Source organism: Musa acuminata, chromosome BXJ2-3, assembly GCF_036884655.1.
Source record: "Musa acuminata AAA Group cultivar baxijiao chromosome BXJ2-3, Cavendish_Baxijiao_AAA, whole genome shotgun sequence".
Taxonomy (NCBI): Eukaryota; Viridiplantae; Streptophyta; class Magnoliopsida; order Zingiberales; family Musaceae; genus Musa; species Musa acuminata.
This window is the reverse complement of record NC_088340.1, coordinates 34658543-34799899: the sequence shown is the minus strand read 5'-3', so window position 1 is coordinate 34799899 and position 141357 is coordinate 34658543. Positions and strand designations below refer to the sequence as shown.

Sequence of the window (141357 nt, the reverse complement as noted above, 5' to 3'; positions counted from 1 at the left end):
TGAAGGGCGAACTTAAGGAGAACGAAGGGAACGCCTGTGCTCTCACAGCAACAGCAATCGCAACAATAGCAGCGATCTGCTCTTGCCCTACTCACGAAGTCTCTCGCTTATAAACCATTCTTTGCATCGATCCAAGATTGGTATCTTTATTAGGAGCATCATCTTGCGGGGGGGCATGATAGAAGATAAGAGCATTGAAGCACTTTTATTTCTTCAATAAAGCTTTTTCTCTTCTTCAATAAAGCTTCTTCAATAATTATTCTTATCTTCTATTCTTTTCGTCGAGCTAACAAGCTCTTCGAGGCTACTCTTGATGAGCGGGAGAAGGGATGTATTAAACTTTAAATAGAAGAGGAGGGAGTGTGATCAATATCTATTGCTAACAAGCTCTTCGAGGCCACTCTTGATGAACGGGAGAAGGGGTGTATTAAACTTTAAATAGGAGAGGAGGGAGTGTGAAAAAATAATTTTGATTCTTAGGAGTAATAGTTAATAAATAATTTTTATCTTACTCCTAAGATGCCCGAACATATAAGGCAAGTTAGATTCACTAGTTAGGTCATACATGCAACGAATAAAACTTTAAATATAAAATTTTTAATTCAGGAAATATTTAATAAAATTATAGAGATTGAATTCCTCTCCCTTAAAGAACTCAATCATCAAATTCCAATTACCTTAGGTATCAAGTACAAAATTATCCATCCTGTTAACATGTAAGACATCCACAAAATCTACCAGCATAAGAATATCTTTAAAGATATTTCAATTATCATAGCCTCTAAAGAATCAGACATAACAGTGGTATTTAGAAAGAGCATCTCAAAATATACCAACATTCAGCTTGGAGTGGGGATGAGGCTTGATGTGTATTGATTTCTTCAATGTAATAGTGTCATTCCCATCCACAAAGTAAAAAACAGTTCCTACATTTGGATCCGAACTTGAGAAGGAGTCATCACAAAAAACTGTCTAAGAGTTGTGAATGCACTCAGCTTGAAGTTTAAATCAGCCACATTGATGCCATCCCCATTAGTAGAGTAGCTGCCTTTACCTGTATTAAGGACCAAGTTAGGAGCAGGTTCTATACATAGAGCAGTTCCAGAGTTAGGATCACATCTGTGTTGAAGAGATGAGGGTTTAAGAGGAACATGTCCTAGGATAGCTGGAATTGGTAATCAATTCCTCTTCTTCCAAATAAACTAGAGAGAAGTAGCAATACCGGAGGAAGCTAATCCACCCTGGTGTTCCCCTTTCTGTAACCAATCACCATTAGGCCACTCATTCATGTAAGAGAAATTGAAACCCAGTTTTGATTGGTGCAGATCTCAATAGGATCCAGCAAAGCTTGCAAATACAACGTTGGTCGACTTAACGACAAATGACATTCCATAAGATTCCAGATAATCTTATAATCATCCCAATCCCTCCCATAGTTAATCTATCTATCCCTCGAGAATATGTAAAATGCTCTTAGAAGTCCAAACACCTAGGGGTGGTGACTCTAAACCAAGCTGTCATCATAGGACCTAAGGGCTAAGTGAATATTATCGACCAAGAAGAAGGGATGAAAGATATGTTGAAAAATTTTGGGGGCGACATCATGACATCATATGCACAGCGGAAAAACAGAAAATAAAATCTTCAATTCCCAAAGATATGTTCGTCGTCATGCGAAGATTCGTACGCAAAATCCATAAAATAAAAAATCACGTGTGAGATAGATTGTTTTACCTAGGGAGATCGTATATCCCAGAATCCCTACAGATCTTTAGGAGAGGGTGAAGGAGGTCAAGTGCCCTCCTCTCTAGCGATAATTCATATAGCAGGGCCGTAGGCTACGACAACGCTCCTCAAAACTTCAAGCCTACTTTGAGATAGAGAGGGGGAGGAAAATAGGAGAGGAAGCAAAAAAGACTCTAGCCTATGAACCACCGAATCCCTTTCCCTTTTTAACTTAACCTTAATCGATCCTCCCCTATTGGGTATTGGATCTCCATCCAACTACCCAAACCTCTTAGATTAGTGAATCTCTATCGAATAATATCTCATGGGCTCTTATTAGATCTCATATATATGATATAATAATTCAAAGGCTTATTGGATATCTAATAAGATAGGAGCTCCGACGGATATCTCATATCCGAACCTCTACTCATCGCAATGCCTACCATATGTGTATGACCCTCTTGGTCCAATATCGAGCTGGTCGTAAGTCATATCTATCGAAACTCCTTCTAGCTCAGTGAATTATTATCAATTGTCGTGGTCCTCAAACGATACAAGGGAATCCAATTTATTGGACATGTCTGTCCTCAGTTACCATATACCTATAGTCCCTTATCTATCTAATATCTCAGAGATCGTATACCGGGTATGGTGTTGTTAAATCTATACGGTTTCTACTCGAGTCTCGCTCTAATCGGATTCTCCTATAGTATTATTTCTCTCTCAATCTGAATGACCATAACAGAGATTTATCTAAGTAAGAATATATGAGATATTCCTTTCATGACACCGAGAGTGGATGACCCTCTATCGATACTCAATAGCCCTCGTAAGATTGACTACCACTCCCGATGACTGGTTGTGTTAGATCTAGGACATCCAAACCTATAAGTCCGGTATCAAAGAATGAAGCACTCATACAAGACATCATTTGTATCTCAAGTCTAAGAACTAGATACACCACTAGGACTACAGAATCGTTGTCCGACAATAAAACATCATCAACCATTCAGCATTCCGTAAACGGATCAATCAATGAACTCATCCAATGAGCACCTGTATTGTACCCCTAGTGTTCCCACACGAGTAGTTATGAGACCAGCTATATCCATTATATGGATGGATATATAATATACCAGTCTGTCCGGTTATCTCGATGTCCCTCTCGAGTAACCTATGATCGGGATTATTTAATATCTATGTTTAAAGGCGAATCGGTTTCATTATCATGATCTCATCACAATCCGATTCTTATTGCACAGATCCAAGGACATCACAATATATATATATATATATATATATATATATATATATATATATATATATATATATATATATATATATATATATATATATATATATATATATATATATATATATATATATATATGCAACAAGTAATATAAAGTGATAAATACCAAAATATAATAAACAAAAATACTCCGTGTCAAGTCACACGTGATTGCCTTGCAGGGTACATATGACTAGCAAGATATCCTACAAAAGTTTTAGATTCCAAGCACTATTCATAAGTTGGTCTTTAACACAATGTAAGTCATTAACCTCGTCACAATTGAAGAAAGTGGGCCATTTGCTTAGGGGTAAGTTGGAAAGGTAAGGATCATCTAATAACCTAATGTGCTACCTAGACCCGACGATTAACAAGTACTCTCGAGAAAATTTTGTATATGACATTACATAAGGTTATAGGACGAAAATCATTGATTTTAAGATGGCTATCATTTAGAATGAACACCAAATTAGTTTCCTCCTCCCAACTATCAAGAATCATAATTAATATATGGAACTCACTAAAGGATGACACGATATGAAGCTTAAAAAGCTCCTAAAAGCGGATGAAAAAACTCAATTGTGCACTCATCTAGGCTTAGGGCTTTTGCCCATATCCATTGTTTTGAGTGCGACTCGAACTCAAGGTGTGAGTTCACCACCTTAGATGATAGCTTGCATGTTGATCTTTAGGCACATTGTAATTTTCACCACCTTAGAGGATCTTGAAACCTAGTTAGCATTAATTGCAACCACCATTCCTTTGCTTCTAGTCTTGACATGCAAATTTTGACCTTTGCTAGGTCAAGAAGAATCCGTTCCCTCTGATCCAATGCATAAGGATGGATTATGTCTGGTTTCATCATAGTCATTAGGGGTTAGGGTCACCTTAGTTTAGGTTGCTTTAGAATTAGTCACCTTGGCTTGGGATTAGGCACCTTGATCTTGGGCTTACTTCTTTTCTAGACTATTATCCATGGTTTGTACATATCCTCCTCCTCCTCTCACTTGTGGATTGAGACCACTCACCAAAAGCTTACTAGATTTAGGCATCGGTTTTTCACCGGATTACATTGTAAACGATTTTTCAAGACAACCCTCGTTCTTATGCCCTACTCAGAAAACACAAAACTAGACAAGTCCCATAAGCAACATTCTAGGAGAAAAAAAATATTTTTCACTATAATCCACACATCTTGAGGGAGAGGAGAGGAAAAATTAACAACTATGGTGATCTTTCCCCTCTCCATTAGATGTGATTTCATCGACTTTTTGAAGTTTATTGATCATGACAGTGATTTGGAATATGATGTTAGGCTTCATGAATTCAAAGAGAAACCCCAAGTAATTATACCTAGATAGAAACAAAACAACCTCTGAGAGGGTTTGAAAACTCCCCATCCATGATATTAGGTTCAAGGCCTACCCTCTCCAAAACCAAGGCCTGCCCTCTCCAAACTCTTTATCCATGATATCACATGTTTATATTGAAATAATACAAATATGTGATATCATACGGTAAACAAAAGATATTGATAAGAGAAATATTCTCCTCACTATTAGCCAGACTCGATCAACAATCAAGCGAGGTAGACGCCAGTCCAAAATAAAAAAATTTAAAATATTTTATTTGCACCGTAGAATATTCTTCCTCGTTAACCTACTATAAAAAGTCACCTTAGGCATAGTAATCAAGGTTGATCACTATTCACTAAAATACTCTACTCTTATCGATTACTAACTTAAAAGTCAAAATGATTACTTTGGAAAACTCACTTGACCTAAATATCGTGGAATAGCACCCAAGTCCACCTTAACCCTAGAGTGAGTGTTTGAATCTCACTTCTCATATACGTGACCTTAAATCGATTTAGGCTAATCCAGGCATTCTTGTTATTCATACTATCGTTTTGATATTAGAAGAAGGAGAATGAAATTATGAGATCTGAGAGGTTAGAAAATAGGGACAAAGAGAGAAGGTTAGAAAATAGGGGCTCAAGGTGAAAAGTGAGTCACATCCCAGCCACTTCTCACTCATGAGTCACATCTCACTAACAACAAAATCCTCCAAAGAAGAATTACCAGAGATGTCAACCCCTCAAAAATAGCTGACAGAACCATTTATGTTTCTCTTACTATCTCTGCTTTCTCTCTTTTGCGAGGTGAGGAATGTGTAGAGAGACGATGGTGGATGGGAACGGTGGTGGCTCAGCCGGGTTGTGAACTGACCAAGGGAAGCTTTTGCTTTGCCTTTCCCGTGGGATGCCGATCATGCACTGTTCAAAAAAGAAACTGCACCTCCAACTCACGTGGCGTCACGCAGTGCATGACCGGCAACCCACGAGAAAGACAAACCAAAAGCTTCCCTCGATCAGTTCATAACCCCGCAGCCGAGCCACCACCGTCGTCTCCCTGCACCATCCCCACCTCACAGAAGAGACAAAGAAAGAGAGAGAGAGTAACAGACACAGAGATGATTCTGTCGGCTATTTTCGACGGGCTGTTATCTCTGGTAATCCTTCTTCGGAGGATTCTGCTGTTCTTCGTGCCCCTCCTGCTCGGCGTCGGGGTGCTTGCCGTCACCATCTACTCCATCAATCTCCGGAAATATGAGCCACAAGTAAACGCCGACATCACAGCGGCAGAGGAGCTGCTCTTCGGGTCTCGTGATCAGGCTGACCTCCCTCCGCCTGAGCAACGCACCGACAGCCAAAGATCTAAGAATGAATGAGCAAAGCCTCTTTCTGATCTCTTAGCATCCAAAACCAATCCACTGTTTTCACTCATTTGATTTCTTGCATGCAATTTGTTGGAAGATGTGAATATCTATGAAACAAGCATACAGTATAAAAGTACTTTCTTTTCTTTTTTCACATCCGTAGATTATGTCAAGTAAATTAGAGTTTTATGTTTCTTTTCTCCCTTTTTTTTCCTTTTTTGATAGGGAATAAAAATTTAGTGATTGCATTAAAGGATTTAATCTATAAATTTGAATTATCTTAGGGAAAAAGATGTGGTACTGATCCTTATATTTTCTAGTTAGCCAAATACAATAAAAAATATGTCGTACTTTTTTGTTTTTTGTAATCCTAAATCATGTTCGTCATACTAATAAGCATCCAATTATTTATTAACTAAATGATAATTTTATTTATAATAAATTTAAATAACATAAAATCACATTAAATCGATGTATAAATCACACATGATAATTCATTTTCAAACCATAGGTGGATTGAGACTTGATGCAATGTGAATTTAGGATATGGGTTCTTTGTTCTCCTAATAATAGATGAAGAGAACTCTTGCACTCTCGATAATATAAGAGTAGTACTCCTTTTTCCTAATAATGAAGAGAGGAATCATCGAGCGACCATGTATGATAATTCGTTATTTAATATTGGCATGCTTTGTGACAATCCTCCCTTCACAGTACTTGTAGCTTATTGCTATTGCCATTATAGCCTTGACAATATAATCGACTTAAGTGGGAATGATTTGTTTATCTTGAAAGCACAATTATCTTAATGATGTAGTGGTCCATCATAAGGATGTGATAGTCTTGAAGTTCGGAAACAATCATCTTGAAATGATATAATCATCTTGACGTTTTGACAATTTTGAAGGCATGATCATTTTGATGATGTTACATGATTACATTATATATATATATATATATATGATATTTTAAATTAAATTGGTGTCTAATCAAATATATATTAACATTTACCAATTTGACATAGACTCATTATTGATTAATTTGTAACGTGGTATGAGAGTTAAGTGGATAAAATTTGAATTAAATGTCAAAATTTTCAAAATATAAGATTGAGTTATGAATGAATTGAAAAAAAAAATTGAGCCATGATCTCAGAACGAGATCATGAGAAAAGATACAATAAACTAAGAGAATATGAAGAGAAAATAAATAGACTAAGAGGATAATCTCAGAACGAAAAAATAATGAGAAAATAAATAAATAACATATGAAGACTAGGAGGATAGTCTCATATCACTTGAAAAAGTCATATTGTATATAATAGGTTTTGAATCATAATCTAAAAGCTTAAGCTTTTAGTTAAATTAATCTCTAATCTAATATATGCTAAATTAATCTTCCTCTCAACTAAAAATCATTTGAGCCAAATTTAAATTGGTTTAAAACACTCATGAAATCACTCAAAACTAGCCTAATTGGATGTGAAATAGTTCAAAGTTGCCTAAATCGACTTGAACCAATTGGAGTCCATCCAAAGTCATCTTTGACCAATCTGAATTGACCAAAGTCATCTTCGTATGGTCAGGTTACGAAGGATCATGTCGGTGGATGCACCACAAGAGGTTGGTTGCACCACAATCGATATGACTCGGGTAAGACTCAATCTCCCTCAAGTCAATTTCAATATATTTTAAAAGAAATGTTAAATTGAATTACTTTAGAAATTTAAGATATGCAATTATAAATAGGAAATACAATATCTAAATGTAAGATTCAAACTAAGAACAATACAATTGTTTTAAAACACAAAATATAAATTCTAAATCTACAATATATGATGAAATATCATAAATCTGAATTTAAAGAAGGACTATCCTTCTCCCACTCGATATCTATTGCTAATAGGCCCTTCAAGACCACTCTTGATGAACGGGAGAGGGGATGTATTAAACTTTAAATAGGAGAGGAGGGATGATTGGAAAGAAAAAAATAATTTTAATTCTTAGAAGTAATAGTTAATAAATAATTTTTATCTTACTCTTGAAATGCCGAACATATAAGGCAAGTCAAATTTGCTAGTTAGGTCATACATGTAACGAATAAAACTTTAAATATAAAATTTTAAATTTAGAAAGTATGTAATAAAAGTCTGGAGATTGAATTCCTCTCCCTTAAAGAACTCGATCATCAAATTCCAATTACCTTAAGGTATGGAGTACAAAATTATCCATCCTGTTAACATATAAGACATCCACAAAATCCACCAGCGTAAGAATATCTTTACAGATATTTCAATTATCACAGCCTCTAAAGAATCAGACTTAATAGTGGTATTTAGAAAGAGCATCTCAAAATATACCAACATTCGGCTTGATGTGTATTGATTTCTTCAATGGTAATAGTATCATTCACATCCACAAAGTAAAAAAATAATTTCTACATTTGCATCCAAACTTGAGAAGGAGCCATCACAAAAAACTGTCTAAGAGTTGTAAAAACACTCAGCTTGAAGTTTAAATCAGCCACATTGATGCCATCCCCATCAGTATAGTAGCTGCCTTCACCTGCATTAAGGACCAAGTTAGGAGCAGGTTCTATACATAGAGCAGTTCTAGAGTTAGGAGCACATATGTGTTGAAGAGATGAGGGTTTAAGAGGAACATGTCCTTGGGTAGCTAGAATTGGTAATCAACTGAACTTGAATCATTCCTCTTCTTCTAAATAAACCAGAGGGAACTAGCAGAAACAATACTTGATGAAGTTGATCCACCCTGGTGTTCCCCTTCCTATAACCAATCACCATTAGGCCACTCATTCATGCAAGAGAAATTGAAACCTGTTAGTGTAAACACCTTTTTTTAGTTAGTATAAACACCCTTTTTTTCTTAGCCGTGACCCGGGAGGTCGTCTCGGCTCGTTCGGGGGTCCGAATGGCGGGGATCTCCCTGGGGCGGTGCTCGTCTCCACCGGGGTGGTCGGGTGCGGCCTCGGACTCGGGGCGATGCGGCGACTCTTCCCGAGCGGGGATTGCCGGCACGTCCCGGACGGGAGACCTCGGCTTGATACCTGCACAATGGTCGGGTTCGCTCGACCCGACCTGGCGGTGTTCGTCTCCACCGGGGTGGTCGGGTGCGGCCTCGGACTCGGGGCGATGCGGCGACTCTTCCCGAGCGGGGATTGCCGGCACGTCCCGGACGGGAGACCTCGGCTTGATACCTGCACAATGGTCGGGTTCGCTCGACCCGACCCCTCCGACGATCAAGTTAGAGAGATGCGATGGCGGTTGTTCGGGGATTTCAGCGTTACCTCTCCCTTCTGGCTTGGGGACGTTTATAGGGGAACTCGGCATCCTCGGCTGCGCCATCCCGTCGGTCGGGGCCGTATCTCTGATGGCGTCCGACATCGCTGAGGACGTTGCGTATGGGAACGGGGGATCGCAGGGTATGGGCGAGCTTCAACCGCTACCCACTTCTGTCTCGTCCTACTGTGCTGGGTCAACTGAAGGGGCTGCGGGCTCCGTGAGGCTAACGTCCGGACGCAGACTGTTGCCCTCGTTGCTCTCCCTGGGGCGCCGCGCCTGTCCACGTGCGGGGGAAGTCGCCGGGGGTGGGGTTTACCATTTTTTGCCATATCATATCCTCCCCCCCAAAGGAAGCCATGACTCGGCATCGGACGGTGGGGATTCGAGGCATGGCTTTTGATCGGTAAGCGACGGTTCTTTTCGTGGGTCGCGATTGGGACTCATGTTCGGGGCGAGCAGGCCGCGCTGCGTAGGTGCTTTGGTCGGGGAGCACGTCTCGGGCGGGCTGGCCGCGCCGAGGAGATGATCTCGGGAGACATGCGGCCGAGGAGCACGTCTCGGGCGGGCTGGTCGCGCCGAGGAGGTGGTCTCGGGGAGCATGCGGCCGAGGAGCACGTCTCGGGCGGGCTGGCCGCGCCGAGGAGGTGGTCTCGGGGAGCATGCGACCGAGGAGCACGTCTCGGGCGGGCTGGCCGCGCCGAGGAGGTGGTCTCGGGGAGCATGCGGCCGAGGAGCACGTCTCGGGCGGGCTGGCCGCGCCGAGGAGGTGGTCTCGGGAAACATGCGGCCGAGGAGCACGTCTCGGGCGGGCTGGCCGCGCCGAGGAGGTGGTCTCGGGAAACATGTGGCCGAGGAGCACGTCTCGGGCGGGCTGGCCGCGCCGAGGAAGTGGTCTCGGGAAACATGCGGCCGAGGAGCACGTCTCGGGCGGGCTGGGAAACATGTGGCCGAGGAGCACGTCTCGGGCGGGCTGGCCGCGCCGAGGAGGTGGTCTCGGGCAACATGCAGCCGAGGAGCACGTCTCGGGCGGGCTGGCCGCGCCGAGGAGGTGGTCTCGGGGAGCATGCGGCCGAGGAGCACGTCTCGGGCGGGCTGGCCGCGCCGAGGAGGTGGTCTCGGGAAACATGCGGCCGAGGAGCACGTCTCGGGCGGGCTGGCCGCGCCGAGGAGGTGGTCTCGGGAAACATGCGGCCGAGGAGCACGTCTCGGGCGGGCTGGCCGCGCCGAGGAGGTGGTCTCGGGAAACATGCGGCCGAGGAGCACGTCTCGGGCGGGCTGGCCGCGCCGAGGAGGTGGTCTCGGGAAACATGCGGCCGAGGAGCACGTCTCGGGCGGGCTGGCCGCGCCGAGGAGGTGGTCTCGGGGAGCATGTGGCCGAGGAGCACGTCTCGGGCGGGCTGGCCGCGCCGAGGAGGTGGTCTCGGGGAGCATGCTGCCGAGGAGCACGTCTCGGGCGGGCTGGCCGCGCCGAGGAGGTGGTCTCGGGAAACGTGAGGCAAGATCGTCGTTCTTTTTAGGCGTTGAGAAGTCGTAGTGGCCGTTCTCCACGTCGTTTCTTGCAGCGGCTTTGGGTCCGCATTTATGATGGGGTGTCCGTTGGTCTTCCCTGATACGAGCGGGTGTGCGGATGAGCTGTCGGCCGCTAGGGGGAGACGAAGGGACGTCTCTTTCGGCGGGTTTTTCCTTAGTCGCTCCCTCGTCGTCTCTCTTGTTCGTTCCAAAAGCCGGTAAGGAATGTCCTTCTCGCCTGTCTCTTCGCCTTCGTCCCTCGACAGAGTCCGGGAGAGCATGCCTCCGTCTTCCCCGGACGAGGAGGCGGCGCGAGCCCTTGAGGCGCTAATGTGGCCGCACGACCTCGACTCGGTGGTGAGCGGGTCGTCGCTGGAAAAGCTCCGGGAGCGTTATTACATCCCGGAGGAGTTTGTTCTGGTTGCCCCTGATCCGGGGCAGCGGTCATACGACCCGATCCCCCGAGGTTTTGCGCTGACCCAAGATGCCCTAGAGGCTGGGTTGCGCCTTCCCCTCCACCCCCTTATTGTTTCCTGCCTATCTCTCTGGCGGATTTCGCCTTCCCAGGTGACGCCTAACTCATGGCGGTACCTGGTAGCGTTCCTGGGGGAGTGTTACTATGCTAACATCACCCCTACCCGAAAACTCTTTCTTTCATGTTTCCGCCTTCTCAAGGGGCCGGGGGGCTATTTCGTGTCGGCCCGGGCTGGCTTTCGCGTCGGGGGAGCCCCTTCGAGTAATAAAGGGTGGAAGGGGCGGTTTTTTTACGTCAGCTGGCCGAGGGATTGGGGCTTCGGGGTTCGGTGGGCGGTGAGGGTGATAGATAACACCGTCCCGGATTTGAACGACGAGGAGTGTCGGGATTTGAAGAGGCTTCGGGCAATCCTTCCCGGCTCTCAGGCCATCCGAGCTATGACCGAGGAGTGGCTAGCCGAGGCGGGTCTTAGCCCGGCTTTCGGGGGTATGTTTATAGAGGGTGTTCTCCACGCTTTTATTTGTTTCCACAGTTTGCGACGGTTTCACTTGTTTTCTTCACAGGAATGAAGCTCCTGTCCCTCCGTGGTGGTCGCTCTTCGTCGGCTTCTTCCCCGCGCCAGTCCGCTGCTTCCCCTCCGCGTTCCCCAGCCGACCCGGTGCCCGGTTCGGCGGGTGCCCCATTGGAGATCCCTGCGGGACGTCCGTCCAAGAAGGCGAGGACGACGGGTCCGGGGAAAACCAAGGCGGGGACCGCTCCTCCAACAGTCGTGGGTGCCAAGCGGACCACTCGGGAGGAGGGGCCTTCCCGATTTGAAGGGCCTAGCCAGGGGGCGGCCGGGAAGAGGGCGAACCTGCCCACGGTGGATGATCTGTGCGGGCTACGCGCGGGGGCCGACGAGCCCCTATGGGCAGCGGTGATGGGCGAGCTTCCGACAGGGGAGGCTTCCGACCCGCTGGTCGCCCGATGGAAGGGGCTATCCCGAGGGGACCGGGTATGGGCCGGGGGAGATCCCTCGGCCGCCTTCCTTCGAGGCGTGCTCCACCCCGACCTGGCTCGGGACCTGTACACTCTGCCCTCGGAGACCATGCTCAGCAAGGCGGGGAGGTTCCTGACATTGGTAAGCATTTCGCTAACTCCGGGTATCCCGGCGATTGTGCGCTGACCCTTATTTTCTTGTGGCAGGGCCTCCATTATTCGACGGCGCTGATGGACCGAGTGCGCGACGCTGGCCAGATAATCTGGGACTTCAGCGAGCGCAACTCCGAGTTGTGTCGTCAGCTAGAGGAGATTCGGGCTGGGTCGGGCCCCGAGGCGGTAGCGGCTGCGGAAAAACGCGCGACCTGTTCCGAGGAAGAAGTGGCGCGTTTGCGAGCAGAGCTCGAGCGGTCGGGCGATTCGGTCAAGGAGCTCCAGGAGTTCCTTCGTTTGGATCGGGCCGAGCTCCGCCGGTCGAAGTCAGAGGCGCTTGGTCTCTCCAAGAGGGCGGAGAAGGCCGAGGCTGAAGCCCGCGCTGCTTCCGAGGCGTTGGCTGAGGAGGTTCGCCTCCGCCCGTCGAAGGACAAGGAGGCGATCGAAGCTTACAAGAAGTCCGAGAACTTCGAGCTCGGGCTGACCCGAATGGGGCGAGTATCCTACGAGTATGGATACAGGATCGCCCTGGGTCGCTTCGGTTCGTGCCCTCCCGGCTCCGAGGTGGAAAGGGATCCGTTCGCCTCTCACCCCGTGGACCTGGAGGTGGATATGCCGGAGGACGTGCCGTTCGACGACCGCCCGAAGACTCCGAGTGAGGAGTGAGGGTCGTTTTTGTATGTCGGGTCGAGGGTGTGAGAGTTTTGTGCATGGGTTTTGGCTTCTGTATCCCCTCCTTTTTAATAAGATGATCTTTTCCTCCTGATTTTCTGTGTTTGCTTATTGTCTATTTCTTCAGACGAAATATTTCCTAAGGTTCTGTATGTTCCAAGTCCGGGGCACGGGGTCGCCATCCATTGTTGCGAGCCTGAATGTCCCCGGTCGGGATACTCCGATGACCCGATAGGGTCCCTCCCACTTTGGGGCCAGTTTCCCCCTTACTTGGGTGGGGTGGCTGACCTCGATTTTGCGCAGGACCAGGTCCTCTAACTTTATCGACCGGGGTCGCACGCTCCGGTTGTAGACCCTCGCTACGGCTCTTTTGTAAGAAAGGGCTTTCTGGTGTGCGTCGGCCCGTCTTTCCTCGAGCAGGTCCAGGTTTGATCGGAGCCCTTCGCCCGAGGCTTCTTCGCTGTAGTCTGCCGTCCGCGGAGTCGGGACGGCTACCTCGGGTGGTAACACGGCCTCGGTCCCGAACGTGAGGCTATAGGGAGACTCCCCGGTCGAGGTCTTGGGGGTAGTGCGAAGCGCCCACAGGACGCTCGGGAGCTCGTCGATCCAAGCCGATCGGGTAGCGGATACCCTTCTCTTGAGTCCGTCGACGATGGCCCGGTTGGTTACTTCAGCTAGCCCATTCGCCTGGGGGTAAGCCACCGAGCTGAACCTCAGTTGAATTTTGTGCTTGGCGCAAAACTCTTGGAATTTCCTGCCGGCGAACTGCGGTCCATTGTCGGCGACGATGGACTGGGGCAGGCCGAAACGGGTTATGAGGTTTCTCCATACGAACCTTTTCACTTGCGACTCCGTGATGGTCGCTAGGGGCTCGGCTTCGACCCATCTGGTAAAGTAGTCCACTCCCACGATGATGTACTTCCGCTGGCCGGAGGCGGGCGGGAGAGGCCCGAGTATGTCCAGTCCCCATTGCGCGAATGGCCAGGCACAGTCGACGGGGGTGAACAGGACCGCCGGCCGTCGGGTAGTACGGGCGTGCTCCTGGCACAAGCTGCATCGCCGCACGAGAGCTTTTGCGTCCTGGCGCATGGTCGGCCAGTAGTACCCCTGTCGGAGTACCTTGTGCGCCAGGGCTCGCTCGCCTATGTGTTCCCCGCAAGCCCCTTCGTGCATGTCGGACAGAACCGTCCAGGCTTCGCTCGGCTCCAGGCAGCGCAACAGGGGGCGCGAGAAAGACCGTTTGTACAGCCGTCCTCCTTCCTCGGTGTACCACGCCTGCGTTCGACGCAAGCGCCGAGCTGTAGTTGTATCGTCGGGCAGGGTCCCGTCCTGCTTGAAGCGTAACATCTCCTGTACCCAAGTGGCCGGCGCGCCGTGAGCGACGGTGGCGACGACCTCTATGGCTCGGCGGGGGAGTTCTTCGGTCTCGGGTCGAGCCCAGGGGGACGGGCTGGACGCCAGTTTAGCCAGGGTGTCGGCTCGCTGGTTCTCGCTCCTGGGAACATTCGACAGTTCAAAATGGGCGAACTTGGCGGCCAGGCTTCTTACCTGCGCTAGGTATTTCGCCATAGTCGGGTCCCGGGCCTCGTATTCGCCGTCGAGCTGCCTAGCCACCAGCTGCGAGTCGGTGATGACGCGTATGTCGGTCACCTGCATTTCCAGTGCCAACTGGAGCCCCGCCAGGAGAGCCTCGTATTCTGCCTCGTTGTTGGTGGCTCTGAACCCGAAGCGGAACAAGCGCTCGATCGAGCGGCCGTCAGGTGTTGTCAGTACCAGACCCGCGCCGGCGCCTTTTGCGTTGGCCGAGCCATCTACGTGGAGGGTCCAGGTATCGCGCAGCGGCTCGAGTTCTTCGCCGGTATTCGGCGTCAGCTCCGCAATGAAGTCTGCCACGGCTTGGGCTTTGATGGCGGTCCGAGATATGTATTGTATGTCGTGCTCGCCGAGCTCCACTGCCCATTTGAGGAGACGCCCTGCAACATCGAATTTGGACAGGACAAGCCGAAGCGGCTGATCGGTTATTACCTCTATCGGGTGGGCCTGGAAGTAGGGGCGGAGTTTCCGCGCCGACAGGACGAGCGCCAGCGCCAGCTTTTCGATCGGCGGGTAGCATTCTTCTGGCCCGCTCAGCATGTGGCTGACGTAGTAGACCGGTAGTTGGTCGCCGGAAATTTCTTTGACTAGAACCGAGCTGACCGCGTGCCGAGAGACGGCAAGGTAGAGACTCAGCTTCTCCCCTGGGGAGACCGAAGCGAGTCGAGGGAGGCTGGCCAGGTGTAGCTTCATCTGCTCGAAGGCCGTCTCGCATTCCGCCGTCCATTGGAAGTTCTTCGGATCCTTCAGGGCCCGGAAAAAAGTGTGGCAGCGATCTCCCGATCGGGAAAGGAAACGCGATAAAGCGACTAGCCTCCCGTTAAGGCGCTGCAGGTCTCTGATCGTCTGAGGAGGCCGCATGTCAATGATGGCCTGTATCTTTTCCGGGTTGGCATCAATCCCTCTTTCGTGTACGATGAATCCGAGGAATTTTCCCGAGGTCACACCGAAGGCGCACTTGGTGGGGTTGAGGCGCAGGCCGAACCTCCGCAGAGTGTCGAATGTTTTTGCCAGGTCGGAGGGATAAGCCTCCGCCGTTCGGCTCTTTACGATCATGTCGTCGACATATACCTCCATGTTTCGTCCGATCTGGTGGGCGAACATCTTGTTCACCGTCCTCTGGTAGGTTGCCCCGGCGTTTTTTAACCCGAACGACATAACTTTGTAAAAATATATCCCTTGCTCGGTGAGGAAGGCTGTATGTTTTTGATCTTCGGGTGCCATCCTGATCTGGTTGTACCCGGAGAAGGCGTCCATAAACGAGAGTCGGGCGTGGCCGGCCGTGGCGTCGACCAGCTGGTCGATCTTTGGCAGGGGGTAGCAATCTTTTGGGCAAGCATTGTTGAGACTGGTGTAGTCAACGCACATCCGCCAGCTTCCATTAGGCTTTTTGACAAGGACTACATTGGAGAGCCACTGTGGGTACCTTGCCTCTTCTATGAAACCGGCCGCCAGAAGCCGGTTTACTTCTTCTCGGATGGCCAGTTGCCGATCCGGGGCCTGCCGCCTGGGCCTCTGTTTCACCGGCCGGGCGTCGGACGAGATGTTCAGGTGGTGCAGCGCGACTTCCGGGTGGACTCATGTTAGGTCGGTTGGCGTCCAAGCGAAGATGTCGGCGTTGACTCGCAGAAGGCCGACGAGCTGTTGTCGTTCCTTTTCGGGGAGTCCCAACCCGATTTTGACTGTTTGATCGGGCCTTCCTTCGACCAGTGGCAAGTCGACAGTGGCTTCCTTTGGCTCGGGGCGGGGGGTTGGTTTTTTTCCCTCCCGGGGGTCTTCCAGCGGGGATTGGATCCTTGCTCTCTTGTTTAATGACACAGCGGTCAAGTAGCAGCGCCTGGACTCCCAGGAGTTCCCCGCCACTTCCCCGACCCCATCGTGGGTCGGGAACTTGATGGTTTGATAGTAAGTTGAGATGACGGCTCGGGTCTTGTTGAGGGTTGGCCGTCCTAGGATGGCGTTGTATGCTGTGGGGAGGTCGACCACCAGAAAGGAGGTCATCACAGTTTTTTCCTTCGGGAAGGCTCCCAGAGTTAGGGGCAGGGTGATGACCCCTAGTGACGAGATTGAGGCGCCGGTGAACCCCGTGAGTGTTGAGCATACCGGCTTCATGTTCTCCTTTACCAAGCCGAGCTTTTGGAAGGCGTCCCAATAAAGTATATCGGCCGAGCTTCCAGTGTCGACCATGATTCTTCTCACTTGCGCGTTGGCGATTCTGGCTGATATCACCAGTGCGTCATCATGCTCGGCTAGTTCGGATCCCTCGATCGGGAAGGTGACTTCGGGACCTTTTTCGGGTTTGGAATCCTCAGCCCGGGAGGCCCTGGCGTATGCCCTTCCACCCGCCGCGGAACTCCCTCCGGACGCCGGCCCGCCGGTTATGACATCTATGTGTCGCTCGATGGAGCCCTCCGGGCGTGGCGAGAGCTCCTTGTCTGGTCGGAGGTATGAACCGAGGTGTCCTCGGCGGATGAGCTCCTCAATTTGCCTTTGTTGGGAAATCATAGGGGGCGACATCATATGCGCAGCGGAAGAACAAGAAAACAAAAATCCCCGATTCCCAAAAAGGTGTTCATCGTCGTGCGAAGATTGGTGCGCAAAAATCCGCAAAACATAAAACTCCGTATATTGATTTTGTTACCTAGGGAGATCGTATATCCCTGTTTCCTTGCAGATCCTTAGGAGAGGGTGAAGGAGGTCAAGCGTCCTCCTCTCTAGCGGTGATCCACACAGCAGGGTTGCGACGACGCTCCTCAAAACTCCAGGCCTTCTCTGAGGTGGAGAGGGAGAGGAGAATAGGAAGGGAAAGCAAAGACTCTAGCCTATGAGGCTGTGAATCCCTCCTATTTATAGAGATCCCGTGTCAAAACCCTAATGGGTCCTTTCCCTAGTGGGTATTGGATCTGCATCCAATAAGACAAGGGCTCCGTCGGATATCTCATATCCGAACCTCCACTCATCGCAATGCCTACCATATGTGTGTGACCCTCTAGGCCCAATATCGAGCTGGCCGTGAGTCATACCTGTCAGAACTCCTTCTAACTCAGTGAATTATTATCTCTGTAATAATTCACTCGACTCATCGACTACGGAAGTACTAGGCCACTACGCCGTAGTCCCCAGACGATACAGGGGAATCCAATCCATTGGACCTGTCTGTCCTCAGTTACCATGTACCTATAGTCCCTCATCCATCTAATATCCCAGAGACCGTATATCGAGCATGGTGCTGTCAGACCCATACGGTTTCTACTCGAGTCTCGCTCTAATCGGATTCTCCCGGAGAACTCTTTCTCTCTCAACCCGAATGACCCTGGCCAGGGATTTGTCTGAGCAAGAACACATGGGATATTCCTCTCATGATACCGAGAGTGGATGATCCTCTATCGACACTCAATAGCCCTCGTAAGGTCGACTACCACTCCCAATGACCAGCTGTACTAGATATGGGAACAGCCAAACCTATAAGTCTGGTATCAAAGAGTGGAGCACTCATACAGGACATCCTTGGTGTCTCAAGTCTAAGAACCAGATACACCACTAGGACTACGGAATCGTTGTCTGACAATAAGGCATCATCAACCATCCAGCATTCCGTAAGCGGATCAATCAGTGAACTCATTCTCCAATGAGCACCTGTACTGTATCCCTAGTGTCCCTACACGAGCAGCTATGAGACCAGCTGCATCCATCATATGGACGGGTATACAACACACCAGTCTATCCGGTTATCACGATGTCCCTCTCGAGTAACCTATGACCGGGATTATTTAGGATATGTGTTTAAAGGTGAATCGATTTCATTATCGTGATCTCATCACGATCCGATTCCCATTGCACAAATCCAAGGACATCACAATATATATATGCATTTATGCAATAGTTATAAAGTGATATACGCCAAAATATAATAAGCAAAAAGATTCTGTATCAAGTCACACGTGCCATCACTCACGTGATTGGCTTGCTGGGCACCTATGACTAGCAATCTCCCACTTGACCTAAAGCCAATCACCTATGTGTCTGATCCCCATCAGACTCCTGTGACGCTCAAAGACAATCTGAGACAACGGCTTTATCAGTGGATCTGCAATGTTATCTTCGGATGGAACAATTCCACTACTACATCTCCTCGGGTTACGATCTCTCTTATAAGCTGGAACCTCCTCAGAACACTTCTGATGAGACCCGGGTTCCCTTATTTGAGTAATCACCCCATAGTTGTCGCAATATAAGGAAGTCGACTTGTCGCTATCTGTATCGACTCCCAAATCTGTGATGAACTTCTTCACCCAGACTCCCTCCTTTGCTGCATCCGATGCAGCAATGTACTCCGCCTCTGTGGTCGAGTCAGAAGTGGTATCTTGCTTGGAACTCTTCCAGCACACTGCTCCTCCATTCAAGGTGTACACATACCCTGAATTCGACTTGCTATCATCGACATCAGACTGAAAACTTGAGTCAGTGTAGCCTTCAACCTTAAGGCTATTACCTCCATATACTAGTAAAAGATCCTTAGTCCTTCTCAAGTACTTAAGGATACACTTTACTGCTTTCCAGTGCTCCAAGCCTGGATCCGCCTGATACCTGCTCGTGACACTCAGAGCATGCGCTATATCAGGCCTAGTACATAGCATGACATACATGATAGACCCTATTGCTGAGGCATAAGGTATCATATCCATGTTCGCCCTTTCTTAGAATTTTCAATGCCAAACATTTTGACAATGGTTTCTATGTACCTGGACTGGGACAAGCCAAGCATCCTCTTGGATCTATCTCTATAGATTCTAATCCCCAAGATATAGGATGCTTCCCCTAAGTCCTTCATGGAGAAGTGTCTAGATAACCAAGTCTTTACTGTGGATAGCATTCCTACATCATTCCCAATGATGAGGATGTCATCCACATATAACACCAAAAAGCTAATAGCGCTCCCACTTACCTTTCTGTATACACAAGGCTCATCTTCGTTCTTAACGAAGTCATAAGATCTGATTGCCTCATCAAATCTTATGTTCCAACTTCGGGAAGCTTGCTTTAGTCCATAAATGGATCTAAGCAACCTACACACCTTATCTGGGCAGTTCTTGGACACGAATCCCTCAGGTTGCATCATATACACCTCCTCCTCCAGGTTCCCGTTGAGGAATGCGGTTTTCACATCCATCTGTCAGATCTCATAATCATAGTGTGCTGCAATAGCCAATAGAATTCTGATGGATTTTAGCATTGCTACTGGTGAGAAAGTTTCGTCGTAGTCAACACCTTGCCTTTGACGATACCCCTTAGCCACTAGCCTTGCTTTATAGGTCTCTACCTTTCCATCTACTCCGATCTTTTTCTTAAAGATCCACTTGCAACCGATGGGTACAATACCTCCGGGTGCATCAACTAGGTTCCAAACCTTATTGGAGTACATAGAATCCATCTCAGAATTCATGGCTTCTTTCCACTTCCCGGAGTCTATACTCATAATAGCCTCCTCATAGGTCTGAGGATCAATATCCTCTACATCCTCTGCTCTAATATGTCCCACATATCTCTCAGGAGGATGGGATACTCTATCAGACTTGCGTAAAGTTGAAACTTGTGTATTAGATACCTGAACAGACTCGGGCTGTAGAGTGGTGCTTGAGCTTGGTTCTCCAACCTCGCTCAATTCTATCATTCTCCCACTGTCTCCATCAAGAATGTGTTCCTTCTCAAGGAGCACTGCTCTCTTAGCTACAAAGACCTTTTGGTCCTCGAGATGATAGAAATAATACCCACAAGTTTCCTTGGGGTGTCCCACAAATTTGCATCGCTCTGTCCTTGATTCTAACTTATCGGGGTTGTGTCTTTTAATGTGGGTAGGGCAGCCTCAAATCTTAACAACCTTAAGATCAGGCTTCTTCCCTTTCCATATCTCATATGGTGTAGACACTACCGACTTAGTTAGAACTCTGTTCAGAAGGTAAGCTGCGGTTTCTAGGGCATATCCCCAGAATGAGATGGGTAGGTCAGCGAAACTCATCATGGACCGTACCATATCTAATAATGTACGATTTCTCCTTTCAGAGACACCATTGAGCTGAGGTGTATAAGGAGGTGTCCATTGGGATAATATCCCATGGTCCTTGAGGAAGTGAGTAAACTCTGTACTTAAGTACTCACCTCCTCGATCTGATCGAAGAGTTTTGATACTCTTTCCAGTCTGGTTCTCCACCTCATTCTTATACTCTCTGAATTTCTCAAAGGCCTCGGACTTGTACTTCATTAAGTACACATATCCATACCTTGAGAAATCATCAGTAAATGTAATGAAGTAGGAGTAACCTCCAGCATGAGTTCCAACAACTCGGTGGCTCTCTCTCCAGTTCCACTAAATGGAGAGTTGGTCAGTTTTCCACGAATGCAAGGCTCACAAGTTGCATATGACACATAGTCGAATGGATCTAGATATCCATCATTTAGCAACTTTTGAATCCTTCTTTCATGGATGTGACCTAGCCTACAATGCCACAGGTATGCACTGTTCAACTCATCTCGTTTCCTTTTGGACACTTACATTCATGATATGTGGAGTAATGTCTTGCATAAACAAACCTTTATGCAATATTCCTCTCGTCAATCTCCCCTCGGCTTTGCTAGAATTTACAATAAATTGTAGATGTAATAAGCAATACTGGTATCCAATACCAATGCACTATCACAAAAATCTGCCAATTGGAGATTGATCATGAATGTACCTGAAGCTTCACCAAGCTTCTATTTCGCCCTTTCTACAAGGTACTCTTTGTAGTTCCTCTTCCATTGCTCATCTTTACCATAGTGGAAGCACTGGCCTTTGTCCTTTGCTGGGTCTTTCTTAGCAACCTTTGCTTTTCCTTGTTTGCCCTTGCCCTTTCCCTTCTTAAGGGACCTTTCTGCTTTCCTTTTCTTTCTGGTCTCACCAGTGTAGAGAACTGGCTTCTCTTTCTTAATAGTACTCTCTGCCTCCCTCAACATATTGAGGAGCTCTGGGAGAGTCACCTCAAGCTTGTTCATATTAAAATTCATTATGAACTGTGAAAAGGAATCTGGTAGGGACTGAAGCACAATGTCCACACACAAGTTATCCTCTAGGACCATTCCTAGACCTGTGAGTTTGTCTATCCACTCAATCATCTTTAGGACATGGTTCTGAACCGGTGTCCCCTCAGTCATCCTAGCGCGGAAAAGGCTCTTGGATATCTCATATCGTTGAGTCCTTCCCTGTTCCTCAAACAATTTACGGACATGTAGGAGAATGGATCTGGCATCCATCTTTTCATGTTGTCTCTGTAACTCTGGAGTCATAGAGCCCAACATATAGCACTGAGCAAGAGTGGAGTCATCAATGTACTTCACGTAGCGAGCGATCTCATCCTCGCTTGCCCCTTCTTCGGGCGTAGGCATCACTGTATCAAGGACGTACACGATTTTCTCCGCTGTGAGAATAATTCTCAAGTTACGGAGCCAATCCGTATAATTTGGACCAGTGAGGCGGTTGACATCAAGTATGCCACGTAAGGGATTTGAAAACGACATTTTCTGAAAATAAAGATGTAGCAAAAATGAATAACATGCAGATTTTGCAAGAAATAAACTATCAAGATATGGACTTCTATCTTAATATGCTCCCACTATTTTACTAACGAGTCACGCGACACCCTCAGCACGTGAAACGGAAGTCTCCGGCAAACTTCTAGTGGGGATCAGGATCCAATCAGCGTCTTAGTGTAACCTCGAGGGACTCGACCAATCACACTAAGCCTAAAAGGTAGACAACTCTTGCCGATCACAACTCCTTGTGATTCCCGTCCTGTTCGGCCTCCGAATCACCATGGCCTCGAGGGACTCGACCAACCATGATGCTCGGTTAAGTCAACACCTTCGTTACAAGATGAGTCTGATTTGATGATATACCCTCGAGGGACTCGACCAAGCATATCATGCCCTCAGGTCACCGGTGACATCTCTATGTCGTAAGCAAGATAGCGAATCACGATATAGGTGAGTCTCGAGGGACTCGACCAACTCAACCTACACCGGGATTCGGTTCCTACTCATAACGATGGAAGGCCACGTGGGTCAATCTAATTGCCTCACGTTTACCGACTTAATATTATCGAGAGATGTTTCTATGATTAGGTCTCATAATATGACATGTCACACATATATATATTTAATATATATCTACATCGCATGCAAATATATATACATATCTAGTATGTGTATAAGCAATCACACCAGATGATCATGGACCACAACCTAATATGATTAGGCCCGAGCCAGTAGGCCTAATCACTCACATCAAGATCTATGTGTGCAACGGTGCATCTCCATGCCTTGTGATCGTCCATCTCGTCCTCGTCGGTTCCGTCGACATCTTGATGCATCTCCATGCATCACGATCGTCCGTCTCGTGGGTCCCGCTATGGCATCCACGCTCCCGCTGCGCCTCCTCATGTGATTACAACTTAATCATAGGCACGCAGGCCCGACAATAAACGAGAAATATAATGGAGGTTCGCACACCTCAATAATAATAATCACAAGTACACACATCACACGGTCCATGATCATCCGTCCACTCATCATACATCACATGTATAAATAATCATCATCATGTAGGACTACTAGATAATAATAAAAATAATAATCAACTAAACCTTTTAATTAATTAATATTTTCTGAAATCAGGGATATATAGGGAATTTCTCAATTCCTAAGGGTATTTTCGTAATTTGGACAAAAGACAGAACCTGGAATTTCTCAAATTCCGAGGGGCAAAACTGTCTTTTTCCCAGAAAACCCTAATGCCCTTTCCCCTTTTCGCTGCTGCCGCCGCCGCCACCCTGCCGGCGGCGGCCTGTGCGGCGAAGGGCGGGGCGCTGCCCTCGCCTGCGGGCGGCACGCCCGCTGGCAGCGCTGCCGCTGCAGGTGGGCGCCCCCGCGGGCGTCGCCGCCTCCGCGGGCAGTTCTGCCGGCGAGGCAGCGCCCGCAGGCGGTGCTGCCTCGCTGGCGGCCGCCCCTGCGGGGTTTTTGCCCGTGGGAGCAGCGGCCACAGGCGCCGCTGCCCTGCGGTGCCTCAGCCCGCGCTGCTGCCCCGCGGCGCCTCTGCCCGCGGCGCTGCCCTGCGGTGCCTCAGCCCGCGCTGCCAGCCCCGTCGGCCGCAAGCCTGCTGCAAGCAGGCCGCCGGCCGGCTCCTGCAGGCACAGCGCTTGCGCATGCGCCGGCGCTGTGCTGCCTGGCTGCGGCTGCAGCTGCAGGTGGCTGCAGGTATGCAGATCGAGGGCAGCAACTGTTGCTGCCCTTCCTCGCTTTTGCGTCAACGATTTTGACGTCAAAATTCTTCCTAAACACAATACACGCAGTTCAAAACCAATCATTCGCACGAACAACCTGGCTCTGATACCACTGTTGGGAAATCATAGGGGGCGACATCATATGCGCAGCGGAAGAACAAGAAAACAAAAATCCCCGATTCCCAAAAAGGTGTTCATCGTCGTGCGAAGATTGGTGCGCAAAAATCCGCAAAACATAAAACTGCGTATATTGATTTTGTTACCTAGGGAGATCGTATATCCCTGTTTCCTTGCAGATCCTTAGGAGAGGGTGAAGGAGGTCAAGCGTCCTCCTCTCTAGCGGTGATCCACACAGCAGGGTTGCGACGACGCTCCTCAAAACTCCAGGCCTTCTCTGAGGTGGAGAGGGAGAGGAGAATAGGAAGGGGAAGCAAAGACTCTAGCCTATGAGGCTGTGAATCCCTCCTATTTATAGAGATCCCGTGTCAAAACCCTAATGGGTCCTTTCCCTAGTGGGTATTGGATCTGCATCCAATAAGACAAGGGCTCCGTCGGATATCTCATATCCGAACCTCTACTCATCGCAATGCCTACCATATGTGTGTGACCCTCTAGGCCCAATATCGAGCTGGCCGTGAGTCATACCTGTCAGAACTCCTTCTAACTCAGTGAATTATTATCTCTATAATAATTCACTCGACTCATCGACTACGGAAGTACTAGGCCACTACGCCGTAGTCCCCAGACGATACAGGGGAATCCAATCCATTGGACCTGTCTGTCCTCAGTTACCATGTACCTATAGTCCCTCATCCATCTAATATCCCAGAGACCGTATATCGAGCATGGTGCTGTCAGACCCATACGGTTTCTACTCGAGTCTCGCTCTAATCGGATTCTCCCGGAGAACTCTTTCTCTCTCAACCCGAATGACCCTGGCCAGGGATTTGTCTGAGCAAGAACACATGGGATATTCCTCTCATGATACCGAGAGTGGATGATCCTCTATCGACACTCAATAGCCCTCGTAAGGTCGACTACCACTCCCAATGACCAGCTGTACTAGATATGGGAACAGCCAAACCTATAAGTCTGGTATCAAAGAGTGGAGCACTCATACAGGACATCCTTGGTGTCTCAAGTCTAAGAACCAGATACACCACTAGGACTACGGAATCGTTGTCTGACAATAAGGCATCATCAACCATCCAGCATTCCGTAAGCGGATCAATCAGTGAACTCATTCTCCAATGAGCACCTGTACTGTATCCCTAGTGTCCCTACACGAGCAGCTATGAGACCAGCTGCATCCATCATATGGACGGGTATACAACACACCAGTCTATCCGGTTATCACGATGTCCCTCTCGAGTAACCTATGACCGGGATTATTTAGGATATGTGTTTAAAGGTGAATCGATTTCATTATCGTGATCTCATCACGATCCGATTCCCATTGCACAAATCCAAGGACATCACAATATATATATGCATTTATGCAATAGTTATAAAGTGATATACGCCAAAATATAATAAGCAAAAAGATTCTGTATCAAGTCACATGTGCCATCACTCACGTGATTGGCTTGCTGGGCACCTATGACTAGCAGCCTTTTTAATTCCCGACACTCCTCGGTGTCGTGACCGGGCTGTCGGTGGAAACGGCAGTATTTGGAGCGGTCCGCGAGCTCGCGCGGACTCCTCATCGGGTAGGGGTCTTTGAGAAGGCCTTTCTCCTTAATATGGAGAAATATCTCGGTCCGAGAGGAGTTCAGGCCCGGAAGGGGGGACCTAGGTACCGCATCGTTGAGGGCGCCAGCCCTGCGCTGGGAGGTGGCGGGCTGTTGCTGTTGGGGCTGCTCTGGCTTGACCCTTTTGCGCTCGTCACGCTTCCCGACCATCCATGCCTCGGCAGCGATGTACTGGTTCGCACGCTGCAACATTTCGGGTACCGAAGTAGGGGGTCGCTCCACCAGAGACCAAAAGAATCGGGTAGGGCGTAGGCCCATCATGAATGCCTGCATCATCAAAGAAGGGTGAGCATCAGATAGCCCGCGGATTTGTGTGGTGAAGCGGTTCACAAAGTGAGAAAGGGGCTCATCCTCCCTCTGGTTGAGCCCGAGGAGCATCGCCACCGACGGTTTCGGCTTGGCATGAGCCAGGAAGTTAAGCTCAAAGTCCCTGGCCAGCTGGTCGAAAGAGGCGATGGTCGCGGTCTTCAGATTGCTGTACCACGCTCGGGCTGGGCCCCGTAGGGTCGTCGGGAACGCCCTGCACATCAGGGCATCGGACGTCCCGTATAGCGCCATTTGGGCGTGGAAAGCAGCCACGTGGTCCGCCGGATCGGTGGCACCTTCATAGGCATCTAGTGACGGGAGCCGAAAATGCGGCGGGATGGCCTGCTCTTGAATCTCGGGGACGAAGGGGGACCCCTGGTGTTGTTCGGCCCCCGGGTCTCCCCCGGTCCGGCGAACCTCGTGCTGCACCTCGTCCAGCCGGCGGCCTACGAGGCGTAGCTGGGCCCACAGGCCCTCCGCTGAGTCTGAAAGTGGGGCTACGGGCGTCGGGTGCGCCGCTGGTTCCTCCGCTCCTCGGCTCCCAGGTCGGGTCGATCGGCGCGGTGGCGAAGCGGGAGACTCGAGGAGTGGTGCGGCGTTTTGAGCGCCGGCGGGCCGTTGCCGCGGTAAGGTTGAGTATGAAGACGTCGGGGGAGAGACCAGCGGGATGATGGTCTGCATTACTCCCGTAAGGACCCGAACCTGGTGCGTGAGGTCGTAGAGGGCTTCGGGTGGTACGTGTGACGGGCCACCGGGATTGGTGACGGGAGGCGATAGGCCCGGATCGTTGAATAATCGCCAATAGCGCTCCGAGGTCGCGGCGGGGCGCTCGTCCCGAATTCCCTCCTGTTGGGGGTGATCCTCCGTCGCGTCGGTCGTGTGCGACCGGATGGCTGGGGGTTCGTCGGAGTGAGCCTGTGGATCGCTTGACATTCGAACCGGCCCTCCTTCTAGCGCCATTATGTTAGTGTAAACACCTTTTTTTAGTTAGTATAAACACCCTTTTTTTCTTAGCCGTGACCCGGGAGGTCGTCTCGGCTCGTTCGGGAGTCCGAATGGCGGGGATCTCCCTGGGGCGGTGCTCGTCTCCACCGGGGTGGTCGGGTGCGGCCTCGGACTCGGGGCGATGCGGCGACTCTTCCCGAGCGGGGATTGCCGGCACGTCCCGGACGGGAGACCTCGGCTTGATACCTGCACAATGGTCGGGTTCGCTCGACCCGACCCCTCCGACGATCAAGTTAGAGAGATGCGATGGCGGTTGTTCGGGGATTTCAGCCTTACCTCTCCCTTCTGGCTTGGGGACGTTTATAGGGGAACTCGGCATCCTCGGCTACGCCATCCCGTCGGTCGGGGCCGTATCTCTGATGGCGTCCGACATCGCTGAGGACGTTGCGTATGGGAACGGGGGATCGCAGGGTATGGGCGAGCTTCAACCGCTACCCACTTCTGTCTTGTCCTACTGTGCTGGGTCAACTGAAGGGGCTGCGGGCTCCGTGAGGCTAACGTCCGGACGCAGACTGTTGCCCTCGTTGCTCTCCCTGGGGCGCCGCGCCTGTCCACGTGTGGGGGAAGTCGCCGGGGGTGGGGTTTACCATTTTTTGCCATATCAAAACCCAGTTTTGATTTTTGCATATCTCAATAGGATCTAGCAAAGCTACAAGAAAAGAGAATATGCTTAGCTAAGTCAATCCCATTATTGCAAATATAATGTTGATTGATTTAACCATGAATGACATTTGACAAGTTTCCACAAAATGATTTTTAAAAGGAAAAACATTTAGACTCCAGATAATCTTACGATCATCCCAATCCCTCCCTATCTATCCCTCAAGAATATGTAAATGCTCTTAGAAATCCAAACCCCTAGGGGTGATAACTCTAAACCTAGCTGTCATCGTAGGACCCAAGAGCTAAGTGAATATTACCGACCAAGAAGGGATGAAAGATATCCTATGAAAGCTAAAGATTTCAAGTACTATTCACAAGTTCGTCTTTAGTAAGTCAGTAACCTTGTCACGATTGAAGAAAGTGGGCCATTTGCTTAGGGGTAAGTTGGAAAGCTAAGGATCATCTAATAACCTAATGTGCTACTTAGACTTGATGATCCTCCTAAGTCCCTCTCTAATATAGTGTATAGCGCCCGTGATATCTTTCTAAATTGAAAAAATCTTTCTATAGCCTAGGACCTAGGGTGTCAGGGTTGACATACTTGGCAATTAAGATTCAAACCCAAAATGAATTAGAGTTGTTAAGAATAATCTAAATATGTCAAAACATTTATATCATACTTGATTAGGTTAATATCATACAACCTAGCTCATCGTATTCTTTTAATATAGTGATATGGTCTCAAATGAATAGTTTAGTCTTTTTATGAAAAAAAAAGTTACATCATAAGAAAGCGATTTGCTATGTTTGAAAATATGTAAATTTGTTAGTGGTCCAAAAATTAACAATGGAATGAAGGGGATAGATTTGAGAATAGAGTTATCAGTCGCTTTTTCAGCTTTAGACAAAAAATGCTATTGCTAGCAATTGATTCTATCGAGGGATCTGATTTGATTTGGGACAATGGGTGGTATCCTATTGTATAATAGAAATAGGGAATAGGCCAAGTGACTTTAGTGATTGATATCAAGGAAGCTTGACATCTGATAGACAATATTTAAGGAAGAACACAATAGATTTATTTCTATTAATATTGAGGTTGGTTAAGGAAGAATATAGTTTCAAGGTATTAAACAAATGCTTACAAGAGTTGGGGTAGCTCCTATAAAAATTAAGATATCATCCGCAAAGATAAGATGGGAAATCTTGATGCTTATAATAGTAAACAACTTGATTATATTGTACTCAACATTAACATTCAAAAGGGTATATAGAAGCTGTTAAATGATGTCAAACAAGAAAGGAGATATCGGATCCCCTTGATGGATGCCTCAATGGCTTCTAAACCAACTAGAGTTGTAATTGTTTACTATATAATTAAACTTGGCAGAAGCAACACAAGTTAATATCAAATCAATAAAGTTTGAGAAAATTTATTTTGCTAAGGATTCTAGATAAAGCAGACTAAGAAAGAGAATCAAAGTATTTTTGCAAATCGATCTTGATCAAGATAATGGGATTTTTACCATGAGAGTTAAACATAGAATGAGTTAGCTCTGGGTAATAATAATATTATCATGAATACATCTACTAAGGATAAAAATAGATTGCTCCTAATTAGTGACATTACATAAAATATTACATAAGGTTGTAAGATGAAAATAATTGATTTTGATTGGCTATCCTTTAAAATGAACACCAAATTAGTTTCCTCCCAACTATCAAGAATCACAATCAATATATGAAACTCACTAAAAAAATAACACGATAGGAAGCTTAAAATGCTCCTAGAATTGGACGAAAAAACTTAACTGTGTACCTATCTAGGCCAAGCTTTTGCCATACCCATTGTTTTGAGTGCGACTCAAACTCAAGGTGTGAGTCTATCGCACAATTAATTCGGGGATAGCTTGCATGTTGGTCTTTAGTCATATTATAATTTTCATCACCTTAAAGGACATTGAAACCTAGTTAGCATATAAAGAGAAATAACTTTTGTATATGAACAAATACTAGCAGGCCATAACACGAAGCGGAATTAAATAAAATCACAATCAAATAAAATACCAAGATATACGTAGAAAATCCCTCTAATGTGAAGGGTAAAAACCATGGGGCAAACTAGAGATAATCCACTATAAGAATAATGAATATATAAATCTCAATCTCTTGCCCAAAACCCTAGCAACAATCATAAGAAAAGAACTAGGATACAAGGATCATGCCACTGTGCACAATATCTAAATTCTCCTCAAGTAATCACAGCAAGAATATACTGCAGATGTGATCTAACTTGAGATGAGAACACTACGAGAACAATCTCTCTACGTTGTCCTTATTTTCTTCCCCTTCTTTTTCTTGTTTTCCTACCCTTTTCTCTTAATTTTGGAATCAAGTTGCTACTGCAATCTCTTAACGTTACTGTAGTTTTTCTCCCCCAAAAATGCAACCACCTTGTCTCAAAACGCAACCACCACACCCCCCCTAATATTGATCTAGGGTTAAGTCAAAGGGGTGTGGGTTGTGGGCTGTGGGCTGATAAAGCCCACCATGGGCTGTTAGCCCATCAAGCATTAATTGCAGCTTGCATTCCTTTGCTTCTAGTCTTGGCATGCAAATTTTGACCTTTGCTAGGTCAAGTGCAATCCATTCCCTTCGATCCAATGCATAAGGGTGGATTAAGTATGGTTTCATCATGATCATTAGGGGTTAGGGTCATCTTAGTCTAAGCTACTTTAGAATTAGTCACCTTGGCTTAGGTTGGGCTAGGATTAGGCACCTTGATCTTGGGCTTACTTCTTTTCTAGACTATTATCCATGGTTCGTGCAGATCCTCCTAAATTCAATGACAGCGATTTGGAATAGGATACCAGGCTTCCTAAATTCAATGGGAAAGCCCAAGTAATTATACCAAGATGGGAACGACTGACAACCTCTAAGAGGGTTTGAAAACTCTACATCCATAGGATTAGGTTCAAGGCTTATCGTCTCCAAAACCAACGTTTGCCCTCTTCAAACTCACCATCCATGATATCACATGTTTGTATTGAAATAATACAAATATGTGATGTCATATGATAAATAAAAGATTTTGATAAGAGAAATATTCTCCTCTAATCATAATTCAACACATGGTAGTATTATTAGCAAGACTCGGATCAACAATCAGGCGATGTAGACGCCAATCTAAAATAATAATTTATAAAATATTTCATTTGCACCATAGAATATTCTTCCTAATTGACCCACTATAAAAAGTAACCTTAGGCATAGTAATCAAGGTCGATCGCTATTCACTAAAATACTCCATTCTTATTTATTAGTAACTTGAAAGTTAAAGAGATTACTTTGGAAAACTCACTTGACCTAAATCTTTGTGCAGGTTGGCCATGGAATAGCACCCGAGTCCACCTTAACCTTAGAGTGAGTGTTTGAGTCTCTCTTTTTGTCACATCAGACTTCTCACGTACGTGATCTTAAATCGATTCAGGTTGATCTAGGTATTCTTGATATTCATACCATCAGTTTGGTATTAAAAGAAAGAGAATATAATTTAGAGATATGAGAAGTTGGAAAATAGGGATAAAAAGAGAAGGCACTTAAAAGGGGCTCAAGGTGAAAAGTAAGTCTCACCATCACAAAGACATAATATACAACATGGAGCCATCGCCTTAACTCTCATACATGCCATCAGCTTCTCGTTCAGGAGTCATGTCTCATCAACTTCTTGCTCATGAGTTATATCACATCAGCCTCCTATTCATGAGTCATGTCCTAGCAAATCCTACGCAAGAGTCACGTGAGTTGTCTCTCACTTAATATTCTTGAACTAATAATTACAAAAGCGCTCGATGCACCCTTCTTGAGCTAAGTATCACAAAAGTGTCTGATACATCTTTCTTGAGCTAAGCAACGCAAAAGCACATCATGTACCTTTCTCGAACTAAGTATCGCAAGAGCATCTAATATGCTTTTATTGAGCTAAGTATTACAAAAGTATCTAATGCATCTCTTTTGGGCTAAGCATCCCAAAAGCACTTGATATGCCCTTCTCACGCTAAGCATCCAAGAAATATCTAATAGACCCTTGTTCAGCTAAGCATCATAAAAGTGTCCAATGTGCTCTTTGTTGGGAAATCATAGGGGGCGACATCATATGCGCAGCGGAAGAACAAGAAAACAAAAATCCCCGATTCCCAAAAAGATGTTCATCGTCGTGCGAAGATTGGTGCGCAAAAAACACAAAACTGCGTATAGAGATTGTGTTACCTAGGGAGATCGTATATCCCTGTTTCCTTGCAGATCCTTAGGAGAGGGTGAAGGAGGTCAAGCGTCCTCCTCTCTAGCGGTGATCCACACAGCAGGGTTGCGACGACGCTCCTCAAAACTCCAGGCCTACTCTGAGGGGGAGAGGGAGAGGAGAATAGGAAGGGCAAGCAAAGACTCTAGCCTATGAGGCTGTGAATCCCTCCTATTTATAGAGATCCCGTGTCAAAACCCTAATGGGTCCTTTCCCTAGTGGGTATTGGATCTGCATCCAATAAGACAAGGGCTCCGTCGGATATCTCATATCCGAACCTCTACTCATCGCAATGCCTACCATATGTGTGTGACCCTCTAGGCCCAATATCGAGCTGGCCGTGAGTCATACCTGTCAGAACTCCTTCTAACTCAGTGAATTATTATCTCTGTAATAATTCACTCGACTCATCGACTACGGAAGTACTAGGCCACTACGCCGTAGTCCCCAGACGATACAGGGGAATCCAATCCATTGGACCTGTCTGTCCTTAGTTACCATGTACCTATAGTCCCTCATCCATCTAATATCCCAGAGACCGTATATCGAGCATGGTGCTGTCAGACCCATACGGTTTCTACTCGAGTCTCGCTCTAATCGGATTCTCCCGGAGAACTCTTTCTCTCTCAACCCGAATGACCCTGGCCAGGGATTTGTCTGAGCAAGAACACATGGGATATTCCTCTCATGATACCGAGAGTGGATGATCCTCTATCGACACTCAATAGCCCTCGTAAGGTCGACTACCACTCCCAATGACCAGCTGTACTAGATCTGGGAACAGCCAAACCTATAAGTCTGGTATCAAAGAGTGGAGCACTCATACAGGACATCCTTGGTGTCTCAAGTCTAAGAACCAGATACACCACTAGGACTACGGAATCGTTGTCTGACAATAAGGCATCATCAACCATCCAGCATTCCGTAAGCGGATCAATCAGTGAACTCATTCTCCAATGAGCACCTGTACTGTATCCCTAGTGTCCCTACACGAGCAGCTATGAGACCAGCTGCGTCCATAGCTGCTCGTGTATACAGCACACCAGTCTATCCGGTTATCACGATGTCCCTCTCGAGTAACCTATGACCGGGATTATTTAGGATATGTGTTTAAAGGTGAATCGATCTCATTATCGTGATCTCATCACGATCCGATTCCCATTGCACAAATCCAAGGACATCACAATATATATGCATTTATGCAATAGTTATAAAGTGATATACGCCAAAATATAATGGGCAAAAAGATTCTGTATCAAGTCACACGTGCCATCACTCACGTGATTGGCTTGCTGGGCACTTATGGGTTAAACATTCAAAGAGAGTCTAATGTGTCATTCTCAATCTAAGCATTGCAAAAGTGACTGATGCATTCTCCTCGAGTTGAGCTAGAGCAATTTCCAATACATGTTGATAGCTTGAAGTGTGGTAGCATCGTCAACAATCAAGCAATTTGCATACCATTGATACTCTTGGAATATTTTATCTATATTGTATAATAATCTTCTTATTAACTCTAGATAAAAAAATACTTGGATTATGATAAACAAGATCAATTATTGTTCAATATATTTATACTATCCTTGTTGGCTACTGACTTACGTCATATGGATCACGTCAAAAAAATCTATTTGATTTTAATTTGTACATAAGTCTGACCCTTTGAGCAAGCGTCGAGTCGATCTCAACCCTTTGAGCAAGCGTCGAGCCTCTCTTTTGGCTAAATTGGATTTCTTACGTAGGTAATTTTAAATCAAATCAAGTTGATCTAGAATTACCAATATTTATACTATCATTTTTTACTCAAAAGAAAAATATGAGAGATTAAAAATTAGGTAAAAACAAAGAGGGCATTGGTGGGCATCACCGCTATTACGTTTCCCTTCCCATAAATTCCATTAGCTTTCCACTTGAGAGTCACATCCCATCCACTTTTGAATCAAGCGAGTCACATCTCACAAGCTTCCTTCTCAGGATTCACGTGAGCTATCTCTTGCTCAATCTTCTAGGCTAAGCATCCCGGTGCTCTCCATAAGTTGAGCCACAGCAATTTCAATGAACCATTCTAACGCGACCAGCCGACCAGGTTGGGTATTGGGCACATGCATTCGGACGCAAAGGGAGTTCAGCCCGATCACGTTACCCAAAAAGCAGCTCCTACGCCGTTGGATGTCAGAGTTTACTTGTCGCTCATAGTTCCGACGATTGATGGCCCAGACGGCAAGCACAGCGACACCGAGCACCGAGGGGCACGAACAACAACAAAATCCTCCGAAGATGAATTACCAGAGATATCAACGCCTGTGTGTCTCTTACTCACTCTGCTTTCTCTGTTTTACGAGGTGAGGAATGTGTAAAGAGACGATGGTGGATGGGAACGGTGGTAGCTCAGCCGGGTTATGAACGGACTAAGGGAAGTTTTTGCTTTGCCTTTCCAGTGGGGTGCCGATCATGCACTGCTCCAAAAACAAACTGCACCTCCAACTCTCGTGACGTCACGCAGTCCATGACCGGCAACCCACGAGAAAGGCAAACCAAAAGCTTCCCTCGATCAGTTCATAACCCAGCCGAGCCACCACCGTCGTCTCCCTGCACCATCCCCACCTCACAGAAGAGAGAGAGAGAGTACAGACACAGAGATGATTCTGTCAGCTATTTTCGAAGGGCTGATATCTCTGGTAATCCTTCTTCGGAGGACTCTGCTGTTCTTCGTGCCCCTCCTGCTCGGCGTCGGGGTGCTTGCCGTCACCATCTGGTCCATCAATCTCCGGACATATGAGCCACAAGTAAACGCCGACATCGCAGCGGCGGAGGAGCTGCTCTTCGGGTCCCGTGATCAAGCTGACCTCCCTCCGCCTGAGCAACACACCGACAGCCAAAGATCTAAGAATGAATGAGCAAAGCCCCTTTCTGATCTCTTAGCATCCAAAACCAATCCACTGTTTTCGCTCATTTGATTTCTTGCATGCAATTTGTTGGAAGATGTGAATATCTATGAAACAAGTAAACAGTATAAAAGTACTTTCTTTTCTTTTTTCACATCCGTAGATTATGTCAAGTAAATTAGAGTTTTATGTTTCTTTTCTCCCTTTTTTTTTTTCCTTTTTTGATAGGGAATAAAAATTTAGTGATTGCATTAAAGGATTTAATCTATAAATTTGAATTATCTTAGGGAAAAAGATGTGGTACAATAAAAAATATGTCACACTTTTTTTTTTTAATCTTGAATCATGATCGTCATACTAAAAAAGCATCCAATTATTTATTAACTAAATAATAATTTTATTTATAATAAATTTAAATAACATTCAATCGCACTAAATCGATATATAAATCAAACAATTATCATTTGTTCATTACCCGACACGTGATAGTTCATTTTCAAACCATAGGTGAATTACACTCTCGATAATAAATAAGTGATACTCATTTTTCCTAATAACTAAGAGGAGAACATAAAGCGACCATGTATGACAGTTCACTAATTAATATTAGCATATGACAATCTTCACTTCACAGTATTTGTAGCCTATTGCTATTGTCACTATAGTTTTTACAACATAATCGACTCAAGTGAGAACAATTTGTCTATCTTGAAGGCATACTTGAAAGTACAAATGTTAATGATATAGTGGTCCGACGCTATGGTGTTGAAGTTTAGAAACAATCATCTTGAAATGACATAACCATCTTGATGCTTTGACAATTTTTAAGGCATGATCATCCTGATGATGTTACATGATTATATATATATATATATATATATATATATATAATTAGTGTCTAATCAAATATATATTAACATTGATCATTTTGACTTAGACTCGTTATTGATTAATTTTTAATGTGGTATCAGTGCTAAGTGGATAAAATTTGAATTAAATGAGTCAAAATTTTCAAAAGATAAGATTGAGTTATGAATGAATTGAAAAAAAAATTGAGCCATGATCAAGCTGCAAGTTTGATAGCCTAAGAAAAGATACGATAGATTAAGAGAATATGAAGAGAAAATAAATAGACTAAGAGGATAATCTCATAACGAGAAAATAAATAAATAACATATGAAGAGAGATAAACTAAGAGGATAGTCTCATATCACTTGAAAAAGTCAAATTATATATAATAGGTTTGAATCATAATCTAAAAGCTTAAGCTTTTAGTTAAATTAATCTCTGATCTAATATATGCTAACTCTAATCTATTAGTGCTACTCTCTTTCTTGGCGATGAAGTAAACGGACTAATAGGCCTAAGTTTTTTCTTGATATGAGCTTTAAATTTTGGCTTTACCACGCTTGGATATTCATATAGATTCTATCGATATAAGCTGTGATTTTTCTTTGCACATGCAATCGCAAGCATCAATATTGACGGCATATCCATTATCCAATGACTCCCTTTCGAGTTGGCTATCGCATTCTTACATCTTTATCAAAGAAAAGTGAGGTTATTTTTGTATAATTCAATCTTTATTTTTTTTTCATTATACTATACGTAGGAACATAATAGCATTAAATATATAGTCAATAAACATTATATCTTCATTATGCATATTATCATCTTCAATATTCATCATATTATTTCAATGTGTGGATTCTTTTGCAATCAATCAAATTTTTTGAAAAGGATAGTCGTTATATTTGTCCTTTTCAAATATAATGACAACAAAAGATCCATATAGTTAATTCTAAATGTTCACATATATTTTAGTTGTCTGATTTTCAAGATGACTTGGCTTTCACGTAGAACTATGTGGTGCGTCAAATCTATAGGTTTGGATCTTATAAAACTATATCACAGATGTGTTTGATAATATTCCTTCGATGCTTCAAAAAACTCGATGGATATCAAATTTTTAAAAATACTAATTTAGATTAATCAAGAGGTAATCCATAGTGATATGGTATGATAAATGATGTGCGTCTTGGGATAGCATACTTAATATTTTTTATAATATAAAAAAAAGTTATAGATAATTTCATTATGATCATATGTTACTAAGATGATGGTGAAAGATCACCTGTTGCTGAGTTATCTACAACCAATCAAGTATCAATCTACTTGTGTCGCCACTAAACAATTGGGATACCGAGATCGCACCAGCTTAATCAAACGTCAAACATGAGTGGATACCATGCGACTTCCACCTTGGATGAATCGAGAATGGTATGGATGTTTCCTTGCCGATGCTTTTCTCCCACTTGCCCACATTAACACGCTACCATATTACCATAAAACAACGTAGGTGCTTTCAGCGTCGTCACATCACCATAAAACAAACGGCGACAGCGACGACGCCATCTCGCCGCGTCCTTCACACGCAACCTGCTCGCCGCGGTGGTCCGGCGGCGACAATAGATTCCGCCGCCCTCCGCCGTCGAGGCATTCGTCGATCCGACGGTCTAGATCGCATAACTTCCGAGATTCCGAGAATATCGAATATTCTTGTGCACGATTTGATCTTCGATTTGGATTCCACCGTCTTTCGAAGCGGCGATCATGCCGATGCAGATGCGATTGTAGTCGCCGTCGCATGAGTTCACACGAAGGGAAAGTTGACCATGAACGTGTAAAACGATGTCTGACGTGATGAGGAGATAGCTGCAGATTCATGAACCTTAATGGGATCCCTCTTTCTTGACGCCAGATTCTTCCTCCCACTTGCCCATTAAACTACCGCGACCCCCGCCGCCCATGTCGACACCCGACAGCGACGGCGACTCTGGTCTCCCCGTTAAACAGAGGCAGCGCCGTCGTCACTCGATTGGAACCCGGCGCGCTGACTCCACCTCGCCGCGTCCGTCCTCCCCACGCAACCCTCCCGCCGCGGTCGTGGCGGGCCCCACCTTCCTCCTCGCCAACAGCGAGCGGCATTCGGCGCTAGGGAGGGGACGGCGTCGCCCCTTTCTTGGCTCCCCGAGGGCCGAAGCGGCCCCCTCCTCGTTTGTTGCGGGTCCCGCGCAGATAGATTTCCACTGCCGCTTTCCTGGGCCGTTCTCATGGACGTTGACGGGATCCCGCACCGCTGCTTCGGTGGATCGAATGTTCCGGGCAAGTCAAACGGAATCCAATTTGAATCCCAGCTCATGATTGAACCCAATGTGAGTTTGGGATCGAGGAATCTGGGCGGAATCAAGATCTGGCATCGAGCGGGTCTAGGTGGTGTCCCTGTGTTCTACCTGATGCTTTCTCCCACTTGCCCTCTAAAATACTGCAAAACCATGACGTGGGTGCTCTCGATGTCGGCACTCGATGACAAAGGCTCACCACCGGCACTCGACATATACAACATTAGTATATCTTTTTGGCTTATACGAACAGAATTTAAGTATTAATCCGAAACCAAATTCGAAGACACCCGACTCACTACGCCGCGTCTTCTTCCGGTCCCGCACCACGTGTAGTTACGCGGCAGGCCCGCCGCGGTGGTCGACACGCGGGCCCCTGGCTCGTCTCTGACGTCGGCCCTCGCTGACGTCGCACCCCACGCCGACCCTCCGCGGTCTCCCAAGGGGCAAGCGGGCCCCACGCTGCTCCGCTCCGATACCGGCGACGTCAGCCATGACGGACTCGGCCGGCCCCACGCCGCACTTGCGGAAGCCTGCGGTCATGCACACGTGTCTGCCTCACCTCCTCCGTCGGTATAAATGTCGCCCGTTTCTTCTTCGCCAAGTTCCAAACCCTTCTTCTTCCCTGTCTTCCGTTCGTATTACCCCGTGGCCGGCGAAGAGAGCGAGAGGATGAACGGCAGCGATCTGGTGCTCCCACCCGGGTTCCGCTTCCATCCAACGGACGAGGAGCTGGTAGTGCACTACCTCCTCCGCCGGTGCGCCGCGCAGCCTATCCCCGTGCCCATCGTCGCCGAGGTCGACCTGTACAAGTACGATCCGTGGCAGCTCCCAGGTAGGTGCGCCTGGTCGTCCCCCTCTCGCCCGCTTTAATTCTCACCCGTCCGATGCGAATCGTACGGTGCAGATCGTTCCTGACGTCTCCCAATCTCGCCAGGCATGGCCCGCTACGGGGAGGAGGAGTGGTACTTCTTCTCGCCCCGCGACCGCAAGTACCCCAACGGGTCGAGGCCTAACCGGGCGGCGGGCACCGGCTACTGGAAGGCCACCGGGGCCGACAAGCCCATCGGCTCGCCCCGCCCGGTCGCCATCAAGAAGGCGCTCGTGTTCTATTCCGGGAAGCCGCCCAAGGGGGAGAAGACCAACTGGATCATGCACGAGTACCGCCTCGCCGACGTCGACCGCTCCGCCCGCAAAAAGAACCACAGCCTCCGGGTATGTCCCACGCGTCCCTTGCCGAATGCAACGCCTCTTGGACCTGATCCGGTTTCTATCTATTATTATTATTTTATATCATAAAAAATAGCACATAGCGGGAAAAAAAGATAAATAAAATAATTAATTATTTTATGATCAATATGCAGTTCGATGACTGGGTGCTATGCCGGATCTACCACAAGAAGGGCGCCGTGGGGAAGCAGGCCAACCCGGACCGGAAGCCGGCCGGCCCGAAGAGCCAGCCTCGGCCGGCGCCACAGCCGCAGCTAAAGCAGGAGGTCGTCTCGCACGCGCGGGCGCCCAAGACGGACATGATCTGCTTCGACTCGGCCGAGTCGCTGCCGCGGTTGCTGGGCGAGTCGAGCAGCTCGGGGCACGCGCCGTCGTACACGTCGCCCGACTTCGCGTGCGAGCGGGAGGCCGAGAGCCAGCCCCGGTGGGCCGACGACGGCTTCAGCGACTGGATGATCGACCTCGGAGTCGGGCTCATCGACGACGCTGCCGCCGCCTCCGCAGTGGCAGCTGCCGGAGACGCGTTCCCGCCGTTGTCGCCCGCGGCCGCGTTCCGCGACTCGTTCCAGGACCTCTTCGTGTATCTCCAAACACCGGTCTAGTGGGTCCCTACACGCACAGAAAAAACCCACGAGCACTACATACGTGCTGAGGTAATAAGATTAAAAAAAGGAGCAAAAAAGAATTCTTTAGGATTAGGTAATGGTTGTCATTTAGGTTGTGGGGTCAGCGATGATGTAGGATGGGTATCAAGTGGGGATTTAGAATAGTGGGGATGCACGGCCTGCAAAATTTTGTTTGCTTCTTGTATGCGCAGTGTGTGTTAATGGTGATTGAATCCTTAGACAAATGCAAGTGCTTGCGTAATCCCTCGGGCTTCTTTGTAGGTTATTAGTTGGTGCTGTGCTTGACGAGTAGATTGCCAATGTGTTGTCCTCATCCTAAATGCCCTCTGTAAGCATTTGAGGGCAATTAAAAGCGCAAACATAGAGAGTGATGATTGTCAATATAAACTTAATCATATGTATGATATTAATAAAACATTTAAGATGTATATATGCATCATCATTTAATTCAAGTTTTAGATGTTTGAATCGGCCTATCAATCTAATATACATTTGTCTTCTGAAACCTAAAACTTATGCATATGTCATTGCAGTTAATCTCTGTTAGCTATCATAATTTAGTTGCTACTTGAATCTTTGATTTGCATTGACATCCTTTATAAACTCATTATGATGATTTTTTTGGATTTGACGCAATATAATTCCACATGAATTGGGGAATATATGATACCATCATCTGTATCAAAACACGTGTGTGAATATAACAGTCCACGAGCTATACTATAAAAAGCCCATTCATGTACATGCCAAATCAGATAGAAAATCTCTCACTCAATCAATGCATTCAACTTTGTTGCTTTGCACTTTTCTAACACTTCAACTCGTCAAAATAATTTAAGCATCGAAGAATTTTTATCCGGTATACCGTGATGTAATTTTATAGGGTTCAACATCTTTTAGAATCTTTTTGATTTTGTTGTTTTTTATATCAGAAAGAGACAAACACGAAATAAGGTTACCGTTGTTTTCGAATTAGTATCTAATTTGGATAATCATATTTCGATTTAATAATTTGTCACTGAAAGAAGGATCTTTCCTAACTTGTCTAAATAAATCATGTTGGTGTCTATGACGATGATGCCATTAACACGGCCTAACTTGTCTATGATAACAACACGATCAATACAATCCAAAATGATCTCTACGATGACAGTGTAGTTGACACGGGCCAAAGCACCTTATACGATGGTAACACAATCCATGACCTAAAATGTTCTCTATGACAATAATATAGTTGACACATATGAAAGCACACTATATATTGCTAATGTAGCTGACACGACCAACTCTATGATGATAGCACAATTAATATGATCCAAAATGCTATCTGTGATGACGACACGATCGACACAACCTGAAACACCTCCTCTAATAATAATATTATTCAACCGACATAATCTATCCTCTTTATCGATAGATTTAATAATTGCACTACACTTAAAAGAGGCTAACGAAGGGAATAGGGCGGGGGAGGAAGAGTGGGTGGGGGTTGGAGAATTATAATCAAATAATAATATAATAAAGGTGACCGACACCTCAATAATAAGTGGTCAATACCTTAGTCAAGTGGCTAATATCATAGTGCTAGTCATAGGTGCTCTGCAAGTCAATCACGTGAATGATGACACGTATGACATGATATGCATTCTTTTTGCTCATTATATTATTTGATATTTTATTATTTTATATTACTTATTATATATATATATATATATATATATATATATATATATATATATATATATATATATATATATATATATATATATTTGTGCAATGGAAATCAGATCGTAATGAGATCACAATAATGAGACCAATTCACCTTTAAACACAGATCCTAAATAATTCTGGTTATATGTTATTCGAGAAGGATATGAGATAACTAAACAGACTAGTGTACTATATGTATGTACATATGATGGCGACGGCTAGTCTTATAGCTGCTCGTTTGGGGACACTAGGGCTACAGTGCAGATACTCATTAGAAAATGAGTTCACTGATTGATCCGCTTACAGAATGCTATATGGTTAATGATACCTCATTATTAGACAGTGATTTTATTATCCTAGTTGTGTACTTGGCTCTTAGACTTGAGACACTAAGGATGTCCTGTATAAGTATTCCATTCTTTGATACCAAACTTATAAGTTTAGAAGTTTCAAATCTAACATAATTGGTCATTGGGAGTGATAGCCAACTTTACAATGACTATTGAGGGTCGATAGAGGATCATCCACTCTCGGTATCATGAGAGGAATATCTCATGTGTTCTTGCTCAAACAAATTCTTGGTCAGGGTCATTCAGATTAAGAGAAAAAGAGTTTTCCGGGAGAATCCGATTAGAGTGAGACTTGAGTAGAAACTGTATGGGTCTTATAGCATCTTACCCGGTATATGGTCTATGAGATATTAAATGGATGAGGGACTATAGATACACGGTAATTGATGGCAAACAGGTCCAATGGATTGGATTCCCCTGTATCGTGTAGGTACTACAACGTAGTGGCCTAATACATCCGCAATCATTGAGTTGAGTGAATTATTATGAGGATAATAATTCACTGAGCTAGAAATAATTTTGACATGTATGACTCACGGCCAGTTCGATATTTGGCCTAGAGGGTCACACACATATAATAGAAATTGTGACGAGTAGATATTCAAATATGAGATATCTATCGGAGTCCATATCTTATTGGATATCTAATAACCCCTTAAATTATTGGATCCTATAGAAGAGATCCAATAAGAGCCAATGAGATATTATTGAATAGAGATTCACTAATCTAAGAGGCATGGATAGTTGGATGGAGATACAATACCCAATAGGATAGGATCTATTAGGGTTAAGTTGACAAGGGGTAGGATATATAGGCTAGAGCTTCTCTTGGTTGTCATCTCTTATTCTCCGCTTCCCTTCTCCTCCTCGAATAGTAGGCTTGGAAATTTAAGGAGCGTCGTCGCAATCCTATTGTGTGGATCACCGTTAGAGAGGAGGATGCTTGACCTCTTTCATTATTTTTTACAGATCTGTAGGAATTCAGGGATATATGATCTCCCTAGGTAAAACATAATCTTTCATATATGCAGTTTTCGGTTTTACGGATTTTGCACACAAATCTTTGCACCACGACGAACACAATTTATGAAAAATTTGAGGGTTTTTATTTTATGTTCTTTCGTTGCGTATGTGATGTCGTTCCTAGATTTCCCCACACATGATGTCAGATGGTCGACACCTTAGTACTAAGTGAACAACACTTAGTATCATGTGACTAGCACCTCAATATCATGTCCATAACATTTTTGCTATGTGTAGCTAACATGAAATGTCTTTACCAACCACATTGCACTTGTCATGTGTTCCCTAAATTCAATATAACACAATTCTACCTAAGCTAGGGAATACAAGAAATCATCGCTAGCATTAATGCATGACTACATATATAATAGTCCTAAGCCATATAATAAAAGGCCCCTTTGGGTGCATTCCAAAACACAAAAAAAAGTTCTCACTCAATTAGTGAATTCAACTTTGTTACTCTTGGTGTTTTGCTAATTCTTCAACTCCTGAGCTAACTTAAGCATGGGAAAGGCTTTGTCGTAGATACTATTCACATAGATTTGCAAGATTCGACATCTTCTAAATTTGATTGTTCTCGACACTAATACGAGAGAAATGTAGAATAAGATCCTAGTTGGCTCGAGTTAGTATCCAATTCGGATAATCAGATTTCTACAATAAATAAAAAAAATATTTATCATGATTGTGAGTTTAGATACTAAATCTTTATATTTCGATATTCAATTAATACTTTTACAATGTTCTTTCCTTTTTGTATATGTTTTACAAAGGGTAAGTGATAGAAAAAAGTGAACTTTAAACCTTAATTATTAAAATGAACCAATTAATTTAGTTGATTTTTTTATTGTTAAATGATATATCATACTTTCTTCTATTTTCATCATGAACTTATATTCAACTTACATGTGAAGCATAATCTAATTTATATTATATGTTGGATATATAGTTTAGCGTATTAATAATCTAAATTAAGATTATGTCTTTTATATAACTAAAGCTTTTATGTTGAATGATATTTGTTTTGGAAAGATGTTATTGATGTCTTGGTCAGTCCAATGTGATTCCAGTCTGTGTGTATAGGGATATCTGAGGTACCTTCGAGATAGAAACATCGAGCTCCCGAAGTGCCACCTGCATGAAGACCAAGGTGGAGAAAAGTTTTCTAACTCGATCCCTTCGATGTCTAGTTTAGTAACCCGAGGTAGGTGAGTGTGATAATCAATTATCAAAAAGTGATCCTTTATAACTATGTTAAAAGTGAACTTTTATACCTGGTAGTGAAGGGATGGAATATTCTGTGAAATATTCTTCGAGGGGGGTAATCTTTAACGGTCTTTAACAACCTAAATTTGGCTTTTTATTCACATAGGCAATAAGGGTACATATAACCTATATTAGCCTCCTTTGGAACCGTGTCCATATAGGTACACTGATGAGGAGTAGCCTTTGTCTCTTTCTTTTAGCTTAGATGTCATGCAAAGGACACTGTCGAATGGTGATTACTCAACAATAGGAGAGCGAGGGTGCCCAACTAATGCACCTTAAGCATACCTAAAAAAGTTGGTTGGGAAACCCATCCTCCTTGCCTTGGGCAACGAGGGGATCAGGGTGTCCAACCTACCCACCTTGGGTGGATAGGGGATCGATGCCTAACCTCTCCACATTGGGTGAAGGGAGAGGTTAGCTCTTGATTTGCCCACCTTGGAGGGGTGGTTGGCACCTGATTTCTCCACCTAGGGTAAAGGGGGAGGTCAATGCCCAACCGACCCATCTTAGGCAAAGAGGGGTCAATGCTCGACCTCTCTACCTTGGGCAAAGAGAGATATCGGTACTCGACCTACCCATATCGAGCGAAGAAGGGGTCAACACTTGACCTCTTTATCAGTCATAGATGTCCTACAAGCCAATCACGTGAGATGACACGCGTGATATGTTATATATTTTTTTGCTTATTATTATTGGTATTTTCTCACTTTATATTATATGTTGCATATATTGGGATCTCCATGAATCTATGCAATGGGAATCAAATCAGATCGACACTCAATAGTCTTCGTAAGGTTGGCTACCACTCTCGATGATCGGCTGAGCTAGATTTGGAATCTCTAGACCTATAAGTTCGGTATCAAAGAGTGGAGTACTCATATAGGACATCATTAGTGTCTCAAGTCTAAGGACCAGATATACAAATGAGACTGCGTAATCGTTGTTGATAATAAGACATCATCAACCATCCAACATTATGTAAGTGGATCAATAAGTGAACTCATTCTCCAATGAGCACATGTATTGTATACCTAGTATCCCCACACAAATAGCTATGAGACCAGCTGTATTCATTATATAGACGGGTATATAGCACACCAGTCTATCCGGTTATCTCGATGTCCCTCTCTAGTAACCTATGACCGGGATTACTTATGATATGTGTTTAAAGGTGAATCGGTCTCATTATCATGATCTCATCACGATCCGATTCCTATTGTACAAATCCATGAACATCACAATATATTTATGTGTATAAAGTGATAAAATATCAAAATATAATAAGCAAAAATACTGCGTGTCAAGTCACACGTGTCATCACTCACGTGATTGGCTTGCAGAGCGCCTATAACTAGCGCATTGAGCATATTTTACTTTTTGTCTCCTATTGTGTTCATGTAGATCAAATTTTTTTGACTCACACACCATAGGTACATTTTGTGTTATGCCTCTCCTCATAGTAGACTTCTTCTCAAGTAGGTCAAGTTTTTTTAACTCATATGACTAGGGCATATTTTATATTGTGTCTTCCAACTTGACGAGTTTTTTCACACGTGACTTGGGTTTTCCCAACTGATATGCCTCATACAAATTTTATCTTATGCCTGATAGGTTTATTTATGCTTTTAAAGGTAGTCTCCGTATATTGGCCATCTTTACACTTCTTGAGGTATCTCTTGAAGAGTTGGAGTTGCATCCACTTTCAAGGGAGGTGTGCTTCTTACCCTTCCTAATATGCCATCATGTTGTAATTAATTTTGAGGTTAGGGTATTACATTCCTAGTTCTCCCCTTCAAGACAGGTTAGTCTTTGGGTGTCTTGGCCTTTAAACACATCGCTACTCTAATACCTCAGCTTTCTAGCATATCGATTTCAAAGTACTTATTCCACCTCCATAAGTTAGGATGTCTTTCTTTTCTCACACAAGCTCCTTTTGATCTCACAACTAATAATTGGTCAAGGAGGTTGGCCCTCCATCATCGAATACCGATGGGTGGAGGAATTTTTGACCTCCTCTTTGTCGGGAGAGTTAATCCCCGTGAATTCAAAAATCCTTTATGATTTAGAGTTCATGAAGAGCACATATGATCGAGACTTAATAATAACTCCATAACTCGTAGACTATTTATGGACTAGGTACTCTATTCCGATCGAGTTCGAGTTATAAGTCCCTTAGCTATGTTACTATCCATATAGCCCAATGTTTAATTTTTTTTTTGTTTATCTTCTAAAACACTAAATGTGAGACTTCGCTTTCCTCTCCACTAGTGATTGTATATTACCTCCAAATGGTGGAGGATATCATCCTCCTAGATAAGGCCCAACTCATGATACTATTTAGTAGTATTCATCGGGAACCATGCTAATATTATCTTGACTCGTAAACTTTTTATCGCTTGCTTTTGATTGTGCAAGATAAAAAGTGACTATTACCTAGCTACTCGGGAGGGCTTAAAGGTTAGTGATGCCCCTTCCAACAATAAGGGTTAGAAGGAGCGCTTCTTCTTAATAGGCATAGGTCAGAATTAGGGGTTCAATCTCGTTTAATCCATACACTCTATAGATAATATATTTTCTTTCTTGTTAGACGAGAAGGTGGATCAAGTATTTCGATCGAGAGATATGCTCTCTTCTTTTGAGGTTGTCAAGAAGATGAAAGAGGATTAGCTACTCGATACGGGTCTCAACCCTACTCCTTGAGGTATGATTTGAACACCCCTCCCTCTTTTCTCTCTTCTTTCTATTTTTTTAAGAAATTATCATATGTAGTCTCATGACTTTAATTTTCTACAAGTATGGATCTTTGAGCCTTATGGAGATGAAGAGCTGGCTCTTGTTCAGACACAATAGTAGCCTCTTTCATCCGCGAGCCGTCACCTAAGGTATAAGCTCTGACCTAGTCTAACCATCCTTCGATCGCTAGTTAATGAAGAAAAAAGAAATCATGAGGAAGGTGGCCCATCCTTAGTCGTCGAGGAGTTTGAGGTTGAGTGAATTCCTAAAGAGGAATTGAGTGAGGTTCCTCCTACCCCGAGATATTAATGTTTTCATAAGGTCTTGAGGTCCTTCTTGAAAAGAAATAGAGAAACAATGATCAATTGACTTATGCATGAGCAAATCTTTTACCATTCATGATTAAAAAAAAGTCAACCCATCAAATCAACTCCAAATACTTCATTATAGTTCAGATAAAAGAATCTATAAGAAAAGTAAAAAAAATATGAAGCAACGTCAGAACTAGAAAGAATGTGACTGAGGATTTCTATCAATAAAAAAATTAACATGATAACGAGCTAGTCATACATATAAACATTTAAGTAGATTGAGATAATCAAGATAATCTCATGTAAAAGCTGAAAAAGTAAGAATTTTATGGATAAATTACATTTAGAATCGATAAAATTAATTTTGTTAATAATTTTAATACTAACTAAACTACACTTCTTATTATTAGTTCTGTGATCAACGGCAACGTTTTCCCGAGTCCAAGCTGACGTGTCCAACGCCACCGAGAAAGAGTTTCCGAGACGCAAGAAAAAAGGTACGGCGTGCAAATAAAGAAACTAACAATTACCAAAACCCACGTGCCGGATTCTTCCCCCCGCCAACATACGGCGGACGCACAGCCTTAACGTGCACTCTCTGTACGACACGTCTTCTCAAGACCCGAACCCTGCTCAATACGAAGCAGCCGATCCCCGTAAATGACCAAAACGCGGTAGGTCGAAACCTCGGGCCACGAGCACGCTGACGTGGTGATCGTATCGGCTGTGTGAATGACGACAACGGTCATGATGATCGTCCGTGGATCGCTGCGTCATCTGTAATCTTATGGTACGTATTGGTCCGGGAGAAAAGGAGACGAGCAAGCCCAGATAACGATGAGACAAACTCCTTCCTCCATCTCACCATCTCCTCCTTTCCTCTCCTCTCCCTCTCTCTCTCCCTCCCTATTTCTTCCCCCTTCTTCTCCGAGGAGTTTATGTAACAGTGTGCGACAATGGCTGTCCGATTGATGAGATCACCAACGTTGGCGTGGAGGAAGATGGCTTCTCTGGCGGCCTTTGGTCGTAGCCTCTGCCCTACATCGCCTCTGTTCCCGGCGCCGGCTTGCGGCAACCACGGAAGTCTCCTTCGCCCGGTACGGCACCTTGGGTCGGGAGAAGCCGCTGGTGAAGGCGTGTTGCAGGTGGACAATCGCTGCAGTGATCAGGTTTAATCCTTTGCCTTATATGCGATTGTGCCGGATTTATCTTAGGGTTTATGTACCCAATCTTTCTTATGAAAGTGATATATTTGGTTTTTAGGTTTTAAGTTTAGTTGAATCCTTCTTTTTATTAGACATTTTGAGAGGGTGGTCAGGTAAGATTTTCACTTGAGGGTAGTGATGGCAAAATGTGCCAAAGCTGCCCCAACGCAGAGCCCGATGCATTCACGGAGGGAAGATGTTGATGTTGCTGGTGACGAGGATTTGGATTCCTGTGAGTGTCGGTGTCCCGATTATTAAATTCAAGGGTAAAGGATTTTATAGACGACATTAGAACTTCTGATGTAATTTTGACATTTCCCTCTCAAATGCCCAGTGGCTTGTACTATCTGCTTGTAGATTTGAACGTTCTCTGTATGGGAGAAACCTGTTAAATTGCAAGAGAATTCATTATGTCATGTTTACGGAAAAGGATCAACATGATAATCGGTACATGGTTCTCTTTAATTCGCTCACCACGTAGAGACCATGTGATAGATGTGACTGATATTTAATGCTTTCTTGTATTAGTTTCAGCCGTATACCACAAGTTGCTTCTTACTTTTTTATCTTTTGCAAATTTGAGCATGAGGATCAAGAGATAAAAATGTTTGACCAGATCATGGCCTTACTTGGTAGATGAAAGGCATAGTATCAGATCTTTAACCATATGATTGCTCAATGGAATTGAATAGCAAAGTTCTAGTTAAAAGAATTCTTTGACAAGTTGGGAGAATACTCATAACTTTTCATATGGGCTCAGAAGTTCATGTATCATTTTTTTTTTTTTTTTGCTTAACTATTTTGTGGAAACATTTGGAGGACAGGATTCATGAATGACGCTAATGGACATGAAAACATATAATGGAATGCCAACAGTTTGTTTTTGATAGGTCTCTTGTTATGTGTGTCATGTTTTGACTTAGATTTATTGAGTAAGGAAGTGTTATATGCTTATTTAGACAGCATCATGAAGGATTATACTGTATGTAATTGAAAACTTGAGAAATCCTAGCAAATCTTCCTGGTTTGTGTACAAATATAAGGCTGAAATCCTAGATCTACTTTTCTTCATCTGCTAAGTTGATTAAATTTATTGCTGAGCAAACAATAGGGAGATATTTGAGGACTTTAAATTGGAGGAGACCTTACCAGATATGCTGTGTTAAATAGATTACTGTGCAAGATGATAGTAAGCAAGAGATGATGGTTTCTTTTGTTGAAAAATATTATGTTGGATGTGTGGCCAACTTGGAGTGATATATACCCACAAATTTTCAAGCTTAGGAATTGGGAGACTTGACAATTATTTTATCCAAAAGTAGAACTGTTCCTGATTTCACTATTGATCCTAGAAGACAGGAAAGCCAAGGAAAACGTGCCAAAGAGATAGAACGGGGCAAGGGAGGAACAGGATTTAGATAAGGGGACATAAATTTGTTGGTTGGAAAGGAGGTCCTTCTCATGTTACTGAGGTGAAAATAAAATAAATTACCAGTTATGTTTTTAGGTTCAGTGTTTTGGCTTTGACCACTGCTTAGTTTTTATACATTTCAGGAGTCCTTGGAATATTGAGATTACTACATGGTTTAGTAAATTATAGATCAAGGACTGTAGTTTCCAACTACATTACGAACAATTAGACTTACCTACTGCAGAAGTATAATGGTAGTCTTGTAGATTCTTAAGATTTCTGGCTGCATCTCAAGGATTTTCGTCATGGTAATGGCAGGTGCTGGATTTTCCTGGAGGAAAGGTTATGTTTGTCCCTGAAATGAGGTTCTTACCAGGGTCTCCAAATGAACGAATCAACTGCTACCGTGTTCTTGATGACAATGGGCAAACTATATCAGGCAGCAGATTCCAGGAGGTATTCGTTCTCCCCTCTTTGGTAGTGATTTGCAATTTTTTTAAAGCAGAACAAAGCAGAAATTTCAGAGCATTGTAAGAAGAAGAGTTCACAAAATTTTAGTGTGCTATTGATTGTTGCTAACAAAACCATTTTTTAACATCAGGTGAGCAAAGAAGTCGCCATCAAAATGTACAGTGACATGGTCACTCTTCAAGTTATGGATACTATCTTCTATGAAGCTCAGAGACAAGGAAGAATCTCCTTTTATCTTACCTCTAATGGGGAGGAAGCTATAAATGTTGCATCAGCTGCTGCTCTTACCATGGATGATATCGTCTTTCCTCAGGTACATAAACAGAATGAATGATCCTTTTTTTCTCTTGTTGCTGTTATCCGCTGATGACATAATCTAATCATTATGGATAACCATGCTTAATCTAGTACAGGGAGCCTGGTGTGCTCTTGTGGCGAGGTTTCACCTTGCAAGAATTTGCAAACCAATGCTTTGGCAACATGTTAGATTATGGTAAAGGACGACAGATGCCAATCCACTATGGGTCAAGCCGGCTCAATTACTTCACGGTCTCATCGCCTATAGCGTAAGGATCAACTTCCTCTTATAAGCCAGTATATAGATCAGATATTTTCTCCTCACATTCTGTACTTCACAGTACACAAATCCCTCATGCTGTTGGAGCTGCTTATTCCCTCAAGACGGACGGGAAGAATGCATGCACCATCACTTATTTCGGAGACGGTGGCACCAGCGAGGTACACAAGCAAGTTCACTACTGCTGCATCAGTAAAACTTCCACCACCATGCATGATTGATTTTTCTGATTGAGAAATGTTGTGGCAGGGAGATTTCCATGCTGCACTAAACTTTGCCGCGGTCATGGAGTCACCAGTCATCTTCTTTTGCCGTAACAATGGATGGGCAATAAGCACACCTACAGAAGAACAATTTCGAAGTATTGACGAATCCACGTAGTTCATTAGGATCTTCCCCCAAAACTAGATCTAATATTGCTGTGCTGTTGAAATGGTAGGTGACGGTGCTGTTGTCCGAGGTCAGGCTTATGGAATACACAGTATCCGTGTCGATGGCAATGATGCTCTTGCTGTGTACAGTGCAGTGCATGCTGCCCGCGAGATGGCCGTCCATGATTGCAGGCCTGTTTTGGTTGAGGTGGGGGTGTCAATCTTTACTGATAAAATCACTCTTCAAGATTGCTGAACTCAACACTGCTTCAAACGAACAGGCACTGACATATAGAGTGGGGCATCACTCTACATCAGATGACTCCACCAAGTATCGGTCGATCGATGAGATCGAGCACTGGAAGACTGCACGAGACCCTGTGTCGAGATTCAGGAAATGGGTTGAAGGAAATGGCTGGTGGAGTGAAGCTGCTGAAGTGGAACACAGAAGCAGTACCAGGAAGGAGGTATTGTAAACTGCAAATTGTAATGCTTGTGATACAGAACTCTCTCAGCATCCATTCCCTCTAATATCTCTGTGCATGGCATCCCATCTTGCAGCTATTGCGAGCTATTCAGGTTGCAGAGAGAGCCGAAAAACCTCCGTTGAGCGAGCTATTCACAGATGTGTATGATCAAGTTCCTGCGAACCTGCGGGAGCAAGAGAAATCACTCCGCGAAACCATCAAGAAACATCGGAACGACTATCCATCTGATGTGCCGGTCTAGTAGAACATCCAAAGGCCCATATCTGTAGTTCATTACAACTCTGTTGTTTCTGGGAACCATCAATAGATGTATTCCAAGAACAAAGGATAGAATAAATGTAAACAAGTTGAATAGCCAAACATTCATTATATTGTTTCTAGTTAAGTCTTATTAGATCCTCCTCTATCTTTACTCGTATGACTAATCGCAATTGTTGCTATATTAATTTTGAAAAAACACTTAATTATTTTATATTAAAATATTTTTTTTCATCTTTTCTGATAACGTGCAGTATTTTTACCTCAATTACACATTTCTTTTATGCAAATTATTTCTTAGCCGTTCAACGTTCCTATACATAAACTATAGCTGATCTTGTAATAGTATGATAAATTATTCCTTTAATAAACTCTCCAATTTAATTTTTTTTATTTTTTTAAATAATATCTTCATGGATAATATCTTTACATTACCTTATAATATTTTTAATAATAATATAAAATACTATAATAGAGTAAAAAAAGACTATGTTGCACTGTTTTTTTAAATATTACTGAAAATATTATAACAAAGTGCAAAAATATTATTTATTATAAATAATATTTTTATCAAATTTATACCGTAACATAGTGTAAAAATATTATAACTAGATCAGTTCACCCCGTAGACCGACCAATTCATAGATAAATAAAGATAAGTATTAGACCAATTCATAATTATGCAAATTAATTCTTAGTCGTTCAACGTTCCTATACATATACTATTCCTATACATATACTATAGTTGATCTTATAATAGTATGATAAAATCATTCCTTTAATATACTCTCCAATTTATTTTTTAAATTTTTATTAATAATATCTTCATGGATAATATTTTCATAATATAATATATTCTATGATCATCTAGATTCAAAAGGTTTTCATCAAAGGTAGATTTCCAAAAAAAAAAAAAAAAACTTCTTTTTGAGTTTTTATCAAAAAAAGCATCCTCAAATTTTCTAACACTATCCTTTTTTTTTACCTAATACTTGAAATACCCCTTTCCCCTTCCTTTTCATAGGGACCTATCCACAACATAAATCGATCTAGTTACAATATTTTTACACTACATTATAATGTTTTCAATAATAATATGAAAATACTATAATTATGTTGCAATATTTTTTTCTAATATTGCTGAAAATACTATAACATAAGTGTAAAAATACGTAATGGAACCCATTCATAGAAAAATAAAAATAGATATTAGACAAAAAAAAATGCCATTAGAGAATTATGAAAATGAAGGATACTTCCCGAACAAAACCCAAAAAAATTTTGGAATTCACCTTTTCTTCAACATTATATAATTTTTCTCCTTGTACTATAAAGAATTTTCACCAAATACTGAATTATCTAACTCCATAATTTATCCTGCACTTCTTCATGCATATCATACACTGATGTGCCATGGGTAAAAGAAGGAAGCTACATTGATGAGAACAAATGCACGTGAGAAACTATCACGTATATATCACATCTTCTCTCCTATCATATTTTACAGCTAATTGAGGTTTTGGATTCAAGGTGTTATTCCAACTCCCAAAAAGTCTATGAAGGGAACGTTCTTGCCCCTCTCATGCTGCTCATTATCATCCCCACGTCTGATTGCATGGCCTACACAACTATCATACTCGGAGGAGAATTCGGAGTTAGGAGCAGCAGCCCTCTCGTTGTGACCATCCTCGCATGCTCTGAGACTCCTGTAAGTTTGGTGACGATGGCGAATCGATTGATCATGGAGCTGTGAAGTCTCAAGAGTAGAGCAACTGCATCTAAAGCTGGAGTAGTTTCTTCTCTCTGAACCAAATCCTTGTGGTACCAAATGGATCCTTGATCCGAAGAAGGCTGATGCAGGAGTAGTTGTACCGTTCGTGCCATCTCCAACCTCAAAAGGTAGCTGCGAAGTAAAATCCTGATCGGTTCTCTTCCTCATGAGCTTTAATCTTTCTCTGTGCCGGCGAGCCATGATGACATGCCAGTGGTTCTTCACTGAGTTGTCTGTTCTTCCAGGGAAGAGCTGTGCGATCAGTGCCCACTTGTTTCCATGAACTTGTTGAGCTGCAAGCAGCATTTCTTCCTCTTCCGCTGTGAATGGGCTTTTGTTAATCCTCGGGTCAAGTTGGTTGAACCACCTCAGTCTGCAGCTCTTACCTGCAAAAGGATGAAAACAACACATGGCACACAGTTCTTCGAGAGCAAGAGAAGGTAAGAGAAAACACACCTGATCTACCTTGCAGCTTCTCAGCTATCGAGTTCCAGTTGTGAGGCCCAAACTGCTCTACAAGCTGCCGCAGCTTCGCATCTTCGCTTGGTTTCCAGTGCCCACGAGGGCATGCCTTCATGTCACCTGATCCAGTGGATGTTGCCGTCGATTCCATCACTGCTCCTACTAAAACTAGGGGATGGGAAGAGAGGAAGAGAAGTAAGAAACGAGGAGTTAGATTGGGTTAGGGTTTGGATGGCATGTCCTTTTTGTTAGTTGTACACGACAGAGAAGGAAGGGTGGCAGTGTTCTAGTTGCGTGTTAGGCCATTGCCCAACATCTCTCTCTATCAAATTGCACCTGTCCTAACTCCATTAATGGAGTCATATGTACACGTTCTTTCCTTTTAACTTCCTCGACAATCCTCTCTATCATACACATCTCTCCAAAGAAAAATCTTTCTTTGAGAGGTCTTGGGTTAACAACAGTGCAAGAAACAGATTCATCAAGTTCTTTATTTTGGTAGATCAAAGAACGTCATGGTCTCATCCACGTTATTGAAACAGGTGACTGGAATACCCACATAACTAATGTTGATTGCTACAAAGACAAAGGTAACTAATATATATACAAAGGTGCCATGAATTCCTTGTGCAAAAGTAGAGTAGGGTTTCAAAGCATTGACATGGCTCAGGTTTCCAGAAGAGTTCAGGGTTGAAGACATGATCGACTTGTCTCGCTGAAGATAGGGAACAGACAGCACGTCAAGAACACTGAGAAGCAACTTTTGAATCAATCAACTATGTCCTTAGAAAAAGTCTTGTAGACGAGGTTATAATTAATCCTCCATGCATGAACTTACAGTGTCTTGTTTGAGTTGCAATGTCAGAAGGCCATGTTTATCTAACTTTGTGGTCATGCTCATAGGCTTTCCAAGAAAGCTTAAACTCTCTCCTGCCTTCCATAATAGACATTTGAAATGTTCAGAAATAAGAGAATGTGTAAATGCAATAAAAGAAGCCAACCATCATTAAATTGTTTTTGATGTATGAGCCAAGTTAGATCTGATATCAGCACTTTATAAGGCTCAAATTATAGTATAATGGAGGAAATTAATGTGTCTAAAATGAATAAGGATGAAACTAAAACTAGATCACAATTACTCAAGTCCTAAAGGAATAGGGTTTGAACACCAACAATACAACATAAAAGTTTAAGCCATATATTTATATCCTAACATTGTGGAACTAATCTTCAACCTCCTTTATACATAAAATTAATCCTCAAAAGGCAATATCCTAATTCATTAGCTAACTACCAACTAATCACAAAGAGTTGCTTAGTCAAAGTAGTTTCACTATACATTCAGTGAGAAACTTCTGATATCATACAACAGTTGGCTGCCACATTATATGGTCATACCTAATCTACTTCATAAAAAAATAATATATAAGAACTTATAGGTGATGTACACATGTAGATAGTGATAGGTGCATTAACCATCATAATATAGTGCATTATAAAGCTTTTGCTTGTTAAGAAGGTTGGGTGATCCTACAAGTAGTGCATGACAATGCACCAACAAAAAGATCCCATCAAAGTTTCCATTAAATGAAACAAGAATGGCCCACTGAGTTTAGGCATGCTTGTGGAATAAGAAATGCTATCCAAAATTATATATCCAAGGCAGATATATCAAACAATGACTATAGGAGGAAGAGGTCAAAAGAAGCAGTCTCAACCATTAAAAGGCATTGCAGATGACAACATTAAAAGAAGCAACATTTATTATATACACAACAATTAATCCAATTATATATAGAAGCATACATTAAAATTGGCAGAGAAAACAGTTTAAGAAATCATTCATATTTCATCTTTCCTTTCCCCCACCACAGTTATAGATCTGCATGGCTTCTCTAATGAGTCATGAAGTACTGGCAAAGGTAGGAAATGGCTTCGTTAATCAAACATTGAGGCTTATATAAATTAATCAAAGTTCAAATAGCTATTTCCCGCTATGAGCTATCTTTCGGAGAAGACATTATTCTTGTATCGCGTGTCAACTCTTCCTACCAAGCGCTAAATCTTATTACTCTATCAAAGCATCGTGACTTTCGTAAGTCATCAACTCTCGAAAAACACTGACTTGAGTATCAAAGATGTATTACTAAAAAAATCTGTTGACATCTCTTTTAGTCTTGTAGAAACCAATCACTCCATGAAAGAGGAAGAACATATGTCATTGGAAGTGTGCTCCAACTACTATTATTCATCAGTGATGTTGATGGATCGAAAAATATGAACCTAATCGGCTCCATTCAAATCAATACGGATGGATGAACGATCGTTATTGTAACCTATTATTCTTTGTAATTAATAATAATGAAAGTAATTTGGTAATTAGAATACTTCGAGAATTTAGAGAATCTTTAGCAGTTATCGTTCATTTAGAACAATAAGGGGACCAAAGAAACTGGTGAACCGATCCGACCCGTTTGAGTATATGGGTCGGATCCATGTTCGGGTCACGGTTCCTTGAGCAGTCAACGGGTCGGGCTGGATTCGATCCGGGTCGCAATTTCGGGTCCCTCGCCCGTACTATTTATCACGAGCTCCGAACGCTCCCACGGCCTTCGTCCTTTGTTCCGAGGAATTCCCTTCCCGTTCTCACCTTCTTCGCTGCGTCTCGTCACTGTAGAGTTTTCCCAGGGGGGAACAGACACTCATGGAGCCCTCTAACCTCTCCGCTCTCAAAGAAGAAGAAGACGAGGACGAGACCTCCGTCGGTGGAGGAGATCAAGTACGCCTCGCCGCCCCGTCCGCCTTCTCTCCCGACTCGATCCCTCCCCGCCCCGCATCACAGTGAGATTACCTCTCCGGATAGATCCATTTCCTTACCCTGTTTTATCCTAACCATCTGGATGCAACAGTTGTGAGATCGAATGTTTTTTGCGGGAATTTAGAACCCAGGAACTTGTTTTGATTGGTAACATTTAGAACTCTAATCCGAGCTGTCTCCGTTTCCGATCGTTCGTTTCGTGCTGTTCGGTTGGATGGGAAATTTCGGGAGATAAAAGATGCACGTGAAGCTACGGCATCTGATTGATCGCGTCGTTTGACACGATTTTTCACGGTGGCTATGCGTTTGTTCGAGTAAGATGTTCGATCAAGAGGCAAGCTAGGGTTCCATAGTGTCATCGCTTTGGTGTACTTCTCATTTGCGTTTCTGTAGATTTACCAGTTCATCAGGTGTAGAAGTTTTCTCGTTGTTCTTTTAGGAATGAGCAAGTCTAGTGATCTTACATCAACCACTGGGGGAGCATTGTCTTCCAGAACATATATTAGGCATGTTCTTGTGTAAATATGATTCTAATTGCATCGAATTTGGAATTAGACTTCAAGTACAGAAATTAGGCCTGTTCTCGTGCATGGACTTCTAATTTCAATGTGTCACTGCATGGATCTGATTCTGTCGCATCAAATTAGGAACTGGTTGCTATATGAATAAGTCTAATTAACTCTGAACCACTGTGATGTCATAACAACTTTCTGATTCATCACCAAGTAAATGTAGCATTGGAATGTTCCCTGTTTATGTTGTTCTATTCCTTTACTTTCTTTTGGGTGAGGTAGCTCCCTTAGTCAAGGGTTGTTCGTGTAGCTGCTTTTCTCTGTTATTAACCAAGCAACTTGATAGTTTTTCTTTAAAGGAAATTTATACTAAAGTTATCATTATAATTATGTGTAAGCAACTTGATAGATAGGACATGTAACTGTATATTAGAATGCTTATGCAGGAGTTCACTTCAAAAGTATGCACCTTTAGAATGGTCAGATTATTTTGATAAAGAAGATGATGTAAAAGTTCCTGGATCAGATAATGTGAGTAATCTTTAGTATTTTATGATATTTGTTAAATGTTCTTGATTTAAGTTTTTGAATTTGATTTCCTATCATAAGAAATTGTATAACATTATGCCTCTGCTGTTTTCTGATTAGGTTTTTCATGTCTATATGGCTGGATCTGAAGGACCAGTTGTTTTTTGCATACATGGAGGTGGCTATTCAGGGTATTTGAAACTTCTCAAGCCAGAGATATTAGTTTGCAATTTTGTATCTGCATCCTATATAACAATATTAGTGCTTCTTGTGTTTCATTCTTGAATTCATTTCAGGCTTTAAGTAGTCAACTCTATGTTTCAGGCGTTATGATATTTGCTTTGTGCAGTAATTTCACTTTTTGGTATAATTGGGATGAGTAACTTATGATAGTTCACTTTAATTTGTCAGTCACCAATAGTGTATAAGCATTGACTGATATGTAATACATTAGACAAGAAATTGGCTGATTATAATTAGAGATGATTTTAAAATATCTATATTTAATGTACTTTTCATTCAGATACTTCTGCCTTGGGAAATAGGTTTTGGATGTTATGGTTTAACATATATCACGTTTCCGTACACATAGTGCCACTATCTCTGTTCATACTATTATACCTCTGCTAACTATTTACAATAGAGTATGGTGTCATTTTGATCTGACAACTGTGATCATTTGAAGGTGCTTGCTAGCTTGTCTGGTAAAGACTTTGACAGATTATCACAAGATCTTGGGATCGAATCCCTCCTTCGTCACTTGCCCTTACAAAGAAAAAAGACAGTTTGGATGATTTGATGAATGATTGAACTAAGTTTTTCTTATCAATCTAAGATGAGGTCCATTTGTGATGGCTAAGATTTGCACTTGTCAATGACATTATGCTTCGGCTATTTTGTTTCCTGACTTTGTCTTATCTAAAGGTTAATTTTGGAACTTTTTAAAAAGAAAGGTGCAGCATCACGATCATATTAAGCTAACCTAGTTTGACATTGCAACAATCATATGACTTGTAGCCTTTATAATCTTTGTGGTCCCTGAAACATGGATTCTCAAATTACTCACTTTTTTGCATTAATGAATTATTACGATTTGAGTATTTGTGGTTATCATCTTTCCACACAAATCCTAAGGTTCTTCTTTGTCCAATAATACTTGTGATTGATGGTCTTCTGCAGCACAGCACCTTGGCTAGTAATATTCTGAATATCCATATAAAATGCATGCTTATGGATAAACATGACCATCTAATTTGAAGCATGTATGTGACTGTTTTGTCTGGCTTTCTTGTCACATTATATTCTTCATGATTAGTTTAGTTGGTCTGTAATCTAACTCCATCGACCATAAGTGGATATATTTGATGTCCATTTGAGCTTTTCAGGATATTTTTCCCAACAAATTTACATAGTAGAAACATAAGTCTAGTCCTCTATGATTATTAGGATATGTTGTAGAAGTGAGAAGGCATCCTCTGTTTAGTTCAATCAGATATGGCAATGCTGCTGAATACGTTTTTGGACATTTGTCTTTTGTGTGTAACTTCTTTTAGGTACAAGTATGTTTTTCCTCTCTTGTTTTTGTTATGATTTTGTTGTCAATCATGAAACTTCATAAACTTTTTTATAGCATTTTTAAGCAAGTAAATGACAAGATTTTGCAGTTGTCTTACATATTACGTTAACATTCGGCTATCACTTTTTGGCTAGGCTTTCTTTTGCTCTGGCAGCGAGTAAGATAAAGGAAAAAGCTAGGGTGTTATCCATGGACCTTCGAGGGCATGGAAAATCAGTCACCGACAATGACCTGGACTTATCTATAGAAGTGCGTGCTTTCTTAGTTGGTAAATCTGTCAAGAGAGCAGATTATAAATATTCATGACATCTTTGACAATTTTTCTTACAGGGATCGATAAAGCCTGTGTATTCTAGATGATACTATTTTTTTACTTAAAAATGGGAAGTAACATATTCAAATTTGCAGACTTTATGCAATGATATTTTGTGTGTTTTGAAGACACTGTATGGAGATTCGCCACCTGCAGTTATACTTGTCGGCCACAGGTTTTCTCATTGGAGCATAATGAAATCTTTATGATTATATTAATGCATTTGCTTAAGCTTGGAGGTCTTTTGTAGCTCAGCATCTAGTCATTTCATTCACAATTGGGAATTCGAAATATACACATTAATATGATGTCAAAGATGCTGTTTTTAATTAAATTATTAAATTATGAATTCTCCTTTGTCTGCGATCTAAGATTGATCATTTTTTGCATGAGCAAATTATATAAGAACCATCTATGATCAGTATAACTTATCATAGTGCAAATGAAACTATGGCACTTAATATATAATTCAAACATGGTTGACCTAACATATACAAAATTAGCACATCATTATCCTTGACATTGAAGTACAATATGAAAATGACTATTTCAAGTTCAATATGAAAATGACAAACCGAAGCATGTTTCTCCGGTGCACATGTGCAAACCGGTGATATTAATTTTGACATGCTTAAAAATGTAGTAAAGATTTACGAAAGTGCAAATAATGCTCACCTTATTTCCCTGACCTAGAGACAGTGAAAAAGAAAAGAAGACATGGATCCCGTCCATAAGTCTACTCTACTTGTCATGTTCAAGTTTCCCAAGACCAAGAGTAGCTTTCAAGCTTGTAAATCTTATTACTGCAGCATCCTTTGATCCAAGAATCTTTACTATCTATTTGCTCTCTAAGCACCTGCAGGTGCAATAAGACAACAATCCAGGTTCTTCTTGTGTTAACTTTTTAACTAGAAATTAGTCAACTAAAGGGATAATGCTGAAATTGCATCACAGAACTGCTATGAAGAAGAAAAAAATTTATAGCTCTCCTTGTGCACCTAGACAACTACTAGTAATTTATTTTGTTTGTTCCTTCATTATGTAGTGAATGAGAAATTTTATACAATGATATGTGTTTACGGTTTTGTTGTTGTTGTTTAAAAATATGTAACTTCTCATGCATGTGTTTTGAACATCTAATTTGTTTTACGTTGGACTAAAATAATCGATAAATAAATGTCTCTTCTAATTCTGTCCCTGTAGCATGGGAGGTTCAGTGGCCGTGCATGTAGCTGCAAGAAAAGTTATACGTAACTTAGCTGGTCTTGTTGTCATTGATGTTGTCGAGGTCTGTTTCACATTTGAAGCTGTTTGCACGAATGTTGATTTCTTTTTGTTGAATGCTAATCCAGTCAATTTCATCTTGAATAACAGGGAACAGCCATGGCATCCTTAGTCCATATGCAGAAAATCCTCTCGAGTCGAATGCAATATTTTCCCACAATAGAAAAAGCAGTATGTAGTATGCCACTAAGCTTTTTTGTTCTGATTGTTTGTTGTCATTTTCAATGAAAATTTTAGTCAAACATTGGATAATATCTGTTTTCTATATTTTGGCATGCCACAGTTTCCTAGTACAGTAATGCAAATATAGATTTTGTGTATTGACATGTTATCACATGGTCATCAAAGTGATCAAGTGTTTGAGAATGTTCAGGATTTGGTGTTGTGTTCTTAACAATCGTGTAGATATGGATAATAATAATTTTGTTTATCATCCATCACATGGCATTGCATGGGACCATTTTACCATATCACAGTGGGAGTTTTCTTATGCCATCATGGACTGAAAGTTTTACAAGGGACATGGATGAAATCAATTTTCAAGCACCATTCATTTCATCACCTTGGAAGCCCCGCAAGTGGCACACAGGATATAGTTGCAGATGGTACCTAGGACATGGCAGTTGAGAACTAAGCCATCTATTTTACACTTCTGCATAGTTTTGTTTGATGGTTTTCCTTTTTCTTGTTATTGGAAATTGTGGTGTCATATCGAGTTGTAAGCATTCCCATTATCAGTAAAAATTTTCCAATGCAAATTTTGTGTGCCTTCCATTGAAATAATAAGTTACCCATTCCATTGATAATGACACATCTGAGATCCTTGTCTACCGAATTGTTGCACTTACAAGCAATCAACATGTTTCACCTTAACAATCATTCATTTAGGTTGACTTCTTTGGCAGTGTGCAACAGACGACTGCCGCATAAATTTGCCAGACAATGCTAAGTCCATGATAGTATGTAGCAACAATATCACTCGTAATCCTAGTTGGTCCATATAGAAATGTCATTTGAGGAGTTGCTGATGTTGTCATGGTACATGTTGTTTAAGTAGCATGTTTTGTTTCCTTGAACTCTTGAGACTGTCAAACATAAAACTGGGGTGTTTGTTTCAGAGTATGTTTCTAGTAGCTTGATTGGAAATGCAACCCTGAAGAGCTAACCTCGCAACCAAATGTTATATTCCTTGGTTAAGAAACTTTTTGATATATGTTAGCAATTAAGTGGATTGATTTTCTAGTGTTGGCATATTTCATGTTGTGTCTATGGAAATTGCCCTTGTGAAACATTATCTGCAGCCCATATACTGTCATATTATTCAGCTAGAGATTTACTTAGTTGTCTTCTAGCTTTGTATGTTGTCTTAGTTCAAGTGCAAGCTGGCGTAATAAAGATTGCAAGGTGATATCTTTGTTCTATGTTGTCTTGGTTCAATTGCATGCTAGCATAATGAAGACTATGAGGGTACAGCTTTTGGTATTCACTCAAATGTCTTTTATGCTTATATCATCTCAACTGTTATGTTTGTACAGGAGTTTCTAGGAACTGTTCTGTTAAAGTTACTGGTTGTTGTAATTTGTTTGCATGGTCCACAAATTAAGCTCGATTGATTATGAAGTGTGGATCCTTTTGTCCATTTTACCATCTATCTATTTCATTTTTTGCTTTCTAAGTCAGCTTGTTAGTTCTCACTTAGCTATCGATGACAGACTTTTGTGCGGTTAATCTTAATACTTTGGTAATAGTTATTGTTACATATGATCAATCTTAAATTACTTGATCTGCAACATATTAGTTGTCTATTAACTATTGACCTTCTGGCAGAATCTAACTACAGTAGAATATCAGTCAAATGTCCCAGTATTCCTGTACTTAGGCACATGATGTAGCTCAGTTGTAAATAGCCAGCTCTATGTCACCCGATATTGTTGGTTAATCATTGAAGAATTAAGTGTTAAGGCTGACAACAGGTCTGTGAAACTGGTGATGGATCAAATCATAAGTTTACAAGATAGTTTGTGGTCTTGCACAGGAGATCTAATATTATGCATATAACAATTAAAAATAAGTTAAAGAATTTTTTTTCCTTACTTGGAGATGATTCAATAAATTTTCAGGGTTAAAATTTGAGGTTTCAATGAGGGTAGAACAGATTATTTAGCTAGTTGCAGAAACAAAGTTATATGTCATACCTACCAAAATCTTTTTGTCTGTATCAAATTTAGCATCAATTGTCAATTTTACAGATATATTGTAGAAATTTTTATCTAAGAATTTCATATGTAACAACCACCATTAGTTAGTCCTCTTGGGTATGAAATCTGCTTTTAGAAAATAATAAAATTAATGGACTATTATTTGATTTATCTAGAAGTTACAACATGCCTAACCATCAATTCAGATGCATTTGACTTCATTTTAATTCATTGATTACCAAATTCTGTAGATTGAGTGGAGTGTTAAAGGAGGCCCATTAAGAAATATTGAATCTTCCCGTGTATCTGTTCCATCAACACTAGTGTATGATGATTCAAAGAAGTGGTAAGTATACCTGTGGCTATATTATGAAATGACTTTCTTCAGCAATTTCATCAATTCATGCAGTCTGTGTTTGACATATACCTAGAATGTTTCTAATTGAAAGTTTTATTGCAGTTACACCTACCGTACTCCTCTGGAAAAAACCGAGAGATACTGGAAAGGCTGGTAGGTCGAAGATGTTTCTTTATTGCAGTATAAGCTAGAATTTTCTGGGGTTTTGTAACCTTCCGTAGATTTACTAGTCTTTAAGCATTCGAACCATAATTATCAAGCTCAAACTGAACAATGACTTTACTAAGCCTCGGATTACTAGTTGGACCAATAAGACAGCCAAGATCAATCTAGTTTCATGCTTTATCAAAAAATATAAAAACTTAAAAGAAAAATAAAATTATCTCATACTGGAAAATATTTAAAAATCTGAAAGTACTAAGAAGTAAGGAAATGGTGCAATATTTTGCAGCTAGAGATAAAATGATGACTGGAAAGAAGAGGGAGCAAGGACAAAAAAGACAGGAGGAGGTCAATTGCTGGGGAGAGAGAGAGAGAGAGAGAGGGTAGCGGTTCACGTATGAGAGGGTTCAATCATGCTTATGATTGAATAGACTGAAAAGTCTTCAAGATAAAAACAAGTAATAGCTTGGATGGAGGGTACTCTAGTCATTATGTGCCACGTGACAACAGGGTTGGTACTGTTCAACTCGGCCAGTTCCTGCAGGTCAATAAAAAATCCATTTTTGTTGATTGGTTTAAAATGTATTTCAAGCAAATTGATCTAATAAATGAATCAAACTGGCCAGAGGTCTTGTTCCCATTCTTTTGGTCCAGCCAACAATCTGGTTAGTTCTAATAACTATGATTGTAAGTATGGGTGATATCCTAGGATTTCTATTTCATTATGATCTTGTACTTGTAATGTTACAAATTTATTTAGAAGGGTTAAGATGCAGAAATTTTAGTTAACGGAGTGACTTTAAGATATTGTTTAGAATCACAAATCAGCAGGCAAATAGAAGAATTACAGTTATTCATATCACCCTCTGCTGTAGTTGTTATATCTTATTTGCTGTGTGATTCCAGGTATGAAGGCCTCTCAGAAATGTTCTTATCATGTCCAGTGCCAAAGCTGTTGCTGTTAGCTGGAACAGACAGATTAGACAGGTCCTCTCTGGCAGATCTCCAGCACACCTTACTATATATATCTTTAGTCCAGCATGTTGTCACTGATGAAAAATCAATTGCTAGAGCTGAATCTAGATAGTTGTCACCAAGGTTCGCCATACCATGGCATACTGCCCAGTACAAGCAGTATATACCGATCCAACAGGAGACCGGTATGGGCGATACATATCGGTTTGTCGGTATGTCCCATCGTACCATGTGTTAATACATTGATACAATTTGGTACATAGCATACCGATGGTTGGTCAGTACATCGGTATGGACCGGTAAGACAACTATGGTTGTCACAATAAAATATTATTCATTCTAGTCTGCTTCCTGTTCTTGTATTTGTGCACTTTGATGTGTAGTGCAGGCCATTGGCATAATCTGCAAGAAATTGTTAGGTTTAAATCAAGATATAGTGGAGATGATCCATTAAATTTCTTGGCTTCCATATACACAACTGAATAGTATGTTCTGATATGCAGAGCACTGACTCTTGCTGATTGAACTAACCTGATTATGCCGCTGTAGTGTCACGGACTTAACTGGTTTTGCTTAAGTCGTGCGGCACCCTTGCGTGTCCGTCCGCAAAGGTCAGCCTCCTTGAAATCTCCCATAGTCCCTTAGGACCTACAAAAGAGAAAACGGGTTAGAGAAAGCACCTCACTCGGGATCCAAAAGCAAACATTCCAGGAAACACTTCATAGACAATGCAAATTACAAATATACTTTACAAGCTCTGAACAGTTGCACAACAAAGGGTCAAAATGGTCAACTACAAATCGACTATCTCTCACAAGTGTCCATATGACACAACATTTATTTACAAGCCTAAGAAGACCACCAAACTCAACTAAAATAGGACTGTTAAGCCTTCGATCATTCCTCTACATGCTGTGCAAAGCATGAACAAACAGAACATGGACATACACAAGTATTACATCAAACATCCTGTTTAGAGCTTTGTCCGTGACAATAGGGCATTGAATTTCCATTGTCGGTTAACCTCTGGCAGCAATCCAGTTCATATTCATTGCATGGGTTAGCTTGCACCAATTATGTTTCAGGTGATTAAGGTAGGAGGATGTTCCAATTAATTTTCTTGGATTATGTGAGGATAATCTAACATCTCTTAGTATATCTCATAGTATATCAGGATAAACTTGTGAACAAATAAAGAATGCATAACCAAAGCCTAGTCTATACTAAAAAACAAAGCAACAATGTTTCAACTGGCCCCTGACCAATCCACGTTAGATCAGTCTGGCTCCTTACTTGTTTCGGTCTTGAACAACCTTGATTGGGTGTCTTTGAATGTCCAAGTTAGGTCATGCTGTCAAGTGGTCTGAGCAATAACTGCAGACTCAACAAGAATTTGCTTTTCATCATCAATCCTGGGCTTCTCCACAATGGATTAATTGGACCTAAGGCCTCAAGTGTGATGTCAATGAGATAAAGCCACAGGAGACTGCCATCTGCCCTGTGATGTTGACTGGTCATATTATGTTTTCTTCAGCCACTTGGCTGAGCTTGGGATCCACTTTTGTCGGACAGTGGAATGCTCTGTGGTGTTTTTGATTGTCTGGAAGTTCTAAAATGACAAGAAAATGATGAACAGAAGGAATCTAAGTGAAAAATGGTGGAAAAGGGACGATGACCAAATAGAAATGAAATGAAGAAAGCAGGGAAAAAAATTCTGTACTTGCTCTCTAGGTCCTCTGAACTCTCTCCATGATGTGGAACATCACCATTGTTATTATGGAAAGATTTCTTGCTGCTATTGATGCGCAAGCTTATGTTGCTTTTTTCAGTTTATAACCACTTTAGATGCAACTGGAAAGGAAAAGATTGAATCAATTTCCATTGATCTGTCCTTAATTATTGGTTTCCTTCCCCTTATTGTGATCTTATTTTACATATTTGTTTTTACTTGTTGAGGTCATTTGAAGGTCTGTTGTTATTTCTGTCAAATATATTCAGTTAGTACCACAATCTTTTCTTCGATCAGTATGCATCACCTTTTTGTTATGTTTGTTTGTGCCAATTGTCACGGGGTAAAATAACTGTCATGGAGCCAATAAAAAGAAAATTCCTTGCTTATCATCAACTTTTAATAGATTAATCATTTTAATGAATTGTTTAATTTATAAAATATATGAATTTATGTCATCCAACTTATGCCATTCTGTTGGATTCAGAATTAGCACTTCCATTCTGTCGCTCGTATACTTTATATTGTAAAGTTAATGTCTCAATGACAATCCATTCTGTATGATTAAACTTTTGAAGCTTTTGTAAAGTTTTAATCTATGGCCTAAGCACTATGTAGCCTTTGATGCTTTAGTAAGATGTAATCCATGACGCTGACAACTGTATGTCTTTTGATACAACAGATCTCTCACAATTGGACAAATGCAAGGCAAATTCCAAATGGTAGTTGTTCGGCACACTGGACACGCTATACAGGTGATGATCATTTCAAACTACCAATTCTTATGGCAAAAAAATGAACTGCAGATGTCTAAAATATATTAGTGATTCACTACTGGCCCAACATGTATGGAAAAGTTGCCTGCTTTCATCAGTTTAACTATTTTTACAACAACTTAAGTAGGGCTAATATAATAACCTCAAATTTCATATATTAATGTACAGTGTACACTTGGGGCTTTATATACTATGTAACAGTAGAGCTAGTATTACAGTCTCAATAATGCACTAAATTCATTAATGCGAGCTGGTTACATTATGTTATCAGGGTGTTCCCAATCATTCAGGCATCTATTTCTTATATGTAAAGCATGAACTTCATTAAAACTACATGTTCACATCATTGCTGTTATTGCAGGAAGATGTACCTGAAGAATTTGCATCTCTCATAATCAACTTTATATCTCGCAACCGGATAGGCCCAAATGGTGTCGAGGTTAATAACTCTTGTGACTTTGTTTGAGATCAAATTTTTTTTCTTATATTTTTAAGCTAATACATTTTTCCTTTGAATTTGCCATCTGCAATGATAGATCGTAGTATTTTATCACCGTAATCCAGCTTAGATGTAAATGTTAAGTTTCACTTGCCATGGTTTGTGTTCAAAAACAATAAATAGGTACCTTTTGGTTTAAGTTGACAAATAGCTTAAAATTTTTAAGCTGCATCATGTAAATCATATATTCAAGGAAAGATGAGATGTAGGACATGTGGAAAGAAAACTTTTTTTTTATAAATGATATATGGTACATGTGTTTTCTGCATTATGAAGATATGAAATGAAAGACGATAAGATTTTAAGAGGCCTCTGAAACCAACAAGGTCAAGTTCTTAATGTCATGATATCAGTTGCTATTTACAGACTATCACTATAGAGTTCTTCTGTCTCAATCTTGCATTTCTTGGTTAAAGAGCAACCCGACGTGATACACATGTTTATGATATTATCGGTATAGGACTGACTTTCGATGGAAGGTTTACAGTGAAATCTCCCAACAGTATCCTGTGAGCATGGATGGCTAGTAATTCTTTAAGTTTGATTATCTTATGCTCAGCTGCATGTATGTTTCTGAAAGACAGATACTAAACATTGTGAAGGTTGATCAGGCATCTGGACAACATGACTTCCGACCTTAAAATTGCATAAAAATATGTGGCATGAACTGTTTGTCTAGTTTGAGAACTTAAAAGCAGGGCAAAGGAGTAATTCATTGTGAATGGACATGCTAACCTGGTATTATGATGACCAACTTAGCAAAAAATTATAATAGTAACTTATGGTAATTTCCTCATCTCATAGATTTAGTTCAATCGGATAGCTATGTGATCATGGTGTCTCTGTTGCCTGTGCCAAACATCATGCTCGAACATGTTCTATGTTCATATTTTTTGTTATCATTGTGGCTTTCATTCCTTTTTAATTCAGTTCATGACTTGCATTCGCTTCTGCAGATTCCAGGGTTAATCCGACGACCACAGTAGAAGAACTAGTTTCTGAGAGGTGGCTGAGAAAATTGAGCAGTTCTAGTGGTAGAAAAAATAATTTCTCAATCGCTAAAGTTTGTATGTCTTTTGGATTTTTCTCCAGATTACATATTAAGCAAATTTGAGATCATCTTGGGCATGTGCTGTTGTCTAGTTAGATATGTTTTTCATTGTCTTTGATGCTTACATAGTTTAGCAGACAAGTTTTGTGTCAGCTTTTCTACATTCTGGGAACAAGACCACCTCTAACTCACAACTTGATGGTCAAGTGGTAACTGATGCACTGTACCTTGTATGTAATTGGCTGGAATTGATCGACATGATGTCGATCTGATCTTACACTGATGGCAATTCTATATAAATCGATGCTAATCTCTCTTATATAAATGATCTCAATTCTTTTCTTTTTTTTGAATCTCAAACTTGGTAAGAAAACAACTCGTCAGGATTCCAAATGAAACCAGGATGCCAAGTGAAGCAAAGCAAACAATATTGTGCACAGTTTGATGCATCGACTGTAAGAAAATTAGTTATGGAAATGGATCTGTTGATACACTGCGGCATGGAAGAGAATGTGCCACAAAATTGAATTCTCCTTTGAAGTAGAGAGAGTTCAAAGGTTGACGAGCGATTACTTACAGATTCTGGGAAGAATCCCTGTTTATCATCGGAACATGTGGGAAGCGTGTCACTTCGCTAATCACTGCTCAAAAGTAAGAAGACGGAATTCTGCTTTGGGAGTGGATGCAGGCGAAGACGGCGAAACAACTTCTCGAGGCCCGCGGCTGCCGCCATCGCGGATATACGAGATCGGCAAGAGGGCCGAGCTCTGGACCGCGCCTCCGAGTTGGACCGTGCCTCCAGCCTCGCCACCGTCATCGCCGACGAGCAGCTCGAAGCTCCACCCGATCGCTCTCAGCGACCCGGCGGCTGCGACATGTGCAACGTCCGGGACGGCTCTTCCCTACGGGCATCGCCCGAGCACCGGAGCAGGACGCAGGATATTATAGGATGGCAGGAGGATGTGGTGGTCAAGAAGGAAACATCGAGTGGTGGAGAGAGTCATAGTTCGTCGTCGTCGTCCGAGGCTATAGATGTGGAAGAGAAAGAATCTGGGTGCAGCGAGTGATCAAATTGATCAACATTCGACCCTTACCTCAAAGAGTTGAAAATCTTGGCAAAACCCTAATCGTCAAGATTATTACGCAAGGGAAGATTGGAGGATTTCTGGACGGGATCATGTCACCATGGATGCCTGCCGAAGGATGGACAGCTACTCTGACGGGGCGAGGCGCGGAGGCAAAGAGTTCCAGATCGATTTGGCCGGAATAAAGTGACGAAGCGACGGCTAATTTCCAAGGACTTGAAGATGGAAGATGGAGAAGCTGGTTGTATAGCAAATGTTAGTACAAGAAACCATAGAAATGGCATCAGCCAACGATTTGGGGATTCATTTAGTTTGAATGTTGACGTCTGGCAAGGGAGAAATGGTTAAGATCGGTTAATGGAAAATGCAGCAGTGCCAATAGCAGGTCCGTAACAGAGACGATGACACTGCGACCTACCAGAGGCTTGTTCAACAGGGAGGGTAACCATGGCAGGAAAAGTTCCTTGCAGAGTGGAGATAATGGTTACAAAAGAAATGCTGAGAGGTCTAAGCACCGAAGACAACCTGATATTGATCGGAATTTTTGGTTGGAATCTTGAATTCCGAGGTCCAACGATAACAACAAGCCATAATTCTTAGCTATTTGGGATCGGCTCAATGGATCTTTATCCATTGTTGAATTCCAAGGTATCATTAGAAAATATTTAGTCTCCATACAAATAAATGAAGTGCCTATACTCTCAAGAAATCATCTTCACCAGCCCTTGAAAGCCCATATCTCTACTTTGTCCTATTGGATTTATGCCTATGTTTTGAAGTTGAAAGCTTCTCTTCTTTCTATGCGTAGTGACTCCTACTAAGTGCTTTAAACTGCTGATAAATAATGATAAAGATCCTAAATGTTTCAGTGAAAGAGCATCCTATTCTCTTTTATTTTACTATTAAGTGTTGCACATGTCCTAGCTTAATATTTTGTTTCTTACCTTCACTAATAATTATTGTGGCTTGCTATATATGGTCCTTTCATTTCAACACAGGGAGGGCTACACACTGCCTGTTTATACACCATCTTACCAAAGAACGAATGTGGCAAGCTGATGCACATTGTATTTTTTGCTATCTGTCATACCGCCAATGTGTTTCTGCTTTTGGTTATTTTTTGCTATCTGTCATACCGCCAATGTGTTTCTGATTCACATTGCTTATCTTAAATTCAACCATTCTAGTATTGTGATTAATCAATCAACTTAGTTACCAGTTAATGCTCATGCTGAGGTTCAGGAATGTGAACTTCCATTATGGGTTTCTTTCTTCTAATTCATTCAAGAACGCATGAAAGACCATTTATGTTATTTACACATTTCTATCTGGTTAAATTTTTTTTGTGATAACTACATATAGTCAGAGGTAATTTGCATTAAGTTATTCCAAGAGTGTTTTCGTTCCTCACAGATCAGGCCTGCTTGTTCTTGTGATTGCTTATATTCCTGCATGTTGACTCGACATAGTGATTTGTTTGCATCTTTCTTTTCTTTATCATTTAATTTGTTCGTGTATTGATTATTAATATATATTTTTTCTTGTTTGACATGAAGGAAGAACTTTCCAAGTACACTGTGATGGTGATTCTAACTCAAAAGTCAATTAACCAGGTAAAATGGATTCACACTTTCTGCTCTTTAGTCTCAAGTTTTAATACATATAACTTTGCTATCTTCTAGCTACCTATCTTATAAGCATGTTTTCTCGTAGTTCTGGATTTACCTTCATCGCCATTATTCTCATTGTAAAAGATCTTACAGGTTTAGAATTGCACTCAATTTAGTACTTATAGTGATGATTGAATTGCTATGTTCTTGATCATATGTTGATGCTGGCATAGACAAGTGAATGTCCCAACAATTGCTAGTTCCAATTTGCCATTTTTCCCCTAAATTTTTTGCTCATACTACTGAACAAAATACATGGAAAACTATGAATCATTCCGTAATAAGTAGTGGATTTACAAGTGTTGGATTGTCTGTAAGAAAGTCATTTGCAGTATGTCTCCATGTATTTAGACTCTTCTAATACTGCAAGTAAATTTGTGATTTGAAGTAATTATACAAACAGATTATGTGTTGGAACTTATGCTAGTAATATATCATTTAGTCAAAATGGACAATGAATTGGATTACCAATTCTACCAACACGATACATTAATTTACACCTGAAAGAACTTAAGCAATATTTTGTTCCCACTTTGATCCTCACAACATCTAACTAAATACAAATTACAGTATGCAAATCTGGCTTTATCAACTTTAGATCAATCCCACCATGCTTGTGTTATTCTAGCTTGCTTGAAGCAAGGATTCATGGCTTTATCAACTTTAGATCAATCGCAACTATGCTTGAAGGAGGAAGTATTTGATACTGGCGTTTTCTCCTATAGCTTCATCATTTAAATTAGTAGCGTTTTGTTTGTTCCCTGACATGATTGCGTACTGTCACAAATGGGACGTCTGATGGGACTTTGTAAACTGGAGTGCATATGACGTGATGATGGAAGATGGTCAACGTCTTTAATACGCACTGACCAAATGTCATGTCTCCCGTTGCTGTGATCTTGTGGTGGTCGACCTTCCTCTCTTTGATTTCTCATCTTTTGAACTTATGGTCTTTGTTGGATTTTAAGAACAGCATCTGAATCAATCTCATTTGACATCTGTCTTTGATCCGTCATCATTATCAGCATTTTATATCCCAGACATCATCTCAGAGACAAGACTCGCCCTCCTTTTTGGGATCCATTCATAAAAGACAGCAATGATAACACAAGGCTAAAGGCTCTCTGCTAGTGATGAATCCAGTGTAGGGCTGTCTTGGCTCTTAACATAAGTCAATTGATGCTCATCATAATATTCAAATTAGATTGGAGATATCTTTTGACAATGCCATCTTCTGACAATGCCATACTATTTTTATATAGTCTCAAACAGTCAAAACTCCTGCTGATGCACATTTACAATTGCAGTTCTTATTCTCTGAATTATGCCTGTACTGGTTTGGCTAATATGGCTCTTGACATGAAATTGTTGAACTGTTGATTTAGCAAGGCAAGGATTAGTTTATTGATGTTGTTTGATACTCTCAGTACAATGGACTCTTTGTCTACTGGCACATGGATTTTGATTAAAGCTTGTGTAGATCTAAAACAGTGAGGCAAAACAAATTAAAGATGGAAGGTTGAGAAGAATTTTGCATGGAATGGAAACAATGGAGGAAACCGTAGACAGAACTTCGTACCTGTGATTTTTTTTTTATTGCAGAAAAAGAAATATAAGCATAGCAAATCAACAAGCTTAGGTTTTATCTATATGTTTAGAAAGGATTATCTTGCACAATTGATTCATGAGGAAGGTTTTAAGTCTGTCGATAAGATATCAAACAAAAAGAGAGGTTTCATGTTCAAGCCAAATTTTAGAGAAGACCATAATACATGTTGCTGCCCTATATTGCCTCTTGGCCAAATCGATCCAGCTACATTGGATCCATGGCCTAGAAACACCAAAATCCCAAAAAAAAAAAGGTGTCCTGTAGCAGAGATCTTTATACTAAGATGAGCGATTGCTTCCGTTGGAGGCCATGGATGACGAAGGGGGAATGTTGAGCTCAGGGGTATTGGCACTGGGGTTGGAGCTGGAACTGGATTTGGCTAGCTTCTGCTTGAGTTCAGACAAGAGCGCCTGGTTCTCCTGGTTGAGAAGCTGCGCCTTCTTTCTCAGCCTCTCGTTCTCCTTCATGATGTTGCAGTTCTGCAAGTACAGCTTGGTGTTGAGCCTCTCCATGATTTGCCTGCAGGAACAGTACCCCGGAAGCATCACAATCAGAGGCATGCAAGTGAAAGAAAAAAGCAAGCATATGCGGATGTGAATCCGAAGCCACTGCTGGAAGACGTCTGATTTCTCTTGCAGAATGATCACCTTGGATGAGAAGAACCAAGTGAGGCAGCGGGAGGAGATGGAATGCAGCGGGAGTGTGCCGTTATTTATAGTGCCCAGGAGCAGAAAAGGTGAGACATCTTCTCTCTCTCTCTCTCTCTGCACTCACAGGATTCATGCATGTGGCGACGTAAGCAAGCAGGGAGGGAGGTGAAGGCGGCCGAGAGGGGGAGGAGGAGGCAGAGGGTGGCGTCACGTGATATCTGGGGATGGCTCACCGGGAAGGCATCATGCGAGATGATGATGATGATGGCCCCAGAGATTCGCAATGATGGCGTCCCCTTCCTCCCTCCTCCCCCACCCCTCCCATCATCATCATCACCGACCCCTTCCCCCTTCCCCGCCATCGATGCGCTTTTGTTTTTTTCCCCATGATCGCATCGATGCCTCTTCTTGTTTCATTCACCACCTTCCCCTCACCTGTCTTCGTTTCTTCCTTCCTTCGAGATACTAACATTCACCACCTTCTCATTGGTTTGTGCTCTCGTTGCAGGCGTGAATCTGGCATTGCTAATAGGATGAGAGCATGAGGAGGAACTCCCTCTAGATTTACCAGGACAACTCGGAATGGAAACTGCAAAACTGCGTGTCACAGAACTGCGTGCGTCCCACTTGGCGTGATAGAATGAGGCTGTGGAAGGAGGAACACGATCTTATCATGCAAAAGGTAGGATTGCATGGTCAGACACCTGCAGGTGCCATCGAGTTCATGCTACTTACTGCATGCCTCACATGGCCTACCCATCATAAGCAACGCAGTGCCCCCTTCTTCTTCTTGTCTTGAGTTGCTGTCTGGGAGTCAAACTGGACTGATACATGATGATGAACAGGTTGGAGTATTCAATTCCTGCCCGCGTTAATTTTCTTGGATCGAGCCCACCGCGTTAAATACATGATGATGGCAAACTGGAAAAGAAGTCATCTGGAAGCTGGGTGTGACTGTAGAACAGATCTCTGTACCAATTAAGTCCGAGTTGAATGAAGTCGGAGGGAGCAGAGTCACATGGACCTTATCACCGGCGGTAGCTCCTTTTGTACCGTGTGGTCTGCACCTCAACAAACTGACGGCTTACCTGTTTGTAAAAGCTGTAAGTCCTTTGCCACCCAAATCTACGAGATCTGCGAGCGACCACAAAAGAAAACTAGGTGCCAAGTTCTACATCCAAGGAGGAAGACGAGGTAATAATATCTTTCCGCATTAAAAACAATGGAGGAAGAGGAGGTCAAATAGTTGGCGATCATCCAACTTAAACCGGCTTGTCATATTTGAATTAAGTCACCATATAATATAGAAATTCGGCCATCAGAAGGAACTGTTTGTTAGGGAATACATGCAACTCAATCATAAATGTGTGCGAACACTGTTGACTTGCAATTGCTTAGGAGAGGCCCAACAATTTGACAAGGGGGAGTAGGTATTCCAAGTGACAATTTAGTGAAATCATATTAATCTCCATCTTGATTACAATAATTTTAGACTTGTTGACATAGAAGTAGGTTGATCTGATCGATTGAGAGCTATGCTGGAGTTAGATCCGTGAGATTGTACTAAAACATGTGAGCTCTCGATCACCCGAACCCGAATAGATGCCCTCAATCTTAGATTCTCGTACAAGATGGTTGTCGAGTGGAATGATCGAGAGTTCAAAGAGAAGAGAGAGAAAAAAACTCAACTATTTATAGTTTGAAAGAACAATTTTACCCTATCAGTGACTAAGATTTTACGAGAGATGAAACATTAAATCAGAATTTATATATACTTTTAGTGTGGACAAGTAGCTGCCTAAGATAATCTACCTGTTAAGCTTATATTTAAACCAATAAATATAAAAATTGTTAGAAACTATAAAAGGAAAGCACAAATCTTGAATTTTGTATTTATTTTACTCGATTAAATATTATAATCCTTTCAACCGGTCTCCACGTTGGTGTCCACATCAATTTATTGATCCATCGATTTAAGTCTATAAATTGATTGATTTGATTTCATAGCCATTGTTTTCGATCCCCTCACCGAACGGTTGCATAGCCGTTCAGGTATTCCGTCCTTCCAAATGCATTGCATTGTATGCTACCAACAACGTTGCCTTGGACTGCAACCATCTCGAGGGCCTCCTCGCTTGTACGGGATCTACTACGGCCACTCACGTGGTCCGCGTTGAGTGAGTCCACTTCTAATTGACCGAGTCATGACTCACTCTCCGTGCCAACCCCAATACACGGAGACGACCACGTCCACGTACCATTTCCCAGCTTATTATTATTATTATTATTATTATTATTTGAGAGAAACTACGATAATAATATTAATAAGCCATATTTCTCCAGACTACAACGAGGAAAAAAAAAAGAAAATAAATAGAGAAAAAGGAAAAAGAAAAGATTGGGAGCAGCCAAACATAACCAGCAAAGGTCACATCGCAAGGGCGTCAAGCACGGGAGGGGGTTACCGTCCCGGGAGGATCTGGGCTGTCGATCGAGGGGGAGCAGGGAGAAACGGAGGGTGGGGATTCTTCAGATCCTGTTGAGCTTGTCGGCCTTGACGACGGGGTTGGCGCGGGCGATGGCCTCCCGACCGGCCGCCTTGAAGTCGAAGGTGCAGCTGTGCTGCTCCGCGTGCCGGTGTGCCCCGCAGTGGGTGGCCCCGCACCGGCACCGGAACCCCGTCAGGCTCACCCTCTTCCGGCACATCGCGCACCGGCTCGGTCCCGCCGCCGCCGCCGCGACCGCCGGAGAGGCCAGCGCCGGGGGCCCTCTCGCGTTCCCGGCCGGGGACGCCACGACCGAGGCCGAGGAGGAGGCGTGGGGGGGTTTCTCGGCGGCGGCTACGTTAGCCGCGTGCGAGGCGTCCTGCCGCTGCTGCTCCTCCTTAAGGCGGTGGTCGCGGTAGCATTTGGGGCAGAGGTTGAGCGTCGCAGGGCTCCCGAGGAATCCACAGTTGTTAGCGCAGAGGCGGTGGCCCTCCTGGCATCGTTGCTCCTCCGCCATCCTCTTGTCTTCTCGGTCGATCTGAAGGCAGCAAATCAAACGAATTAAACTCTTTGGCATAAGAATCAACGAAATCCGATTTCCTCCGGTGCAAGAACAAGCAAGAGAACAACAACCCGAGACCACAAACACACGAAATCACACCCGATCCTCCACGAAGAACACAGTTCTCATAAACACAACCGAAAGGAACCGCACCTTTGGGGAAGAAGAAGAACAACAACAAGAAGAAGATCAAATCAACCACGAAATCGCACGCAATTCGCCACAAATAACACAATTCTCATAAACACAACCAAGGAAAAGGAAAAAAAAAAATCTAACCTTTGCAGAAGAACATCAGGAAGAAGATCAAATCAACCAGAAAAAAAAGGCAATCGCACGCAATCCTTCACAAAGAACACAATTTTCTTAAACACAAACAAAAAATATCGCAAAAAAAAATCTCACCTTTGGAGAAGAACGGCAAGAAGAAGATCAAATCAACCACGAACAAACAAAATCGCAAGCAATCCTCCACAAAGAACACAGTTTTCTTAAACACAAACAAAAATATGGCAAAAAAAATATCAGCTTTGGAGAAGAACAGCAAGAAGAAGATCAAATCAACCACGAGCATACGAAATCGCAGCAATCCTCCACAGACAACAAAGTTTTCCTAAACACAGACAAAAATAAGGGTAAACAAATCTCACCTTTGGGGAAGAACAACAAGAACAAAGTCAAATCCGTTACGACCGGTGCCTCCGAATCGAATCAATGACGGTGAGACAATAGAAAGACAAAGGGTACAGATGGTTCCGGCTTTGCTACACGGGACGGGAAGAGCGTCGATACCAGGCTGGATCGTAATATAGGGGAGGAGCAGGAGAGAGATAGAGGCGAGGAGAGAGAGGGTGGTGAAGGAAAGAGGTGGGCGCACAGGTATTCTACTTCCATCGTAGTGGGTATTATTAGAAGGTGGGTTCCCAATGATACCAAACAACGGCGGTGGTCCCTGTCGGCCCCACCAGGAAGATTCCAAGTGCCCTCCGTGCGTTCGGTGCATGCACCGAAACCCGCCTCTGCCCGCCTGTCGGACACCGAACAGCAAAACGAGAGACCAATCTCGGTCGAGAACTAGATGGGACCCACACATAATTTTGATCAAATTAATATAATCAAAGAATATAAGGAATTAAAGATGGTATGATCATCGAATCCTCCTCCATCCTCTATCAACATAAATAATAATAATAATAATAATAATCCTATCATCATAAAAAAAATCAAATCGATACAATCATTATTTTGTTTAAGTCTTATCGAGATGAGCCGATCTCAATGAGAATCAATAATTTATGAGCTCACGGGTGGGAAAGGTCTAAGAGTCGAATAGGGTTAGAAGATTGGATTTCTAATGTGGAGTGTTTGAGTCCTATCAAAACTTATGCATCGGTCAATTTTATGTTAATGTTATATCATATTATATTATATTACATTGTATAAAATTTGAATACTCTAAAATAAGTTTACAATTTTATCTTTTGACAAACCAATATATCATACTAAATGGTTGTCACAAGAAATTTCTTACACTCTCGATCCAATCTCTCTTGAGAAAAAAAATAAATTATTGAAAAAAAAATTTATCTTAAAAAAATTCTCAATCCTAACTTTTAAAAAATTCTTGTAAAATATCTCTGTGAAAAAATAATTGTCTCTAGCCTCCACCGAACCCGTCTTTACCTATGTCACCCTCGTACGAGAACCATCGTCACCTTTATGATCTCATTGGCCCTTGTCAAATTTGTCATCACCTCCGTGCATTCATTTTTCACGTGAAAGCCGCAAACGATGATACTAGCCACCTATACAATATGCAAGGATGACGATGACTAAACGAGTCCGACGAGAATCAAGGATAAAATTATTATTTATAAAAAATACTCTAAAAAATTTTAAAAAATTGAAACGTTCTATAAGAATTCTTCATATACTTTTTCTAAAAATTCAAAGGAAAATTACTTACACACATTTGTTATTAAAAATAAATTAAGATGATTGAAACCAACAATTTAGGTACATCATCAAAACGAGTAATTAGTTAGGCTTATTTTACTTGTCCTCGTGAAAAGACAACCTGAGACAAATTCGTGGGAATACGTAAAATGCATCCCCTATTTCCCTAAGAACACATACACCCCCCTCTGCCTTTTGCTGTCAGCTTGCACGAGTCTTCTCAAAGCCTGTCTTGTGAATTTGTTGGCTTCTGCAACTCCGGCTCGGTTGCCATATATTAATGCACTGCTTTGTCTCCTCCAGGATAAAAATGTTGAGAGATGAGGTCGCAGTTTGGCGTGATATCTGTATCTTCGCTTGAATGCATCCATTGTGATACGTGTCTTTTGACTTGGCATGGTTTTCCTTCACTGTTTGCTTATAGTCTTATTAATTTCCTTTTATATTCTTTAGGGATACAAACACCCCTTCCCTCGGATGGTACGGAAAATCTAATTTATGAGAAAATCAAATTAATAAGAAGTTTAATATTAATTGGAAGAGAGGTTAGGATGCTCACTCAAGGGCTTACGCAGACCGTAGTGTATGCTCTACGGTCAATATGTACGAAGACCATGGTTTAGTGGGATTCTCGATGAAGTATATCTAACGCTCAAGTCAATAACCGATAAGGGGTGGAGTAATTTTAATGAGTAACTTGCATCTTGATTTCCATGACTCAGCAAGCATTTTTTATGATGGGTTTGACCTATGAAATATTTTGAGGTATGAGTAGAATAATCCCTTAGTATTTGTCCCTTATACTCCTCACGTTAACTAGGCTATGACATGTCAAATTTTTATTGGTATGAATATTTTTCTTATTACATGTATCTCATCAAATGTGTATTTTGATCTCTCGAAGAGATACTGAAGTCGGCCATGTGTTGGCTCAGCACATCAATTATGAGCACAATGGGTTTTGGCCAACTTGGTCACCTTGGGCCCTATCAACTTAGTCACCTCGTGTGTTGGCCAACCAAATCACCTCGAGTGTTAGTAGATTTAGTCACCACAAGCATTGCTCTTCTCACTCGTGCGGATGCTTGGCCTACCTGGTCACGTCAGGAACTTGATTGACCTAGTCATGTCGAGCACTTGGTCCACTTGGTCATGTTGAGCAGTTTGCCAGGCCACCTTGAGTGTTGGTCGACCTAGATGCCTCGGGCATTGATCGACCTGGGCACTGTTAAGATTAAAAGCACTAAGAGAGGGAGAGGTGAATTAGTGTAATTGAAAACTTTCATCGGTTAAAAGAAACTTTTGTACGAAAACCATTTCGAAAAGAACTTTAACTTGAGAGCAAACGTAAGTATAGATGATGTAAAACAATAGAGGTAGTTTGTAGTTAAGATAAAGAGTAGAATGTAAATGCAAACCGAGATTTAGAGTGGTTCGATCAATCTTGACCTATATCCACTTTTGGCTTCCTCCTCCAACGAGGTCCCGACGTTTACTAGAGGTTTTCCTTCAATAGGCGAAGGCCAACCACCATTTTACAGCTTTACTCCTTTTGACGAGCTTAGGAGACAACCTTTATAGATTTTCACTCATCTCTTGAATGATCAAAACTTAAAAGTAAAGAGGGAGGAGAACTTCTAGCCTTTTACAACACTTTTAAGCTCTCAAATTATCAGAATAAGATCAAGATTTTGGTCACCTTTCATCAAGAAAATAGTGGGATTTATATAGGCCCCAACTGGTTTAAATTTGGAGTTCAAAAATGTCATCTTCCGGATTTCCGGGGTCCTGGCGATACTATCGCCATAATTGGGCGGTACTACCGCTTCGCATTGCTCGGAGACCGAGCTCACGTGGTACCACCACCTGACAGGGGCAGTACCATCGCCCAGAATTCCTGGGAGACTGAGCTCCTTGACAATGCCACTATTGGCCAGGAATTCTGGGTCCAAATGGGCTGATCCATTCGGCCCAATTTAGGTCTGTCAAAGGCCCAATTGCCCCCAGATTAAGTTAATGGGATCACCTCCCATTCCTAACTTAATCTTTATGCTAACTATGATATTTTAAGACATTAATACTGCAACTTGCTCCAGTACGTCAATCGCTTCTTCCAATGAGCTTCCAGCGAACTTCCGCCGAACATCCGATGAACATTTGGCGATGCTCCGATGGACTTTTGACAAACTCCTAGACTTGCGACAATCTACTTGGTGAGTTCCAATGAGCTTCTTTAGCAAGCTCCTGAACTTCTCGGATTTGTTCCTGTAAAACCTCTGACGACCGTCCGGACTTCCGTTGAACTCTCGACCCCCAACATGATCATGGTCTTGACTCCGGCGTAACTCCTGTTGCATGTCTTACTTCCGTTGTAGTTAATCCTGCACATATAAAATAAACTTTGATCTAGACAATTAATACTAAGCATTAATCAAGTTATCCGATATGTCATTGGTCCCTCGACGCTTCGTCCGATACTTCGGCGCATCGTCCTCTCCTGCGGCCTATTCCCAATCGGTCAGTTGACTCCGCAACTCCGATATCCTTGGCACAATGTCCACTCTTCTTGGCCCGATGCTCAAATCCACGGCCTGAAGCCTTCTGTCGATACGTCGACTGATCCACCCGCCCGACGTCCAATCTTCTGACATGTTCCTTCGGCCCAACATGATTTTTCCTACTTTAATTGTCTCATCCTGATCGAAGCATCCTGCATCACTCAAAACATAGATTAAAACATAAATACAATTATCAATTGGTTTCATCATCAAAATACGAGATTCAACAAGCACCTCGAACATCGATTGACTTGGCCACCTCATGCGTTGGCTAACCTAGGCACCTCAAGAGCTGGTTGACTTGGGCACCTTAGGCATTAATCAACTTGGTCACCTTAGACGTTAGTTGACATGGTCACGTCAAGTAGGTTGACCCAAGGTCAGTCAATCTACTTGCCTTGGGGTGAAATCATTTCTCTCGGTGGTGACTTGGTATACTAGTGTTGTCATGTCGAGGACTATTGTTGCTCAACTCAAGGACACATTAGGTGGTTTTTTATATGCCCATAAAGGGTGCATTGGAAGTGTTTTAGATGCTTACCCCTATAAAAAAATTTAGGAGGCGACATCACATACGGAGCGGAAGAATAAAAAATAAAAATCTCTAAATTTTTAAAAATATGTTCGTCGTCATGCAAATATTGGTGCGCAAAATCCATAAAACTAAAAACTACGTATATGAAATATTATGTTTTATCTAGGGAGATCGTATATCCCTGAATCCCTACAAATCTATAGGAGAGGATGAAGGAGGTCAAGCGTCCTCCTCTCTAGCGATGATCCACACAGTAGGGCTACGACGACGATCCTCAAATCGCTACCCTAATCTTCACGCCTGCTATCTGAGGAGGAGAAGAGGAGAGGAGAATAGGAGGTAGCAACCAAGAAAAGCTCTAGCCTATGAACCTTTGGTTCCCTCCTATTTGTACTCGATGACCCCCTATCAACTTAACCCTAATAGATCATATCCTATTGGGTATTAAATCTTCATCAAACTACCCAAGCCTCTTAGATTAGTAGATCTTTATCCAAGCTCTTATTGGATCTCATCCATATGATCCAATAATTCATGAGCTTATTAGATATCCAATAAGATAGGGGCTCCGGCGGATATCTCATATTTGAACATCTACTCATCGCAACGCCTATCATATGTGTGTGACCCTCTAGGCCCAATATCGAGCTATTCATGAGTCATACTTGTCAGAACTCTTTCTGGCTCAGTGAATTATTATCTTCATAGTAATTCACTCAACTCATCGACTGTGGACGTACTATGCCACTACGTTGTAGTCCCCGGACGATATATGGAAATCCAATCCATTGGACCCATCTATCCTCAGTTATCATGTATCTATAGTCTATTATCGATTTAATACCCCAGAGACTATATATTGAGCATGGTATTGTCAGGCCCATACAGTTTCTACTTGAGTCTCGCTCTAATTGGATTCTCTTGGAGAACTCTTTCTCTCTCAATCCGAATGACCCTAGCTAGGGATTTGTTTGAGCGAGAACACATTGAATATTTCTCTCATGACACCAAGAGCGGATGATCCTCTATCGACACTCAATAGCCCTTGTAAGGTTGGCTACCACTCTCGATGATCGGTTGTGCTAGATTTAGAACCTTCAAACCTAGAAGTCTAGTATCAAAGAGTGGAGTACTCATACAAGACATACTTTGTGTCTCAAGTCTAAGGACCAGATACATCATTGGGACTACGGAATCGCTATTCGACAATAAAGTATTATCAACCATCCAGTATTCCGTGAGCAGATCAATCAGTGAACTCATTCTCCAATGAGCATATGCACTGTATCCCTAGTGTTCCCACACGAGCAGCTATAAGACCAGCCACCTTCATCATATTTATGGGTATACAGTACACTTGTAACTTAAGAGTCATTGAGCCCAATATTAACATCGAGCAAGAGTGAAGTCATCTATGTACTTTATGTAGCAAGCGATCTCATCCTTACTTACCCTTTCCTCGGGCGTAGGCATCACAATATCAAGGACATAAATGTTTTTTTTCTTTATGAGAATAATTCTCATGCTGCAGAGTCAATCCGTATAAAATTGCTATTCGACAATAAGGTATCATCAACCATCCAGCATTCCATGAGCAGATCAATCAGTGAACTCATTCTCCAATGAGCACATGCACTGTATCCCTAGTATTCCCACACGAGCAACTATGAGACCAGCCACCTTCATCATATTTATGGGTATACAGTACACTTATAACTTAAGAGTCATTGAGCCCAATATGTAACATCGAGCAAGAGTGAAATCATCTATGTACTTTATGTAGCAAGCGATCTCATCCTTGGTTACCCTTTCCTCGGGCGAAGGCATCACAATATCAAGGACATAAATGATTTTTTTCTTTATGAGAATAATTCTCATGTTGCAGAGCCAATCCGTATAATTTGGACCAATGAGGTGATTGACATCAAGTATGCCACGTAAGGGATTTGAAAGTGACATTTTCTAAAAATAAAGATATAGTAGAAATAAATAACATACAGATTTTATAGAGAAATTGCTAGTCATAGGTGCCCAGCAAGCCAATCACGTGAGTGATGGCACGTGTGACTTGATACAGAATCTTTTTGCTTATTATATTTTAGCGTATATCACTTTATAACTATTGCATAAACGCATATATATATATATATATATATATATATATATATATATATATATATATATATATATATATATATATATATATATATATTGTGATGTCCTTGGATTTGTGCAATGGGAATCGGATCGTGTTGAGATCACGATAATGAGATCGATTCACCTTTAAACACATATCCTAAATAATCGCGGTCATAGGTTACTCGAGAGGGACATCGTGATAACCAGATAGACCGGTGTGTTGTATACCCGTCCATATGATGGATGCAGCTAGTCTCATAGCTGCTCGTGTAGGGACACTAGGGATACAGTACAGGTGCTCATTGGAGAATGAGTTCACTGATTGATCCGCTTACGGAATGCTGGATGGTTGATGATGCCTTATTGTCAGACAGCGATTCCGTAGTCCTAGTGGTGTATCTGGTCCTTAGACTTGAGACACCAAGGATGTCCTGTATGAGTGCTCCACTCTTTGATACCAGACTTATAGGTTTGGTTATCCCAGATCTAGTACAACTGGTCATTGGGAGTGGTAGTCGACCTTACGAGGGCTATTGAGTGTCGACAAAGGATCATCCACTCTCGGCGTCATGAGAGGAATATCTCATGTGTTCTTGCTCAGACAAATCCCTGGCCAGGGTCATTCGGGTTGAGAGAGAAAGAGTTCTCCGGGAGGATCCGATTAGAGCGAGACTTGAGTAGAAACCGTATGGGTCTGACAGCACCATGCTCGATATACGGTCTCTGGGATATTAGATGGATGAGGGACTATAGGTACATGGTAACTGAGGACAGATAGGTCCAATGGATTGGATTCCCCTGTATCGTCTGGGGACTACGGCGTAGTGGCCTAGTACGTCCGTAATCGATGAGTCGAGTGAATTATTACAGAGATAATAATTCACTGAGTTAGAAGGAGTTCTAACAGGTATGACTCACGGCCAGCTCGATATTGGGCCTAGAGGGTCACACACATATGGTAGGCATTGCGATGAGTAGAGGTTCGGATATGAGATATCCGACGGAGCCCTTGTCTTATTGGATGCAGATCCAATACCCACTAGGGAAGGACCCATTAGGGTTTGACACGGGATCTCTATAAATAGGAGGGATTCACAGCCTCATAGGCTAGAGTCTTTGCTTGCCTTTCCTATTCTCCTCTCCCTCTCCACCTCAGAGTAGGCCTGGAGTTTTGAGGAGCGTCGTCGCAACCCTGCTGTGTGGATCACCGCTAGAGAGGAGGACGCTTGACCTCCTTCACCCTCTCCTAAGGATCTACAAGGAAACAGGGATATACGATCTCCCTAGGTAACACAATCTCTATACGCAGTTTTATGTTTTACGGATTTTTGCGCACCAATCTTCGCACGACGATGAACATCTTTTTGGGAATCGGGGATTTTTGTTTTCTTGTTCTTCCGCTGCGCATATGATGTCGCCCCCCATGATTTCCCAACAGATATGAACAAATAAAATGAACAAATAAGATATGAATTTTTATCTTAATCTGCTATTACTATTTTTCTAGTAAGTCGTGCGACACCCTCAGTACGTGAAATAGAAGTCTCTAGTAGACTTTTAGTGAGGATCGGGATCTAATAAGCATCTTAGTGTAACCTCGAGGGACTCGACCAATTACACTAAGCCTAAAAGATAAGTAACTCTTGCCGATCACAACTTCTTGTGATTCCTATCATGTTCGGCCTACGAACCACCATGGTCTTAAGGGACTCGACCAACCATGATGTTCGGTTAAGTCAACACCATCGTTACAAGATGAGTATGATTCGATGATATACCCTCGAGGGACTCGACCAATCATACCATATCCGTAGGTCACCAGTGACATCTCTATGTTGTATGCAAGATAGCGAACCACGATATAGGTGAGCCCCAAGGGACTCGAATAACTTAACCTACGTCAAGATTCGGTCCCTACCTATAATAATGGAAGGTCACATGGGTCAATCTAATTGTCTCATGTTTACTGACTTAATATTATCGAGAGAGGGGATTTTGATTTGCTCTCCTAATATAATATGTCACACACATACATATTTAATATATATCTACATCGCATGCAATTATATATACATATCTATTAGGAGTACAAGTAATCACACATCACATAAGCAATCACACCAAATGATTATGGATCATAGTCTAATATGATCAAACTAAGCTAGTGGGTCTAATCACTCACATCAAGATTTATGTATACAGTGGTGCATCTCTATGCCTTGTGATTATCCATCTCATTCTCATTGGTTCCATCGACATCTCAACACATCTTGTAGGTGGGCGCCCCCGCGGACAACTCTACTCACAAGCGCAACGCCTACAGGTGTCGCTACCCCTGTAGGCGACTAGTTGTTGCTCGCCAGCCACTTGCACGCAGGTGGCCAGGCCTCAGCCACGGTTGCAAGCAGCCATTGGCCAACCTACAAGGGCAGCAACAGTTGCTGCCCTATCTCACATTTTGCGTCAATGATTTTGACGATAAAAGTCTTCCCAAAACACAACACACATAGTTCAAAACTAATATTTCACACGAACAACCTGGCTCTAATACCACTATAGAAAATTTTAAGGGGTAACATCACATGCGCAATGGAAGAACAAAAAATAAAAATCTTCAAATTTTCAAAAATATGTTCATCGTCGTGCGAAGATTGGTGCGCAAAATCTGCAAAACTAAAAACTGCATATATGAAAGATTATATTTTACCTAGGGAGATCATATATCCCTGAATCTTTACAGATCTATAGGAGAGGATGAAAGAGGTCAAGCGTCCTCCTCTCTAGTAGTGATCTATATTGTAAGGCTGCGACGACGCTCCTCAAATCTCTGCCCTAATCTTCATGCCTACTATCTGAGGAGGAGAAGGGGAGAGGAGAATAGGAGATGACAACCAAGAGAAACTCTAGCCTATGAACCTTTAGTTCCCTCTTATTTATATGGGCCCCTTGTCAACTAAACCCTAATGGATCCTATCTTATTAGGTATTGGATCTCCATCCAACTATCCAAGCCTCTTATATTAGTGGATCTCTATCCAATAATCTCTCAATGGCTCTTATTGGATCTAATCCATAGGATTCAATAATTCAGGGGCTTATTAGATATCCAATAAGATAGGGGCTCCGACGGATATCTTATATCTGAACTTCTACTCATCGCAATGCCTACCATATGTGTGTGACCCTCTAGGCTCAATATCGAGCTAGCAGTGAGTCATACCTATCATGATTCATTCTAGCTCAATGAATTATTATCTTCATAATAATTCACTCGACTCATCGACTGCAGACATACTAAGCCACTACGTCACAGTCCTCAAACGATACAGAGGAATCCAATCCATTGGACCTATCCATCCTTAGTTACAATGTATCTATAGTCTCTTATCCATCTAATACCCTAGTGATCGTATACTAGGTATGGTAATTTCATGCCCATACAATTTCTACTCAAGCCTCACTCTAATCGGATTCTTTCATAGAACTCTTTCTCCCTCAATCTGAATGACCCTAGCTAGGGATTTGTTTGAGCAAAAGCATATGAGATATTCTTCTCATAACACCAAGAGTGGATGATCCTCTATCGACACTCAATAGTTCTTGTAAGGTTGGTTACCACTCCCGATGATCGGTTGTGCTAGATCTGAAACCTTCAGACCTATAATTCTGGTATCAAAGAGTGAAGTACTCATACACGACATTCTTGGTGTCTCAAATCTAAGAAGCAGATACATCACTGGAACTACGGAATTACTGTTTAACAATAAGGAATCATCAAACATCCATCATTCAATGAGCGAATCAATCAGTGAACTCATTCTCTAATGAGCACCTACACTATATCCCTAGTGTCCCCACACGAGCAGCTATGAGACCAATCACCTCCATCATATACAAGTATACAGTACACCAGTCTATCCGGTTATCTCGATGTCCCTCTCGAATAAGCTATGATTGAGATTATTTAGGGTATATATTTAAATGTGAATCGGTCTTATTATCGTGACCTCATCACGATCTAATTCTCATTACACCGATCAATAGACATCAATATATATATATATATATATATATATATATATATATATATATATATATATATAATGAACAAAAAATTACGTATCATGTTACACGTGTCATTACTCACGTGATTGGTTTGTAGGGTATCTATGACTAGCAAGCTCAATAATGTATCATGCACCCTTTAGATATTTAGCCCAAGAATGCATCAGGCACCCTTGGATGTTTAGCCCAAGAATGACACATCAAATGCTCTTGTATGCCTTATATGAAAAGGGTATATTGGGTATTATTTGGTTTCTTAGCCTAAGAGAGATGTATCGAGCACTTTTGGATGCTTAGCTCGAGAAAAACATATTGTATTGTTCAAATGTTTCTATCCTCCAAGGATGTATCATACGTTGTAGACTTTTATATCATGAAAGAAACGTTGTTTGATACTCTTTAAATGTATTTGTCCATCAAGAACACATTGGACACTTCATATGCTCTTATCCATTGATGACACATTGCATCAATACACTTATCCACAAAAGACGCATGTATACTTTAAATTTATTTATTTTTTCCACATAAGACGCATCATATGTTTTATATGCTCTTATCCACGAAAGGATGCATTGACCTAACCCTCCATGGGCTCAGTGCATACATCGAAACCTGCCTCTGCTCGGTTGTTGGCGCCGAACAGCAAATATGAGACCAGTCTCGATCGAGAACTAGATGGGACCCACACATAATTTTGATCAAATTAATATAATTAAATAATATAAGGAATTAAAGATGGTATGATCGATTTTGAAGTTGTTGTAATATTGAAACCTTATAATAGTGGTTAGTTCTTAATTAGTCAGCATCTATATTCAACATCATCATCAAATCCTCCTGCCCTATCAATAATAAATAAAGTAAAATAAAATAATCCTCCTACGATATGATTAGAAAAATATTCAGGCAATCCACATTCTATGAACAATTGGTATCAAACGTGAGAACAAACTTCAATAGGAGAGAATAATTTATGAGCTCACCGGCGAGGAAGATCAATTCTTGGAGTAGTCGAGTAGGGTTAGAATATTGGATTTCTAATAATATGGACTGTGTGAGTCCTATCCAAACTTATTTTATGTTAATGTTATATCATATCATATTATATTACATTATATAATTTGATATTATTTTGATAATATTTAGCATATAAAATTTGAATATGTAGCAGTCATGTGTTGGAACACTCTCACTTGTGGACTCTTATTTCTTTGTTTACCTTCATAAATTTTAGTCTAGCATATATATTAATTTAATATTAATATATTTTTCATTAAAATCCATCCAAAAAAAATCAGCTCAACATCTCCAACTATATTAAAAAGGATAAAATACATAATTTACCTAAACATCCCTATATTTTCACTATAAGGATAACTAATGAAAAAAAATTGATAGTGTACAGAAGTTGTTAGATTTTCTAATAATATGTATGCAATTTATACATACTTATCTTATGGCAAGTGGAAATATCATGCTAAATGGTTGTCATAAGAAATTTATTAAACTCATCAATCCAATCTCTCTTGAGAAAAAAAAAAGATATATTTTTTAATTATCTTTGAAAAATTCTCATAAAATATCTTAACTTTCAAAAATTCTTACATAGCGTCTTTTATCATGTGAAAAGATAATTTTATTCCTAACCCATATCGAATCCGTCCTCTTGCATCACTTTTACACGAAAACCATCTTTGTATTTATGGACTTCATTGGTCCTGTCAAATCCGTCATCACCTCCGTACTCCCTTTTCATTAGGTGAGGGCTGTGAACTTATTACCTATATAATAAGCGAGAACAACAAGAGCAAGACAAGTCCGACAAGGACTAAGGGTAAAATTATCATTTATAAAAAAAAAATTTATAAAATTTTTTAAAAGTTGAGTCAAGAGTAGTGAACGAGTGGGGCTCACATGTCAGCAACTATTCAAGAGTTATGTTCTTCCTGTCAGCTTCTAATTACTATTTTGATGTTTGTGATTTTTCTTAATGTGGGTTGGACCACATTAAATGTTTTTATTATGGGGACTTTCATTTCATAAAGGCATTACTTGGAGATAAAATACAAACTTATAGATTTTCTTGATGAGTGTTGGTGATGATTGGATCAACTCGATCCGGTTGAAGTCCGCATGCATTAAAAGTTTGATGTGATCAAAAGAGAGGCTCGAATCATCAAACAGTAGATTGGATGGGGTGGTTGACCTATACAAAAATTGAGAATGGATACGGTTCCCCATGTGATCCCTCTGATGATCTAGTCTGATGTGATGATCAAAGGGATGCTTAGATGTTTGCGAGATTGGATGGGGTTTCGCATGTGATCCCTCTGATGATCTAATCTATCACAAAACAAAAAACAAGAATTTCAAGTAAACAATAACTTATTTCAATTATTACGACATGATGATTTTTTTTATAATGGGCTTAACCCGAAGAAATATCTTATGATATTAAGAATATTCTTTCAATATTTTATATTGGGTTGATATGCACGTGACCCAATTGTTGAGTGAGATTTATTTTCTCCTTGTTGATTATTGCCATCACATTTCTAAGGCGAGATTGAAGTGAATATTTTCTCTATGAGAAAGAAAATTATGAATTTTACTTTTGAAAATTAAAATACTTGAACAATTATCTCTGTGAAAATATCCTGATGGTTAGACAATTGATGATACGTTTCAGGTTTGACTTCGTATAGAACCATGTTGTACGCAATATAATATAATAAAAAATAATTCATCAATAATTGAGAAAAATAAATTATGCCAATGATATCAGAATTTTACATTCTCCTCTTAATATGTCGTACAACATAACAGCCTATTCCATCATGGCATATGGAATGCAAAGAAAAAGCTAACATGGGATTCATGTGTACAACACTACAAAGTTGTATGATTCGGAAACAAACAATGGCATTCATCTTCCTTCTCGATTTCTCATATGCAATGCTTCACACTTGTTCCCTTGATCAAAATAAATAAAAGCTTGTCTCCTCAAATGATATAGGTTTTCTTTAGCACCTTCCTGCCTCGCTTCCTTGGGTTGGAATCGACAATGATGTTCAAGGCATTCACAATCTCTGCATCCTCGTCGTTCCATATGTTTCTTGCAGCATCTGGGTTTTTTAGCAGCAGCTTCGCCACCAGGAAGCCTGCGATGGACCAAGTTTGGTACAGACGAGCTTGTTTTCCAATGAATCGTGCTCGCTTGGTATCATAATATTCAGGCCACCTGTCTGCTGCAATGCGCTTTTCCGCAACCTCAATGGCTCTTGCAGCAATTTCTGGCCTGTTCATCTTAATGCATGCAACTGTGAGCTGCATTTTGATCACAAAAGGATAAGTCAGCATTAAAATGTCTTTCATGTGAGAACTATCTCCAGTAAACAAATGAATCTGCCCAAAGTATAGATTGCAGATCTTTTAAAATGCAGCATCTTCATTTCCGTCAGTAAAAGTTCCCAGCATTACAAGCAAAGTGTCAACATGCAGAATTTGGTTCTACTTAAATCTCAATTTCACAACGAAGTGCCAGGATGTGAGGCAAGATGGAACCACTGTTAGCATGACTCTCCAGGCCATGAGTTCTGATCCATTTGGGACATAAACCCACAAACAATGGCTACTTCTTGTCAAGGCATACTCACCTAGCCAGACAAAAGGTTTATGACTGCCAATAATTTGTATGAGTACTGAGAATGGTTCACCAGTTATACTATTTTCAAGTGTCTGACCTCGACATGCAGCATGCATAAGATACCTCTCAGCACTTGATATATCATTTCTACTCAAGTCAATGATAATCAAACTCATGTCAAAAAGTAGGCATGCAAAAGACAAAGCAGAAGTCAGATATTTATGTGTATATCATCAATACACTAAAAAGAAAACAGGGTAATCCCAGACAAATAATGCTACCACAAAATTTATACTGAAAATAAAATAACAATGGTGTATTGCCCACCTGCCAGAGCAATGTTGGCCAGGAACCTCCATTGTGGTATGACCAAGGCCTGCAGAAAGCACAATCATAGATTAGAGTAAAGAACTGGAAACTCAAATGGCAAGGTACTATTAGTAGATGCTGAAAGATTACGTATTTTTGGGATCACTGCCAGTAATAATTTGCCATTCCTGACCCTCAAGAGCAGGATAACATATCTTAAATGGCATATCTGCCACCAAATCAGACCATTTAGCCTCAATAAGATCCAAAATGGCAAGTGATTGATGTGTAGTTGCTAGACTGCTCACTATAGACCACAGATTTCCTAGAGAAAAGAAACGAAAATCCATGTGTGCAGGCTGCAAATTTCCAATAAAGTAACCTCCTTTCTCAGGCATCCATTCCACTAGCCATGGAGAAATTTGATCAGGGTAGATGTTGAACTTGTTCACAGCATCATAAGAATATTCTTCTGTTTTGTATCTGTAGATCTCATTGAGTTTTCTCTTGTCTACCCAATAATACTCCCGAATGTGAAATGACAGTGCTATTAGTCTGTTATTTAATGCTCGAATAAGGTCTGCTGATCCATCCTCTGGTGCAAGCATCTCCCGAGCACATACAAGTGCCGAATAGAACAGTGCCTGCACAAACAAGGCTCAGTCAGACATACACCCATAAATGATTTAGAGGGAACTCATTCACTTGTTTCATGTGACAGCTTTCCTCTAAAAATTGAGGTGCTATCCAACAGAAGCAAGAATCTTAAGCAATTCATGAGTGTGAGTTTGCTGGTTCAGGGTTAAAGAAGATTAATTTGGTGGATGGAGAGCAAACAAATGTTAACAAGGGTTAAAATGACCCAGTCAAAGTGGTAATTTGCAAAAGAAAAACTAATTTCAATTCAACATTACATGGCCAAATTGGACACCTACCAAAAATATCTCAGAAAGAACACCATTAAGACAAACTTCTGGTTCAACTTAGAGCAAATATATTAAGGATTACCATTCAGCTTATACCAAATGTTAATGTAGCGCTTCAGATTTTTCTTTATAAAAAAGAAACAGAAGCACTTAATCTAACTCAAGAACAATAGAAGTCGTTAAAATGGAAGCAAAAGATGCCACCTGAATTTCAAGAGGGTGGCCATGAATCCCCATTCGGCGGTCAATCATGCATGAACCATCTGTTACTAATAATGTTGGAAACATGTCAAAGCCATCAGCTAAACAAAGCTTTAGAATCATCTTGATGCCTGTCTGCACATCAATTCTTTCCTGGACTGAGAGATCTCCAGAGCATTTTCCATAAGCCCGTAGCAGTATAATCCACCATAATCCTGCAGTCGAATATAATAGCATGTTTAACACTCAACATCCATGATTAAGCAGAATGCTAAACCTTGCAGAGAGATTTGAACAAATCCTAGTGAACATCCAAAATTATAAGCAGACACCACAAAACGCAACTAGATGTATAGCAAAAGACTTCTCTTATCAACAACATCCAAGTACAGTATAACTCCTTGAGGTACTAATGAATATTATAAGAAAACTTGTCAGCTATGTGGCAATATATGATAATGTAGAAGGTGTCAGCTAACTTAGCTAGTAAAGCTCTTGACAGTTTATCACAAGGTCCTGGGCTCGAATTCTGCCTTCACCACTTATCCATTGCGAAAAAGAAAATATAGGATAACATACCTGAATCAACTGGTGCTACACGTCCTATTGCAGCTTCTCCAAAATCAGGGTCCAAGACTTCTTCAGTAGCAGAGTCATCACCATCAAGCGGAACTGTCCTAATCTTGAAGCTTGCTGGCATCAATCCCTGACCTGGACTGTGACAATCCATTGTCTTCTCCCAGCTCTACAAATTTTAAAAAAGAATTTGAATGGTGTTCTCTATACTCTATAGATGGAAAACTCAGGTGTAGCTGTTAGTGCAGTGACGACATTATGATTTGAATCTACGAGCACTATAACATGCAAGCTTTGTTTCCTAAACTCTCAACTCATGATGTGAAAGTCTCCATACACAGATGATGGGTAACAAAATAAAGTAGAAAAACAATCTAATGAAGAAGAAAACACAAGACATCTTTTAACACCCTTTTCATTCCAATTGTTGACTCTTGTGCCACTTCTAGTAGTAAAGACAACAGGAAACTTCTTACCTACACTCCAAATCACAGGCATGTATGACAATTTAATGCATTACCTGCAGCTGAAGAGTGTGAAGAATGAAGTTGCGGACAATTTCATATTCTCCCATCAGTAGAAAAGCCATCCCCGAAGGTATGAAATCACGAATGAAAACCTGATCATAGTTCAAAACACTGCTACCGTTATCAGATGGATCCTTTGCTGCAATAGTTCCAACTGGAGTTCCACAATAATAAACCACAGATTCCTGTAAAAGCCGCCACGCCACATCCTCAACAGAGTTTCCTCTCGTCTTGTCCGATGACTGATTGACTGATACATCATTAGGCATGATGGCAGAACCATTCTCAAAATCAACAACTTTCTGCCCATTCAGCTCACCAAGAATCTGATCTGCCTTACTCGTTGGTTCAGTGAACCAGGTCTTGTTGGCATCTCCACTGGTGCTCTCAGCTCGCTGGCACTTGCATTTCAAAGACAACAATCGGTTATTGATGTTCCTAAATCCATAATCTCTCAGGCAACCGTTCCGCATTCTTGATGTAGAACATGAAGCTGCGAGCGCACGACTCTTCCTCCGGTACTTCCCACGAGTTTTATAGTGGATAGCTACGTGCGGCGCATTCGCAAATAAACTGGGACTAAAATGGGCAGGTACTGCCCCAGATAGGGCATGCATAGCTACCACCGAAGAACCCATCATCGAAACATCAAACAACAAATTTGTATCGATACCTTACAGAATCAACCGCGCACATTATCCAGCGGCCTGAGAACAGAAGTCGCAGAAAAAGATCATTTTTGGTTCCAAAAAGTCACAATAAATGGAGATAATACAACCCCATGAGATCAACAAGAGGCTCAAAGTACACTCGCCAAACAAAAATAGCAAAACCCCCAACTTGCCAATTTCTTTCACCAACTCGATTGAAAACCCTACGAACGCTACAAAACCCGTCGGATGATCGCCAGAATATTAATAGAAGACGCAAATAGTCGGGTGGCGGAGGCTCGGGAGAAGCACCGACCGGATTCTTGACGACATCGATTAACCGACCAGGAAGCTGGAAAACCCTCAACACCAATTAATCGAGAAGAACAGGAAATTACCAGGAAGAGGAAGTGAATGACCTCGAAACGAGGAACGGGATCGGAAGAGACGGGAATTGCTAAGGATGACACACATACATGACGACACTTGAAATTAGGGGAAATATAAAGAACATATCCACTCGCTGTAACGGCCGCAACGAAGCTTCATATCCGATGGGGGAAATGATAACATTGAAGAGGATAAGAACAAATATATATTAATGGGAACGGCATTCCATCAACAAAAATAATATTATGCATATGTGAGATATAAAGTCATATATATTTACTAAAAAAAAAAGGCAAATTTCAGTATTTTTTTATTTTTTTCCTAAAGATACTTCCTTTTTGATATTTTCGAAAAATTTGGCATAACTCCTTAAATACCTCATGATGATTGAAGTAATGCTTGGTTATATTATGAATTAGTTATTCTCTTGTGTACAGTAATTTTTGATAGGTTTATAATGTTTTTGGATTCTTCACCAAAATATTTAAGTCTGTTTAAAATTATCATAATTATGATAAATTGATTCAAAACTAAATAGAATTCATTTCGATGTTTCATATGTAAAAATAAGATTTCAAATAAATATTTTTTATTATTTTAGAAACAAAAACTATCAAATAGGAAGATTTACTTTCTTACCAAATGTTAATGGTTTGAAACCTTATTAAATATATTTTTTATCATGTCAACAAGTTTAATTGGTAAGGACCTCCACAATTTATTACAAAGTCCTAAGCTTGAATCCTATATTCATCACTTGTTATTTACAGTATATATATATATATATATATATATATATATATATATATATATACATATATATATATATGTATATATATATATATATATATGTATATATATATATATACATATATATATATATATATATGTATATATATATATGTATATATATATATATGTATATATATATATATGTATATATATATATATATGTATATATGTATATATGTGTATATGTATATATATATATATGTATATATATACATATATATGTATATATATATACATATATATATATATATATACATATACACATATATATATATATACATATATATATACATATATATATATATACATATATATATACATATATATATACATATATATATATACATATGTATATATGTATATATATATACATATATACATATATACATATGTATATATACATATATATATATATACATATGTATATATATATATATATATATATACATATATATATATATATACATATGTATATATATATGTATATATATATATATATACATATATATATATATATGTATATATATATATATACATATATATATATATGTATATATATATTAAAAATCACTTTAATTGATGAATTAGATTGATTTTACCCTATCAATTGGTCCCCTAAAAAAAGGATGAGAGTAATTGTTATGTCTTATTAGGAGTATTCTAGAAAATATGGCAAAAAGAATACCGATTGAAAAATATTTAAAAATTTTATTGGAAAAAAAAGGAACTTTTTACCAGAATTCATCCAAAAAACATATAAGAATAATAATATTATTATTACTAATATATATTTGTTAGATTTATAAGATGGGATAATATTTACTTTCATGAAACTGCTTGATAGATTGTTTTGTGGAGTGAGACAGGATAGACTTTGGGTTATGAACAAGTGATATTCTTTCTATTATAGTATAAATCCAATTAATATTCAGAGGAATATATATAAAGAGAAAGAAAAAAAAATATTATAAGGGCTAATACATTATTTCCCACATATGAGAGGCTGAGGTGCACTTCCTTGACTCGCATCATAACCATCTTGTGTGATCCTGACAGAAGTAGGGGCATGGAGTGTTCCATCGCTGCTGCGTGGAAATTGCTTTGCCTCGAAGCCAAGCGAAGTCGAAAGGCCGAGTCTGCAGACCACCCTCGTTACACGGAATATGAAGTCTCATATTGCGATCAGCTTCATAATGAAGTACGAGTAATATGGATGTTCATGATGGAAAGCCAGGTGGTAGCTCATGTGCTTTATCTTGGCGCCTACGACTCTCCTTCCAAGTCTCTTCATAACAACGCAGCTCGTGCAGGGACAGAAGTGAAAGGAAGGGCTGCGTCGAAGAGGAGAAGAAGGTAGGAGAGAGGTCTGTCGGCTCTGAAGAAGCGTTGAGAGGGTCTAATGGAGGAAGGACAGCAGCAGCACATTCGACAAATCAAGAACTCGCGGCTAATGGAGGAGGATGGTGAAGAAGAATCACCGAGGTCAGCTCTTTCCTCATTCCAAGCAAGAGAAGAAGAGATCGAGAGGAAGAAAATGGAGGTCAAAGAGAAGGTTTTTGCTCAGTTGTGCAGAGTGGAAGAGGAGACTAAACACTTGGCCATGATCCGAGGCGTAAGTAGAACCATGCACCATCTATAATTCTGATCCATTAGAATCCAGGAAAACGTCTGATGGCCATGATTACATATCCTAACTTGGATTCTGGTAGGAACTGGAAGCCATGGTAGATCCAACCAGGAACGAAGCGGCGGCATTACGCAAGAAGATAGACGCAGTCAATCGTGCATTGAAACCTCTCGGACAATCCTGTCTGAGGAAGGTAAACCAAAGTTTAGATCTTCTAGAAACTGAGTGTTGTTTGATGATCAATTTACGTGTTGCAATCGAGTTTAATCATGACCTGGATGATCACATTTTGTGAAGGAAAAAGAATACAAAGAAGCTCTCGAAGCCTTCAATGAGAAGAACAAGGAGAAGTCTCAGCTAGTGGCCAAACTCATGGAGGTGACTTTTCTTTCTTTTGCGTCTTTTTTTATTTGGTAAGCTGTTGAATGAGCTTGCCATCCATGGAAGCAGTAGTGTTGATTGAGTTCGTCATGTTCATTGTTCGAGCAGCTGGTCAGCGAGAGCGAGAGACTGAGGATGAGGAAGCTGGAGGAGTTGAACAAGTCGATAGATTTCTTTCGCTAAGTCCATCTGCAGGAGCGTTTCAGATGGATTTTTTCTACAGTAATGTTTGTGATCGGGATTCCAAGTTCTGTTTCGGTCGATTGTAATGGTTTAGTTCCGAATTGCTTTAATGCATCATCGGAATCTCTCTCTCTCTCTCTCTCTCTCCAGGCATTATTAATCCTTCGATGTTGGCGGCCGCAGCGGTGACCCACCGGCATCTGCAACTGCAGCGGGGACCGGCAAGTGGTGAACCCACTCGAACCAGGTACGCTCACGTCTGAACCTGCAACTGCGGGGAGAGAAATGGCTCCCCTTCCTCGGAGACGTCAATGAGGCTTCCAATATTGACGAGGGAGGTCAAAATTGAAGTGGGAAAAGTCAAATTCACGTTGCGTTAGATAGTAAATATAGTTATAATATTGGCAATATCCGACACGAGAGCTTTTGATGGTCATTCTTCTCCAACGATACCAAAACATAAACGCTTATGCATTCTGCTTACGTCAATACCGGACTACTATACTGTAGACAAAAAGAGAAGAAAGAAAGAAAACGGGAACGACATAGGACACGACATCCAATTGCTGCGGTCGGGCGCCGGGGGCGGCGGCTCGGTCATGGCCACGCCGCCCGGCCGTGGCGGGTGAGGGCGGGCGGCTTCCGCCAAGGGTCGAGGACAGAGTCGCGGTACCTCCACGGCAGCGCCTGGCTCCTTCCCCGCTTCGAGCGCACGATCGGGGCCGTCTCCGTATCGTCGAGATCGGACGGAATCCACCGTTTCTTTCCCCCACCGCCCGAAAAGGTCGGCGCCCTGTCGGGCGGGGCGGAGGATCCCTCCGCGGGCGAAGCCTCTGGCTCGACCTTCTTTTCCTCCGGCCCCTCCTCGAAGACGCCGCCTGACACCTGACGGACAGCCTCCAGAAGCAAATCCAAGCATCCCTGATTCTCGCGGTCCTTTCCTGCGCTCCTACTGCTGCTGCTGCTCGTGATGGTGGTGGTTGCAGGGGTCGCCGCTTCTTCTCCTTCCCCGCTTCCCTTCGTTTCTTCTTGTTCTGCGAAGACCTCCTTTTTGGCGTCGTGTTCTGCCGCCTCCCCGTGGCCCTCGCCCTCGTTCTTCTCTTCAGGATCGCATTCGCCCTCGGAACTATTGACCGCAGTCAAAACGTCGACGCCGCCAACTGCCGCCGATGGGGCCATCGCGAAGGTCGCGCCCTCCGCGCCTCCGGACTCCACCGGCGCGGAGGCATCCACGACGACCCCGTGCGCCGTGGGGCCATCTCCCTCGGCGGGTCCTCGTCCGATCTCTGGCGTCAGGCCCCACCTAAGCCTCGGATCGACGCCAAAGCCCGGCTCTTTCGTCATCCCACGCGCCGCCCCGAGATCTCCGCCGACGCCGCGGCCGAACGCGTCGGACACGGGGCGAGGAGGAGGAGTCGGGGCAGGAGTGGTGGAGATGATGGCTATGATCTTGGCCAAGGCGGCTTGGGCTTTGGCTTCCCCGGTGCGGGACAAAGCGACGGCGTAGAGTTGGCCGTCGGATCGGCGATTGACAGGAGCAGGCGAGGAAGCCATGAACAAGGATCGAAGCTTCTGCTCCTCTTCCGCGTCGTCCCTCCTTTCCTCCTCCTCGATATCTCTTAACAGATTATTAGGATGAATATAAACAATGATAATAATAATAATAATAAATAAATAATAATAATAATAATAATAATAATAATAATAATAACAACAACAACAACAACAACAACAATAATAGATAAAAATTAAGAAAAAGACTGATAAACCCTTCGGTTTCAAATATTCTATTTACTTGTTAATCTATCACAAACTTCAAATTTACTTGAGAGTCCCAATTGTATATATTTAATTATTATATAATTAAATACTTAATTATTATTATTTAAATTAATAATAATATTTGAATCCGAGTTTGGAAGTGAGCATGCACATTACAAAGACATAGAACATTTTCGTTATTGATAGAGGAAATTAATAATCTTATTGCACATCATTTTAATATAATAGAAAAAAATATATGAATTTAACTTCCTAGAACAGAATGTGAGATGATGAGAATAATAGAATGGCTTAAAAACACATACGATAAATTTAATTAAAAATCAATGAGGTCACATTTTGATCATCAATCTATTATGGAGAGTGAGAATATAGCTTTTTGTTGAGATGAGATACACAATAATTTGCACAGTATCATCCTCATATAATGTTCAATTTAGATAATATTAAAAATAAAAATAAAAACACCTATAAAATGCCTGAAAGGGAGTCAGAGAAATGAATCATATTTCTTAAACCCTACAAGGATACCCCTTTTATAGTAAAAAAAGAATTTTCAACTCTCAATAATAAAAAATAAAATTTTCATTTTAATATAAATATTATCATTTTGATTTAGTGATTATAGGCTAACAAAGTCTACCATCAAATGAAGGTTGTCTTGATTCGAGGTAAATTGTTTAGCTTTTCTCGGCCTACATATCAATCATAAAAGTCTATGAGAGTCAAGTCAAATTAAAATCAAATTGATCAAGTATCAAAATAAAAATCAATCAATGGTTCTACGATTTTGAATCAAATCAGAACCAAAAACAAGGAATCTGATTTGGTTTCAAACTGATTGAAAAAATAAAAATATTTAAGTTAAAAAAATAAATATTTAATTTAATAAAAAAAAGATGATTATGGTTCAAAATTGGAATATCCATTTTCCTCCACCTCCTCCAAATCTCTATTAACAAATTATTAGGATGAAAATAAATGATGATGATGGTAATAATAATAATAATAATAATTATTATTATTATTATTATTATAGATAAAACCAAAAAAAGATAAATCCTCGGGTTTCAAGTATTCTATTTACTCATTAGTCCATCATAAATCTAAAATTTACTTAAGAGCCTATGTTATATCTCAAGACATAATCAAACCAAGGAGATTAACTAGTTAAATTGTTTAATTATTATTTTATAACTAATTGATATGATTTTGTATGATTTTTTTTTTATCCGGCATCAGTGTGTTAAACATTCAAATTTGAGTTTGGAAATGAGCATGTAAACATTCAGTAATTTTGGCTCTTGATAGAGGAAATTAATAATCGTGTTGCACATCATTTCAATATAACAGAGAAAAATAAATAAATGAATTTGACTTCATTGAGCATAATGCGAGATGAGAATAGCCTTTTTATTGAGATAAAATATACAATAATTTACATGACATCATCCTCATGTAATGTTTAACTTAGATAATATCAAAAAAAGATGAAAATAGATATAGAATACCGGAGAGGGAGTGAGAGAAAAGAATCATAATTCTTAAACCCTATAAGAATGTCACCTTTATTTATAGGTTAAAAAAAGTTTCATCAAAAGAAATTCTTCATTTTGATATAAAGTATTATAATTTTGATAAATTGTTTGGTTTTCCTTAACCAACATATCAATCATTTTATGAGAGTCGAGGTAGAAGGGGAAGATGCAGCTCTAATCTAGCTCGATTCAAATTGAAATCAAATCGATTAGTGATTTCAAACCAAATCAATTCCGAAGATAGGGGTTTGATTCGATTTCAAACTAATTGAAAAAATAATAATATTTTTTTTAAATTAAAATTAAAAAATTAAATAAATAAAAAGGATTATTTTCGGATCACCGGTCAATTGACAAATTTTCGATTGTCAATCTTCATTCATTCTATTTATTTATTTTTTTAAATTAGCATACAGAAAAGACTTTTAGTTTATGATATTAATGTTATTCTTATATTTAACATAATATAATATTTTATAGTATATATATATATATATATATATTTTATAGTACCAATATATATATATATATATATATCATTTGGATAACTATCTTCTTAGTTAGTGTTTGATTTAACGTGCAAACATTTCGGTACGATATTTGTTAGAACATAACTGGAGAAGCATATGCGGCTGAGATAGGAAGACGATGGTGTTACTGCACTGCATGATGACTGCGCTACTGAAAGAAAGAAGAAGAGAAGAGAAGAAAAGAAGAGCTTTGACATCAGTTTTGGCATCAGCTGGTCATCGATCTTGACCTTTTCTACTTCGTACGTGATGAGAATTGGACTTTATCTTTGACTAGTAGTCTCTCTTTCCTAACTTACGAGTGACCGAGGTCTCCATGTTGGTAGATGTTGTGGACATATAGTCTGTCTTCTTCTCATGTTCGCACCTGTTTCCTATTCTCTTGTGCTCTCTGTTTGTTTGCGAGCACAATCATCCTTCCCCACCTTCTGCAGTAGAGAGGAAAGGTGAAGTCCCTCTTACTGTGGGCTTTGAGTAGGTCATCATCATCCGAACTGAATTGTGTTTATGTTCTTTGTAAAGACAGATTTTCCATTGGATCACATGAATCCTGCTAAGGTTATGACCTCTCTCTCTCTCTCTCTCTCTCTCTCTCTCTCTGTGTTTCCAGTCTGAGTCATGCTTGTTTTTTAAGGAAAAGACTGCTGCCATAATATCTCCATGATCAATTGAACACATAAGAGAAGGATGCTGCCAGAATTAGACACTGGATGGGCTTTTATTTTTGTGTTTTGGTCTCAGGAATTGGATGTTCTTTTGGGTTAATTTGCAAAAGCTACTCAAGAAACATATCTGAGTCAGTCGATCAAACATCTGTCGCCTAAAGCTTTAGTCAATGCTTTTTTACAACATCTTCTTTGGGTGAATATTTATGTGACTTTAGTCAATAATTAAGTCAATATAGATCGAGAACGATCATCATTATCGTTCAGCTATCACTGATCCCTCGTAAGCTGACACTCTTTCTTCTGCCTGCAAGTAGTCATCTACTGAGGTGGGTTCTCTCACAGCCTTCACCTCCATCTTGCTTTCCCCTTCTATGGCTTGTGGATTTGCGTGTAGATGTCATCCTCCGCTTCAGGCATCCTTCATTCCCATCGTCGCGCTCTTCCACTTCCAACACCTGAGACGCAAGAAGTACTGCATCAAGGTCGTGAAGACATGCATGCAACTGAAGAAAAGGATAGATTGGAATCCTCTCCTGCATGTTCCACGCGATGAACCCCATGAAGCTTAGCAGAATCTGTGTTGCCAAAGCAATGGGAATTAACGTAGAAGATCTCCATCAATACCCACGTATATTCGTATGATTCAGACCTTACCTGGCGTTAATGGTGGCCGCAGGGAAACGGGAAGCAACTCTTGTGGCGTGCATGGCGAGGATAACGACGAGAACAAGGAAGATAAGACACAGACATGAAAGATGCGGTAGAGCGGAGCACAGAGAACGGTACATATAGACGAGGTCGGGGTCACCATTGAAATGCGAACCTCAAAGCAGGTGGCAGCAACAACAATGGCGACATCACTGCAGGACCTCACCATGATGCACCGTTGACCCACCACCATCCCCAAGCATATGCCTTCCGCATGTGTAGTGTTCCAGCTCCCAAAGTTCCACCTTTTGACTAAATCGTGGCTGTAATCGTCGTTGAAAGAATCTCTTTACCTCCAACTCGACTCAACCACTGAGAAGCCTCCCCTGAGCTTGTAATCCCTTATCTTAGCTTCGAGAAGACATGTTTATCCTCGTGCTTGTATCAGTCTTGTATTTAGCGACGTCATCATTGATCATAAAGATGAGTATCTCTAGATGTACGTACGTTTGCATGCACATGAGATATAAATGCTGTGGTGCACAGGCAGCCATTTGTGATGCAGTGCTTGAGGTCTGAGAAGAGTCACAGGAACATGAAAAAGATGATCGAGGCTTTCAAACGGGAATGTGCTGCGCTAGCTTTCGGCCTTGAGATGCGTGCTGTCACCACCGCCTTGATGAGGAGAGACGTACGACCGCTGCCCAAAGCATTGAGCCTTTCAAGGCAGTTTGGGTCTCGTTGTTATCCATGCAAAGTGTTCGAGCTGTTCTTTCTATGTATCGTTGTCAATCTTCGAAATCACATTTTCCTCATTATAAACTTTAATATAACAAATAAATCCCTCGAAAATATAATCATGTCTCTATATTTTGGAAGGAATATATATATATATATATAACAAAAAATAATTAATTTTTAATTAAATATATATGAGGTTATGAAAGATCTTTTTTTATGACATTTGGTTTTAGGGTTAGTGATAAGATAATCAAAACGAGTTCAAATCATGTATATGTTTTTTAATACTTAATTAAAAAATATTTGAATGATACTATTTTTTTATTTATTTAGGCTTATACGATACACATTTTTACATTCACGAAACCATAATATAAAATATGTTTAGCATAGTTTAAGGAACACGAACAGAGATAAGAAACCAACGAATTTGAACTATTGTCATTTACCCTCCTTAAACTACACTCAAAACACTTTTAACTTAAATTCGATTTTAGTACTTAAGTAAAAATCTCAAAATCTATTGTAATAAAGAATTATGATCGTTGGTTCTAATCGAAATTGTCTCGATATCTTTAACATTTGTTATTTTAGATTTTAATTGTCTAATACGTTAAGCAAAATTTAACGTCTAAATTTTTTTCAAGTATCATAAAATAAAAAATTATTAGATGATCATGACGAAACTACATCGAGACATACCTAACAAGTCTCTCTAAGACTTTAAGTTAATAGAATTAAGAAAATTTAGGAATGAAACTATGAGTATTTTTTATATTAAGCTTAGAGATACATAAGAGATTTGCTTAGAAAGTTGCCTTTGTGTTCCTAAAGGCATACAACCATGTATTATGGTATACAACACTCGTATGGGGCGTGTTATCGGGTTCATTATTGGATATATGGTATCATGCGTTCTTTTTTAGTGGATCAAATCCCATCGACTAGTGTCACACTCCGAATATGAGCCGCCTCCGAAGTCCGAACCATAGTGACCGGTGCATGCTTGGTTTTCTTGTGAATTCTTCTTCTTCTTCACGTACACCAAGGGATACGTAGCCGTTGCTTCCCTCCTTGCGCGTCGCATGATTTGAAATCCTGAACCCCGACTCGGCGTCGCAGAACTCAGCCCGCGTTGGCTCGGTACGTGGCAAAAAGGTCCATTCACTATATACAAAAAGTGATAGCTCAGTACTGTTAGCCGTCCATTAGAACGGGAACCAACCCTTATCCACCGTTAGATCCCGCGTTCCCCGGATCTCAAAGCTGCTTCTTCGGTGGACTACCATGTAGGCTTTGCTTCTCCTACTCGCCCCGTGATTCCCGTCCCGTGTACCCGCCTCGTTATTGATCTGAATGTGGAGCCGGACAGGCCCCACATGATTAGCCAGGCAGGCGGGTACGGGAAAGGGGAAATTCCTTTTGTAGACCGGGGCAGGAGCCGAGTTTCTGACTCGCCCTAGTTGAGTCACAACGCGCTAGTGGGGAAGGACGGTACCGAACCGTTTAGATGTCATGTCACGGACGGCCACGGCTCAGCTCAGCCGAGTCACGGGCCGGGTTGGACCGGGCGAGTTCTTCGAATCACTATGATGGCGGTAACGTTGCTATTATGGTTCCACTCTATCTTCCCCTTTCTGTCAACAAAAGCTAGGGCACAAAAAGGAGATCCCTCGGCGGCAGCCCTCCCCAGATCGAAACCCTTCCCTCTCCCCCGTCCCCTCCCTCCGATCCGTCTATCGATCTCCTCCTCCTCCTCTCGCTCGATTGGTCGACGCTTGGGAACCAGGAGGGCGGAAGGGAGTCGAGGGCCGCGTGCACGAGAAGGAACCTTGGACGTGTCCATCTCTTCCCTTCCCCGCTAGATCGCTGTTTCGCCGGACGTTTGCAGGTCCTTGGAACTTCCTCGAATACCTCGTTTCGAAAAGTCGGATCTTTAAGCTTTCCGGCTTCTTCGTTTTGGTCCCCATCTTTTTCTAGGGTTTCCGCCTCTTTGTCTACCTCTTTTTTCCTTGTTTTGTTTGTTTACGCTTCAATCCGGACTCTGCTTCTGCTTCTGTGGTATGGAATATAAATGCACTCCTTTCTAGTCTCCCATCCCCAAATCTGACCTTATGGGATCGGAGGAGGTGATGGGGTCTGTTAACGGAGATAGAGTGGATGAGCAGAGCGTCGTGGAGGTGCGGACGGGTCAACGATCCGAGGCTTCTGAGATTGCTGGGTTGGTCATCGAAGCCGGGAATGTTGATGCTAGTGCTCTCGTCGGTAGTTATGTGAGCAAGGAGACTCCTGGAGTCAAGAGACCCCTCGTTGGTAAGGTGGCGTCTTACGACCACGGAAGTGGATTGTACACTGTCGTCTATGAGGACGGGAATCGTGAGAATTTGGACCGTTTGCAAGTCTCCAAGATCCTCATTGCTGAGGACACCAGGGTAGGCTCAAACATGAAGCTTAGCTGCAGGAAGAGGAAACTCGACCTTCTAGTCTCTTCTGGTTCACAGGACACGAATGTGCCTCCTCCGAGGACAAGGTCCAGGAAGAATGCCCCAGGTGCTTCTGATGGAGCTGACACCTCTTCGCATGGCAGGACAGATTCTGACCTCTCTGACGATGCTGACTCTTCTAGCAATTCCTGTGATTACGTGCAGGGTCCTTCATCCGTCGCATCTCCAGAGATCCATATGTTAGAATTGCCCCCGTCTTCTGGGGATATTCCGATTTCTGAGGAATCAATTAGTTATCTGTTCTCTGTATATAGTTTCTTAAGATCATTTAACATTCAGTTGTTTTTGAGCCCCTTCGGAATAGATGAGTTTGTTGGATCACTCAAATGTACGGTCCAGAATTCTTTGCTGGATGCCATTCATCTATCACTTATGCGGGCTTTGAGGCATCATCTTCAAGTGCTTTCTTCTGAGGGTTTGGAGCTCGCTTCAAAATGCTTAAGGTTGTTTTCTCTCTTATTTTTATACTCGCCTAAGTGTTGCTTGTATTCTTTAACTAATTTTGAAGTTTTGGCTTTTCAAATTTTACAGATATTACGATTGGAGTTTGCTTGATGCATTGACTTGGCCAGCTTTCGTAGTTGAGTATCTGTACATAATGGGATATATGAGAGGTCTGGATGGGAAGGAATATGGTGCCATGCTTTCAAATGGCGAGTATTACAGTCTTCCCGTAACAATAAAGCTTAAGGTTTTGCAAATACTATGTGATGATGTAATGGACTCTGCAGAACTCAGAACTGAACTTGAAATGCGTGAGAATTTGGATGATGACGTAGAAGATGGTACTGATATTAACTTTCCACTTGGGGATGGGCCAAGGAATGTGCACTCTAGATCTCTCAAGAATTCTGCTTCTAGGAGCATGTGTGCTCTTCAGGATTCCAAAGAGCCACCAAAGCAAATACCAAGCTCGAAAGTAACGGAATCTAATGCAGATGTTTCTAGTGCTGATACAGATGGTAACAGTGATGAATGTCAGCTCTGTGGTATGGATGGCACTTTGATTTGTTGTGATGGGTGTCCCTCTGCATATCATTCTAGATGTATTGGCCTGAATAAAGCATTTCTACCAGATGGGCCATGGTTTTGTCCAGAATGTACAATTAACAAACTTGGTCCTACATCTTTTAGAGTAGGAAGGAGTATAAAAGGAGCGGAGGCTCTTGGCGTTGATGTTTGTGGACGATTATTCTTGGGAACATGCAATTACTTGCTCGTGTAAGCTTTTCTACTTAGAGCATGTTATATTCACATGAATTTTTTTGAATTTACATATTTTAATTAGACTATTCGACACAATTTATGCTACACTTAGCATATGTATTCTGCTTGCCGGTTAATTGAAGAAAAAAAATTCTGTTGTGGCATGTGGCATTCTTCTAACACTCTCTTCATTGTGTTATTTCATCTTTCTTTATCTTCTTCTGGTACTCTTCTTTGTTTTCTGATACGTAGTTATATAAATTAGCCACCCTTTTTGCCCCATGTAATTCTCAATTTTCTAGATATGTTTTAGAATTAGCAGAGTGATCTTCCCTGGATCCAAAACCAAAACTTCTTCAAAAAGAAGAAGGGAACCAACCATGAGGCTGCACATATGTCACGGTCATAGTTTTGCATGTTTTATGTTGCACAGATGTTTGAAGTCACATTTGTCTTATCTTGGCTCATCTTGCTCACCTGTGAGTACTCCTAAAGAATCAATGAAACAACATCAATCATATCTTATAATCTTTTCTTAGATGCTTTATAATGATTCCTCTCAGAACTTTGACTAATTGGATCTGGTATTTCCTAGGTTATCTTTATCATTTGTTTATATTAATTCTGCAGGATTGGGACATCATTGAATGCAGAGCCATTTTATAGATACTACAATCAAACCGATGTCACCAAGGTCTTAAGCTTGATGTCTTCAGTTGCAGAAAATTCATCATCATATGCTCATATCTGCAATGAAATATTGAAATACTGGGAGGTTCCAGCATCCACTCTGGAGGCTGGACAAATTAAACCTGTAGGTAATTCTCTGGCTAATGCTGAAACCTTTAAACATGGTACTCTATTTTCCATTACCTTGATTAAGAGGTCCATTGACAATGTTACAGGGGGAAATCATATTTATGCAGATAGAGAGAGTGGTGCAGATGTTGAAGCTGGAGTTCGCAGTTCTGTATTGAACTCAGTGAACCAATTTAGCTTTCCTGAACAGCAGGAGTCTGGTAAAGAAAATTGTAATGATGCTACAGATAAGACAGAATTAGCTTCACATGGAATTTTGTTATTTCCGAGTGATGAACAATTTTCTTCAAAAGTTATTAGTGAGACTGTCCAGAAGATTTTCCCCGATACTCACACAAGATCTAGTAAGCAATTGGGTAATGGATCTATGATGACAACCATGTCATTCTCAAACTTGCCATATGCCTCTCAAAGATCAATAGTACCTGATATTTCAAGTTGCGCCTCAACGAATGAGTATGGAATGTGTAGGGCAGCTGCAGGTAGCTCATACTTTTCCAACAAGAACGATGCTGTTGGTGCGTTTGGTGGAGGCAGACATGGAAGCCAATATTCTGTTGTGCAAGAAAGAAATGATAAAGCCTCAAATAATAGAGTTTTCTTCAACCCTCAGTCTTATGTCAACCAATATATCCATGGTGACATTGCTGCATCTGCAGCTGCTAATTTGGCTATTCTTACAACTGAAGAGAAAAGATTTTCAGATGCTCATATTTCTTCCAACTCCCGGAAAACTGTGGCTGCAAGCATTTCCCTGCAAATGAAAGCATTTTCCAGAGCTACAATGTATTTTTTGTGGCCAACTTATGAGAAGAAACTGATGGACATCCCAAGAGAAAGATGTGGTTGGTGCATTGCATGTAAAGGTTCAATTACAAGCAAAAAGGGATGTTTTTTAAATTTGGCTGCCACCAATGCGATTAAAGGATCTGCTAGAAACATTAATGGACTTCGTCCAACTAAGCATGAAGAAACTCACTTTCCGGTCATCGCAGCACATATAGCAAACATGGAGACAACACTGCATGGTCTATTTGTTGGGTCATTTCTAGATACACAGTATAAGCTGCAATGGCGAAAACTTGTTCGAGAATCCTCCAGCTGCAGGGTCCTGAAATTTCTACTGCTTGAAGTGAGTTTATCAGTAATTTTCTTGCCATCATTGTTACTATGTATTTTTTCCTGTTTCTGTTTGCTTGAGTCTTCTTTGCTGTATACTGCTAACATGCGGCGGTTTGTTTGCATGAGATGACCAATCTCGGTGTTTTTTATTGGCAAAGGATTTTGCTATGGAACATAGGGCTATGTAATGTTTTTGACATTTCATTTTTCATTCATGGCATGCATTATACATTTTATAATCCTGCATCCATTTCAATAATGAAGTATTTTATGCAAAATGTATATGGTAGTAAAACCTCTGCTTTTTGATGCCCCAGTTAGAGGGATAAGTAGCTTGTCTTGACTTCACTGGAGACTTTTGTCTCTGAGAAAAGAAAATGGAATAGAAGGGGTTTGAGGTGATGGACAATGAGTGATAGGGTTGTGGGAATGACTGAAGATACCTGATTGGTTTATAGAAGGATGAGTTCTAGTTGCAAAAGTAACCCACCTAATGGTCCCACAATTTGCCTAGCTGAGGCCTAAACTTTTAGAAGTCAATATGTTACAACTTATAGAAATCAGGAACTTTTGTACTCGGCAAAGACTCACTGCATACAAAAGAGAGTGAGAAGCATAAGTAGAGGCAAGTGATGCTATTGGCTGCTGCATATCCTTTGACCCATTTGGATGTCTTAATGGTTTCAAAGAAACTAGTAGCTTGGGAGCCTTGAGTTAAAAATTGGGGTTACTTAGAGCTGTTAGCACAAGTTAACCAGTGCATGGTTGTTATAATTGAATTGACTAATGAGACATTTGTTTAACTAATTCGTTTTGTTACAGTGTAACTTTAAGTTGCTTATACAAGTTCATCCTCAGTCCTTTTACTGATTATAATTGAATTGACTAATGAGACATTTGTTTAACTAATTCGTGTTGTTACAGTGTGACTTTAAGTTGCTTATACAAGTTCATCTTCAGTCCTTCTACTGAAAATTGTCTTGTTTGGTTATGTTGAGAGGCCTTGATGGGATCAACTCTATCACTACATGCTAACTATCATTTCTTCAGTTGCCTTCACTCAAGAAACACCATTAGCCTGAACCAATCTCTCATATGCATGGGGCATTAACATTGCTGTCCGAGATAGGGGCTTAGATCACTATCATGGATGCTCAATGCAGCTTATGGTGATTCTGTACGCATTTCACACTTCGGGATAGCATTATTCAGCCTCACAAGTTGTTTCTGTTCATATTTGCATAGCTTCAGCTATTCCAACTTTGGTATCCCTTCTTGACCTAAATCAGTGTAGGTCTAGCATGTACAGGTCTCATCCAGCCCAGTTGAACTTGGAGAAGACTTGCTCTAACATGAATAAGGCTTACCTAGCTTTTGGATGTTCCTTACTTGTACAGGAGAAGGTAGAAACATTGTTTAACTTGAGAAAAGAACTTTTGGGCCATTCCTAGTTGGGATAAGAGTGAGAGAACATCTATTCATTGCCAAATTTGGAAAGGGGAAACTTGACCAAGCCTCCTTCAAGTTTGTAGTTGGAGTAGATTATGAAATTCTACTTCTAGTGAATTTTGGATTTGTTTCATTGTGTTTTATATCGTTGATATGTTAGGATTTTTTTTACCACTATTTTGAATTCAAATATGTGTCCAAGAATTCTTGTACGGATATGCTATGGGTTAAAGAAGTTACTTAGCTATTCGAAATTGTATCTAGAGAGGTTTATAGATCCTTCTAGAGGAATTTTGTGGGTTATGAAAATTTTCTATATGGAAACTTTACTCATAAGTCGTTTTAGTTAATTATATGTAGGTAATTTTAAGCCCTTGAATGATAAGAGTTGGGTTGCCATCTCTCTTGTTGCCCTAATGAAAATTTATTTACTTTAGTTCTCTTTATTTGTAGTTGGTGAAAATAGCGAAGCCCTTTTTTGGAGGACATAACTTAACACAATGACTAGTTGGATTGTTTGTCTCCTAAAGCATTGGGCTTATATCAGTTGCTATAGTCCAGTCATGTGGTGCTTGTTAGACTGCTGTGATGGTCATTATGTTCCCCAAATACCATATGCTGGAACTACATATAGACCACTGGACATGCGATTATAAATCCCTATTGCAGCACTTTAGATCACCGAGAAAGTTGCAAATCACTGTTGCAGCTGGTATGATGATCGTGGATCCATGTGGTATGTTGTACTAATTGCATGCTATGGTCCTTTCTGAACTTATGTGAACATACATGTTCTAAAGATCAGTTAGATGGTTGAACATTTAGTCATTTTTGAAGGTCAAGATTCTGTAAACTAAATCAGTTTGATTGTCATTGACAAACTTAATCATAAACAAACAAATAAGTGATCCAACAATGAAATTTGAATGAGTTGTCTGATGCACTATTTAGAAATTCAGTATTTATGTAATGTTTGGACATTTTTTTGAATGGCGTTTTTGACATCTTGACGGAGGAAACATTAGTTCATGTGGTAGGTGAAGCAGGGTTTGGTGGGATTCGAACTGATTTAAGTTTGGCTGATTTATAGTGCTTAACTAAGAAGAGATGTGTTTAAGTGAAAATGGCAAGAGCAACAGAAGAGTATATATATAGAGAGAGAAAGGGATAAATTGCTCCTGGTTTTCTTTTCCTACAAAGAAGAAACAGGTTCTATTGGAGAAAGAGGTTACCTTGGAAGAAATTTGGACGGTAGATAATGGAGATGAATTACATGTCAAGGCCACATGGTTAAAGACAAAAGATGTCCTTATATCTATTATCGTATGTCATTATCTTCTATGTGTTACCCTTTTTGTTTGGGGTTTACGCTCTTCTATTCTTAAATGCTGAATATGATGTCATTTCTAGTACCTGAAAAGGAAGCAAATGAACTGGACCATCTTTGTCCAGAATGAGCCAGCAACTGTCCTCTCTAATTAAATGACTTGGTGAACTTTCTAAAACACTTAACGTCTTCTCTTTGTCTACTTTCTAGTACTTTTAAACTAAAAAGAATTATGAACCAGATTTCTAGGATCAAGGATTGGTTCAATATCTTGTCCCACCAAGAGGCCATAATCAGGATTATTGTGCTATGTGCCTTCTTTCTATAAAGAGTTCAGCATACTCATGGGTAAAAAGACAGTTGTACCATTGTTTAATGGCCCATTAACTTACTGTTACCTAATTCAGATTTCGCTTATGACGTGATTGCACTGGTATGATCTTACAATCATGTTGTAATCTTCACTTAGTCTATGTATGTTGATGTTTGGATTATCAGCAAGTTTTGCTACTGTATGTTCTCAATTTGTGCTGTTGTTTAAGGTATAGTGGAACTATCTGATGGTTTCTGCTTAGAAGACTCCATTTAGGAAAAAGAGATTTACTAAGCTATCATAGTGATTCATGTGCTTTTAAATGATTTAAGGCTCTCATCACAAAATGTATGATGAGAAACCATCTTTACGCTCAAATACCTGGTCCCAGTTTGCTGGTTGATGTCCAAATTTCTATTCTTTTGGATGGCAATTCATGGATTTGCTTTTATATTGAATATTAGATACTGTTAAAATCATTACATATTGTATACGTCACTACAGTACCAGAAGATACTAAATTATGTTCTCACTAAAATTTTAGTATTTACCTTGACTAACCATATTTTTTATATTATCCCTTATCCTATTCTTAATCTTGTGCTACTTTATATTTTTATTCAACCAAAGTTAGTTATCTTGCTCTAGTACAAGTATTTACAAGCACCTTTGAGAGCACTGGAAATGACATCTCCCCGAGAATATTTTGGTTCGACATAGTTAAGTTTTGCTAGAAACCTGAAAATCATTAGAGATGTCAGTATGACCACATTTATCTGGAAGTTTATGTTTTATATGACCATGAACCCTAGTTTTTTAGAATATTAGACTCTGAACAGACAACATGGCTTTTCTGGATCTACTGATGCAGCTTGAGAAGAATATTCGTGGAATTGCTTTTTCTGGAGGCTGGTTTAAACTGATAATTGATGGACCATCGGGGTTTTCTGCACTAAGTGGTACATCTCGCTCTGGACCAAGTCAAAAGCGTGGGCCTGGTAGGCGGAGCAAGAAACAATATGCATCATCTGAATCTGCAGTTGTGTCATCAGAGGATAGTGGAAAAGATGTGCAATGGTGGCGTGGGGGGAAGTTCTCTGAGGTTATTCTTCAGAATGGGACTCTTCCAAGTTCTCTGGTCAGAAAAGCTGCTCGTCAAGGTAAAATTTACCCTATAAAGTTTCTCAGATTCTCTTTCCCCACACAATTCCCTACTGGTTCTTTAAAAAGGCTGCTGATTGCTGGTGAAACTTTTTCATCATGTTAGGTGGTTTTCGAAGGATACCTGGTATTTGCTATCCTGAAAGTGTTGATCTTCCTAGAAGAAGCCGGCAGCTTGCTTGGAGAGCTGCTGTTCAAATGTGCAAAAATGCATCTCAGCTTGCTCTTCAGGTTAGTTCAGTACCATATTATCATGCAAAAGCTGTTGTCCATTTGCAGATTCCTTTTTTGATAATCAATTAATTTATTATTTGGGATTCATCAGGTCAGATACCTTGACTCCCATATTAGGTGGAGAGACCTTGTTCCTCCTGAGCAAACCTCTGTGGATGGGAAAGGTTTAGATGGTGATGCTTTGGCTTTTAGAAATGCAGTCATATGTGATAAAAGGGTTGCTGAGCATAAGATGATGTATGCTCTTACCTTTTCAAATCAGAAGCATATCCCTTTACGTGTAATGAAAAATGTTTTGGAAAAAGAAACTATCAATAACGAGTATAGTAAATTGTGGTTTTCTGAAAATCATATCCCATTATACTTGATAAAGGAATATGAAGAGAAAATTGGTGGGAAACCATTGTCTGGTTCAATGACATTAGGCTCAAATGTTCAGCCAAAGTTTCGGAAAAAGCAAGTAAAATCTCGAAGGGGAGATATTTTTTCTTATCTGCTGCACAAGGGGGACAAACCTAGCAGCACTTCTTGTGCATCATGCAAAGAAGATGTCATTTTGAGGTATTGTCGAATTAACATTTGAATTTATTCGCCGATCAATTAAAACAAATTATCTAACTGCTAACTTACTTTTTTGTTGTTTTTTTCAATTGTAATTAAGGGATGCTACAACATGCAGCATTTGTCAAGGTATGGAAGTGCTCACACTGTATGCCAGCTGCACTTTCTGTTTGGTTATTAGAATTTTCAACTAACTGGGATTTGCTCCTTGTGAAATTACAGGTAAATGTCATAAGGATTGTGCAATACCTTTGATTGAAAGAAAGGGAACCAATTTAGCATACAATATCACATGCAAAATATGTTACCATGCTAAAACTGCGGCTCTGAATGCAAGTCGTAAGGAGATCCTCAACAGTCAGCTTCCTTTACGAAGGCAAGATCAGCTGATGTCTGGGAACAAATTCATGCCTCAGATGACAGCTCCTTGCTCTTCAGGATCCACTGGTAAGGCTGAGGTTCAAGGAACAAGATCATCTAAGTTAGAAGGCAACAATAAACGTCGGACATGCCTTTCATATGGTCTCATATGGAAGCGGAAAAAGGGTGATGATTCGGGCAAGAATTTTAGATTAGAAAATATTATTTTGAAATGTAAGGAGGGAATAAATCCGCCGAGGAATCCTACTTGCTGCCTTTGCAATTCTCCTTACCATTCCAACCTGATGTATATCCGCTGTGAAAAGTGCCTAAGTAAGTGTACAGTTGATACTTCAATCTACCTCTTTCTCAAACTATCTTCATTGAGCTCCCATACTTATCTTTTGTTTGCAGATTGGTACCATGCAGATGCTTTGGAACTTGAGGAAGCCCAAATCTTTGATTTAGTTGGGTTCAAATGCTGCAGGTGTCGAAGAAAAGCCTCACCAAAATGCCCATATCTTAAAACAGATTCTAAGAAGTTGGAGCCAGAACATATTGACAAGCCAAACACACTTGAAGGGTCCATGTCAGATCTTCCTTTATTAACACATTCATCTAACCCGGTGTCACATACGGCGGATGGAGATATGGTTGTGGTGAATGGTGATCCTCTGCTTCATTCTCTTGGAGTAGTTGAGCCACTTCCAGTTCAAACACTGGAGACTGGGGCTCAAAGCCAGCAAAAGTTGTCTGTCAGAAGGCCTCACTTACTACATGCAACTGATTTGTGTTTTGAGAGCCAGTCTCCTGAAAGAAACGATATATCACATGAAATAGATGACTATGATTTCTCTATGACAAACGATGAGATTTTTGCAAATTCTTCTGACATGGTATCATCATACGACTTGCAAGAAAGTGGTGGATGTGCAGCTGTTTCTGTTGACGATGCTGACTGTGGCTACCAGTGGCCTGATCAAATGTGTGGAAGCATCGAGGATGCAGAGTATGAACCACAGACCTACTTCTCATTCACGGAGCTGTTGGCATCTGACGATGACCAACTACACGTATCTGATAACAACATGAATGCAGTAGAGATTGGATTCTCATCAAGTTGTGGTGAGGTCAGATCTTTTGAAGCACCTGCTTTTGATGGATTAGGATCAGAAGAGGTACATTCTACCGGCGAGGAGTTGGTCGTTAAGGAGACTACCTTTAACGGAGTGGCATGTGACATTTGCAAGCTTGCCCATCCATCTCCAGATCTTAGTTGTGAAATATGTGGGCAGCATATCCATTCTCATTGTTCTCCTTGGGTTGAGAGTGAGCAGCCTTCTAGTGATGCGAACTGGAGATGTGGAAGATGTCGAGATTGGCGGTAGTTAAGAGCTGGTTCTGTCTTGATTTCTATATCGCCAGTTCTGTGAACACGGTCAATAAATACACCAGTAAAAGATACAGGACAGGCTGCCAGAAGGGATTCTTCTGGTTGTGAGGTGCGCTCCAACAAAGGTTCCAGATAAAACCAGCTTCGATTGCTTATGGAAACACGTAGACCTTTTTTGTGGATTTGATGGAATGGCATGGATGCTACATTTCGAGGATCCTTTTTTTGTAGGTTTGGCATAAGCATCCTGTGGGAGTTTGTTTCTATTCAACTTATACTGGTAAGAATTAGTGGCTACATGATAGGTGAGCATGTCACGGTGTATATATAAGAGGTTGAAAGAAGGGCTGAGGTGGGAGAGAGGTGGGCGTTTGTGATACATCTGATTGGTTTCCCAGGAGATAGTTCACACATTATCTACGCCATTGCTGAAGGATAAAAAAAAGAGAGGAAAAGTTTGGCATCGCATTTTGTGAAATCCATCGTGGATCTGCACAGCGCTTTGACTCGCTGCGGCTGCATGATTCCTTCACGCAGGTGCAGATGAATTAGGATTTCTGGTGCCCTGTTACTGTTTGTTCAGACTTGTTATAGCTGCATCTGTTCTCCCATTTCTGATTGTACTTTGAATGAATATCTTGAATAGAATTGAGCTCAAGGGTACTAATCATTTCTGCTTGAGGTTGAGCCTTTTAGATTATGGAGAAGAGGGTTGATTCACTGAGAGAGCCTTGTATCTAAAACGTGTGTTTTAGAATAGGTGCCTTTTTTGTATTTGAACTCAATGGTCAAAATCTGCATTGCTGCGCCCCCACAAATGTAGCCTTTATCGTTCATATCTCTCATCCTTGGTTTTAAGTCAAATGATGGTATTATCATTGTTCCTGGAATATGCGAGACAAAAAAGGAAGCACAGCAAAAACACCCTACTCCAGCTTATTGTATGTTAAATCGAGATGTCATTCCCGAATGTCGCCACCGGTTACCTCGTGAGAGTGGGAGAGAGAAATCGTTGTGATCATAAACGAGAACTTCCAGTGGCTGAACGCTATAACAGTAACCGGTGACCATCCACATCACCTGGATGGGTGAGGCTTGAAACCGCCGTCTCGTTGCAATCAGGCAAACGACGTGCCGAATCAATCATTAGTTAAACTTGCACGATTGGGATCGCGAACTCGGGGCTTATGGTTGACACAGCAAAGATGCAGCAGGAAGGAAGGAATACTGATGCTGCTGCAATGAAGTACTACTTGCAAATAGAGGAATTAACGTCTGATGAGACCTGAATATTACAGCAATTGTTGCAGCTTCCTAAATAATTTCTCCACAACGGGGAGAAAATTACGGGTCAAACAGTTAGGCGACGTGCTAGTAAGTATAACGTGTATATATATATGAGAGCTTTAAAAAGAATTGAATCAGAGATGATGATTCCCCGCAATGCATTGCATGAATCTAGCTGGACGCTACGGGTTTCACCATTGCCATTCTGACAGCTTCCGCATATGTTCTGTGCTGATAGGCCAGCGTCGAGTCGAGCAAGTCCCACAGGGATGTCTTGGGATTCCAGCCTACACTCAGAAAACATCATCAACTATACCTCTTACGAGTTCAAGAGGGAACGGATCAACCGTTCAATGTAAATTGGTCATACCAAGTTGTTTATTGATTATGGTCATGTCGGGAATTCGCTTATCGCTGTCGTCGTATCCTTCACCGTAGAACTGCTTAGAACTCACATCGATCGTAGCCGCCTCCAAAGGAGGCTCCCCTGATACTTTTGAATATACCTGCATGGAAGAAGACAAAATAGCATAGGAAAGTTGGGCAAGGATCTCTGCATCTAGCAATGTCAAACGTATATGTATGTGTTCGCCGAGTGCCAACACTCACCTGTACCATGATTTCAGCAAGTTGCTTTATGGTGACTTCATTGTTAGGATTTCCCACATTAAATATGTGGCCATTAGCTCGAGCAGGATTTTCCTGAGAGAGAAGAGAACAGTTTTATTTGTTTCGTTGCAGAAGGTAAGAAAGAGACACAAAAGAAGAGAGAGATTGATACAGACAATCATCAGGAGAACTGCTTCTATGGCATCCTTGATGTAGACAAATGTCCTTTGGGATTGGCCACCGTCGACAAGTTTTAGAGGCTCACGGCGCAGGAGATTCTGCATCACATTAAGACAAACAAGAAAAAAAAGAAGCAACGGAAATTATGATACATAAGAGAAATATTTTCTGATGCAACATAAGAGAAATTATGATACATACATTGCTGAAGCATGCCAAAACCCTAGGAACACCCTCGCTAGGACCATCAATTCCAGGAATGAAGTCCATCCTTGGTCCAATCCAATTGAAAGGTCTCACGATGGTGAACTCAAGGCCATTTTCCGCACCCTCAGCTTTAGATGGTCCAAATAAAATGTAAGAACAGGGAATAGTATAGTTTTGTTACATCCAAACAGACAAGTAAGTAAACACACCATAAATCAGTCTCTCGATAAGTTGCTTGGCACACGCATAAGACCATCTCTGCTTCTCGACCGAACCAAAAATGCATGGTGAAGCATCTTCTTTTAGAACATAGAATTCTGATTCCTTTACGATCATGCAAGTTCTGGTTACGGGAATGAAAAGAAGAAACAATACTAGTACAACATAGACATGACTTATCATGTAGAAGATAACTCAATCGGAACATCCATGTCTGATAACCATGAAGAACCAATTGTTTCCTTAAGCAGGTAGGTTACTAATAAAAATGACCAGATATAAAAATCATGAAACAAAGTCATCAAGAGAGTTAATTTCAAGCCACAATTTTTGTCTCTTTAAAGCACATGGAAGTCCAACTACATTGGAGCTTTGAAAACTGCGGTTCAGTGCACATAAATCTATTGCAAATTATAATGCTCCTTGCATAGTTCATTATCTTTAAGCCTCAAAAATGATATTAAAGTGATGATTCATGATGAAGAATAAACACAGGATGACTAAACATACGTGAGACTAAGGGTCACCACATCCTCCAAACATGTATAATGTATTCCACTGCTATGAACCTATTAGGCAATGTATAAGTACAAAAATTCAGGGAACATATCATGGCTTGTGCTCAACATTGCGACCAAGGGAGACATACCACGCAGCTCACTTTTGAGAGAGGACATAGCAAAAGTAGCTACTGGTGTGAATGATGCATAGTTAACATAGTTAACTCATTTTTAACATTGAAATAAAATTGTAAGAAATATCAGTTTATTCCGATTTATTAGCACATTTGATCCAATAATTCTGTGGTTCTCATAACTATACAGAATGAAGTATGCACTCACGGTTAATAAAATATCATATTACACGTATATATTATGTTGTAGTCATGTATAATCTCACCTCAGCGAAAGATTATCTGATTATTTTCTATGTTTTATGCCATTCTAAATGTCAATGAAATTATGAGCTAAAAAGAAGACACCTTTGTGTCATTACTGTTTGGTTACGGTGTATAATGCCTTAGTTTCAGGTAGAACATGAAGTCATTTTGATGCAAAAGCGAACATTACCCACAGGTGGTTAGATCAGAAGTATTTTGAACGCAATCAAATTGTGATCATTTAATCTAATTAGACAGGTCCTCATGAGCATTCACATAATCATCTGTTCGTTTAGATGCAGGAAGTCAAAGGGACGCAACAGGCACCTTTCTCAGAGGATGATCCTTTGGCAGGTAGCTCCCTAGTGTTTTCCCATACACTTCACAGGTGGAGAAATGAATGAGGCGCTTGTTGTTCTCCGAACAATACCTGACCTGCACAGCCACGTCCCCAAGATTTCACACAGATGAAGAAAGAAGTGCAGGAAAGCCAAAAAAGAAGAGGAGGGCAGGTAACCCCGAAACATACAACTGGGAGAGCGTCAATGAAATTGCTGTAGATGGTGTCTAATGGACGGGTGTTGTAATCCGCCGGGGTGCAGATTGCCGCCAGATTGATCGTCTGTAAAGCGAACAGCTATCAGAATTCCTTGTGAGACAATAAAACGCGATAACAGACGCAGAGCCGCTCAATCCATTACACGACGGTTCACCAAGAAAGCAAAAAGTTGCTGCGAATCAAAAGAAAAGATGCGCAGAAGAAAGCAGAGAGACTGTAAAAGAAAATGCCGATCCGCAAGAATCATATAGAACGGAGTGCCAGAGATCCGAAGAAAGATTAGGGGCGTGGCGGTTGGCGGGGGCGGGGAGGGGGAGGACGAACCACATCGGACATCTTGATGAGACCCTCGAGCCTGGAGTCGTGCTTGATGTTGAGGCGGTGGAACTCGATGCGGCCGTCCCAGGGGTTGCGGGCCTGCTGCCCGCCGTCCGCGGGCGGCGGTGGCGGCGGGGGGTCGAGGAGGTGCTTAATCTTGTCGTTGTAGACGTCCACGGCCAGCACCGTGTGCGGCGTCTCGGCCATCAGCTTCTCGCAGAGGTGGGATCCGATGAACCCCCCGGCCCCGATCAAGCAGATCGTCATCGGCTTGATCGGGTTGCCGTCGAGATCCAGCCTCGCAGCCGCTGCCATCGTCGGGTCCCCTCAACAGCCTCGCTTTCAATCTGCGCAAGGGATTCGAACAAGAAGAAGAAAGAATCGACGAGAGGAAGAGCGGAGGGAGTGGAAGGTTTGGGGAGCCCACAAGAGGAGGGGGGAGTTTAAATACCCACCGCTGTTGCGGTGTTAGGGATGGACGTAAAAGTCGGTGCTTCCCCAACTACCTCTCACAAACATCAACAAAAAGGTTTATTTGGACAATCATTTATTTTTTTATGTGTATGATCCTTAAAAATTAAAATATGAATTGAATGATTAGTGAGGGCATATTTTTCATTTTTATGATTTATTAAATATATCAACGAATTATTCTTTAATTTTTATTAAAAAATAGAGGAAATTTTAGGCCATTTTAATTATTTAATTCTATAATTTTAAAGCGGAAAACATATTAGAGAAAAAAGAGAAACGAGGAAAATTGTCCGAATTCTATAAACAAATAAATAAAATGAATTTTTAATGAATAGATGCACTCTGAATACTTATATGAGATTTGATACTGAATCCAAGTGATCTCCTATACGACTACTCCATGGTGGAGACATAGTTGGAATCCAAATGATGTATCAGTAGAGACGAAGGATGTGATACATATTCTCTTTCTTAAACATAGGATGAAGAAATATAATATGCCATCTTAGCTTCAAGAAGAACAAAGACGGAGAAGATGGCATAATCCCAAGGAGAAGTCCACAGAGCAGTGAATTCAAACGCCTAACATCCTTTACCGGGGCAGAAAAAGCCTAACATCCTTTGGGGTAAAGCTAGAAGACGATCAGAGGTTATCACGGAAGGGGAAGGTGTGAAGCAGAGAACAGATATAAATCAAAGTAAATGCATGCCTCTTTCGAGTGTTTTGACTGTCAAAGGCTGCCATAAGTGCAAGCTGTAGAATCTTTTTCTGGGCCTCCTCGAAGCTACACAGCACATTTGCCTTGAATTCCTGACACGGGTAAAGATGCTTCTGTGGAACTCGAGTGCAGTGAGTTATGAGAGTCATATGCACGGAACAACAAAATAAGGTGCCTCTCTCAGCACGTTCGACTGAGGAGCTACCTATATCTCTTCTTTAACTTGTAGAAGCCCAGCTACAGAGAAGAAATCCAAGGTTTATGCTGTAAACAAGCTGTAAATGTTTCTTGATGGTGTTTGAATGATACATCACATCACATTGGTGGAGAGGAGGAAAAGACGGCAGGAGAAACTAAAGTACAAAAATTAAGATCTCATTTGATGCCGAAGCTTGTGTAAGCCATGAGTACTTCCATCTCCTCAGGCAACGCTGTTGAGTCCCATACATCCTGACCACAGAGTCTTCAACAATCTCTTCTGCAAACATCATATCAACAGGTATTTGGTCTATACATATGTATGTTTTTATATATATACTGGAATAAATAAGATCTGCGTATGGGAGGCAGGCATGGGAGTGAGCGATAGTGATACCCTTTTGGGCTTTTGGTGGAGTAGTTCAGGTGGGATCTTGTACAGGTCCTCATCTACAGCCTTGGGAGCTCTTCTAGGCCTTCTTGGGGCGGTTTGGAGTGTCAAATCACTGGCTCTTTCTTGCTTCATCTGCTGTTCTTTCCCGAGGTGCTTCTCTCCTCCTCCATGACCGCCCTTCTTGACCTAAAACCGCATGGTAAGACCTGGTTGAAAGCTGAAAAGATTAGGGTGATGAGTGCGTACCTTTCTGTGGTGGTGGTGATGGTAAGCTGGTCTCACTTGTGTTGACACTTTAAAGAGATCGCCATCCTCGCCAAAGTAATGCCGTCCGATCAACCCAGCCTGCACTGCTGACTCGAAGTACTGGGTGATGGGGAGCTCGTCGCAGTGATCCCAACACCCAAACGCTGGAAATTGGTGACTCTTCGTCATGCTCTGTAACCACAACTAAACACAAACATCAGACCAAGCTTCAGTCTACAACAAAAAACCTCTCGCATTATAACTTACCGGTAGCAGCAAAACTGCGAGCAGTGGTGAAGGAAATGTGGAAGCAATAGTGGTTATATAAGAGAGAGAGAGAGAGAGAGAGAGAGAGAGATGAATGGAGAAGTAATAGTAGTAGGAGTAGGGAGAGGTCTTTATGAGAAGGACAAGCCATGAAGTGGTTTGGCTTCTTTATTAGGGGAGGTAAGAAGGTCACTGATTGCCACCAAAGACGGCCGGTTCTCTTGCTCGACTGCCTTTTCCCAAGGCCAACAGTCATGGATCTTTTGCACACTCCGAGAGAGAGAGAGAGAGAGAGAGAGTAGGACTACTCGAGCATCGGTGGCCACGGTGTTGACGTTTTGGCCATCTGCTCGGTTCTCCAGTTAGGTCAAGGAGGGGCCACCCATTGGCGAACCATTCTTTACCTCGGTCGCCATGCACGGTCACGTGAAACCTCGACCCTCCCTTTGAATTGATGAGGTCGACGCAGTCAGTCTCTCACTGACTCACAGCATGTATAAATAATAATGGAGGGAGAGAGAGGGAGAGAGAGAGAGAGAGAGAGAGAGAGAGAGAGAGACTTAAGTTCAATAGGCTACTGTAGTTTTGCCATACAAACGTAGATTTGGTACAACTTCAAAGGTGATCATGGCTGTAAGGAAGACTCAGCTATCTATTTATAGCTTTTCTGTTCATGGATTTGGGACCTAATGCATGCATGGATCTTATCTAAATGTGTGTAAGAATTTATTTACACACAAAGTTAAGAATAGATTTATGTATATGCACTTAGAATAATTTACTTTTAATAATAATATAAAAAATAATCATCTAACTCGACACGTGATAGTCATGCCACCAATACGTCATGTCATTATAATCAAAATAAAAAATATTTTTTTTGTTATGATGAATATTTTCCTATTTATTTATTTTTATTTTGAATTTTTTTAGAAATATTATCTTTGTCTCTATTTATATCTTAGATTGAAACAAATTATTATAATTTGTCCCCGCCCAAGGACAATTAAAAGATCAAATTCTCTCTACCTCCTAAATCAAAAGTCTAACTTAGTATCTGAAGCCAAGTTTATCCAACAATAATAACAAATAAAGAAATAATATCCCCACCAATTTGTGAGGATAGAGGTGGGTATAAGCGCATCGACTACTATAAAAAATATGAAAGTTAGAAATCATATCCATCACCAAATTAACAAATCCACTTACATGCATATGTTGGGCTGATACTAGTTCAGCATATAGTGGGCTTTAACAGTCCATAGCTTATCTCTCTTTTAACTTAAACCTAGATCTAATAAGGGGGGTGTGGTGACTATCAAAATAAAGGTAGAAAACTGTAGCAAACAAAGATAATACGGAAAGATTATTTTCAATCATCTAGATAGTATTCTCATCTCAAGTTAGATCATATCTATAACTTTCTTACTATAATTACTTGGGAAGATTTTAGATATTATGTATAGTGATATATTCCTTATATCTCAGTTATTCTCTTGTGATTGTTGTTTATGCTTTGGGTAATAGATTTTGAGATTTGTATATTCATTATTTTCATAATAGATTTTCTCTGGTTTATTATGTGATTTTTATTTTTGGAGGAAATTTTCACCTAAATTTTGATATTATATTTTATTATGATTCTATTTTATTTTACTGTGTATGACGGTATGTTTGTATTTAGAGGAATGACTTTGAGTCCGTTGACTTTTATTTGACACCTGACCTCGCCGACTCGACAACTGATACTAAGCAGACGCATGCAATCCCATACTCGACACGATTCATGACAACAACTGCAGACTTGAGCTGTTTGCGCCTTCGTTGCTGTCTACTAAATGAAAGGGCAACAAGAAGGAGGCGCTGCTGATGCTGCTGTGCTCTCGATCGGTGTGCCTTTCAGGAAATCGCCGTGCTCGGAGAAGAACTCCACCTTCTCCAACATCTTCTCATGCTCCATCTGTCAAATGGTTGGAAGCAATTCATCGAACACAACAGAAACACACACACACACATACATAATGGGATGAAATTATGGGTTTCTCCTACCTCAACAATACAAGAGGACGACGTAATGCTAATATCTTCATATCAACCACGATTTCAAGGAAAACAATGTACAGACATTTGTGTTCTATTTGATTTCATGGCAATACAAGTTTTTGGTTACGGAAGCAATGATACAATAATTCATTATTTTATTGGTTTAGATATTATTTTTTTATTCAATATGCATCATTTGGAATAATCTCTATTTTTTTGAAAGTAAGGCATGTATAAGTTCCAAAATTAAATGTTAAAACTTATAAATGTATTGGTGATAGGGAATATCCCCGCACCAAATGTAGAGCGACACCTGGCAACCACTAAGAAGCTGACGTGGAATGACATAATATGTGTTCGATGGGGAGAGAGGTCGATCTGGCAGACGACGCATGACCAACTCCACATTGTTTGAACCGACATGTCGACGATATGCAGTAGAAGTCTGCACAGGTCGACTTGCACTATCAAAAACATACGAGTCAAACGTTCGCACCGTCGTGCCAAATAGGCCAACGATCTGTGCACCTTCAGGTCGGCTCCATAGGTATAAAAGTCGGTCCTCTAACCCAGAGAAGGGGATCAAACTCTTTACACTACAAAGAAAATCACTCGCTAACATAAATATCAAAGTGCTCGAGTCGGGAATTCTCCCTCTCGATGTCGATCTATCAAGTAGAAACACAACATAGGCGAGACGGCTCAAAACCCCCCTCAGGATCCCCGAGAGCGAACCCCTTGACCCGATCTTGTTTCTCTAGCCTCCTCCCATAAGAATGCACTTGAGTAACCTTGTGCTTTCGAGATAGATAGGACTAAGCTGTATCAATTCGTACGCCACGACATAAAGGTACATAACAATTGGATAAATGTTGGAGCTTATAGATATATTGGATATTTTCCTAATAACTTAGGCTCTTGGGATTACTGGTCACTCAATTAAAAGTTTATCAACTATAATTTATAATCATTATTGAACTTGTCATAGGAGAAATCAATAATAAGGGCATAAAATTTATGTTCCATTCAAATATATGTTTTGGGATGCCTTACGATTTAAGATGCGAAAACTGCTGCTGCTTGGATTCGGCTCCTCCATTGGCTTCAACTACAAAACCTGGTCACCTTCCTCCAGTTTTGGACCTGTAGCTCCATCCAATTCTCATGTTGCTGTCGTCTAAGCCTCATACAAAACACATGCCTTTCGTGTACCCATAGCTGCATAGTCATGTGTTCCTTCAACCTCGCTACTGCCCCATTCTTTCTGAGATTATGAACGAAAGTATTTCTTGAACGATTGATATGAACAATCCAAGTACATTGACAGAACTCGCAGAATGTCGTTACAAAGATTCTTAAGCGACCGACGAGAAGGCGAGGAACGATTAAGTATGTTGATGGACTCCATAGAGTCAGATTTTATCACAAAGTTGGAAAGACAAACTTGTTTTGCCAAGCGAAAACCATCCAAAATAACACAACATTCAGTATACATGCAATTGCGACTCTTATCACTATTGGCAAAGTAGAATTCAAAACATGCAAAAGAACTTGAATCAAAAAAGGACTCATTGGATGCACGGTTGTTGAATCTATAATTATGTTTATTCTTCCAAAGGAACCCTAATTAGATGAAGTGTTGATAGTGGACACAAGCAAAGAAGAGGAAACTTTATCTGTGTCGCTACCTTTTTAAAGCCAAACACCTTTCCGCCAATTGGGCATCACTTGAAAAGTTACCACAAGATGGCGTTGAATAAGAATCCAAAAAGATTTGACAAACTCACAATTAAAGAATATGGGAGAGGAGTTCTCTTGGAGATGACAAATGTGACAAACATCAATTTAACAATGGAGAAATATAGATAAATCAGCAATGTAGAAAGGTGATTGATTCTAAAATTGTTTTCACAAGAAAATTTTAATTTTTAGAAGAATATTAAGATTACAAACTACTTTCTAGCCATCTCATCTGTCCTCTTGGTAGGTGGTCTCCTCTTTTAGGTATCTATAAATGCTTTTTGGAGGATGCTAAAAGAGTGGAGACTCCAAACTTAAGTACCATCATAAAATCAACAGAGAGAGATTTTAGTGACAAGAATTATCATAGATCAAGTCAGAGACAATGGAAATGAGAGAAATCATAATAGTTTGATTTGTCTATAATTTGATTTTGGATATTAGAAGCTTGTTATAGGAAAGGAATGTGCAAAGATAATTGAGAAAAGCTAAAGGGGCTTACCAGAAGTTTAAGTAGTAAAATGTATGCTTTGTTTGTTCTTATAGATGATTGACATTTTGATGATATTCTAATCTTCAGGCTACCAATAGACCACCATGTTGGATTGGCTTCATCATGCATGTGTGTTTCTAGAAGAGAGAGAGAGAGAGAGAGTGTGTGTGTGTGTGTATAAAGTGATTCTAATCAAAGATGAGAGATGTTGGACCCACATTTCTTGTGGGCACCACGACAGGTGGAAATCCTATTCCACTTCAACACCTCGTCTGCTGAAATAAAGTCTCATTTGTTGTTGACTTGAAGGAGACCATTGAACGAAGGCGAATCTTGCATGACCATGGGATCCTTGCCTTTAGGATTGGCATGAGGAAGAGGAAGATCAATAGGAGAATGAATGGGACGAAGCATTGCTGGAGGAAAGAAATGGTGACGTCGAGGCTTCGACGTCCATCCAAGAAAGAGATGGAGAAGGCATTAGGTTTTGAAGAGGCACTAAAGGAGATGAAGAGGAAGAAGCGGTGTTAACTACAGAGAAAAAGGGGGAACTACATAGCATTAGTGGGGCAAATTATGGTTGACTGACTCGTGATGTTAGCGATGGAGAGGAGAGGGATCTCCACATAGTGAGATCGGTTCTTCTCATGGGTAGACAACGAAGGGGTGTAGTGGACTTCTCGAGAAAGTAGAGCTGACGAGATGTCGAAATCCACAACAGTTGGCTCCACTTTTTCTGTAGATTGGTTAGTAAGGACAGTAGAAAGAGACGGTGTTGTTGGCAGCATTTGATTTCTTAAGAGCATATCAGGAAACTTGGCATGATCTGAGGACCTATCTGTTGTTGTCATGATCAGCAAAGGAGCAACCATAGTTTTGGGACAATGGAAGATCACCATCCTCAATGATTGGCAATGGAGGAAGAGTGGGAGTGGCCAATGGTAGACTCGTTGATGAATATTGTTAGTCTAAAAAATCGATCGCCAATGAGAAGTACAATAAAAATCTAACCTAATCGTGGTTATAAAACTCGACATAGAATAAGAATCATCCACATAAAGCATGAAAAGATCATCGTGGGATGAGCTTGTGACTCGATCTATCCTACGCTTAAGTTATAAAGATAAATTATAAGATTCTGATTGTTCTTCTATTGTGATCGATTGTTTTTGTTAGTATAACCTCGACAGTATTGTCTACACTCTAATGTTATTTATGGATATTGGTATTGAATTCCGTATCTTAATTCTCAATTAACCTTCATGGTGGGTGGACTTATCCCAATTCTCGACCCACCTTTGCCACACACAAAGGTTGCAGGCAGGAGTAGTATTCAAAGCCAATCAATTCGGCGTAGGCAACCATCGAAATCATACCATGTCATGTCAACTCTCACCTCCTTTTGTGAGCTAAAAGCACGCCTTGATTTCGAGGCCGGTCGTGCAATACATCCAATGAATCCATTTCTAAGATAAATAAATGCATAAAGCAAATAAAGTTCTAATCATGTTTTTTTTCTTCTTTTTTCGATAAACTAATTTTCTATCATTTGCAAAGCTCAATTCGATGGTCAACTCACGTATTAACTTATTTAATCTAAATATTATGAGACTAAACGACATATATACTATTATGTTTGATTGCATTATGGAATGGCATGTGGTGCGAAGACAACTGAGTGTGCTGCATCTGCATCAGCTATCCCCATCAAAGAATGACCTCAGCTGCAACACCAACTTTTACATGTAAAAGCCACTAAAACTTTACTTTGCCGGCCATTACTTTGCAGGAGAGAGAGAGAGGTAAAAACTGCTGCAAGGAAGAAGAGATTACTTAGCTTGGAAGCCACACTGATATTTCCGGCCGTGTCTTTTCATTGCTTTCTCAGGTGTCGGCGCTGTGACTTTTGCATGCGGCAACAAATAAATATTTTTGATTTTTTTGTGCTGTTCGACCATTGTCTCATCATAAACCTCCAAGTATTGGGAGAATTTGCAACTCACTGTCAGATAGCTGTAGTGTGAGACATGACCAGAGACAGGTCCTCAGTGTGAATCCTCGAAGGACACTGGTCGTGAAGATGACTGAGGTGCATGCATGTGTGGGACTTCAGAAAGGTTTTCAGGAAGCTTGTTTCGGGTCACAGCTTTAGCCTCCCATCATTGCTTACACATAGTGAAGTCAAAAAGGTTATGATCTGCTGCTGCTGCTGCTGCTGTAGCTAATAATGGGGCCACCTAAAGCTCAACACGGTTGGCAGCAGAAGCAATGGTGCCATGAATCATGCCGAGAATATACCCCCAGAAGCCCTGCATCTGATTGCCAAATTATGAGACGTAACGCCAAATCCTCCTCCTTAGATCACCTAGCAGACCATGTGGCTGCAGACGCTCCACAGCAGCAGCATCTGCCCATCTCCACCTCCCTCCATTCCTTTCTGCGTAGATCTATTATTCGGTGGCGTCTTGCTGTCTGTTTGACAGCTCCCAGGCTTAATTCCGAAGCCTTCGGCACCGCCACGCGTGGCCAAATCCAGCCACTTGGATCATCATCATCATCCTTCCCGGGGAGGATGTGCTCTCTTCCTTTACCGAAGCATGCAGAGAGGACAGGTATTATTCCCAGGTGGATCCCCTTCCCCCACCTCGTCCATGTGTTTCCCAGGCGGCACCGGCACAAGCCAACTGTAAAGATCGGATAGACTCAGAGAAGCGAAAAAGGGCAGAAGGAAGGTGATATGCTTTGCCCATTTCATCACGATAGGCTTAGGCAGAAGGAAAAGTGACAGAGAACAACAGGATTGAGAGCTACCTAATGTTGAACAGGTGATGTGTGTGTTGGAAAGTTAGATGGTCAGCTGTTTCTCATGCAGCATGCGTTCACGCTTTCATATTTGCTTGGAAAGAAGGCTATCCATCGACTTCACTTGCGACACGTGGCTCTGTGAACGCGGACGAAGCCACCCCCTTTATATATAGTGCCGATCTCGCCGACTCCCATTTGTTCGGTCCCCTTCCCTCTTCTGCTTTCGTTTGAGCCTTCGCTGTCACTCACTCGCGTCGAGCTTAAACAAGGATGGCGATTGATGCGTGGTGCCGTGGCCGGATCGTAGGCCGGGGAGCCTCCGCCACCGTCTCCGTCGCCGCTTCGCTTTCGTCCGGCGAGATCTTCGCGGTCAAGTCCGCGGAGCTTTCCTCCTCCGAGGACCTGCAGAGGGAGCAGAGGATCCTGTCTTCGCTCGATTCGCCATATGTCGTCTCTTATTTTGGCTTCGAGGTTGGCCTCTGCTACGATCTCTTCATGGAGTACGCTCCTGGGGGCTCCATGTCTGACGAGATCAAGAAGCGGGGCGGTCGGCTGGACGAGCTCAACATCCGGTCCTACACGTGTGACCTCCTCCGGGGGCTGGCATACCTCCACTCGAACGGCGTCGTTCACTGTGATCTGAAGAGCCAAAACGTCTTGATTTGCTCCGGCGGGCGGGCGAAGATCGCGGACTTCGGGTGCGCGCGGCGGGCGGACGAGGAGGACAAGGATGGCGGAGGACGCGTCCAACCGAGGGGCACGCCCATGTTCATGGCGCCGGAGGTCGCGCGGGGGGAGGAGCAGAGTGCCTCGGCGGACGTCTGGGCCCTGGGATGCACCGTCATCGAGATGGCCACAGGGCAGCCGCCGTGGCCGCACGCCTCGGACCCCGTCTCCGCCCTCCACCGAATCGCGTTCTCGGCGGCCGTGCCAGAGTTCCCCTGCTGGCTCTCGGAAGACGGAAATGACTTCTTGAGCAGGTGCCTGAGGAGGGATCCCAGGGAGCGGTGGTCGGCAGAGCAACTCCTCCGGCACCCATTCGTTGCGTCTTGGACCTCGAATCCCCTAGATTACCGCTGGGTTTCTCCCAAGAGCACGCTCGATCAGGGCTTCTGGTCGGCGCTCTCGGAGGAGGAGGAGGAAGAAGACGAGGAGTCGCTCGAACAACCAGCGGAGGACGCGTCCGAGAGAATGGAGAGCTTGCTTGGCATTACGCCCAACTGGACGTGGGGCGAAGACTGGGTGACGGTGCGAAGCGACGGCAGGGATCGCAGCGTCGACGAGGTCACCCGCGGCAGCGAGGCTTTCACGGACGTGAGCGTCACGAGCAACAGCGAGGAATTCGTGTTCAGCACGAATCACACAGAGGGATCAAGTGATCGCGCTATTATTAAAGCGAATTGTAATGTTAATGATACAAGCCATGTTGAAATAGCAGAGGGAATAAAAGACCAGCTTGCTTTGATATGTGAATGTGTTCGAATGTGCATCTGATCTGATCTAGTGGAGCCGCATGTGCGTGCCATCGAATGGCCCAACTGTCAAAAATAGATACCATGCGTGAAGTCTCCGTGGGCGGCGCGATAGCACCTTGCGATTACAGTGGTGGAAGCCTGCGATTAAGATCAATGTTTAAGATATGGATATAATAAAGATTAGCTATGGAGGGCCATGATGCACATTCCTAAGTCTCAAGCCACTAGGAAATAAACAAGTACGGGAAACCTACCACACCTACGACGATGCTATGCTCACATTGAGAGAGAGAGAGAGAGAGAGAGAGAGAGAGAGAGATGTGGAAATTGCGGTTGACGTTCCTAATTTGGTCGTATTCGGTGTCAGCTACCGGCGAGTGGAAGGTGGCGAGCAATTGGACCAACAGTCCGTGGGATGGAGCGCAAATCTTAAAGCAACCCAGCTGGGCTTGCAATGAACGACGTCTCAGATCGCTTTGAATGAAAACAATAGAAATCAAAAAATTGCGTTTGCCGGGAGTCGAACCCGGGTCTATTGCTTGGAAGGCAATTATCCTAACCGTTGGACTACAAACGCTCATTTGACCTATCCTGCACCAGATACTATATCTCCTTTTGTTTATGTTCTTGAGAGATTAACCTGCAGTTGATGACAGGGAACGAGAAACCAATATGACTGTATTTGAATTATCTCTTTTCTAAATTTATAGGTTTATTTGAATTATATTTGTGTCACAAAATAGCAGGTGAAAGACTCGTTAAAAGGCTCGAGTCAAGTGTCTGAATCAGTATACGGTCAACTCGTTGGATGCTACTTTTCCGCTCCTCTCGATTTTATCTTGCGCCCTTTTTGACCACCGATTCCCAGTGTTGACCAACTTTAACCGACTCCAATATCCCACCGATAATAGCAGGACCAGTAAATAACGCAATTATACATTAATTGTTGTAAGGGTATAACTTAACACTGCGGTAAAGGAAGAGGTCCGGGGCTCATCCGTTGGAGTCAGTCGTCTCTATTCCCAACTGAAAACCAACCACAGACGCGTCGAGCCTTTCCCACGTGCGGCCGAGCGCCACTCGGGTTGCCCTCCTCTGCATGGCGGCGACCGTGGCACATAGCACGCGCAAAGCACGTGCGCATCTCATCCCCGCTTCCTTTTAATCGCACTCCCCCCTCACCCCTCCGTTCCCCGTCTGGAAAGCAAAGAATCCTTCGACGAGCCCGCCGGGTTTCCGTTCTCTGGTTCTCCGGCGAATCGAATTGGACCGGGAAGGAATCGAGTCGACTGGCTTCGGTTCGTGATCGAATGGAGAAGGAGAACCCGTCGAGCGATCGGTACATGGGACGAAACGACAGCGACACCTCTGGCGCCTTCAGCGACTGCAACAGTGACCGCTCCGGCGAGTTCACCTCCTCCGGATCGCCCACCACGTCGTCTTCCTCCTTCGGCGGCGGCGGCGGCGGCGGCGGGGGACTCCACCGGCTCCTTGTCTCCTACGCCGTTGATTACTCCCACGAGGTGGTGCGCCGGCTCATCTCCGACCTCGAGTCTCCCTCCGCCACCGTCGAGTCCCAGCGCCGAGCAGCCATGGAGCTCCGCCTCCTAGCGAAGCACAACCCGGAGAACCGGCTGCGTGTCGCCGCCGCCGGAGCGGTCGGCCCCCTCGTCGCGCTGGTCTCCCACCCGGATCCCCAGCTCCAGGAGCACGGCGTCACCGCCGTGCTGAACCTCTCCCTCTGCGACGAGAACAAGACCCTGATCGCCGGCGCCGGCGCCATCCGCCCCCTCGTCCGCGCCCTCAGCACCGGCACCCCCGTCGCTCGCGAGAACGCCGCCTGCGCCCTACTCCGGCTCGCCCAGCTCGACGACCTCCGCACCGCCATCGGCCGCTCCGGCGCCATCCCTCCCTTGGTGGCCCTCCTCGAGTCCGGCGGGCCCCGCGCGAAGAAGGACGCCGCCACCGCCCTCTTCGCCCTCCTCGCCTCACGCGAGAACAAGACCCTGGCCGTCGAGGCCGGGATCGTGCGGTCGCTTCTGGACCTAATGGCCGACCCGGATTCCGGCATGGTGGACAAGGCCGCCTACGTGCTGAACGCGGTGGTGGAGGTGGCGGAGGGCCGGGCAGCGGCGGTGGAGGAGGACGGCATCCCGGTGCTAGTGGAGATGGTGGAGGCGGGCACGTCGCGGCAGAAGGATATTGCCGTCCGATCCCTCCTCCAGATCTGCAAGGAGAGCGCCATCTACCGCAAGATGGCCGCCCACGAGGGCGCTATTCCCCCGCTCGTCGCGCTCTCCCAGTCCGCCACCAAGAAGTCCAAGGAGAAGGTAACCTCACTGTTTCCGGTGATCCCATTCCCCCCGTCCTTGTCGATTGTTTTGTTTTCTCGTTTGCTTAAAATGGAATTAACAATTCGAAATAAAACCAGGCGGAGGCGTTGATCGAACTGCTACGGCAACCGACGCGGACGGCAGGCGACTCACGCCGCTAATGGACGCGTGGCGCGATTCCAACGCCGGTGGGCCTGATGTAAATACCTGACCCCGATCTTCCGCAGCTTTCCAAAGCGATGAAGAGAAACAAAAGAGCAATTTTTTATTTATATTGTTTATGGATTAGGAGATGCATAATGAACAAAATATTGATGGACTCTAAGCAGCAATGTGTAATCATGCGATGGATGCTCGTTCTTGTGGTCAACCAAATGTAATATGTATGTGTACCTTAAATTGTATACGTTTCGTTCTTGCAAGCTGCACTTCTATGTGTGTCGTCAATGACTTAATTTTATCGATAGAATAATTATATAATTTTTTAATTAATAATAAATATAAATTTTTTATTAAATTATTTAATGATTTAAAATATATTTTTATCGATAGAATCCATGATAATATATTATCATAAATTTTATGATTTAAAATTATAATAACATAATATTAAAAGAAATATGATAATTTTATTTTTCCTCAATAGTAAGTTTCAGCAATGAGAAAGGAAGAATTTGCAGGTAATCAGTCTAGTCTACTAAAAGATCTTGTGTTCCTTTCTCGGGAGCTTCTCATTTGATGGAATCGTTAACTCCAAGACTGGGCTGACAGTTGATGATGTCAAGAAAGACCAACTAACTAATAGGCGTTTGACTTTAGACCGACCTTTAAACCCAATCCAAACTCTCCACCGTAGTTGACTTCAGCAGGAGCTGTTGACCCCCGCTACAAGATAAGAGGCTGAAATAAAATTTGATTTATATTTTAGATGCACAAAAAAATGTAGGCATAATGTGGTCAAAATGTCAGACCTAAGACCAGAAGGAAGAAAAGAAGCTTCCACAGGAGTCATCAGAAATCCAAGACAGCAGTCAAAATATCCATCCATCCACAAAACCCTACCAACTAATATCGACCACATCATCTGTCAACATACGATTAATAGGTAATTTCCTATAAACAGTTATCGAATTCATTCGAGGTAGCAAAGCCTCGACATTTGGTTGACTTTTGACTTTTCTTTTTTTTGGGTGGAACATGGAGGCATCAACAAGTTTTAAACCCTAATGACAACCTTCTAGAGAAGGGAACACACATTAAAAAACTATTAACATTCAGCAGAATGGATGCTACCGTATCAGTCACCACTCGCCGTTGTTATTATTTGCTCAGACGCTTGTGAACAACCTTATGCTTATATGATTATGTACGAAATGTGCATGGAGAAATATTCCACGGCACAGTCTGACTCGAGAAGGAAGGAAGATGATATCACGTGACATGCACGTGGCTGAGTTGAGTCCGAAGATGTCCTCTCCCGCGACGGCCGCGACCAGACAGACTCAGCCCTGCAACGTGTCATCGGCCAAACTGACGCGCAAGCCGAGTTGGTGGGCCCCCACTTGGGCAGGCGATTACTTGAATTTTTATTGTTCACCGATAGGAGTCTATATACAGATTATAAAATATACTAATTATATAGTTTTTTAATCAATAATAAATATAAAATATTTATCTAAATCATTTCATATTGTAAGAGATATGTTGAGATCATGATCATCGTTGTTGATAGAATCATGATCATATATTATAATAAATTTTATGATTTAAAATTATTATAATATATCATCTAGATATTATGAGGATCATGATAATTTTATCAGGGTTTATTTTTCAATAATATTCTTTCTAATATATCTTCTCAAGATAGCACTCCTATTAAAGGCATTGATCTTGGACTAAAGCAGAATAAATTACTAATGAGACAAAAACTTGATAAGAGTATCTACAAATTGATGGGGGATGAAACATGTAACTTACTATTTTGAATTTTGTCATGAATAATGTGAAAATCAATAAGTATGTACTTCATTTGAGAATGAAGTACAAGATTAGCACATAGATATGTTGCTATAATATTATCATAACATATAAATAGAGCGTCAAAAAATATGATAATTAATACATATAATAATGATTGAATTCAACAAAGCTTAATAGTTATAGAGGCAATCGTTCGATATTCAACCTTTATAAAAGATCTCATAATAAAGTATTATTTTTTAAAACTTCAAGAGATTAAATTGTGATCATGAAATACGACATAAGCACTAGTATATATCATATTATTCTTATTATATGTCCGATCGACATCTAAAAAGACATAAAAGAATAAAGGAGAATCTTTTTCGGATAAATAAGCTATAATTAATAGTACCCTTTAATTATGAAAGAAGACGTTTAATAATTATCTGAAAGTAAACTTATGCATAAATTAAAATTATTTATTTACTACGTATGTAATATCTGGATGAGTGAATGTTAAATATTATAAATTGTCAATAAATTGATGATATTGAGTAGTATTACTGTGATTAGTACTATTATATAACGAAAGAGGAACACTTGTAGATATTGACATAATAATAATATTAGCTTAAATCATTTTGGTATGATTAAGAAGATCATGAATAAATTTCTATTTGGAAAGAAATAGACCATTTGACATGTGGATGCCTAAACACCAAGAAAAAAAGTTGAGGGACCTCATATTCTTGATAGAAAACTTATTTTCAAGTTGTTGAATAAATTGATTAATTATTGCTTGTTTATTACTGATAATAATTAAATCATCCACATAAATAAGTTAAAACATGATTATACCCTAATGAGAATAAATGAATAATTTATTAGAAAATCTAGGGGTGACACCATATGTGTAATAAAAGAACAGAAAATAAAATCCTTAAATTTTCCAAAGATGTGTTCGTCGTTGTATGAAGACCATATATGAGATAGTTATATTACATATGTATATCGTATATCCATGAATCTCTACAGATCTATAAGAGAGGATAAAAGAGGTCAAGAGTCCTCCTCTTTAGTGGTGATCCACATAGTAGGGCTACGACGACAGTCCTCAAATCTTCAAACCTGCTATGTGAGGAGGAGAAGGGAATAAGAGAATAGGAAGTGACAACTAAGAAAACCTTTGACATATGAGTCTTTGGTTCCCTCTTATTTATAGAGGTTCATTGTTAATTTAACCCTAATGGATCCTGCCCTATTGTGTATTGGATCTTCATCCAATTACCAAAGCCTCTTAGATTAGTGGATGTCAATCCAATATCTCTCGTTGGTTCTTATTTGATCACATCTATATGATCTAATAATTCAGGGGCTAATTGGATATCCAACAAAATAAGGGGTCTGACGGATATCTCATATCTAAATCTTTATTCGTTGTAACGCCTACCATATGTGTGTGACCCTCTAAGCTCAATATCAAGCTGACCATGAGTCATACCTATCAGAACTCCTTCTAGCTCAGTGAATTATTATCTTCATAATAATTCACTCGACTCATCGACTGCGGACATACTATGACACCACGCCACAGTCCTCAAATGATACAGGGGAATCCAATCCTTTGGACATATCTATCCTCAATTACCGTGTACATATAATCCCTCATCCATCTAATACCCATGAGACTGTATACCGAGCATGATAGTATCAGATCTATACAGTTTCTACTCGAGTCTCGCTCTAATTGGATTTTCTCATAGAATTATTTCTCTATAAATCTGAATGATCATAGCTAGGGATTTGTCTGAGCAAAAACACATGTGATATTCTTCTCATGGCACCGAGAGTGGATGATCCTTTATCGACACTCAATAGCCCTCGTAAGGTTGACTACTACTCTTGATGACCAATTGTGCTAGGTCTAGAACTTCCAAACCCTGTAAGTCTGGTATCAAAGAGTGGAGTACTCATATAGGACATCCTTGATGCCTCAAGTCTAAGGACCAGATACACCACTAGGACTACAGAATCACTGTCTGACAATAAGATATCATAAACTATCCAACAATCTATAAGCAGATCAATTAGTGAACTTAGTCTCCAATTAGCACCTACACTATATCCATAGTGTCCCCACACGAGCAGCTATGAGACTAATTGCATCCATCATATGGATAGGTATACATCACACCAATATGTCCAGTTATCTCGATGTCCCTCTCGAGTAACCTATGATCGAAATTATTTAGGATTTGTGTTTAAAGATGAATCAGTCTCATTGTCGTGATCCCATCATGATCTAATTCTCATTGCATAGATCCATGGACATCATAATATATTCATGCAATAGACAATATAAAGTGATAAAATACTAAATAATAATAATAAGCAAAAAGATTGTGTGTCAAGTCACACGTGCCATCACTTACGTGATTGGCTTATAGGGCACCTATAATTAGCAATCTCTTACTTGACCTAAAGCCAATCACCTTTGTGTCTGATCCCCATCAGACCCCTATGACGCTCATGGACAATATGAGACAATGGCTTTGTTAGTGGATCTGCGATGTTATTTTCGGATGAAACTCTTTCCACTACTACATCTCCTCGGGTCATGATCTCTTTGATCAGGTGGAACCTCCTCAGAACGTGCTTAGACTTCCGATGAGACATGGGTTCTTTCGCTTGAGCAATCGCTTCGTTGTTATCATAATATAAGGGAATCAACTTATCGCTATCCTACACGACTCTCAAATCTGTGATAAACTTTTTCATCCAGACTCCATCATTTGCTACCTCTACTGCAACAATGTACTATGTCTCTGTGGTCGAGTCAGTAGTAGTATCTTGCTTGAAACTCTTCCAGCATACTACTCATCCATTCAGGGTATATAGATATCCCGAATTTAACTTGCTATCATCAAAATCAGATTGAAAACTCAAGTTCGTGTAGCCTTCAACTCTAAGGCTACTACCTCCATATACTAGTAAAAGATCCTTAGTGCTTTTCAAGTAATTAAGGATGTACTTTATTGCTTTCTAGTGCTCCAAGCTCGGATCCACTTGATACCTACTCGTGACACTCAAAGCATATGCTATATCAAGCCTGGTACATAGCATGACATACATGATAGACCCTATCCCTGAGGCATAGGGTATCATATCCATGTTCATCATTTCTTCAGGAGTCTTTGGGGACATACTCCTAGAAAGTAATATTTCATATCTCATCGGCATGTGACCTCTCTTGGAATTTCTCATGCCAAACCTTTTGACAATAGTGTATATATACTTGGGCTGGGACACCCCAAGCATCCTCTTAGATCTATCTCTATAGACCTGAATCCCCAAGATATATGATGTTTTCCCTAAGTCCTTTATGGAAAAGTGTCTAAATAACAAACCTGGATATCATTCTTACATCATTCCTAATAATTAGGATGTCATCCACATATAACAAAAGAAGATGATAACGCTCTCACTTACCTTCCTGTATACATAAGGCTCATTTTCATTCTTAATGAAGTCATAAGATCTGATTGCCTCATCAAATCTTATGTTCCAACTTCGGGAAGCTTGCTTTAGTCCATAAATGGATCTAAGCAACATACACACCTTAGTTAGACAGTCCTTGGATATGAATCCATCATATTGAATCATATATACCTCCTCCTCGAGGTTGTCATTAAAGAACATGGTTTTCATGTCCATCATAGTGTGCTACAATAACTAATAGTATTCGGATGGATTTTAGTATGGCTATAGGTGAGAAGGTTTCGTCATTGTCCACACCTTGCGTTTAATGATACCCCTTAGCCACTAACCTTGCTTTATAGGTCTCTACCTTTCCATATACTCTAATATTTTTCTTGAAGATTCACTTACAACCAATGGTTATAATACCCTCAAGTGCATCAACTAAGTTTCAAACTTTGTTGGAGTACATAAAATGCATCTCGGAATTTATAGCTTCTTGCCACTTCCTAGAGTCTATGTTGGGAAATCTTAGGGGCGACATCACATGCACAGTAGAAGAACATAAAAATAAAATCCTCAATTTTCCAAAGATGTGTTCATCGTTATACGAAGATTGGTGCACAAAAATCATGAAACTTAAACCTGCGTATATAAAATATTATATTACCTAGGGAGATCGTATATCCCTGAATCCCTACAAATCATTAGGAGAGGGTGAAGGAAGTCAAGCACCCTCCTCTCTAGTGGTGATCCACACAACAGGGTTGCGACGATGCTCCTCAAAACTCCAAGCCTGCTATCTGAGGAGGAGAATAGGGGAGGCAACCCAAAAAGGCTATGACCTATGAATAATTAGTTCAATCTTATTTATAGAGGTTCCCTGTCAACTTAACCATAATGGATCCTACCATATTAAGTATTGGATCTGTTGAATCTCGGATTTTGATGATGAAGTCAATTGTCATTTGTTGTCTAATCTATGTGTTGAGATAAGTGTGCAGGATTAACTACGATGAAAGTTAGACAAGCAGCAGGAGTTGCGCCGGAGTCAAGTCAATGATCACGTTGGGAGTTCGAGAGTTCGACGGAAGTCCGGACAGTCGTCGGAGGTTCTGCGGGAATAGATCCGAGAAGTCCAGAAGCTTGCCAAGCGAAGCTCATCGGAACTCGCCAAGTGGATCGTCGCAAGTCCAGGAGTTTGCCGGAAGTCCGCAGGAGCATCACCGAGGGTTCATCGGATGATCGACGGAAGTTCGTCGGAAACTTGCCGGAAGAAGTGATTGACGCACTGAAGCAAAGCTGCAGGAATTGTCTTAGAATTAATCATAGTTAGCATGTTGATTAAGTTGGAAATGGGAGGTGATCCCATTAGCTTAATCTTGGGGCAATTGGGCCCCTGAAAAACCAAAATTGGGTCGAATGGAGCTACCCATTCGGACCCTGATTGCACCAGGAGGTGCAACTGCCCAAGCCAGGAGGTAGCACCGCCTGGGCTAAGTCTCCCAGGGAGACTGGGCGGTGCAACCGCCTGATCCCGGAATTCCGGGATTTGATCGTTTTGAGCTCCAAATTTGAACTGGGTTGGGGCCTATAAATACCCCACTCATTCAGCACAGAAAGGATACAGACCTATACCGAATTCTTGATCTTTTCTGTGATTCCAAGAGCTCAAAATTGTTGTAAACATCAAAAGTTCTCCTTCCTCTGTTCTTCAAGTTTTGAGTTGTAAAGAGAGGAGAGAAAGGTTCTGTAAGGGTTGTCTCCTAAGCCCGTCAAAAG

The 141357-nt window shown here is 41.6% G+C and overlaps 14 protein-coding genes and 1 non-coding gene across 22 annotated transcripts; 8 read left to right on the top strand and 7 right to left on the bottom strand.

Moving 5' to 3' along the window:
* The first annotated feature begins 10772 nt into the window (after window positions 1-10772).
* On the top strand, window positions 10773-12819 carry LOC135607575 (uncharacterized). Its single transcript, XM_065099524.1, has 3 exons — window positions 10773-11508; window positions 11586-12142; window positions 12208-12819. The coding sequence occupies exons 1-3, from the start codon at window positions 10773-10775 to the stop codon at window positions 12817-12819; spliced, it is 1905 nt and encodes a 634-aa protein (XP_064955596.1).
* A 129-nt stretch (window positions 12820-12948) lies between these two features.
* LOC135607574 (uncharacterized) lies at window positions 12949-15495 on the bottom strand. The gene is made up of 2 exons (XM_065099522.1): window positions 13832-15495; window positions 12949-13711 (listed from the first exon to the last, which is right to left on the bottom strand). Exons 1-2 carry the CDS (start codon window positions 15493-15495, stop codon window positions 12949-12951), a joined length of 2427 nt encoding a protein of 808 aa, XP_064955594.1.
* Window positions 15496-38381: 22886 nt separating this feature from the next.
* LOC135607878 (NAC transcription factor 32-like) lies at window positions 38382-39858 on the top strand. 3 transcript variants are annotated; one of them, XM_065100052.1, is made up of 3 exons: window positions 38382-38596; window positions 38699-38976; window positions 39126-39858. In XM_065100052.1, the coding sequence occupies exons 1-3, from the start codon at window positions 38434-38436 to the stop codon at window positions 39591-39593; spliced, it is 909 nt and encodes a 302-aa protein (XP_064956124.1). In that variant the 5' UTR covers window positions 38382-38433; the 3' UTR covers window positions 39594-39858. The 3 variants fall into 3 exon arrangements, with proteins under 3 accessions (XP_064956124.1, XP_064956125.1, XP_064956126.1); XM_065100053.1 differs by having other exon boundaries at window positions 38456-38596; window positions 38669-38976; XM_065100054.1 differs by having other exon boundaries at window positions 38461-38600.
* A 7986-nt stretch (window positions 39859-47844) lies between these two features.
* LOC135607876 (2-oxoisovalerate dehydrogenase subunit alpha 2, mitochondrial-like) lies at window positions 47845-51916 on the top strand. Its single transcript, XM_065100051.1, has 9 exons — window positions 47845-48182; window positions 49948-50085; window positions 50231-50413; window positions 50509-50666; window positions 50739-50838; window positions 50927-51038; window positions 51117-51256; window positions 51330-51515; window positions 51610-51916. Exons 1-9 carry the CDS (start codon window positions 47970-47972, stop codon window positions 51775-51777), a joined length of 1398 nt encoding a protein of 465 aa, XP_064956123.1. The 5' UTR covers window positions 47845-47969; the 3' UTR covers window positions 51778-51916.
* A 1197-nt stretch (window positions 51917-53113) lies between these two features.
* Window positions 53114-54352, bottom strand: LOC103979410 (transcription factor MYB54). Of its 2 annotated transcripts, none has more exons than XM_009395548.3 (2): window positions 54031-54352; window positions 53114-53951 (listed from the first exon to the last, which is right to left on the bottom strand). In XM_009395548.3, the coding sequence occupies exons 1-2, from the start codon at window positions 54176-54178 to the stop codon at window positions 53320-53322; spliced, it is 780 nt and encodes a 259-aa protein (XP_009393823.2). In that variant the 5' UTR covers window positions 54179-54352; the 3' UTR covers window positions 53114-53319. The 2 variants fall into 2 exon arrangements, with proteins under 2 accessions (XP_009393823.2, XP_009393822.2); XM_009395547.3 differs by having other exon boundaries at window positions 53118-53951; window positions 54022-54350.
* Window positions 54353-56647: 2295 nt separating this feature from the next.
* LOC135607875 (uncharacterized) lies at window positions 56648-74977 on the top strand. 2 transcript variants are annotated; one of them, XM_065100049.1, is made up of 17 exons: window positions 56648-56868; window positions 57804-57888; window positions 58006-58076; window positions 59596-59710; window positions 59870-59949; window positions 60978-61062; window positions 61149-61229; window positions 63508-63602; window positions 63717-63767; window positions 64683-64763; window positions 67163-67235; window positions 67618-67695; window positions 68712-70539; window positions 71452-71504; window positions 73696-73906; window positions 74329-74502; window positions 74666-74977. In XM_065100049.1, the coding sequence occupies exons 1-13, from the start codon at window positions 56732-56734 to the stop codon at window positions 68739-68741; spliced, it is 1062 nt and encodes a 353-aa protein (XP_064956121.1). In that variant the 5' UTR covers window positions 56648-56731; the 3' UTR covers window positions 68742-70539; window positions 71452-71504; window positions 73696-73906; window positions 74329-74502; window positions 74666-74977. The 2 variants fall into 2 exon arrangements, with proteins under 2 accessions (XP_064956121.1, XP_064956120.1); XM_065100048.1 differs by having other exon boundaries at window positions 71448-71504.
* A 1151-nt stretch (window positions 74978-76128) lies between these two features.
* Window positions 76129-77759, bottom strand: LOC135586504 (zinc finger A20 and AN1 domain-containing stress-associated protein 5-like). Its single transcript, XM_065100050.1, has 2 exons — window positions 77519-77759; window positions 76129-76844 (listed from the first exon to the last, which is right to left on the bottom strand). The coding sequence occupies exon 2, from the start codon at window positions 76821-76823 to the stop codon at window positions 76350-76352; it is 474 nt and encodes a 157-aa protein (XP_064956122.1). The 5' UTR covers window positions 76824-76844; window positions 77519-77759; the 3' UTR covers window positions 76129-76349.
* Window positions 77760-90876: 13117 nt separating this feature from the next.
* On the bottom strand, window positions 90877-95521 carry LOC103979413 (neutral/alkaline invertase 3, chloroplastic). 2 transcript variants are annotated; one of them, XM_018823937.2, is made up of 7 exons: window positions 95357-95517; window positions 94302-95015; window positions 93785-93950; window positions 93209-93420; window positions 92229-92722; window positions 92097-92145; window positions 90877-91450 (listed from the first exon to the last, which is right to left on the bottom strand). In XM_018823937.2, exons 2-7 carry the CDS (start codon window positions 94947-94949, stop codon window positions 91127-91129), a joined length of 1893 nt encoding a protein of 630 aa, XP_018679482.2. In that variant the 5' UTR covers window positions 94950-95015; window positions 95357-95517; the 3' UTR covers window positions 90877-91126. The 2 variants fall into 2 exon arrangements, with proteins under 2 accessions (XP_018679482.2, XP_064956119.1); XM_065100047.1 differs by having other exon boundaries at window positions 94302-95521.
* A 1943-nt stretch (window positions 95522-97464) lies between these two features.
* Window positions 97465-98400, top strand: LOC103979414 (uncharacterized). The gene is made up of 4 exons (XM_009395555.3): window positions 97465-97752; window positions 97850-97960; window positions 98065-98145; window positions 98257-98400. Exons 1-4 carry the CDS (start codon window positions 97540-97542, stop codon window positions 98329-98331), a joined length of 480 nt encoding a protein of 159 aa, XP_009393830.2. The 5' UTR covers window positions 97465-97539; the 3' UTR covers window positions 98332-98400.
* Window positions 98401-105864: 7464 nt separating this feature from the next.
* Window positions 105865-117368, top strand: LOC135607874 (DDT domain-containing protein PTM-like). Of its 3 annotated transcripts, none has more exons than XM_065100046.1 (10): window positions 105865-107185; window positions 107274-107963; window positions 108579-108766; window positions 108875-109899; window positions 113850-114138; window positions 114246-114370; window positions 114465-114934; window positions 115035-115063; window positions 115157-115627; window positions 115709-117368. In XM_065100046.1, exons 1-10 carry the CDS (start codon window positions 106353-106355, stop codon window positions 116680-116682), a joined length of 5094 nt encoding a protein of 1697 aa, XP_064956118.1. In that variant the 5' UTR covers window positions 105865-106352; the 3' UTR covers window positions 116683-117368. The 3 variants fall into 3 exon arrangements, with proteins under 3 accessions (XP_064956118.1, XP_064956117.1, XP_064956116.1); XM_065100045.1 differs by having other exon boundaries at window positions 108854-109899; XM_065100044.1 differs by having other exon boundaries at window positions 108579-109899.
* A 612-nt stretch (window positions 117369-117980) lies between these two features.
* Window positions 117981-121374, bottom strand: LOC135606534 (UDP-D-apiose/UDP-D-xylose synthase 2-like). Its single transcript, XM_065097565.1, has 9 exons — window positions 120953-121374; window positions 120599-120691; window positions 120397-120504; window positions 119180-119294; window positions 118965-119098; window positions 118760-118861; window positions 118584-118676; window positions 118345-118480; window positions 117981-118261 (listed from the first exon to the last, which is right to left on the bottom strand). Exons 1-9 carry the CDS (start codon window positions 121259-121261, stop codon window positions 118146-118148), a joined length of 1206 nt encoding a protein of 401 aa, XP_064953637.1. The 5' UTR covers window positions 121262-121374; the 3' UTR covers window positions 117981-118145.
* A 921-nt stretch (window positions 121375-122295) lies between these two features.
* Window positions 122296-123365, bottom strand: LOC103979416 (uncharacterized). The gene is made up of 4 exons (XM_018823425.2): window positions 123245-123365; window positions 122978-123169; window positions 122735-122917; window positions 122296-122617 (listed from the first exon to the last, which is right to left on the bottom strand). The coding sequence occupies exons 2-4, from the start codon at window positions 123164-123166 to the stop codon at window positions 122561-122563; spliced, it is 429 nt and encodes a 142-aa protein (XP_018678970.2). The 5' UTR covers window positions 123167-123169; window positions 123245-123365; the 3' UTR covers window positions 122296-122560.
* A 7149-nt stretch (window positions 123366-130514) lies between these two features.
* Window positions 130515-131834, top strand: LOC135607873 (mitogen-activated protein kinase kinase kinase 18-like). Its single transcript, XM_065100043.1, has one exon. The coding sequence runs from the start codon at window positions 130596-130598 to the stop codon at window positions 131817-131819; it is 1224 nt and encodes a 407-aa protein (XP_064956115.1). The 5' UTR covers window positions 130515-130595; the 3' UTR covers window positions 131820-131834.
* Window positions 131835-132305: 471 nt separating this feature from the next.
* Window positions 132306-132377, bottom strand: TRNAG-UCC (transfer RNA glycine (anticodon UCC)). The gene has a single exon. It is a non-coding gene; the product is annotated as a tRNA-Gly (tRNA).
* Window positions 132378-132938: 561 nt separating this feature from the next.
* Window positions 132939-134580, top strand: LOC135606533 (U-box domain-containing protein 4-like). Its single transcript, XM_065097563.1, has 2 exons — window positions 132939-134130; window positions 134232-134580. Exons 1-2 carry the CDS (start codon window positions 133111-133113, stop codon window positions 134292-134294), a joined length of 1083 nt encoding a protein of 360 aa, XP_064953635.1. The 5' UTR covers window positions 132939-133110; the 3' UTR covers window positions 134295-134580.
* Window positions 134581-141357: the final 6777 nt, after the last annotated feature.

Bases quoted from the DNA above. Each gene is read 5' to 3' on its own strand.
- LOC135586504 (XM_065100050.1), bottom strand. From the start codon at position 76,823: ATGGCGGAGGAGCAACGATGCCAGGAGGGCCACCGCCTCTGCGCTAAC.
- LOC103979414 (XM_009395555.3), top strand. From the start codon at position 97,540: ATGGAGGAAGGACAGCAGCAGCACATTCGACAAATCAAGAACTCGCGG. The intron at 97,961-98,064 runs GTAAACCAAAGT...CATTTTGTGAAG, and splicing joins GACAATCCTGTCTGAGGAAG to GAAAAAGAATACAAAGAAGC. The intron at 98,146-98,256 runs GTGACTTTTCTT...TTGTTCGAGCAG, and splicing joins TAGTGGCCAAACTCATGGAG to CTGGTCAGCGAGAGCGAGAG.
- LOC135607575 (XM_065099524.1), top strand. From the start codon at position 10,773: ATGTCCTTCTCGCCTGTCTCTTCGCCTTCGTCCCTCGACAGAGTCCGG. The intron at 11,509-11,585 runs GTATGTTTATAG...TTTTCTTCACAG, and splicing joins TCTTAGCCCGGCTTTCGGGG to GAATGAAGCTCCTGTCCCTC. The intron at 12,143-12,207 runs GTAAGCATTTCG...TTCTTGTGGCAG, and splicing joins CGGGGAGGTTCCTGACATTG to GGCCTCCATTATTCGACGGC.
- LOC135607875 (XM_065100049.1), top strand. From the start codon at position 56,732: ATGGAGCCCTCTAACCTCTCCGCTCTCAAAGAAGAAGAAGACGAGGAC. The intron at 61,063-61,148 runs GTCTGTTTCACA...CTTGAATAACAG, and splicing joins TTGTCATTGATGTTGTCGAG to GGAACAGCCATGGCATCCTT. The intron at 67,696-68,711 runs GTTAATAACTCT...TCGCTTCTGCAG, and splicing joins TAGGCCCAAATGGTGTCGAG to ATTCCAGGGTTAATCCGACG.
- LOC103979410 (XM_009395547.3), bottom strand. From the start codon at position 54,178: ATGGAATCGACGGCAACATCCACTGGATCAGGTGACATGAAGGCATGC. The intron at 53,952-54,021 runs GTGTGTTTTCTC...ATCCTTTTGCAG, and splicing joins GAAGCTGCAAGGTAGATCAG to GTAAGAGCTGCAGACTGAGG.
- LOC135607878 (XM_065100052.1), top strand. From the start codon at position 38,434: ATGAACGGCAGCGATCTGGTGCTCCCACCCGGGTTCCGCTTCCATCCA. The intron at 38,597-38,698 runs GTAGGTGCGCCT...CAATCTCGCCAG, and splicing joins CGATCCGTGGCAGCTCCCAG to GCATGGCCCGCTACGGGGAG. The intron at 38,977-39,125 runs GTATGTCCCACG...ATCAATATGCAG, and splicing joins AAAAGAACCACAGCCTCCGG to TTCGATGACTGGGTGCTATG.
- LOC103979416 (XM_018823425.2), bottom strand. From the start codon at position 123,166: ATGACGAAGAGTCACCAATTTCCAGCGTTTGGGTGTTGGGATCACTGC. The intron at 122,918-122,977 runs GTACGCACTCAT...ATGCGGTTTTAG, and splicing joins ATCACCACCACCACAGAAAG to GTCAAGAAGGGCGGTCATGG. The intron at 122,618-122,734 runs GTATCACTATCG...TGATGTTTGCAG, and splicing joins TCCACCAAAAGCCCAAAAGG to AAGAGATTGTTGAAGACTCT.
- LOC135607574 (XM_065099522.1), bottom strand. From the start codon at position 15,495: ATGGAGGTATATGTCGACGACATGATCGTAAAGAGCCGAACGGCGGAG. The intron at 13,712-13,831 runs GTTCACCCCCGT...CTACTTTACCAG, and splicing joins ACCCGACGGCCGGCGGTCCT to ATGGGTCGAAGCCGAGCCCC.
- LOC135606534 (XM_065097565.1), bottom strand. From the start codon at position 121,261: ATGGCAGCGGCTGCGAGGCTGGATCTCGACGGCAACCCGATCAAGCCG. The intron at 120,505-120,598 runs GTATGTTTCGGG...GTGGCTGTGCAG, and splicing joins TCATTGACGCTCTCCCAGTT to GTCAGGTATTGTTCGGAGAA. The intron at 119,099-119,179 runs GTGTGTTTACTT...GACCATCTAAAG, and splicing joins TATCGAGAGACTGATTTATG to CTGAGGGTGCGGAAAATGGC.
- LOC103979413 (XM_065100047.1), bottom strand. From the start codon at position 94,949: ATGATGGGTTCTTCGGTGGTAGCTATGCATGCCCTATCTGGGGCAGTA. The intron at 93,951-94,301 runs GTAATGCATTAA...TAAAATTTGTAG, and splicing joins TTCACACTCTTCAGCTGCAG to AGCTGGGAGAAGACAATGGA. The intron at 93,421-93,784 runs GTATGTTATCCT...ATTCGACTGCAG, and splicing joins TGTAGCACCAGTTGATTCAG to GATTATGGTGGATTATACTG.
- LOC135606533 (XM_065097563.1), top strand. From the start codon at position 133,111: ATGGAGAAGGAGAACCCGTCGAGCGATCGGTACATGGGACGAAACGAC. The intron at 134,131-134,231 runs GTAACCTCACTG...AAATAAAACCAG, and splicing joins CCAAGAAGTCCAAGGAGAAG to GCGGAGGCGTTGATCGAACT.
- LOC135607873 (XM_065100043.1), top strand. From the start codon at position 130,596: ATGGCGATTGATGCGTGGTGCCGTGGCCGGATCGTAGGCCGGGGAGCC.
- LOC135607874 (XM_065100044.1), top strand. From the start codon at position 106,353: ATGGGATCGGAGGAGGTGATGGGGTCTGTTAACGGAGATAGAGTGGAT. The intron at 114,935-115,034 runs GTATTGTCGAAT...ATTGTAATTAAG, and splicing joins AAAGAAGATGTCATTTTGAG to GGATGCTACAACATGCAGCA. The intron at 115,628-115,708 runs GTAAGTGTACAG...TTTTGTTTGCAG, and splicing joins CCGCTGTGAAAAGTGCCTAA to ATTGGTACCATGCAGATGCT.
- LOC135607876 (XM_065100051.1), top strand. From the start codon at position 47,970: ATGGCTGTCCGATTGATGAGATCACCAACGTTGGCGTGGAGGAAGATG. The intron at 50,086-50,230 runs GTATTCGTTCTC...TTTTAACATCAG, and splicing joins CAGGCAGCAGATTCCAGGAG to GTGAGCAAAGAAGTCGCCAT. The intron at 50,414-50,508 runs GTACATAAACAG...TGCTTAATCTAG, and splicing joins ATGATATCGTCTTTCCTCAG to TACAGGGAGCCTGGTGTGCT.